Genomic DNA, 104,572 nt, shown 5'->3' on the forward strand with positions numbered 1-104,572 from the left:
GTCGCTTGCTCATTAGAACTGGGGGAAAACATACGCATGTTCGCGTTTCCACATTCGAGGAGAGACGCCAGCACTGTTGGCAGTTGCCATGTTTTCCTTTCATAATTTCAGGATGCTGTGAATGGAGTTCAGGAGTTGATCTCTTACTGCGATGTGTTTATCTCTACGCTCCTCTCTGCTCTCGTTTTATTTCTCTTTCTCTTCTTTCAGATTAAGATTCAAGATTCAGTATAGTGGGATCTAGTGATCTAGTCACGTAGGCATCTAGTTAGCTAATTAATGGATAGTCAACGTCCCTCTCCCCTCATGATCCCGTGTGATGTACAGTGATCCAAAGTGATCTACATTGACATTTTATCAATTTACTAGATGCTTTTCGTCAACGTGATGTAGAAAAAAGTGCACGTCGAATAAAGAGTGTTCCAGGGTGATCCAGGGTGATTCAGAGTGAGCCACACTGTGTGATGAAGAGTCACACAGAGTTATCCATAGTGATCTACAGGGATCCAGAATGATCCAGGGTACCCTTCATTTGACAATTTGATATTTGATTCAGTTAGAGGATGCTATTATCCAGCTTTTACTAACAGTGCATATGGACAGTGCTAGATTCAAGGGGATTTATGAGTAATCTAGATTGATCTAGGCTGATTAATCTCAGCTGAAAGGACACCAAAACATCAATATGGAGAACAGCTGAAAATAGTCAAGAATTGCACAAGAACGTAGATAATGATTTCCTGACTGATAAGTCCCCAAATCACAATTCGAGGCTCCACCATGGACTGTTATGTGTCAGTAGTAGTTGAGCATAGCCAGGCAGGAGCTCTGAGGCAGGAACGGAGAGAGGGAGATGAAAAGTGAGAGAGAGAGAGAGAGAGAGAGAGAGGGAGAGATGGAGATAGAAAGAGAGAGAGACAGACACAGAGACAGAGCAGAGGGATGGAGGGAGACAGTGAGGGGGGGAGACAGTGAGGGGGGGAGACAGTGAGGGAGACAGGGAGGGAGGGAGACAGTGAGGGAGACAGGGAGGGAGGGAGACAGGGAGGGAGACAGGGAGGGAGACAGGGAGGGAGGGAGACAGGTAGGGAGGGAGGGAGACAGGTAGGGAGGGAGGGAGGGAGGGAGGGAGGGAGGGAGGGAGGGAGGGAGGGAGGGAGGGAGGGAGGGAGGGAGGGAGGGAGGGAGGGAGGGAGGGAGGGAGAGCTGAGGTCTGTTAACATGGCACTAACAGAAAGCTGGAAGAAGGGGATATAAAAATGATATCTCTCTTGTCTCTCTCTCTTTCCCTTTCTTTTTCTTATATTCTCTCCTCTTTTGGGAACTGGGGAAAACTACGCGGAAATGCCAATTCCATTTTGTGAAACAATTGCATAGTCATGTAAGTTGTCTTGTTTTATGAGAGAGTTAGAGAGATAAATAGATTGTAAGAGAAGGAGATAGAGAATGAGCGAGAGAGAGAGACAGAGAGAGAGAGAATAATGCAAAGAAGACAGCGAGAGGGAGAATGAGAAAGGGAGAGGGAGTGAGAGAGAGAGAATGAGAGCGATGAAAGAGAGAGGGGTCGAATGCCACTCCAGGAAGATAAAGGGAGATAGAATTGAGACAGAAGAAGGAAGGAAGGTAAGTGACTCGGAACTACTGTAGGCACTCATTGGGAAGGTCGTTGCCTCTAATATACTTTTTGAATGTCTGCACTGAATAGGTTCACACAGAAGTGCACAGACAAACACTCCCCCACACACACACACACACACAAAGACACAATCCTTGGGCCAGCACCCCAAACCAGAGTTAAAGAAGTCGAGAAGTCCAGGCCTGAACACTGCAGTGCCTCTTGGAATACAGATAACCTGATTATGCTCTGACTGCTCACGGCTCTTTTCTGGCAATCTGTAACTAATTAAGTGGGTCTGGCACTAGCCAGCTTTAAACACGCAGGCAATACCCTGGGAGACGTCTCCGTGGGGGAGAAGACACGCTTGCAAACCGAGCCTCCATCAGGAGCCAGGATCCAGATCAGAAGTGCTCAGCTTAAGACCAGGACAGGGGCAAGACTCAGTTTGGCCTGCGGGATTCATATCGGTGTGGTTCTGATTCAGAGGATTCAGATCTGTATGGGTTATGAATCTTACCGACCGTATATCACATTTGAGTTCAGATTCTTGTGGTTTTAAGTCAGAGGATTCAGATCTGTAATTGGTGTAGAATCAAACAAACAGTATATCAGACTCAGATGATCAAATTAATTTGGTTCAGAATCAAATGGTTCTGAATCAAAGTGATAACATTCAGAATTGCATTCAAAGGATTCCGATCCAAATGTGTGTGGTGAGAACTTGTTCCCATGTCCAAGCCTCGGAGGGCTGAGCCATGCGATGCCTGCTCAGCCTAGGGCTGGCTGGTTCTCACCCAGCAGAACAGCAGGGCTTGATTCGTCTGCCGGAACGGAGAGCTGGTGTGTGCTCTCAGAGGTGGTGTGGGTGGCTCTCACAATTTCACGATGTGCCTCCTCCCCTCCTCCTCTCCTTTTCTTCTCTCCTCCTCTCCTCCCCTCTTCTTCTCCTCCTCCCCTCCTCCCCTCCTGTTCTCCTCCTCTCCTCCTCCCCTCCTCCCCTCCTCTTTTCCACTCCTCCAGTTCTTACATCACTGGGACAACATTCCTAATTAAAGGACGAGAAAAAAGTCCAGTGTTACATCGTCATTGTGGAACTCTCTCTCTCCCTCCCTCCCTCCCTCCCTCTCCCTCTCCCTCTTTTTCTCCCTCCCCATCTCTCTCTTTCCCTCTGTTTATCTCTGTCTCCCCCCCTTCTCTCTCTCTCTCTCTCTCTCTCTCTCTCTCTCTCTCTCTCTCTCTCTCTCTCTCTCTCTCTCTCTCTCTCTCTGTCCCTCTCTTTTCCTCTGTCTCTCCCCTTCTCTCTCCCTCTCTCCCTCCCTCGCTTTATAAGGGAACGGAGGTCCTCAGGCCTGGACTGCCAGTGAGGTATTTCCTGCCGTGGATCATTTGTGGTGGCGGTCGTTGTTCTTCTTGGCAAAAGGTTTGGCGGTCTGTCTCCGTAGCGACCCACCCGTGAGTGACCGCCACCGTTATTGACGATGTCACTGAGCCGTTTGTCACCCGCCAACACGCCTCTGGGGAGCCAATATCCTGGTTCCTGACTGGACACAGCTGGAGACGTGGGAGAGGGGGGGGGGGAGGAAAGGAGGGGGGGGGGGGCTAGAGGGAAGGATAAAGAGAGGGGGGGATGGAGTAAAAGAGAGGGAAATGAGAGGGGGACGGGGGACAGCGGACGCGGGGAGTGAGGGAGACAGATAAAAATGCAAAGTGAGAGACGAACGGATGGACAGAGAATGACAAAGCGAGAGGGAAAGATAGAAGATAGAAGTATCAGAGAGCGAGAGAGAGACAAAGAGAGAGAGAGAGAGACAGAGAATAAAGTGAGTGACAGAAAAAGGAAAGGAAGGAAGAGCGAAAGGGAGCGAGAAAGAGAGGGCCTGCCTCTCAGTCTTATCTCATCTTGATCTAATGACATGACTTACTCTCCTCTTCAACTCTCATTTCCTGTCTGTCAACACTGCTGTCAAAAGGACCACAACTTTATTAACACCAGCTGGACCACCGTAGTGTTGTCCTGGTACTCCTAGACTGGTGGGAGATGGTCAAACCCAACAACTGAAGCAATACCAAACATTGATTTCATTTGTTGTACAAATGTCAGTGTATGTGCTGCTGTTTTGTGTGTGTGTGTGTGTGTGTGGGGGTGGGTGCTGTGTTTGTTTGTGTGGGTGTGTGTGTGTGGGTGTGTTGCTGTGTTTATGTGTGTTTGTGTGGTAGGACCCCTCACCCTACCGGCACCCCCCACCCAATTCCCCCCCTCCCCCTACCAGACCTGTAGCCCTGGTCCAGGTTGCAGGGGGGGGGGGGGGGGGGGGGGGGGTCAGGTGGGGCTGAGAGAGGGTTTTGGTGCTGACGTCATATGAAGCCAGTTATCTGCAGGCAGCCCTCTCCACTGCAGAACCAGAGGACCTATTAACTTCCATTAGAGGCCTCGTAGTGCCTAGTCTTCTGGTAGGAGGAGGGGGGGAGGTGGGAGAGGGTAGAGGAGGTGGCAGGGGGAGGGGGGCCAGTGAGAGGGAGGGAGAGAGGGGGTGACCGAGGGACGAGGTGAGAGGCAGAGAGAGAGAGCGGGGGAGAGAGTGAGCAGGGGAGAGAGAGCGCGTAAGGAGGGGGAGAGAGTGAGAGGCAGCATCGAGGATTCGCTCCGGCGAGCGAAGGAGGGGCGGAGGGGAGGATGGAGGGAGAAAAGGGAGCTGGAACGCTGGTCGGCCATTGTCAGGTTATTCCTTCTAATTGCTTCTCGCACCTTTTCTAGCCAAGCCAAGGACAGTATTAGTGATCTGTCAAAGAAAGCAAGAGAAAGATGTACCTGTGTGTGTGTCTGTGTGTGTGTGTGAGAGCTCTTGCATCTATTTATGTGTGTGCACGAATGTCGATACTCGTGGATCTCTCTGTGGCTGTGCGTGTGTGGGTGCATGTCTACGCCCGTACATCTGTGTGTATGGGTGTGTGCATGTGTCTGACGCCTTATCACCCACAGCTAGAAGGCCCACTCACACAGGCTGTGTGTTCAAACCTGCTGACCTCGTAGAAAGGAAATATTCTAAGAATCTCTCTGATGTCTTTCCAGAAAAGATGGATTTGTGTCGGTTTGAAATTCAGTAGAGTGGCATTCCACACAGAGTGTCCCAAAAATGCCTACCCCGTAGGCTCTGGCCTTACGACACCGTAGTTCGAGTCCAGCCCGGGCCACTCCTCTGCCTTTCCTGTCTCTCAAACGGTCATTGACATGAATACATACAGAAAATATGTCTTAAAAAAATGCATTGAATAGGTCATGAGAAACACCAGCACCTCCACCCAGTGATTTTTTTATGACCCCCCCCCCCCCCCCCCCCCCCCCCCCCCGAAAAAAAAAGTTTACTGTATACAGTTTTACTTTTTATTACCAAACATTTAACTCAATGCCAATAACACAACAGCAGCATCACAATGTAACACCTATTCAGAGGTGGTGGTTCTCTACTGTGTATCTGTCCCTAAACAGCTGGTTGAGGGTGGTTGATCAGGGCTTGGCAGGGACGGACTGGGAGTAAAAATAGGCCCTGGACTTTGATCCAGACTGGCCCACCAGAACCGGCCCCTGTCTACGCCACCACAACTGCCCTGCCAATGCATCCACATTCTGTGTATGATGTGATGCTAGTTACGGAGTTCCCGACTTAATGCGAGCACGCAAGTTGCACAAGCAACATATTTTGGCCTTTATTTGAGCGCAAAATAGTTTTTTGAGCTTCATGTAAAATAAACATAGCCGTTTTTCAATTGCTAAAACCTTGTCTAGTGAAGGTGATGTCTTTTTTTATCTTAATTTTTCAGCCCCATCCTTATGTTTCATAGCTTGGTTTTCCAAATTATAAACATTTAAAGGTCCCATGACTAGACATTTTAATAGGTGTAAACCAAGCCCTGGGTATTCTTCTCCGCCTTTTAGAAAAAGGGGAGCTCAATGCCCGGTTTTGAAAATCCCCTATTGTGACGTCACAATAGGGAAAGTTACCTCCCCTTTCTCCGCTTTGCCCGAACAGAGAATTTGGCCCACCAATGAAAAAACGAGCTACGACCGTACGAGTGCAACATTGGTTTTTCCTCGATACGTCATGGCTTGCAAAAGACCGAAGCATGGCAGTTAGCCCTGCCTCTTGCTTTCTCACAGCATTTAAAGCTACAGACACAGAAACAGCGCGTCCTGAGGAAAGCTCATTGTGGGACTGCTCGTAGTGCCTGTAATTCTGCACCAAGGCTGAATTTCGGGAAAGAGACTTCAGATACAGGATTAGGGGACCACTAAGGCCCATATAAAAGCATCCAAAAACAGCATGTCATGGGATCTTTAAAACTGAAAGCATGCAGCCAAGGGGCTATCTACCTTTATTACACATTTAAAAACGATTTGATAAATCGAATATAAAAGCATCATAGAATGTAAAGTAAAGTACAGCTAGCTGGCGTTACTTGTAAAATGCATAGATAATGTTTAAGAGAAATCTCAATTTAGCTTGCACTTAACATATTTGAGTTTGCTAACATTAGCAATAACGTCTGCTAATTTGAGGTGTATGCATAGGCTAGCCATTAAATTAGCAGCACATTTCCCTATTTAACAATGATTAAACATGGACTTACCTGAAAGTGATGCACGGGCATCATCTCGTTGTTTCTTTCTCTTTCTTTTTTCTGCCCCTGACCCCTGTTGTCTTTTTGAGGCCATTTTCAAAAAGGTTGACCCAGCCTACTGTCAAAGTTCGTCAGGCCACTGAGATAGGAAAGGGCACCCACGGAGAGCTTGGGAAGTTTTTTGGAGCAATTAAATATATCTCTTGTTCTGCCTGTTTTGTGATATACATGCCTAAAAGGTGCCTAATATTTCTATACTGAAATAATATCTATTATAACTATGATGAATTTTCACTTGGCTATTTTTTGTTGCCCCCTCAGGACTTGGTGCCCTACACACAGTGCGTAGTGCGAGTTATGGGAGAGGCGGCACTGCCTCCACCCTTAGCAACACCTCCTCCCTCAACACCACCTCTACCCTCACTAACCCCTTCACCCTCAACAACACCTCCACCCTTAGCAACACCTCCACTCTTAGCAACACCTCTACCCTTAGCAACCATGGTGCCAGGAAAGGAGAACGAACAGAGTGAACCGTTAGAGCACAAACACTACAGAGGCACACAGGGAGAGGATCCGGCCGTGTGTAGGTGTGTGTGCGTGCGGCCGTGTGTATGTGTGTGTGCGTGCGGCCGTGTGTATGTGTGTGTGCGTGCGGCCGTGTGTATGTGTGTGTGCGTGCGGCCGTGTGTATGTGTGTGTTTCTGTCACAGCTCCTGCTTCTGAGAATCATGTAGTCGGACGAGGAGAAGACAAGGGCCGGCAGTGGGCCGACAAGGGCCGACAATGGCAGGCCTTCATCTACTCCTCATCCACTCCAGTCCGTCACAACACCATTCGGCAGGCAGACAGGCCGACAGACAGACAGACAGACAGACAGACAGACAGACAGACAGACAGACAGACAGACAGATAGACTGTCCTCTTTCGGGAAACAGTCCTCCTAAACATTGAGCATACAGCCATTACTTGCCTATCCAAGTAGAATGAATGTGGCACACACACATTTAGACCAGGACACACACACCACTTTACATACACACTTACCTTTGAGACGGTGCACCTGGAGGCATAGTCACACATACACACATATACACACACGTACACTCACACTCACACACACTCATACACACACGCTACACACACAGAATTACACACAGTGGGAGTTCATACCTATTTTCCATCCTTAAGTATGGTGAAATGAGACTTGTTTCTCTGCTTCAGTAATAGATGTGAGTGTGCGTGTGTATGTGTGTGTGTGTGTGTGTGTGTGTGTGTGTGTGAGAGAGAGAGAGAGAGAGAGAGAGAGAGAGAGAGAGAGAGAGAGAGAGAGAGAGAGAGAGAGAGAGAGAGTGGTTGTGGTTTTGGTTGTGGTCTTGATTGTGGTTTTAGTTGTGTTTATGTTTGTGGCTATGTTTATGGTTGTGGTCATGTTTATGTTTATTGTGGCTATGGTTGTTGTTGTTGTTATGATTTGGTCATGATTCTTGAGGTCGTCATTCGTCATGGTTTCATTAACCAAAGGGTCTTCCTCTGTAATGAAGTGTTGTAGTTGTTCCAGGAAATAACGGCACCAATCTGGCAACCGTGCTTCTCCCTCTCATCCCCTATTAATCCTGCCCACTCAGACAGCTTCTAATCAGGGGAGATGACACTGAGGACGGGGTGGGGTGGGGGGTGGTAAAAAGGACTGGGACAGGAGAGAGGAAGGAGTAGCAAGGGAGGGGGAGGTGTAGAGAGGGGTTGGGAGGAGGTAGGGAGGAGATGGGGTAGAGGGAGGGGGGCACGGGTAGAGAGGGAGGGAGGGGACAGGAGAGAGGTTGAGCAGGGTAAAGAGAGAGAGACGTCAGGTGTGGAGAGAAGAGAGAGGGAGAAGGAAGGAAGGAAGGAAGGATAAGTGGATTATTAAGGTGACATGAAATGTAGTTATCATTAGATAAAAGGAGATGTTGTACGGTGTGTGAGAGTGTGTGAGGGGGGGGGGTGACAGGGAGTGTATAGACAAGAGTGGGAGAGAGTGGATAGACAATATGTCAATGCAAAATTCGTAGTGTGTGTGTGTGTGTGTGTGCGTGTGTGTGTGTGTGTGTGTAGAAGAGAGAGTTTGTGTGGGAAAAGTATCATTTTGATAAAAGAGGGAATGTGTGTGAGTGTGTGAGCTTACGTGTGTGTGTGTGTGTGTGTGTGTGTGTGAGGGCCTGTGTGTGTGTGTGCTTGCGTATGCGTGTGTGTATTACTTCCAGTAATGTCCCATCTCTTTGCGTGATTTACCTTGTCTGTTTTGCAACCAAGGTTCCACCATCAATCTCTGCCCAGCTATGTGTGTGTGTGTGTGTGTGTGTGTGTGTGTGTGTGTGTGTGTGTGTGTGTGTGTGTGTGTGTGTGTGTGTGTGTGTGTGTGTGAAAATGTGCACGTGTGCACGTCTGTGTGTGAGTGTATGTGTGTGCATGTGATGGGAGAGGGGGAGAGGCGGGAAAGAGAGGGGAGGGGGGAGAGAGGGGGAGAGGGACAAGGACAGAAATGATTTCACTATTCGAATAGTATCTAAAATGATTTACGAATATCCAGATAATCTATTTTTTTTAATTCTGCTGCAGTTCTGCTAAGTAATTGGCGCCGAAGACGGGTGCCTCGGTTGCTACCTTCCAGCCAAAGTAAATTCCTTGTCTGTGCAAACTTTCATGGCGAATAAAAACCCATTCTGATTCTGATTAGCCTGACATGACACAAAGCATACAGTAAACCCATGAACCACCACAAATTCTGCCAATAATTGTGACTGTTAAGATATTAGATTAAATAAGGGTTAAATAAAGAAAACAAATGAAAGATCAATTTATTAACATTACGAAAAGACAAACTTGAAAAGGCGCTGCATCTTCAGACGTAGGCTCTTAAACTCTTGGTGGAATAACACTTAGCCTATTATTATGTGAAATAAAAAGTAAACAATGCATAGGACTAAATTAAACACATTGGGTAGTCAATCCTTGATTAAAACGAAAGACACACATGGAGAAATATTGCATATTAACTTGGATAATTGTAAACTACACTCATAAGTATTCGAAAAAAGTATTAGAATACTAACTTACTTTCGGATATCAGAATATTCGATTAACCACGCCTATCCCAACACAGAAAGAGGGGGGGGGGGAAGGAGAAAGATAGAGAGGGAGGGAGAGAAGTATAGAAAGAGAGGGAGTGCTGTGCGCATGTCTATTGTGTGTGTTCCATATCCCACCTGCTGTATGGAAGTGTCGTGGTTAATGCAATAGAGAACTGAAGGATGTATGTGTGAGAGAAGGTGAGAGGGAAATAATGCACAACAGGAGAGACAGAAACTGAAAAAAAACAAGACTACGAGAGAGTAGAAGAAAGGAAGAGAAAGAAGAAGGAGAGAGAGAAAGAACAGGGAGACAGAGAGAGAGAGAGAGAGAGAGAGGGGGAGAGAGAGAGAGAGAAATAAAAATCCAGTGCGAGAGATCTGTCTTTTAGCACTGGGTGATATTCCCATCTAAACATGTGTGACGTGTAATGTGTGTGTGATATAATTTGCGTGTGAGGTGTGCGTGTGTGTGTGTAGGTGTGTATGACGTGTGTGTGGACAGTGTGAAATCGACTAATGGAAAGCAGAATCTCTCCCAGCTGCTGTCTGTTCGCTAGCATAATGCTGACGTAATTACACTGCTAGCATAATGCTATCTATAGTTTATTTGCATAGCACAGTTTAACATAATCCATGACCAAAGCACTTTACACAGTAAAAGCAAAGAGTGCATTTACAAAAAACACAAACAGTGCCAAAATCACAGCTAGCTAACATAATGCTATCCTTCTTACACAGCTAGCATAATGCAATTCTTATTACACAATTAGCATTATCCTAACGTTAGTACACTGCTAGCGTAAAGCCATCCTTGTTGCACTGCTAGTTACATAGTGACTGCCACCATGCACGGTCACCACAGCTAACGCTAACCATCCACATACAAAATAAGGTCTTCTGTTCTAGTGATGACGGTGAGGATGATGGTGGTGATGGTGGTGAGGATGATGGTAATCAGGGTGGTGATGATGATGATGGTGATGATGATAATGATGATGAGGATGATGGTGATGATGATGATGATGATGAGGATGATGATGATGGTGAGGATGATGATGATGGTGAGGATGATGCTGATGATGATGGTGGTGATGATGATGATGATGATGGTAGTGATGAAGATTCAGTGTAACTCATTAGTAGCCACTCTGCTTCATATTATTGTGAAGCTTCATGAGCCATAACAGTAATGAACAATGCATCCCATAATTGGCCTGCATCACATAATGTTTACGTGGCAGTGTGAGTAGCAGACATGGTGTTGAGCACACATCAAAGCACACGTATCCCATGGCAACTTATTCCAGGAAGATGTTTTAATAGGAATTACAGAAAAATTAAGAGTATATGTAAATGTATTCATTTAGCAGAAAATCACGGATCAGAAGTGCACGGTTGTGTTTATGTAAGTTAGTGTTGTTTTGGACAGAGTCAAGAAAGGTTTTCTACTTACTAACAACCACATCTCAGCTACCAGACAAGTTGCAACAGTTAAATCACAATATTACATAGCACAGTGTAGCTAAAATGCAACATCCAATCATTTGGTGGGTGCTGTCTGTACTGAGACAGTCCCAGGTGGAGCTGTGCTCAGAGTGAGGGGAAGAGAGAGAGAGCATCTCATCTTCTCATCCACACAGTACCATGTTCTCTCTCTCACTCTCTCTCTCCCTCTCTCCTATTCAACCTCAGGACCAGCCAGCCCTAATTACCATGACGATTACCATCACTCCCTTCATCTCACAGTGATCTAATTCGCAAGAGGAGCGAGCACGCCGATAATCACCATGACGATAGGCCCTGATTGTGAGGTCATTGGCGAGGCACGGTTGGCCTTTCGGGGTGTGGGGGGGGTTGACCTCTCGTTGCCATGGTTACATAAATGGATAGGCGGAGGCTTACAAGGGTGTGGGACATCATGGTGGCATCTAGCCCACTTTAAAATATGGAAAACAAAGTCACCCTTTCCACCCCTCCATTATGTTCCAACCTCTTCTACTGTATATCTAAACACGTACCTATATAGTCACAATTATTTCCCTCACCCAAACCACATTACCATTCACTAAACTAGGGTGGCATCCTGAATTGAATACTTATACGTTGTACTTTTGCCAGGTACTGCACCTGCCCTTACTAAGTACTTTTAAATGCAGTATACATTCGAACAGGACAGACTACTTTGTCCTGTAACTGTAACACATGTAACTGTAACACATGTTACTGTAACACATGTAACTGTAACACATGTAACTGTGCATTGAACTGGTGCAGACAGGTGCTTATCTGTTGTACCGTGGTCTCCATGGTTGACGCCTCTTCCTCTGCACAAAGGGTTGTGGGTTAGAACAGCCAGAAAAGCACGCTGGCCCGCATACTGCAAAATCCTTCCTGATGTAGTAGGACATCCTGGCATTTTTTGGCGTACTGTATTAGACAGACTGTGTATTGGAACATACTAAGTAGAATGGTGGTATAGATGCCCATAGGAGCGAGTCATGTGACTGATGCACTTTCTCCCCCTCTGTGTCTTCTTCAGTGGTGTACCTGTGCTGCTCCAAGGACACATTCCGCAGGCTGATGGTGCAGTTTTGGAGGGAAGGTCTTCCAGCGGAGGACTACGTGTTCTTCTTCATGGACCTGTTCGGGCGCAGCCTGGACGAGCAGCCGGCCAGACCCTGGTACCGTGGCGACGATGACGACCAGGCAGCCAGGGAGGCCTTCAGGGTGAGGGGGGAGACGGGGGACGGGGGGGAGTGCGAGAGAAGGAGATGGGAGAGAAGGGGGAAGGAGAGAAGGAGGTTGGATGGGAGAGGGAAGGCGATAGGAGGGGAGAGGAGAGGGAAGGATAGAGGGAAGGTGATAAAAAGGGAGAGGGAAGGAGAGAGAGAAGAAGATTAGAGGGGAAGGGGAGGGGTGAGAATTGGACAGGGAAAGATATGGGAGACAGTGGTGGAGTTACATGAGTAAGTGATGAGAGTGAGGGAAGACATGAAAAGAAAGAAGAGGGGGAGAGGAGGAGGTAAGGTGTCATTACTGAAGGGGTACACTGTTCAAGGTAGAATGAGGAAGTGAGCATTGCATTGTTAACCCGTTGAAGCACACAAAGAAGAAAGGTGTTTCTGGAGAATGAGCAGATAGTGTGTGTGTCTAGGAGTGTGTGGTTGAACTGTGCTGTAGATGCTGTGATGTGATGTATAAGCAAGTGTGGGTAGGGAGCTGACAGACAAGTGTGTGTGCGTGTGTGTGTGTGCGTGTGTGTGTGTGTGCGTGTGTGTGTGTAGAGGCAGGTGCGAGGAAGGGGCAAACTAATTGGAGGTTAAATGGCTTCCAGCTTCCTTGGTATCAGGGGAACAAACAGAGGTGTGTGTGGGTGATGTGTGTGCGTGTGTGTGTGTGTGTGTGTCTAGAAGTGTGTGTGGGTGAGAAGTGAATCTTAGGAGTTTGATGAAGTCAGTGTGATCCTCGGGTGATCAGGCCAGAGCAACAGCACCTGTCCAGTCTGCCTGCTAATAAGCCATTATCTTCTGCTCTCCGTCACACACAATTACAAGCACACGTAGACGCACGCACACACTCACACACACCCGCATGCACACATAAACACACTCACACACTCATACAAACTCAACACAATCTTTTTCCAATGTGGCTCTGGGATATTCCTTACACTAGCCTGGTCACTGACCCCACTCCCACACTCCCCCCACACACACACACACACACACAGTCACAGGCCCACCACCCATGTTCTTGTACATGAGCTGTATCAGCACATTCCCGAAACACAGGCTGTTTTCACGGAGCCCCTCTCTCTGTCTGGAGATCCATGCTGCACTATGTAACCCTCTCCTCACACACTGACCATACACCCATGCCACAGTATGTAACCCTTAACCCACTTCTCACACATACACCATACATCCATGCTGCGTGATGTAACCCTTGAGCCACTTCTCACGCACAATGGATTCGAGATGGAAGATTCTAGAACAGAGGGTGATAGATGGAAGGTTCTGGAATAGAGGGTCGACAGGGAGTGTTCTAGAACAGAGTGGGATAGATGGAAGGTTCTAGAACAGAGGGGAAGAGATAGAACAGATGGGGGGGTAGGTATGGCAGGTAATGGTAAGTCAACTGCTGGTCCGATAGGTTCTAGAACTCTCTGTCATCTGTTCTGCCTCCCTGGTCCCTGTCCTCATTCACACATTCACACATTGACACACTAACACACACACTCACTCACACACAGAAGTCCCATCGGCAGGACCACCAATCAGAGCCTTAGCCGTGCAGCAGCAGCAGCCTGTATGATTGGCTGAGATTGGATTTCTGTCTCTAACCACCAGGCTGATTTACGTAAATGTTTTTGTGGCCTGCATGTGTCTGTGTGCATGTGTGTGTGTGTGTGTTCGTGTGTGTGCATGCCTGTGTCCTGGGCCACACTGGTTGACCAGGGAATCTAAGCAACAGACTTGAAAATTTAAAACATGATTGTTTTTGTAAGTTTCTATGTAGAGTTTCTTTTATACATTCAACACTTATTGAGCAGTAACTTCTGAAGACTAGGGAGCAGCGTGTGTGCGTGTGTGTGTGTTTTACTTCTAATGAGTGACTGGTGTTTGCTTGTCTGTAAGTGTGTGCTTTTATCCTTCCATGTGTGTTGTCCATCTGTGTTTGTGAGAGTGTGTGTGTATTTGTGTGGTTGTGTTTGTGTCCTAGTGTGTGTGTGTGTGTGTGTGTGTGTGTGTGTGTGTGTGTGTGTGTGTGTGTGTGTGTGTGTGTGTGTGTGTGTAAAGCTGCATTTCCACCTCAGGAACTTTACCCTGGAACTAGGATAGTTCCCTGGAACTCGTTCCATTTCAATCAGGAGAGACCTGGATCAATAAACTGATATTTATTTTACAAAGATGCTGGATTTAACAACAGGTGTTTGGCGCTTAGACCCCAATGGGGAATTCAATGATCGATGTCCTTCAGCCCTAGCCTGGCTGCCAACCCAACTTAGGCCGAATCCCAATACTCCCCCTTACCCCTTCCCCTTACCCCTTCCCCTTAGTTTTGCGCGTTCCCGTGAGAGCTAGTGGTGTCCCAATACTCTTTTGGAGCTAGGGGAAGGGCTAAGACTAAGGGGTATACACCCCTTAAAACCAAGTAAGATCGGGAGCTTACTTGAAACCTAGGGCTATGTGAAAACTGCGCGACCGGCAACAATGGCGACCAAAATCATCCAGAGAGTCCGATAAATGTTATATTATCGGCTTAATTAATTGATAAAAAAATTATGACAGTCTTGTTTTGTGTTATATACAGTCATGAACATTTATATTTGCAACCATTTTCCTAATTGAAACGTTTCTAAAAATCGCTAGTTTGGTACATTAATGTTACAGTTCTGAATTGCACAACAGTCCCGCATTTCTTTGACTAGCATGTCTACAGTTCTAAGTAAACTCCATTAGCAGCGAATTTCGTTTAATATCAGTGCATAACGCTACTTGCTTTGGAGATATCGATACGTGCTAGATGACGTACCTGTAACCAAGTGGCGTCCCATTTCCTAGGGCTATGTAGCCCTTACCCCTTACTTTCGAGGGCCAAGGGGAAGGGGTAAATTAAGGGGAAGGGGTAAGTTAAGGGGAAGGGGTAAGGGGCAGGGGTAAGGGGGAGTATTGGGATTCGGCCTTAGCCCCGCCCACAAAAAAAAATTGGGTCGGGAAGTTGGGTCTGGGGTACCTTGTTTGGGGAAAAACTATGGTCTGAACAGGAGCTGTTCGGACCAATCAAATTGTCAGGGCGGGCTTTATACGATGATGGACAGATGATCAACAGTAACGTCATCAACTACGTCACCAAAGAGCGCTTGGGTAGAATTTGTTTTCAGCAAACAACATACTACGTTGCTCTGATTGGTTGTAGGTCTATCCAATTGAGCGAAGAGGCATTTGTTTAACGAGTTTGGTTGAAACACGCCCCATACTCACAGCCCAACGGAGAGTTCTCAGACATTTTCATCTCAGATATTCAGAATAGAATTATGAGTATAACAACGTCAGGCTACTTCAGCCCTGCAACCGAAGAACAATCCCCCATGGAGTCCAGGCACTAGTGACAGTGGCGGCAGCCGAAAACCCAGCCAGACAGAGCGGCCAGGTGGCGACGGGGAGGTGGAGGGTCACTCACAGGGGTAGCATGGACAAACCAAACAGGGAGAGAAACACATTTAAAGGCACGGCATCAGTATAGGCTAGCGAAGGAGGCATGGCACTGTACTAATTGATGGAGGGCGCGGCTAATTAAGCATGGAACCCCGATGACAGCCCCGGTATAGAGGAAGAGGGAAAGGAGAGTGCGTGTGTAGCGGGGGGAGTGTGTAGTGAGACATAACGTGTGCAGAGTTCAGTTTTGCCTGATGGAACTTGCACTAAGCTTCATTTCCACCACAGGAACCAGGTTCTAAATTGAATTCCGGGGACCTAAAATCAGGAACCATAAAGACCCTGCTCTGGGGATGGTTCTTGGTATAATACTGGAACTTTGTGGTGGGGCTTGCAGTGCTGAACATTTCTTTGCAGTATTCAAGTATTTCAACCGATTTTCTATTTAAAAATGGTGTGGACACGAGAACATACAATAGCTGGACTGACAACAAAGTCCAGGGTATGTCCCAAAACCCATACTAGTATACTACCATACTATCTAGTGTTTCAGAACAGGATTTTGTATGGCCCAATACATAGCATGTCAAATGCAGTATGCCAAAATACCAGGATGTCCTATTGTATCTGGTTGCATTTTGCAGGATGCAAGCCAGCGTGCTTCTCTGGCTATTCTGACCCACAATCCTCTGTACAATGGAAGGTGCCCTATGACAGTATTTGTGTTACTGTAAACTGACATACTTCTTTGGTCAGCTCTGCGTTTTTATTTGAATCTCCAAGGAAAAAGAATGTAGCACCAATAATTCTTTTTTACAACTTTTAAATGTTGTGACCAGAGCTGGGACGGATGTGTGACCAAGAGGGTCAAGTTGAAGCCGCAATGTTGTGACAAAGTAGTTTGTCCCAGTTGTATGCAAACTGGATGCAGCAGTACTTGGTAAGAGCTGCTGCAGTGTCTGCTCAAAGTAAAAAGAAAAATGAAGTGATTTGGGACGCAGGGCCTTATTTATGCTGAGCACGAAATCCAGCAGCAATTAGAATTGGCGGCCGCCGTGATAAAGTGTATTCTAAAATCTCTGGCATGTTAGAGTTTGGAAACATTTTCATGCCGCAAAATATATATATTTCCGTAAGATATATATATATGCAGAATATATCTGCATTCTGCATCTGCTAATTTGCAGACTTTTCTGGGGAAAGTTGTTGTGGTGGAAACGCTGCTAACAACGGGCTGAAGAACCTTCTAGATCCTTGAAAAGGAGTACTGGGGAGAACAAGTTAGGGGCTTGTGGTGGAAACGAGGCTTATGTGTGTGTCAGAGAGTGTGTACGTGTGTAAGTGGGCATGCATGTCTGCGTGTGTACGTGTTTGTGTGTGTGTGTCTACGTGTTTGTGTGTGTACGTGTTTGTGTGTGTGTGTGTTTGTGTGTGTGTGTGTGTATGTGTGTCTACGTGTTTGTGTGTGTGTGTGTTTGTATGTGTGTGTACATGTTTGTGTGTGTGTGTGTATGTGTGTGTGTGTGCATGTCTGTGTACGTGCGTGTCTCTGACAGTGTGCACATGCTTGCATGCGTGTGTGCAGGCATGTGTCTGTTTGTGTGTCGCGTGTTTGTGTGTCTGTGTGTGTGTGGAGGATTAGTCTTGTCTCCCAGACCTCCTACTGGCTGATTATCCTGTGGAAGACAGGACGACGGCGCCTCAGTGAAAGATGAAAGAAGACAGCATCCGATTCTGTTGTTCTTTCTTCTTTTTTTTTGCCGTTCATCCTTCCTTTATTAATGAAGCAACAGAGACTTATTTGGGTCCAATTAGGTTTATTGGGGATTAAACTGTACAGTCGTTGATCCAGAACCATGCACCCAGCCTGCATAACTAGCAAGGCTGAGTCTGTGTGTGTGGGAAATAATTAGTATCAGAAAGATCACGGGCAAAAAATACTGCTGTGGACACAGGATTTTAGCATACCTTTCTACTATGTACTATTTCATGTCTCTCATAAAACTGATTATAGGCCACGTTACGTTTAACCTCTTTATATTGAAAAATATAAAAATGTGTCTAATGTGTTTAATCACAGCTAAACTCAGAGTGCCTCTAGCTAGACACGATGTCCCTACCCAGCATGTCCCTAATGAGGCACACTATCAACAGCTCAGAAATATGAATTTATCTGGCAAAGCAGATAGACTTTCATACATTTGATTTAGCATTATTTATATTCGATACAACATGGTTTGTATGTGTTTTTTCATGCCTGGCAGCAACCAAATTTCCCCCTAGTGGGATGAAATTTGACGAAACATAACCTGCACATGTTCGCTTTGTTAAGCCTTCAGAGCAGGTAGACTGAGGGAGGGTCTCATACCTCAAACATGAAAGAAAATATAAATCTCTGGCACCGAATACACAGTCTGTAGCATACGCACTTAACCAAATACAAAACAATCATGCATGGAGATTCCTATGAGTGACTCCTTACGTGGGTGGAATCTCCCACAATTTCACTCTGTCACGAGTGTGTGTGTTTGTGTGTTTATATGTGTTAGTGTCCAGTGACTGTGCATGGGGACTGTGCCTGAAAGCTAACCATCGGACTGGCTCACTAAGTAGTTAACTAGCTGACTGGCTAACTACTTAACTAGTGAACTGTCTGACAAAAGCTGAGTGGCTAACTAGCTGAGTGGCCAACTAGCTGACTGGCTAACTAGGCGACTGGCTAACTAGCAGAGTGGTTGGCTAGTTGAGTGGGTAACTATAGGAATGGCTGGCTAGCCGACTAGCTGGCTGACTAAGTAGCTAACTAGTTAAGTATCCTAACTTGCAGACTAGCTCGCTGACTAGCTAACTGTCTAGCAAACAAGTTGACTAGCGTTGGTGTTGTTGCGTTGTCAACAGGACAGACCAGGCTGTGCTTTAGCATGACTCACTCATTAATGCCTGGAACACTGCTGGGTGTAGCCTACTCTGTCATTGCCAGCGGCCATTAGAAAGGTGTCAAGCAGGCAGATAGGTAGGTAGACTCATGTGCACATCAGTGAGACATTGACAAACACAATGTTTACATCCTCAAGCACCTTTTAATGTACTACACTGTATGGTATAATAACCTTTGCTGTGATCTCTCTCGTGTGTGTGTGTGTGTGTGCAGAGTGTGAAAATCTTGACCTACAGGGAACCACAGAACCCAGAGTATAAGGAGTTTGTCTCTCAGTTGAAGATAGACGCCGGGGACAAGTTCAACTTCACCATCGACGACTCACTGGTGAGACTCGGGGATGAGGGGAGGGATGGGGGAAGGGAGAGTGGATAGAGAGGCAGAGAAAGAGAGGCATCGGGAGGGGAAGTGATGGAGAGGGATGAGGATGGGGATGGGGAGGCAGAGATATTTATCATTGGATGTGTTCAGATTTCTTAGCTGAACATTTGATCCGAAGTGACATTCGGGTGGGATGCGAACCGGAGACCTCTTGATCTGCGCTTCCATGCTCAACCACTGAGAACCACCTACCAGAAAGAGAGGGACTGAGTTGAGGGATGGATGGAGTCGTGGAAGGATAGAGGGGATGGAAAGATGGAGGGATTGGAAACGTTGTGATTGGAGGAAAGGTCTTCCTACAATAGCAGTCTCTGGCATTAAAGGTTACTGCTATCAATCCCTCTGCTGATCCAGACGACCTTGCCTAGTGTTGACACACAAACACGCACACACAAACACACACACGTGCACACATATGCAGGGACAGGGACCTTCTGTATGTCTGTCGGGAGGTTAGTGAAGGGTCCGGTGGTCTCAGGGGAGTCTGTATTGTTTTTCATATTGTTTTTTTAACTCGCGCACACACACACACACACACATGGCTAGACTGCTCTGGGACTCGAAACCCAAACAAATATTGCCCTGAGTTATGATCATGCGTGTCTAACAAGCCAACCCCCCCCACCTCCCTCTCCCAGCCCCTAGAACAACGCTGGAAACATTCAAACGGATATTTACTGAATCATTTAACTCCCCCCCTCTCTCTCTCCCTCCCTCCACCCCCCACCCCCCACCCCCCACCCCCCAGCTTAACCTGATCACGGCCTTCTCCTATGACGGTGTTGTTAACTCCTCCTCCCCTCCCCCGTCCCTCCCCTCTCCCCCCCAGATCAACGGGATTGCGGGCTCCTTCTATGACGGAGTGATGCTCTACTCTCATGTCTTGAATGAGACTCTGGAGCAGACCGGGGGGCTCCGCCCACACGGTGATGTCATCACCAAGAGGATGTGGAACAGGACCTACCATGGTCAGTCACGCACACGCACGAACACACAGACACACACAGATAAAGACAAACACAGACAGTCACACACACTTAGAGTTATAGATACAGTCAGTTATACACACACAGTTATATTATCGGATTGTATACATGAGTGTTTGGCCAAACATACAATTTAGTAGCTGCACTCAGCTATTGAAGCAGCTGGTTGCCATGGGGACAAAAGCATCTGTTCCGGCAAGTTCTAAAGGAGACAGGCTTCTGCTCTGCTTAATCTCTGTGCCTAAAAATGATGTCATAACCTCTCATCAGACACACAGTATCTGGTTCCTCTGCCTCATACTGGTGATCCACTCTCAGTTACACATGTGTTTGTTTGTGTGTGCGTGTGTGCGTGATTGCCTAAGTGTGTATGTGACTGTGTGTATGTGTGTTTGCTTTAATGTTGTGGATCGGATGCCCAAAGAGACAGGAACTCTGTTTACTAAAGGAAAAGAGAGAGGGGGGGGAGAGGAGAGAGGGGGGAGGGATCGATAGAGTAGGGAAAGATAGAGGGAGGGATGGAGGCAAAAAAAGACACCGAACAGAGATGGAGACAGATGGAAAGATAAGACATCATCAGGATGGAGAAAGAGACAGAGGAGGAGAGACGAGAGGAGTGATCGAGTTGAACAAGCAGCAAGAGAGAGAGAGAGAGAGATAGAAAGCGGGGGATGGAGAGAAAGAGATTAGAGGGGGTGATAGAGTGTAAGAGACACTGTGAGAGATACATCGTGTTTCACAACAGATTGAGTCTATCAGTCTGGCCTCTCTGAGCTGGGACTGCTCCTGAGGCCTGGGGAACACACACACACCGACAGTCCAACTCAGACACACACACACTAACTCAGTCACACTCAGATGTATGCTCGCATACATACACACACAGTCACTCATTCAGAAACCCATGCACACACTAGGATACACGCACACTCACACACACACGCACGCTTATTGACCAGCGTCGACCCGAACCAGGGACCTCTCCCTCTGGGACTTCTGATAGCACAGAGCCAAGTTACACAGGACAGCATGACATGTGTGTGTCTGAGTGGATTTCTTCTCCTCTCCTGTCCTCTCCCTGTGTGTGTGTGTGTGTGTGTGTGTGTGTGTGTGTGTGTGTGTGTGTGTGTGTGTGTGTGTGTGTGTGTGTGTGTGTGTGTGTGTGTGTGTGTGTGTGTAAGTGTATGTGTGTAGAGTACGTGTGTGCGTGTGTTAAGTGTGTTTTTATAATCCAGGCTGGTGTGGCTGAAAGGAGAAAACACTCTGTGACATGCGATAATACATAGAGGGTCACCATACCAGATGAGGAATGTGTCTGTGCTTCTGTGTGTTTGTTTGTGTGTGTGAGTGTGTGTGTATGTGTTTGTGTGAAAGAGTGTGTGAAGCGCCAGGCTTAAATTTAGCAAAATTAGACATGGTGATTCAGTTGTGATTCCATCCTTCCTTCTCTCCTCTCCCTTCCTCTGTCCCTCTGTGTTTGCACTGTGTGAATGTGTGTGTGGGTGTGGGTGTGTGTGTGAGAGAGAGAGATAAATAGCGATTAGACACAGAGAGCAGTTTCAAGTGAATCAGCTATTCATTTGGTGAATGGAATTGAAGGGAGCGTGGTCTAGAACCTCGCCACGGTTCTGATGAGGGTGGAATGGAGAGAACCGTCTCAAACATGAACATGGGACGATAATCCCATCCAGAGTGGAGAAGGGGTGAGGGGAGAGATGGAGGAGGGGTCGGGGAGAGAGAAATGGAGAAGGAGTGTGGGGAGAGATAGAGGGAGAGAGAGACGGAGGGGAAAACCGAGAGCACATGGGTGATGCGAGGGAGTGAGAGAGAAACATCAACTGCAAATCCGTTAGCAAACAGCATGTGGCAAAGAGAGAGTTCTTGACAGACTTCAGGCTTGTCAAAGGGTTCCTGAGGTTGGCTCACCAGGAACCTTCTGGATGCAGGTGTGATGGCTGCACGGACCACCCTCCGGCTCCACCCACCACCCTCCGCTACCAAGAACAGACTGACAGAGCTGACAGAGAGGGAGGCCCGTCACAGAGTGTGTGTGTTGATGTGAGTCTGTGTGTGATGTGTGTGTGTGTGCGTGTGTGTGTGAGGACACAGCAGGAGCAGGATAATAGGGGCTGAATCTAATAAAGAGAAAACAGAGAGTGCTGTTTATCTCCAACATCTGTGACCACCTCACACTGCCTTCGTCATAGCCTCTTTCTCTCTCTCTCTGTCTCTCTCTCTCTCCCTCTCTCTCTCTGTCTCTCTCTCTTTCTCTCTCTCTCTCTCTTTCTCTCTCTCTCTCTATCTCTCTTTCTCTCTCTCTCTCTCTCTCTCTCTCTCTCTCTCTCTCTCTCTCACACACACAATCCCTCACTCACTCTGACAGTCTCACACACACACACACATTCTATTTTTTCTTGTTTAAAGACCCCCTCTGTCCTCTGCTCCTCCTCTTTTCCCCTCCCTCCCTTTCTTCCTCCTTCCATCCCTTTGACCCACACACACACAACACACATGTACACTTGACATACACACACACAGCCTACAAACTCTCTCTCTCACACACACACACACACACACAACACACACGCTCCTCGCCACCAAAGCGTTCACCTTTGACTGGTACAGTCTTTGTCCATGTGTAATCGATGGGGAGTTAGCTGATAAGACGGGGGCAGGGTTATCTGACTAGTCTGGGTCAAACGAGGGTCAAAGAGAATCTTAGGTTGACAGCAGATGAAAAATGGATAACATTCATCTATGTGTGTGATGTGTGTGTGGTGTGTGTTTCTGTGTGTGTGTGTGTGTGTGTGGTGTGTGTTTCTGTGTGTATGTGATGTCTTTGTGTGTGAGGTGTGTGTGTGTGTTTGTATGTGTGATGTGTGTGTGGTATGTGTGTATGTTCTGCACCATACAGGGATTCTCTGGTTTCTCTCTGCATCCTTCTCTCTGTCTTAAATTTTAATGTTTTTACTAGCATAGCAAATTACACATACAAATAAAGTGAAACGTTTGAAATAGATCAGCGTTAATTGTATTATGCCACTAAAATTATTTATAATCTGTGATTATCAGATAGGAGACTACCCTCATGTGAACTCTCTCCTACTTTCTCACTATCTCGCCTTCCATCTCGAAAGGCATCATTAGTGACAAGCAGACAGAATTAGTGAACAGCCAGCGTAAACAAATGGACCATATTCCTGTTACACTGTTCTGTCGGCTCTTTTCCTTTTCTCTCTTGGCTCCCTAGCGCTCGATCATTCTCCCCTGTTCTCTCCTGCTCTCTCCTGTTCTCCTCCCTCTTCCTCTCTTCTTCTCCTCTCTCCTTCACTCTTCTCTCTCCTCTCTTGTCCTCTCCCCTCCTCCTGTTCTTCCATGAAATGAAAAAACAGTAACAGCCCACTCCCACCAACTAGCCTTGAAAATCCCATAAAACACCCCAGCTCACACACACTTACTCACACGCACACACACTCACACACACACTCACACTTTATTGACTCCCTCTCCCAGGAGAAGGACCCTCTCATGTATTTCAGTATCCTGACACCCTCCCAGGGGTGATAATTGGACTCCATCTAGATCCTGTCACACACACTCACGCACACATTTTCACAGACACACACACAAACACACACTCTCAAACATACACACACACACACACACACACACACAGAGTCTCACAGACACAAACACACACAGACACACTCACTCACACACACACACACACACAGACAGACACATACACACAATGACACACACTCACATAGACACACTCACACATCTCTGATTAGATCAGTCATCCACTGCAGCTGGTGCCAGCACGTGTCACTTCTCCTGTCCGGGATACACACTTCCTGTCAGGGACACACACTTCCTGTCGCAGTCCACCCTGACTCTGAGGAGCAGCCATCTTGTTGGTCGCTACCAGTGTTTTTCCACTGTACCAGCCAGGTTCTGGTTCTGGCTGTGAGTGAAAGAGTGTGTGTTTGTACGTCTGTGTGTTTGAGTGTGTGAAAGAGAGTGTGTGTTTGTTTGTACATGTATGTGTGTTCTGTGTACCTATGATAATAATAGTTTTATTACAGCAGCAGAAGGCTGGCCACATTGTTCAACAAACCAGTCCTTCTAAGGTTGCCGGGGAATATTCTGTACTTTTCCACTCCCCTTTTCTCTCTCTCCCCCTCTCTCTCCCCCTCTCTCTCCCCCTCTCTCTCCTTCTCTTTCTTTTTTCTCTCTTTCCTTCTCATTCTCTCTCTCTCCCCCTCTGTCTCTTTCTCTTTCTTTGTCCCCCTCTCTCACTCCGTCTCACTCCGTCTCTCTCTCTCCCTCACTCCGTCTCTCTCTCTCGGGAATGCTGTGCCTTAATGCTGCTTCACAGTTCTGTGTAAAAGGTACGAACACAGAATGAGGAGTCATTGTTTGACCAGCATGAAGCCGGCATGGGAGGCAGTCAAAGAGCTGAATCATTTCTGTGTAAAATGAACAACCACTACACACTCTAATAACCACACTGACATTGCGTCTCGGTTTCCAGAACATCAGCACGCTAGCTAAAATTTCACACTGGGCGACATTATGCTGCTTGGTTTGGTTTACAGTAAATAAGTAAAGCTGGCATAATGGCAGGTCTTCTTTTTGGCAATATCTTTGTGCGGGATCTCTGTGATCTCTTGTGGGACTTCTCTCTCTGTCTCTCTCTCCATATCTTTCCCACCGCCACTGTGTCTGTCTGTCTCTCTTTCCACCCCCCTCTCTTTCACACTGCCCCCCCCCCACACATCGTCCGTCTCTACCTCTACCTCTTCCTCTCTCGCTCTCCCTCCCCTCTCTCTCTTTCCCTGTCTCTCTCTCTCTCTCTCTCTGTGTGTGACAGTGCAGATTTTCAAGAAGGAGATAATCAGATGTATTTACAAGAAAACACTCCCTGTAGCAGACACACTACTGACGGACATGCACACACATGCACACACACACTTCAGCTCAACAGCTGGCATTATGAATAGAGAGAGAATAAGCATCTGTGATAGATTGAGTGGCCTAGAAGAAGACATCTGTTTGATTACCTGAGAGCATATGGATTGAGACAAAAGAACAGTGGTGATACCAAAGAGGGCCATGCTGGATTATAGGTGTTTAAACAGTAAATCTGGATGCATTCATTATGCTGATAAAATATATTTAATCTCTACAGTACAGACCAGTACAGACCAGTTTAGACCAGTACAGACCAGTTTAGACCAGTACAGACCTGAACTTTATTAGACATTATTTCCCTGCTCCTGTACTCTGGTCATTGTTTTATTGAAGTAATTTTAGAAACTAAATGTTTCACATCAATTTTAATCTCTGGTCTATTTCTGTTTTGATTTTATTATTGGCTTTGTTCATTTTCTCGTGGCCGAGATTTTTTTTTTTTATAACAAAACCTATAATTATCTCTTGTGAACGAATATCATTCACGTCTTACTAAACCTAGTCACGCGAAAGTGAATGAAATAAACAAATACTTTCTGTTTCCTATTCTGAGCCTATGCAGGTCACGTGAATAATGATCCAAAGACTCATACCTGGCAGATGAACGAATCATTGATCCGAAGACTCAGTTGGCAGAAGAACAAAAAATTGATCCGAAGACTCGGTTGCCAGAAGAACTAAACATTGATCCGAAGATTCGGTTGGGAGGTGAACGATTCGTTCATCTGCTGGGTACGAGTCTTTGGATAGTTTTTCACGTGACCGACATAGGCTCAGTACTGCTATCTAAAGGAAACAGAAATGATTCGTTCATTTTGCCTCGGCCTTTGGGTACGGGTATTTGAATACATTTTCACGTGACCTCTATAGGCTCAGAAGAGGAAACAGAAAGGATTTGTTTACCTTGTTCACTTTCGTGTGACTAGGTTTAGTAAGACGTGAATGATATTTGTTCACAAGTAATAATTACAGGTTTTGTTATTTTGACTTTTTTGTACTTTACTCACAGTTAAGTGCAGTGTAATTGTTTGCCGCGATAATTAAATGCTAGTGTGAAATGACCATTTTGAATCATACAAACTGTCATGATGCATTATTTTAATCCAGGAATTTCTTTTAAAATAGTATTTTCTGGTTTACATGCAGGCCTACATGAAAATATGATAAATGTTTGCAGTGGACGTATTTAGGCCAGGGAATTGCCAAAAAATGATTGAGCAACACCTCAACATGTAGTTATTAACACATATCAGAGATCCTAATCATCATAAGTCATACACACCCATACACATATTACTATGTACATAACGTATAACATTTGTTTGTGAGAATACTTTAAACAATTGCACATGGTTGATTTACTGTCCCTCAACTTGTGACACTGGAATATATTTCGGTATATTTCTACAGAAATCAGCATGGTGGGGGGGGGGGGGGGGAGGAGGAATCTGTGACACGGGACCCATGTCACACTTCCATAAAAAGCAATCAGCTTGATTAAACTGTCAAGTGTTGTGCTGCAAATTGTAATTTGGATGGTTATTTTATAGAATTTCTGTTTACAGTAATTGCATAGCTCTACAAGCTTTTTCTTCGAGTCCATTAATTTATGGCCAAGCAGACGATACTGGAGGCTGTCCTTTCTAGAGGCTGTCATTTGTGTTCAACAGTAGTGCTTCCTAGTGTGAATGTGACTCTCCCTGATATTGACGCTTGTTTTATCTCAACCATTATTTTTGTTAGATGTCGTTAGACTTCCATGGCTCAACTTTGGCAGGTTGCTGTAGCCTTCCCTTTGAAGGTGACTGGAGGACTAGATCATTTGTGTAGAATGAGGATCTACCTTCTGTGTCATGGAGAGGGAGGCCTCTGCTAGTTGATTCATTCAAATGTTTACAAGAGCAGAACTTATATTACACCCCTGGTAGACTTTTACTTAATTATCTCACGTTTTTTCTCCAATGCCACATGGAGGTAGTCTTTAATAGAGGTCCTCCTGACAAATGGAATCAAAAGCTTTTCTGAAGTCCACAAAACGGGTATAAACGTTTCAATTTTTTTGTTTGATGTAAAAAAATCGAATACAATTATTTGGTTGTTTAGGATACTAAAGCACCACAGGCTGTTTTTTGTGCTTTGAGGGACTGGATCTTTGTTGCCAATTCTTCGGTGATTGGAAATCAAGGGGGGGAGGGTGGTTGTTCTTGTTGGGGCTACATTCAGAAGGTTTCAAGGATGCACAAACACTCTTTTGAATCAAATATAACTGTTTTATTTTGTGATGAGCTCTCCTCATGCAAGCTTTCCATGCTTAGATCCTATGGGGCTCTAGTTCCTTAGTTGCAGGGTTAGGGTTAGGTATCATTCTGACTTCCTTCAGAGAGCCTTTCAGAGAGCAAAGTTCAGAAAATGTTTACCAGGTTATTCTAAAGGGAGGTGGGTCTCAGGTCATCTCCTAGTCTCTTTCTTACCATGCTGTGCTACGACTGGATTGTTATTTAAGGAAATCCTTTCTTATGTGTCAAATTAATGTACTTGGGTTTTACTTTTACTTTGTCCACAACAATCGTAATGGTTGTTTCTATGTTGTTTGATTGTTTGATTTAGATTCAGGTTTGTATTTTCTGGTGAGGTGTCTTCATATAGATTTACAAAATGTTTTTTCCAGATTTCCTTATTTTGGATGGTACTCCTGTTCTCAATGTGCTCATGTTATTTTATACATATCAAATTATTGGTTTTGGTCAATTGAGTGTTCAAATATCTGTTTTTATCATAGTTTGTTTAGTTCCTTTTGAACGTTTCTGCACTTTTAGTCAAATCATTTTACATTTAGCAGACGCACTTATCCAGAGCAACTTACGGTAAGTACAGGGACATTCCCCCGAGGCAAGTAGGGTGAAGTGCCTTGCTCAAGGACACAACGTCATTTTTGCACGAGCCGGCAAACTTCTGATTAATAGCCCGATTCCCTAACCGCTCAGCCGTCTGACCCCTGAATTTTATTTCATTCATAATTTTGCATATTGTGAAAGATCCAGAAATTGTGAAAGATTTTTGCTGACAGCCAGCATACCGGGGTCATGTGGATTATAATCACATAAATATTCAATTTTGTTCATCACTTTGGAAGCTGGGAATTTTTTGTCAACCACTTTTACATTTTAGAAGGCTCATACAGAGTGATTCTATCGGGGTCCATGTCAGTGACTACACTGCATCAAAATGCTGAGGAATTTGTCAATTTCCCTAAAGATATTCTCTCTCTCCTTCCCTCCCCCCTCTCGCCCCACATTTCAAGTCCCTATTTGGTGTGTAAAGAGTATTTAAAATATTCGCAAAGCAAGCATACTGTACATGCAGCACTCTCTCTCTTTCTCTTTCTCCCTCCTTTCTACTTATCTCTGTCTTTCATTCTCTCTCTCTTTCTTTCACCCTCTCTCAATTGAATTTCAATTTCAAATGGCTTCTTGGCATGTTAGGAGATGGTTCAATTATTGACAGAGCAAACAAACTGTGCAGTATTATGGCTGAGGTTGTAGTGATGCACCAGCCAGGTTTATTCCAGGACACAGCTGTTGTACCTGTTTCAGAACAGTAGCTCTACTCTACTGTACGTCAAACACCATACGTCACAAAACACCTAGTTTGTGCATCGGTTGAGTCCGGGTTGCGTGTTGAATATTAATTTCCTTTCTTTTGAGGCTTTTCAAAAACTGTAAGTCATCCCATAAAATGATGATGTAACTTTTTTCAACATACATGCAACAGACTCTCTCTCTCTCTCTCTCTCTCTCTCTCTCTCTCTCTCTCTCTCTCTCTCTCTCTCTCTCTCTCTCTCTCTGGCTCTCTCTCTATCTCTCTGTCTCTCTCTCTCTCTCTGGCTCTCTCTCTCTCTCTCTCTCTCTCTCTCTCTCTGGCTCCCTCTCTCTCTCTCTCTCTCTCTCTCTCTCTCTCTCTCTCTCCTCTCTCTCTCTCTCTCTCTCTCTCTCTCTCTCTCTCTCTGGCTCCCTCTCTCTCTAAATGAATTCAATTCAATTCTAGTGACAGAAAAGAACAAATGTCCGTGTTGCTAAAGCAACAGTGGAACTACAGAAAGATTTCTTATCGATAAATCATCACAACCTTAACCATACTGTACACACACCTATCTGTGTGTTTGTGTTCCAATGTCTTCTTCCAGAGCTCTATCTCCACCTCTCTGCTCTCAGGGGAGGTGAGTCTGTCCTCTCCTGGCTCCTGCTGCTCACTGGCTGACATCGAATGTCTTCCTTCGTTTTTGATCAAACAGTCGAGTTTTTGATGTTTAGGTAGTCTGCCATTGTGTACTGTCTGTTTAGATCCAAACAGCATTTGTGTTTCCTCCATTTTTGTGAAATTCCTTTCAAACAAATAATGGCCGGGTTCCCAGATTCGTTAAGAAGCTCTTAACGCTAAGATCTTCTTAAGAACGTTCTAAGAGTTCATAAGTTCTTTTATGATGGTAAAACTTTACCGCTCTTTTGAATGTTAATTAGAAGTGGGAATTGGCCTGAATTACCTCGGAGTAAATATTCATAGTTTTCCTCTGTGCTCTGAGGATACTCTTGCAAAGCTTTGTGTGAAGAGTTTTGATGGGGTGTTTACCCCATTTGTCAAAGTATTGGCCCAGTTTCCCAGACATGGATTAAACCAAGTCGTATGGGAAGTGAAAAATTAAATGGAGATCTCCATTGAAATTGTTTTAGTCCAAGACTAGGCTTAATCCATGTCTGGGGAAACTGGGCCTTTGTGTAAAGGAACCCACACTACACTACCATATAGTACAATCAGTTAGTTCATAATTTTTGACCATGTACTAATTGGAATATTTACATTTATAGATAGTTTTACAGCATAGAATTAGCCTGGCTGCCAGCCCAACTTCTCCCCGCCCACAAAAAAATTTGTTCGGGAAGTTGGGTCTGGAGGGTCTCGTATTGGGGACAACTACAGAAAATCAGAATCGGAACGGACCAATGATATTGTCAGGGCGGGCTTTATACGATGATGGACAGATGATCAACAGTAACGTAATCAACAACTTCACGAAAGAGCGCTTGGGTTGAATTTGTTTTCAACAAACAACATATTACGTTGCTCTGATTGGTTTGTAGGTCTATCCAATTGAGCGGAGGCATTTGTTTTACGAGTTCGGTTGAAACACGCCCCGTAGTCACAGCCCAACGGAGAGTTCTCAGACTCATATTCTGACTAGAATTATGAGTATGACAACGTCAGGCTAGCATAGAATGCTCCTCTGCCTCAATCCTTACAGCCACGTTAAAATGACCTGTGGACGTTTTTGTTTTGACCCAAATATGTGTAGGCATGTTTGTGTTTGATGACTGTGGAGCCCAATGAGAACGTACAGTGCCCTCCAAAAGTATTGGAACAGTGAGGCCAATTCCTTTATTTTTGCTGTAGACTGAAAACATTTGGGCTTGACATCAAACGATGAATGTGAAACCAGAGATCAACGTTTCAGCTTTTATTTCCAGGTATTTACATCAGGATCTGATGCACAAATTAGAAAATATCACCTTTTTGTTCGAACCCACCCATTTGTCACGTGAGCAAAAGTATTGGAACATGTGACTGACAGGTGTGTTTTGTTGCCCAGGTGTGTCCTATTACATACATTATTCAATCAATAAATACCACTGAATGTCTACACTCAGGTTCAGATTGGGTAAGATAGGTTTTGTCTATGCAGACTGTATTCAGAGGTGTATAAACGTTTCAATAAACGTTATACAAACGTTTCAATAAACGGGTATAAACGTTTCAATTTTTTTGTTTGATGTAAAAAAATCGAATACAATTATTTGGTTGTTTAGGATACTAAAGCACCACAGGCTGTTTTTTGTGCTTTGAGGGACTGGATCTTTGTTGCCAATTCTTCGGTGATTGGAAATCAAGGGGGGGAGGGTGGTTGTTCTTGTTGGGGCTACATTCAGAAGGTTTCAAGGATGCACAAACACTCTTTTGAATCAAATATAACTGTTTTATTTTGTGATGAGCTCTCCTCATGCAAGCTTTCCATGCTTAGATCCTATGGGGCTCTAGTTCCTTAGTTGCAGGGTTAGGGTTAGGTATCATTCTGACTTCTTTCAGAGAGCAAAGTTCAGAAAATGTTTACCAGGTTATTCTAAAGGGAGGTGGGTCTCAGGTCATCTCCTAGTCTCTTTCTTACCATGCTGTGCTACGACTGGATTGTTATTTAAGGAAATCCTTTCTTATGTGTCAAATTAATGTACTTGGGTTTTACTTTTACTTTGTCCACAACAATCGTAATGGTTGTTTCTATGTTGTTTGATTGTTTGATTTAGATTCAGGTTTGTATTTTCTGGTGAGGTGTCTTCATATAGATTTACAAAATGTTTTTTCCAGATTTCCTTATTTTGGATGGTACTCCTGTTCTCAATGTGCTCATGTTATTTTATACATATCAAATTATTGGTTTTGGTCAATTGAGTGTTCAAATATCTGTTTTTATCATAGTTTGTTTAGTTCCTTTTGAACGTTTCTGCACTTTTAGTCAAATCATTTTACATTTAGCAGACGCACTTATCCAGAGCAACTTACGGTAAGTACAGGGACATTCCCCCGAGGCAAGTAGGGTGAAGTGCCTTGCTCAAGGACACAACGTCATTTTTGCACGAGCCGGCAAACTTCTGATTAATAGCCCGATTCCCTAACCGCTCAGCCGTCTGACCCCTGAATTTTATTTCATTCATAATTTTGCATATTGTGAAAGATCCAGAAATTGTGAAAGATTTTTGCTGACAGCCAGCATACCGGGGTCATGTGGATTATAATCACATAAATATTCAATTTTGTTCATCACTTTGGAAGCTGGGAATTTTTTGTCAACCACTTTTACATTTTAGAAGGCTCATACAGAGTGATTCTATCGGGGTCCATGTCAGTGACTACACTGCATCAAAATGCTGAGGAATTTGTCAATTTCCCTAAAGATATTCTCTCTCTCCTTCCCTCCCCCCTCTCGCCCCACATTTCAAGTCCCTATTTGGTGTGTAAAGAGTATTTAAAATATTCGCAAAGCAAGCATACTGTACATGCAGCACTCTCTCTCTTTCTCTTTCTCCCTCCTTTCTACTTATCTCTGTCTTTCATTCTCTCTCTCTTTCTTTCACCCTCTCTCAATTGAATTTCAATTTCAAATGGCTTCTTGGCATGTTAGGAGATGGTTCAATTATTGACAGAGCAAACAAACTGTGCAGTATTATGGCTGAGGTTGTAGTGATGCACCAGCCAGGTTTATTCCAGGACACAGCTGTTGTACCTGTTTCAGAACAGTAGCTCTACTCTACTGTACGTCAAACACCATACGTCACAAAACACCTAGTTTGTGCATCGGTTGAGTCCGGGTTGCGTGTTGAATATTAATTTCCTTTCTTTTGAGGCTTTTCAAAAACTGTAAGTCATCCCATAAAATGATGATGTAACTTTTTTCAACATACATGCAACAGACTCTCTCTCTCTCTCTCTCTCTCTCTCTCTCTCTCTCTCTCTCTCTCTCTCTCTCTCTCTCTCTCTCTCTCTGGCTCTCTCTCTATCTCTCTGTCTCTCTCTCTCTCTCTGGCTCTCTCTCTCTCTCTCTCTCTCTCTCTCTCTCTGGCTCCCTCTCTCTCTCTCTCTCTCTCTCTCTCTCTCTCTCTCTCTCTCTCTCTCTCTCTCTCTCTCTCTCTCTCTGGCTCCCTCTCTCTCTAAATGAATTCAATTCAATTCTAGTGACAGAAAAGAACAAATGTCCGTGTTGCTAAAGCAACAGTGGAACTACAGAAAGATTTCTTATCGATAAATCATCACAACCTTAACCATACTGTACACACACCTATCTGTGTGTTTGTGTTCCAATGTCTTCTTCCAGAGCTCTATCTCCACCTCTCTGCTCTCAGGGGAGGTGAGTCTGTCCTCTCCTGGCTCCTGCTGCTCACTGGCTGACATCGAATGTCTTCCTTCGTTTTTGATCAAACAGTCGAGTTTTTGATGTTTAGGTAGTCTGCCATTGTGTACTGTCTGTTTAGATCCAAACAGCATTTGTGTTTCCTCCATTTTTGTGAAATTCCTTTCAAACAAATAATGGCCGGGTTTCCCAGATTCGTTAAGAAGCTCTTAACGCTAAGATCTTCTTAAGAACGTTCTAAGAGTTCATAAGTTCTTTTATGATGGTAAAACTTTACCGCTCTTTTGAATGTTAATTAGAAGTGGGAATTGGCCTGAATTACCTCGGAGTAAATATTCATAGTTTTCCTCTGTGCTCTGAGGATACTCTTGCAAAGCTTTGTGTGAAGAGTTTTGATGGGGTGTTTACCCCATTTGTCAAAGTATTGGGCCCAGTTTCCCAGACATGGATTAAACCAAGTCGTATGGGAAGTGAAAAATTAAATGGAGATCTCCATTGAAATTGTTTTAGTCCAAGACTAGGCTTAATCCATGTCTGGGGAAACTGGGCCTTTGTGTAAAGGAACCCACACTACACTACCATATAGTACAATCAGTTAGTTCATAATTTTTGACCATGTACTAATTGGAATATTTACATTTATAGATAGTTTTACAGCATAGAATTAGCCTGGCTGCCAGCCCAACTTCTCCCCGCCCACAAAAAAATTTGTTCGGGAAGTTGGGTCTGGAGGGTCTCGTATTGGGGACAACTACAGAAAATCAGAATCGGAACGGACCAATGAAATTGTCAGGTCGGGCTTTATACGATGATGGACAGATGATCAACAGTAACGTAATCAACAACTTCACGAAAGAGCGCTTGGGTTGAATTTGTTTTCAACAAACAACATATTACGTTGCTCTGATTGGTTGTAGGTCTATCCAATTGAGCGGAGGCATTTGTTTTACGAGTTCGGTTGAAACACGCCCCGTAGTCACAGCCCAACGGAGAGTTCTCAGACTCATATTCTGACTAGAATTATGAGTATGACAACGTCAGGCTAGCATAGAATGCTCCTCTGCCTCAATCCTTACAGCCACGTTAAAATGACCTGTGGACGTTTTTGTTTTGACCCAAATATGTGTAGGCATGTTTGTGTTTGATGACTGTGGAGCCCAATGAGAACGTACAGTGCCCTCCAAAAGTATTGGAACAGTGAGGCCAATTCCTTTATTTTTGCTGTAGACTGAAAACATTTGGGCTTGACATCAAACGATGAATGTGAAACCAGAGATCAACGTTTCAGCTTTTATTTCCAGGTATTTACATCAGGATCTGATGCACAAATTAGAAAATATCACCTTTTTGTTCGAACCCACCCATTTGTCACGTGAGCAAAAGTATTGGAACATGTGACTGACAGGTGTGTTTTGTTGCCCAGGTGTGTCCTATTACATACATTATTCAATCAATAAATACCACTGAATGTCTACACTCAGGTTCAGATTGGGTAAGATAGGTTTTGTCTATGCAGACTGTATTCAGAGGTGAAAACAACATGAAAACCAGAGCGCTGTCTTTGGGTGAAAAACAAGCAATTGTGAGTCTTAGAGAAGATGGAAAATCAATCAGAGCCATTGCAGAAACATTGGCCATAGCCAGTACAACCATTTGGAATGTCCTGAAGAAGAAGAAAACTACTGGTGTACTAAGTAACAGACGTCGAACAGGTAGACCAAGGAAAACATCAGCAGTTGATGACAGAAACATTGTGAGAGCTGTAAAGAAAGACCCTAAAACAACTGTTAGTGAGATCAGCAACAACCTCCAGATGGCAGGAGTGAAGGTATCACTATCTACTGTTCGCAGAAGACTTCATGAACAAAAGTACAAGGGCTACACCAGAAGATGCAAACCACTCATTAGCAAGAAGAATAGGAAGGCCAGGCTGGAATTTGCCAAAAAGTACAGAGATGAACCTCAAAAATTCTGGGACAAAGTTTTATGGACTGATGAGACAAAGATTAACTTTTACCAAAGTGATGGAAAGGCTAAAGTTTGGAGAAAGAAAGGAACTGCTCATGATCCCAAACACACAAGCTCATCTGTGAAACACGGTGGAGGTAATGTCATGGCTTGGGCTTGCATGGCTTCTTCTGGGACGGGCTCATTAATCTTCATTGAGGATGTAACACATGATGGCAGCAGCAAAATGAACTCGGAAGTCTACAGAAACATTTTGTCTGCCAATTTAAGGAAAGATGCAACCAAACTGATTGGCAGAGCCTTCATCATGCAGCAAGATAACGACCCAAAACACACTGCCAAAACAACAAAGGAGTTCATCAGGGGCAAGAAATGGAAGGTATTAGACTGGCCAAGTCAATCTCCAGACTTAAACCCTATAGAGCATGCATTTTACCTGCTTAAGAGGAGACTGAAGGGAGGAACCCCACAAAACAAACAACAACTGAAAGAGGCTGCAGTGAAAGCCTGGGAAAGCATCAAAAAGGAAGAATGCAAAAGTTTGGTGACGTCAATGGGTCACAGACTTGCTGCAGTTATTGAAAGCAAAGGATTTGCAACTAAATATTAAGTCTTATTCACTTAAATATGTTTTAAGTATATCTGTTCCAATACTTTTGATCACATGACAAATGGGTGGATTCAAACAAAATGTGATATTTTCTTAGTTGTGCATCAGATCCTGATGTAAATACCTGGAAATAAAAGCTGAAACGTAGATCTCTGGTCTCACGTTCATTATTTGATGTCAAGCCCAAATGTTTTCAGTCTACAGCAAAAATAAAGGAATTCGCCTCACTGTTCCAATACTTTTGGAGGGCACTGTATATTTATTTCCTTGACATCTGAATTGTTTTTCTTTCTTCAAATTGATGGTGAGGGCCCGTGTCTGACAGAAGAACTGTAGGAGATCTAGGAGAAGCACCAGGTCGCCAGCACAAATTAGGACTTTGATTTCTGAATGGTTTATAATGAGACCCGGTGATTTTGATTGATCTCATTTATTAGTCGGTTCAGTGACATGAATATTAAATAGACTGGGACTCATAATTGCAATCTTGCTGTACTCCTCGTCTTTGGGCTATTTTTTTCAAATAGTTACTGCCTATTTGTTGTTTTTGTATATTGTTTTTTTCTGTAATGGGTTTTTCATCCCACTCCACTTTCAATTAGTTTGGATACAATTTTCTTTTTGCTAAATTGACTCAAATGCTTTTTCAAAATCAATACAGAAGGAAAACATTTAGTTTTTCATCATGTTTGTCAAGTATAATATGTCCATGGGATTGTTGACAATTAGGTACAAATCCTATTTGGTTGTTACTCACGACATCATGTCAAGTCTGTTATTTATTATAGCACAGAATACCTTCCCCAGGTTGCTACTGACACAGATGCCCTGATAGTGTGATTATGTGTATCAAATGTATCTACCTTTTTGAATATAGGTGTTATCAGTCCTTGGTTCTAGATATAACAGAAATATTCCACACTCAAAACTATGTCAAATAGTTTGGTATGGTAGCCTTGAAATTGTTTGCTGTGTATGCAATAATTTCATTCAGAAGTTCATCATAACCGTAGATCATTCTGTAACAGGGCGTGTAATTTAACCTAACACTCTTTCTTAGTTTTTTGGGGTAGTCCAATGAGTTTGATGGTTTTTAATTGTTTGTTCTACTTTATGAAGTTTGTCTTTTTGTTTCGAATTCATTGTGACTTGTAGACTACATACTTGTGACTGTAGAATTGTTAAAAGTGATTCTGTCATATGTCTCCGTTTTGGATAGCCAATTCTTCTTGCTGTTTTTTGGTGAGATTTCCAATGGTCCCAAAAGTTATTAGAATTACTTGGTTCAATAATAATAATAAGTTGGTGTGTGACATGTTGATCTTTTTCTGTTCAGAGGGTTTTTTTGTATTCTCACACTCGCATTTTTCTTTTTTTTTATGTTTTAAGAAGATTATTAGATTCAGATATACGTTGTACACCCCATACTCCCAGATTTACACCCTCTCTACTGCTGGGATACCTTTTAGCCAGGTAGGTTTCTAGAATGGACAGATTGTTTTGTTTGCCAAACGCTTTTTGATAAACGTCCTTGCTAATAGTAGTGCCCTTATAGGGCTCTTTCGTACAGTATAATCTATTAGGAATAGTTCCTATATGATTTGTTTTTGCCCTTTTGAGGTAAAAGAAAATCTTTCTCAGTCTTGTTGTTCCTGAGCTGGGAGTGGGAGCCCCGGTCCCTTCCTGTTCCCACGTCCCATCATGCACCTCTTCACACGACTCCTCCATTACCCACAACCCCCTGGGCACCAGCAGGGAGCCTCCACATTCACAACATATGACTCTGTTATGGTCCTCTGTACGTGTGTGTGTGTCTATGTGTGTGTTTGTCTGTGTGTGTGTGTGTGTCTGTATGTGTGTGTGAGTCTGTATGTGTGTGTGACAGGGTCCTCTGTGTGATGATACAGAGATCGCCTGGTGTCAATCAGAGAGATGGATGGAGAGAAGAGGGAGGGAGGAGAGAGAGGAGGAAGAGAGGAAAGAGGAAGAAAGGGGGAGAGGATAGAGAGATGAATAGGGGGAGAAGTGGATGTGGGAGAGGGAAACAAGAGAGGAGGGAAAGAGGGAGAGAGGCAGAGGGGAGGCAAGGTGGGAAAAAAGGAGAATACAAAACAGAAAGGGGGGCGAGCAGGAAGTAGATTTTACAGGCCTCCTCTGTGACATCCTGTTTGACTGTGACAGTTATATGAGACCCCAAGTGTGTGTGTGTATGTGTGTGTGTGTGTGTGTGTGTGAGAGAAAGAGAGAGAGAGAGAGAGAGAGAGAGTGTCTGTTGCATGTACAGTGCCCTCCAAAAGTATTGGAACAGTGAGGCCAATTCCTTTATTTTTGCTGTAGACTGAAAACATTTGGGCTTGACATCAAACGATGAATGTGAAACCAGAGATCAACGTTTCAGCTTTTATTTCCAGGTATTTACATCAGGATCTGATGCACAAATTAGAAAATATCACCTTTTTGTTCGAACCCACCCATTTGTCACGTGAGCAAAAGTATTGGAACATGTGACTGACAGGTGTGTTTTGTTGCCCAGGTGTGTCCTATTACATACATTATTCAATCAATAAATACCACTGAATGTCTACACTCAGGTTCAGATTGGGTAAGATAGGTTTTGTCTATGCAGACTGTATTCAGAGGTGAAAACAACATGAAAACCGGAGCGCTGTCTTTGGGTGAAAAACAAGCAATTGTGAGTCTTAGAGAAGATGGAAAATCAATCAGAGCCATTGCAGAAACATTGGCCATAGCCAGTACAACCATTTGGAATGTCCTGAAGAAGAAGAAAACTACTGGTGTACTAAGTAACAGACGTCGAACAGGTAGACCAAGGAAAACATCAGCAGTTGATGACAGAAACATTGTGAGAGCTGTAAAGAAAGACCCTAAAACAACTGTTAGTGAGATCAGCAACAACCTCCAGATGGCAGGAGTGAAGGTATCACTATCTACTGTTCGCAGAAGACTTCATGAACAAAAGTACAAGGGCTACACCAGAAGATGCAAACCACTCATTAGCAAGAAGAATAGGAAGGCCAGGCTGGAATTTGCCAAAAAGTACAGAGATGAACCTCAAAAATTCTGGGACAAAGTTTTATGGACTGATGAGACAAAGATTAACTTTTACCAAAGTGATGGAAAGGCTAAAGTTTGGAGAAAGAAAGGAACTGCTCATGATCCCAAACACACAAGCTCATCTGTGAAACACGGTGGAGGTAATGTCATGGCTTGGGCTTGCATGGCTTCTTCTGGGACGGGCTCATTAATCTTCATTGAGGATGTAACACATGATGGCAGCAGCAAAATGAACTCGGAAGTCTACAGAAACATTTTGTCTGCCAATTTAAGGAAAGATGCAACCAAACTGATTGGCAGAGCCTTCATCATGCAGCAAGATAACGACCCAAAACACACTGCCAAAACAACAAAGGAGTTCATCAGGGGCAAGAAATGAAAGGTATTAGACTGGCCAAGTCAATCTCCAGACTTAAACCCTATAGAGCATGCATTTTACCTGCTTAAGAGGAGACTGAAGGGAAGAACCCCACAAAACAAACAACAACTGAAAGCGGCTGCAGTGAAAGCCTGGGAAAGCATCAAAAAGGAAGAATGCAAAAGTTTGGTGACGTCAATGGGTCACAGACTTGCTGCAGTTATTGAAAGCAAAGGATTTGCAACTAAATATTAAGTCTTATTCACTTAAATATGTTTTAAGTATATCTGTTCCAATACTTTTGCTCACATGACAAATGGGTGGATTCAAACAAAATGTGATATTTTCTTAGTTGTGCATCAGATCCTGATGTAAATACCTGGAAATAAAAGCTGAAACGTTGATCTCTGGTCTCACGTTCATTATTTGATGTCAAGCCCAAATGTTTTCAGTCTACAGCAAAAATAAAGGAATTCGCCTCACTGTTCCAATACTTTTGGAGGGCACTGTATGTAGAAAAAAGTTACAATATCATTTTGAGAGAGAGTGAGAGAGTGCATGTGTGTGTGTGGGGGTGTATGTTTGTGCATCCTATGTTTTTTGTGTGACTTTTCTTAACAATCTAGTGTGTCCACTCTTTGTCACACACACACACACATCCCAGATACCAGGAGACTGACGCAGGGAGTTGAGTTTCAGTGAGACTCTGGTTACACTGACTAATGGTTCGAGGGGGTCTGTGTGTGTGCATCTCTTCCTCTTCTCTCCTCTCCCTTGCTTAGTCTGTGTTCATCATCAGGACCCCTGCCTGGCACACACACACACACACACAGCTGCGTGGTAGGGGAGTGCTGTGAATGATTACTCACTGCTGCACTGTTTGGACCTGTGTTCATCAGACCAATACTTGGAGAAGAGAGTGTGTCTGTGTGCCTGTGAGTGTATGTGTGTACCTGGGAGTGTGTGTCCTGGTGTGTGTGTGTGTGTGTACTGTCAGGATGGGCCCTCCAGATCAGCTCGTACACAGATACCACATCACACAGCTTTCAGCTGCACATTTTTAAGATTTACCACTCACCCTGACTCTACCTCCCTCCCTCCTGTCTTCCCCTGCCTCCCTCCCTCTCTTTCTCACTCCCTCCTTCTCTCTCTCTCTCTCTCTCTCTTACTCCCTCTCCTCCCCCTCCTCTGCCTCTCCAACCTCCTCTATGTCTCCCTCTCCTCCCTCGCTTCTCTCTCCTTGTCCTTCTTCTCTCCCTCCCCCCGCCCTCCTCTCTGTCTCCCCCCCCCCTCCCTCCCCACCCCCCAGGAGTAACAGGGCTGGTGGATATAGATGAGAATGGAGATCGGGAGATTGACTTTGCTCTCTGGGATATGACTGACACAGACACTGGAGTCTTCCAGGTACGCCACTTCCTGTTTCCTTACATCTACTTCCTGCTCACCTCTTCTCTCTCTTCTCTCTCTCTCCCTCTCTACTCTTTCTATCCTTTCTCCTCTCTCTCCTCCCTCCCTCTCTCTCCTCCCTCTGTCTCTCTCTTTCTCTCTCTCTCTCTCTCTCTCTCCTCTCTCTCTCCTCTCATACTCTGTTTCTCTAGTGTCGCTCCCTCTCTCCTCCCCTTTCTCTGTCCTCTCTAATGCTCTCTCCTGTCTCTCTATTTTGCTCCTCCCTTTATTCTACCAATCCGTCTCTCTCTCTTTCTCACTCTCTCTCTTTCTCTCTCTCTCTCTCTCTCTCTCTCTCTCTCTCTCTCTCTCTCTCTTTCTCTCTTTCTCTCTCCTCCCTCTCTCTCTCTCTCTCTCTCTCTCTCTCTGTCCTTCTCTTACCTACTCCCTCCCTCTCCTCTCTATCCTGCCCTTACCATACATTTCAGATTCAGATTCTGTGTGTGTATAATATATGTGTCTGTGTGTATAACAGCTGTGTGTGTGTATAACCCCCCTCCAGATTGTGTGTGTGTATAACACTGGGAGGAAGAAGTTGCTTCTGCAACCAGGAATGGTGATCCAGTGGCCAGGAGGCTCCGCCCCCCAGGACATCCCTGACTGTGGCTTCAAGAACGACAACGTGGCCTGCCTCGCCCGTACGTACCTCTCTGACTCTAAACTTCCTCTATACTGCCTCGTCTGTACGGACCCCTCTGACTCTAATCTGTGAGCTGACTCTGAACTGCTTCTACACTGCCTCACCCATATGGACCGTACCGCAATGCCTTTCTATAACACACGCACAAACACACAGACCCACTCTGCCTCAGTCCACCTACACACACACACTTATTGAAAAGGTGTTTCTGACCCGTGTGCTCCAGAAGTCTCTCCCAGTCTCTCAGGACAGTATCCCAAGTCCTATGAAACATCAAAGCAGATTCACCATGGAAACGGTTTCTTTGTTTCTCTGTGTGTGTGTGTGTGTCTCCTCCTCAGGCACAGTGACCATGCACCAAATGGTGGCTGTTGTGGTGTGCTTCATCCTCGTCATCATCGTCACCGTCACCATCTTCATCTACAGGTCAGTACAGGCACACACACACGCACACACACACAGAGAGACACACACGTTCTCACTCACTCATACGCGCTTGTACTCACACGTAAACACAAACACGCGCACACGCGTACCTACGCCGACATAGGTACCTGCACATTCTTCCACCCACACACATTTCTGACAACGTGTTCTGGAACTCTCCTCCCTCTCTCTCCTCCCAACCCCTCACCTCTGCCTCTCCGTTCTCCTCCCTCTCTCGGTTCCCTCTTCTCTCCTTCCGTCTCTCCTCTTTCTATTTCTCGACTCATGCTCGCCCCCTCTCACTCCTCCCTCTCCCTTTGTTTCTGCTGTGTTCTCTCACTAACTTCTCTCTCTCTTTACATCCTCACTCTTTCCCACTTTCATCTCCACCCCTCCCCCCCGCCTGCTCCACTCCTCCCCTCTCACTTTCTTTGTTCTTTATTGATTTATCTGTCCATCCCTTCCCCTTCTCTGTCGCCGTCTCTCTCTCGCCGCTTGCGTCATTTTTCTCTCCCCTCCTCCAGGTCCACCTCCCTCCCTCCCCCTCTCTCTCTCTCTCTCTCTCTCTCTCTCTCTCTCTCTCCCCCTCTCTCTCTCTCTCTCTCTCCCGCCCGCCCCGCCCTCCCTTTCTCCTCTCCTGTTTGCTGTATCATGGGGAGGTGACAGGGAAAGAGTGTCTTAGTGATGAATCACCTCAGTCTGCTTTTGCACCTCTCCATTCATCTCCATTCATCCCTTCTTTCCTACTATCTTTCTCTCTCTCTCTCTCTCCCTCTCCCTCTCTCTCTCCCTCTCTCTCTCTCTCTCTCTCCGTCTTCCTTCCTTCGTCTCTCTGTATCCCTGCCCCCTCTCTCATCTCTCTCACCACCTCCTCCCTCTTTCTCCTGCTCCATTATTGGGAGCTGTTAGAGCACTTCCTGTATATATTGTCCACTTTGTTCTGCCTCCCGCCGAGTGCTGCTCAAGGTTGCAAACAGCTGGTTGCTGGTGTGTGTGTGTGTGTGTGTGAGTCCACGTGTTTGTGTGTGTGTTTAGAGGCACAGACAGGACACAACCCTAACTAACGTATCCAATGTAATACTGTCAATCCCTGGCAGAATGATTCCATCTTTCCTCTCTCCCCTTTCTCCTCTCTACCTCTCCTCTATCTTCCCTCTTAACTCTTCCACCTCTGTAGAGAGCACCTCTCCTCCTGTTTCTTAACCTTCCTGATCATAAAACACTTGATGATATTGCTAGATTGTGACAGTGTTATATACTGTGCACCTTGTTACTTATTTCCTAGTAGACACACACGTTCTGCTTACATTTCCCAGCATTGCTTCACCTCTATGAAACTAAAACACCTGCAATTGACATGTCTGTGAGGAACTGCTGTGTTCTGTTGTTTTCGTCTGTCTACTGTATCTATGTAAATGTAAATCAATGTATCTATATATATATATATATATATATATATATATATATATATATGTATCTATCTTTGTAATTATCTATGTATGTATCTGTCTATCTATCTATATATATATACAGCACCAGTCAAACGTTTGGACACATTGGTAAAATGTGTCAAAACTTTTGACTGGTACTGTATATATCCATCATCTATCTAGTAATGCCCTACTTCTTACTCTGCCTTCCTTTAACCTCTCTCTCCCTCCTCCCTTCCCCCTCCCTCCCTCCCTCCCTCCTCCCCCCCCCCCTCCCCTCCCTGAACAGGAAGCTGAAGCTGGAGAGTGAGCTGGCTGCTCAGCTGTGGAGGATCCACTGGGAGGACATCCAGATGAACAACATGGAGAAGGTTCTACGCAGGGCCTGCAGCAGGCTCACCATCTCCATGGTACACACACACACACACGTACACGCATACAGACACGTACACACACATCGACACAGACACATACACGCACTATAAACACACACATCTTATACACGCGTACCATACATCAGTGGTTCTCAATCCTGGTCCTTGTCCTAACTGCCCTGCGTGTTCTAAAGATTTCCGTGCTCCAACACACCTGCTTCAAATGAATGGGTCGTTATCTAGCTCAGCAGAAGCCTGGTAATGACCCATTCATTTGAATAAGGTGTTTTGAAGCAGGAAATCGTCTAGAACAAGCAGGGGGGGAGGCACGAGGACCAGGACTGAGACCCACTGCCATACACACACTCACACAAACACACACGCACATCCCATACACACACGGACACCACACACACACTTATTACAGTTTATCTCGATTGTTTAAGCACGATTTTGATCGTTTTGTTTAGTTTTTCAAAACACCTCACACAATTAGCACAACCACACACCCAATGAGTAAAACACCTCAGATCTTTTGCAAAATTAAACACTCTTGTAAAAACTATACACTAATTTAACAAAAACATGTTTTGTTACCATATGAAACACAGATGTTGCATATGACTTAATTCTGTTTGTACCAGTTACACACTGCTGTTGCAAACCTAAAACACTTTTATCCATTCTACTTATCAGTGATTAGAGTAGTGTAAGTGAAGTACACAGAGAAAGTGCAATAATACGATAAATTCACCAGAACACAAGACCAATGAACAATGGATTTTGGTGTCCGAACAATGGATTTTGGTGTTTCAAAACCCATTGACACTGTATGACTATGTTTAGCTTGTGTTCTGCTCCTCTCTCTACCAACCGTCTCTGGAGGAGGGGATCCCTCTCTGAATTGCTCCTCCCAAGGTTTCTTCAATTTTTTCTCCCGGTGGGAGTTTTTCTGGGAGTTTTTCCTTGTCTTCCTTGAGGGTTTAGGTTGGTTGAGGGGTAGTTCTATGGGCGCATGTGAAGCCCTCTGTGACATGCTTGCGTGTAAAAAGGGCTATACAAATACATTTGATTTGATTTGATTTGATTTGACCAATGGTGCAGACTGATGAAAATGTAATGAATTTTTCTCCAAATACCTAAATTTGTCAACATGGAAAATCACACAAAAAACAAAGAAACATGTCTCAGTTTTCATAACTCCGTACTGTGTAAGTTATCGGACAAATATAATTGTATCCAGTACCCCCAAAAATCTGGAAGAAAAAAAATCTGAAAAAAAGAGTACAGAAAATGCCATACATCATCTCCCCGCCTTGCTGGATCTGGCCAGAGAATTTCATCTACATCACAGGCAATATCCTCATTGGCAAAGCAATGTGGGAAGAAACCGTCTGGAATGTTGAATCCACCCTTGTACTGCCGCAGCGTCAATTTGGTCATAGGCCTTCTCCATGTCCTGAATGAGGGGTACCTGAGCCTAGAGATCGTATACCTTCCACCGCCATGCCCAGAAAAACTCTTCGATTGGGTTAAGAAACGGAGAGTATGGTGGAAGGTAAAGGATTATGAACTGTGGACGGTGTTGAAACCAGTTCTGGACCAGAGCAGAGCGGTGGAATGACACATTGTCCCAGACAACAGTGAATTGCATCTGGTGCATGTGGTTAACTGCAGTGATGATGTTTTGCAATCTGTCCAAAAAGGATGTGAACTGTGTTACTGTATAAGGGCCCATATTGGCGTGACGAAGGAGGACCCAATTCTGGGTGATGGCAGCACAAAGGGTGATGTTACCCCCACGTTGCCCCGGGACATTGACGATAGCTCTGTGGCCAATGATATTTCTGTCTCTCCTTCTAACTTTAGTGAGGTTAAACCCTGCCTCATCTATATTTATATAAATTCCTGAGGGATTGCCTCAGCATCCATCTGTAAAACTTTGTAAAATACAGTGAAAGACAAGATTGTGTAGTTAAGCATAGATTTAGTATACGGTACATTTACATGTAAAAAGGTATGCAACATTAGAGTGCTAAAGTGAACTATACACACCTCCACATACTCATGCCGCAGCTGTTTGACCCTCTCTGCGTTACGCTCAAAAGGCAATCGATAAATCTGTTTCATCACAACCTGCTTTTTAGTCAGGATGCGTGCCAGTGTGTAGAAAGAGAGACCTGATTGACATCATGGAAAATGGCATGGTCGCCAATAATGTTGGCTTGGATTTCTCTGAGCTTTATTGCATTATTGGCCAGAACCATGTTACAGTAACAATCTGTCTTTCTTGCTGTTGGTTGAATATGGCGCCCGTTCTCCTCGTTGTGCTAGACCCTCAATCCTATGTAGAACCAAATACATGTAACCTACTGTAAAATGTCTCCCTCTGATTTCTTCCATCTTTGTTGAAGATAGGTGAACTCACCTGCTGCATTTTTATAATGCTTAAACCTGATTGGTGTGTTTACAATTAAGCAATCATGTGTCTGCGCACCTGATGGCTGTGTTTAACCAATTGCCACATAGGTGTGGTAATTTGACTGTCAGTGCTTTGGAATGGCAAGGAAGTGACATCTTGATATACTTCTGTGTCTAATGCATACAAGTGTGTTTAGTGTTTTGCAAATCACTTGAGTGTATTGTTTCGCAAAAAGTGTGAAGTTGACATGTGCTCATAGTGGTGCATATCTGAGCCGTTGTTTTGCTCCTTGAGTGAAGGTTTTGATAATTGTGTAATACTTTCGATTTGAGTGTTTATCCGTGTTAATCGTAAAAAACTGTAAGGTCTACAAATGCCTTGTCTCTGTCATGCAGAGAGGCTCCAACTATGGCTCCCTGTTGACCATGGAGGGAAACTTCCAGATCTATGCCAAGACAGGCTACTACAAGGTAGAGAACACATGATCACACACACCTGCATGGTCGGTTGTGATTCAGCTCTAGAGAACTTGTGTGTGTGGCATCTTCTTGTTCCCCAGGGCAACATCACGGCCATTAAATACGTCAACAACAAGAAACGCATTGAACTGACCCGGAAGGTGCTCTTTGAGCTCAAACATGTGAGTTCTGAAAGGAGTGTGTGTGTGTGTGTGCGCAGGAGTGTGTGTGTATGAATGTGTAGGAGCGTGTCTGGATATGTAGGAGCGTGTGTGGATGTGTAGGAGTGTGTGTGTGGATGTGTAGGAGCATGTGTGGATGTGTAGGAGCGTGTGTGTGTGTGTGTGTGTGTGTGTGTGTAGTTGTGCAGGTATGTCTGTGTTGATGTTTCAAGGTCTTTTATTGGAGATGTATTGATGTCCTCCTCTCCTAACCTACACTTGACAGGTCTGGTCTAGTATGGTAACTGGTCTGGTAACTGGTCTGGTAACTGGTCTGTCTGGTCTGGTCTGTTCTGCAGATGCGTGATGTTCAGAATGAACACCTGACCCGCTTCATAGGAGCCTGCATCGACCCTCCCAACATCTGCATCATCACCGAGTACTGTCCTAGAGGCAGCCTGCAGGTACCACTGCTCTGCTCTCCTCCTCTTCCCTCCTCTCCTCCTCTACACTCACATCCTCTCCCCGCCCCTCCTCTGTCCTCTTCTCCTCTCCCTTCCCCTCTCCTCCTCTCCCCTCCTCCCCTCCCCTGTGGAGAATGCAGTGGTACACTGCAATCTGATGATTAATACCATGAGAAATACATCTTCTGCTTGCGCAACGCCCTGTCATGTGGCGTTTCGGATGTGTGTGTCTGTACACATTCATGTTACAGTTATTCCAAAAGGACACAAACAGCCATACGCAACAATCAAAATGTTTTATAAAGCTCACGTTGATTTAAACAAACATCCCCCCAAAATTATATAATTCCCTTCCTTTTTAAAATGTATATCATTCAGGTGTGGTCTGTCATCCCACCTCCATGGTACCAGGGGTGCGTTAGATTTGACTTGAGTGCACACCAGCTTGGCTGTAACAAACACGCAACATAAATAGCTGTAACATACTCGGTGTATGTTAGCTTTTTAGCGCTGTAACTAACAAACTGTGAGCCCGTTCCACCAGTTCATCAAAGGTCCAGTTCTAATGGGTCGAGTCATTGAACAGGTCGCCTACAGTTTGTGTGGATGTGTGTGAATGTGTGTGCTATCAGTATATGACCTCCACTGTGTGTTTGTACTGTATGTCTGTCTGTGTGTGTCTGTGCGTGTGGTGTATAGACTGTTATGGATATTATGGCGCGCTCTGTAGATAAGGGTTGACCATGCACCTTTGCATGACCTTTATGTGCCAAGTACATGTCACTGAATATATAACTATTATTAATATATAATTGTTCTATTAAGATGTAACAGAGCTCATGGTGTGTGTGTGTGTGCGTGTGTCTGTAAATGTGTGTGCTTGTGTGTGTGTCTATGTGTGTGCATGTGTCTGTGTGTGTGTATGTGTGTGTGTGTGTCTGTCTATGTGTGTGTGTGTATGTGTGTGTGCCTGTAAATGCATGTGTGTGTGTGTGTGCGTGTGTGTGTTCGACAGGATCTCATGGAGAGTGATAGCATCACCTTGGACTGGATGTTTCGATACTCACTCATCAACGACATTGTGAAGGTAAACACACACACACACACTCTCCCTTAGTCCACACACACCTACACACCCACCTTCACACCTTCCCCCAGTGTTAATACTCACACCCTCCCCCAGCCTACCTACATCTCATCATGAGTACATTGAGAGATCACGTCTGCAGATGACATTATTTGACTATGTGAGAGTAGTAAAGAAATAGAAAAGAAAACTGAAGGCCTTCCAACAGCTGGTACACAAAAACCAAGAATGCACTGGGAGGCATGGAGAGATGGAGAGATGGAGAAGAGAAGAGATGAAGAAGAGAAGAGATGAAGGAGAGAACAGATGGAGGAGAGGAGAGGAGAGAAGAAGGGGAGAGGAGAGAAGGAGAAAAGAGACGAAGAAGAGAAGAGATGAAGGAGAGAAGAGATGGAGGAGAGAAGGAGAGGAGAGATGAAGGAGAGAAGGAGAGGAGAGATGGAGAGAAGGAGAGAAGGAGAGAAGAGATGAAGGAGAGAAGGACAGATGGAGAGGAGAGATGAAGGAGAGAAGGAGAGGAGAGATGGAGAGAAGGAGAGGAGAGATGAAGGAGAGAAGGAGAGGAGAGATGGAGAGAAGGAGAGGAGAGATGAAGGAGAGAAGGAGAGGAGAGATGCAAAGGAGGAGGTTCTGTCAGAGAAGCGGACAGGCCATACAACAGATGTTGTACAAAGCCTGCAATCACCATCACCACCTTCCATCACAAACTTGTCCGAGGCGGACGGAGCTGCTGCCATTCATATGCTAAAAGCCTTGTCGTGGCAATCTTTGATTTGTTGTGTTTCTTACTGGTTTCTGATTGGCTCCAGGGAATGGCCTTTCTCCACAACAGCGTGATTGTATCCCACGGCAACCTCAAATCATCCAACTGCGTGGTGGACAGTCGCTTTGTACTGAAGATCACTGATTATGGTCTGGCCAGCTTCCACAGAGATTCCAACATGGACGACACGCACGCCTACTATGCCCGTGGGTTGAACACACACACACACTCGTATATCCAGACACACATACTGCACACACACATACACATAGGCTCACACACATGCACACACATATACTGTATACATACAAACACACACATGCACACACACCACACACGTATACATACACACCCCTACATACATTTCACACACTCATACAGACACACACACCCATGCATTTGCATACACACACACACATAGAAAGCTAGTACAAACATGGTATATTCCCCCCACCCCCCCAGGGAAGCTGTGGACCGCCCCAGAGCTGCTGTGTGCAGAGAGCCCCCCTCCCTGTGGGAGCCAGAAGGGAGACATCTACAGCTTCAGCATCGTGCTGCAGGAGCTGGCTCTGCTGCGGGGCGTCTTCTACCTGGAGGGAGACCCGCTCAGCCCCAAAGGTCAGGGTCAAGGGTCAAGGGTCAGGGTCACGCTCAGCCCCAAGGGTCAGGGTCAAGGGTCAAGGGTCAGGGTCACGCTCAGCCCCAAGGGTCAGGGTCAAGGGTCAGGGTCACGCTCAGCCCCAAGGGTCAGGGTCAAGGGTCAGGGTCACGCTCAGCCCCAAGGGTCAGGGTCACGCCCAAGGGTCAGGGTCAGGGTCACGCTCAGCCTCAAGGCTCAGGGTCAGCCTGTCTACAATACATTCTAGACCTAGCGGTCGGAGTTCAACGAGGAATAGGCGTCCACTCACCTCCACAAACCTTAACCACCTGTAACCATACCTGTGATATCAACCAATCCCAGCACGGTGTTCGTTTATATGCAAATGAGCTTGCGGTAAGTAAGCTTTACTTCCTTCCAGCCGGAGAGGGACGACACAGCCCAATTACTACAGGAGAAGGATGGAGGAATGAAGCAATTAGAGGATAGAGGGATGGGAGAGATAGGGGAGGGGGAGAGGGATGAACCAGTTCAGATCACAGACACGAGCAGGGCATGCGCGCACAGAGAGAGAGAGAGGGAGTGAGAGGGAGAGAGAGAGAGAGAGAGAGAGAGAGAGAGAGAGAGAGAGAGAGAGAGAGAGAGAGAGACAGAGAGACAGAGAGACAGAGAGAGAGAGAGGAAAAACCAAGAAAGGAGGAAGAGGAGAGGTTAGATAGCTGGTGGAAGAAGATAGCTTTTCATTGTTCTCTGGAATGTCAGGGTAATGTGTGTGTGTCCATGTCCATCCATGTCTGTGTGTGTATATTTGACCCCCTTCACAGCTCTGAAAGGTTCATGTGGACACACAAACCCGCACATACCCCCCACCCCCGCCACACACACACACATTCACCTGATGCAGTGCAGGTGTGATCAGTTGTTACTGAGGGGGAGATTATGAGATTCAGACCGAGAACAGGTGGAGAAATGGAGAGGAGAACAAACAGAGGAGAGAGAGAAGAGAGGGATGGAGAGAAAGAAGAGAGAGGGGTGGAGATAGAAAAGGGAGTATAATTGAACCATTGAAGCCCTCAGTTTCCCAGAAATAAATCTGTATCACAGGAGATTTAATTAGAACAGGAGTCCTGCTCCTGAAGAGAGAGAGACACAGATAGGGAGAGAGAGAGAGAGAGAGAGAGAGAGAGAGAGAGAGAGAGAGAGAGAGAGAGAGAGAGAGAGAGAGAGAGAGAGAGACGGAGACAGAGTGACAGATGGAGACAGAAAGAGATACAGAGTGAGAGAGGGAGAGACAGAGAGAAACAGAACGAGACAGTGGAGAGGGAGAGAGTGGAGAGGATAAAGAGGGGGGGGAGAGAGACAAGAGGACAGGAAAGAATGAGTTCCGGAAGGTTCGTGTGGAACACTATTGAGTGTGGAAAGACTGTCGGTGAACAGTTGAGAGGAGAGAGAGGAGGAGAAAGAGGAGAGACATCAAAATAGTATGAAGACGATGGAGGTGAAGTGGAAAGAGAGAAGAAAGAAGTTGGAGAAGTGGAAGGGGAGAGAGAGAGAGTACAGGGATTGAAGGACAGAACATTCCTTCTTGAGGCAGCTTCCTAGAGATAGTGAATTCCAACATCAGAGAAAGAGAGTGTGTGCCTTATGATGATAAAGCTATTATAATTGGAGGGAGGGAGGGAGGGGCGGAAGACAATGTTGTGAGGGGTGAGGGAGCTCAAATGGACAGAGAAAAAGATGAGAGTATAGCAATACGTATGAGGTACCCGCAGATAGATTAGGCCCACAACTAATTGTTCCTCTCTCCCCCCCTCTCCCTCCCTCCAGAGATAGTAGAGAGAGTGGGTCGAGGCGAGTGTCCGTACCTGCGGCCCTCTCTCTGCTCTCAGAGTCACAGCGAGGATCTGGCTCAGCTCATGCAGCGCTGCTGGAGCCAGGACCCCTCTGACAGACCAGAGTTCAACCACATCAAACTGCTGCTTCGAAAACACAACAGGTACACACACACTCGCACACACACACACACTCTCTGACCCTCTGACAGACCAGAGTTCAACCACATCAAACTGCTGCTCACTAACCCTCTGACAAGTAAGTCAGGTTTATGTCAGTAAATCAGACACATTTCCAGTTGATTTGGTTCCATAAAACTTTTTAAAAGTTAAAAGTAGTTCAAGCTCAGTTACTATGGCAACTAATGCTGATAAACGAACCCGGTCCGGGGCATGTTAACTGTCAGGCTTAGCGCGTGTTGTTGCTTGACCAGACATTCCTTTAACACTGACCTGACGGGAAAATGATGATTTCCCACAGACCTTTTGGCATGATGACATGTTTTATTTCATCAACCACTATCAGTTCCAAAGTTTATGTTTAGAGAAGATCGAGCTTTACAAAAGTTTTACAAAAGAGCATAGGTCACTGATCATAACAACGAGGTAGTCCCAAACATTGCAAGCAGCCAAAACATGAAGCATACATTGTGAAGCATACATTGTGAAGCATACAATGTGATGCATACAATGATAAATTATAGGCACATCTACTAAATACATGTAGGCTGATGCTACATAAAATTGTCATAAACTGGACAATTGCAAAGAAAAGTAATTGACTAGAATTGTTTTACCTAAATCCAAATGCCTCTATCCTCTGTTCTCAATACAAAACCATGTTTCAAATGTATAGGTTAATATCGATTAATCGTCGACATTAAACAGTGTCAAAAAAGTCAACATTAGATGTATTTAGTGGGTGTATGTTTTTTTTAAGCAATGAAGTAAATGAGGGAGAAAAATGACTGCAAAAAAAAAATGACTGCTAAAGTAAAGGCCTATAATAATAATAATAATATGGACCTCAACCTACGTATGATTCGTGTCAGTCATGGCGTGTTCTTTAAAGGATGAGGTGGTTGATGGAGCGGTCATAGCGCGCTGCTTAAAGAGAACATGCTCGCTGGGAGAGGTCACACGGCCGGGAACATTGCTTTTTGCAATGGTGGATCAATTTGATCCATGTTCGCCCTCTCGGCCTTAAGAACAGCGTGCACCCACAATGATCATGACTACTTGAGTCTGACTCGAATTATACTGATTTTGTGAACTAGAATTTGCCTTTATGGAGCTTGCTTTAGCCTTGACTGGTTTACTGTCAGGTTTGGGTCTTTAATCCCAGTTTTTTTTGGAGGTTCATGAAACAGACCCCAGAGTTTAACCATATCAATCTGCGGCTACGGAAACACAACAGATACACACACAAAAACACACATACACAAATGCATACTTATCCCTCTGACAGACCAGACTTCAACCAAATCAAACTGCATTTAGGTAAACCCAATATGTATACTTCCACACACACGGCTCTAAGGCTGTGACAAAATATGGAGAACATTCCGATAAACAAATGAATGTATTAAATAACTAAAGAAAGTCACAGCCCCACTGTGATGATGTGTGTCAGTCAGTAGCGTGGTGCTGTAAGTGGGTGGATGAGTGGGTAATCAGAGAGTCATGTTGAAGGGCGGAGAAACCAAACAGTCAAAATAATGCCCCAGCGAAACAAAACATGTCTGGTGAGAGGTCTCTCCAGTGTAGCAACTGTGCTCTTTTAAAGCGTGCACACACACACACACGTGTACACTTATACACAAACATACACTTACACACACCCTAACCCTCTGACTAGAGTCAGACTAGAGTTCAACCACATACGTATACACGCACTGCATATACTGTAGACTGTACACACACACACACACACTAACATAGATAAATACAGTATATACACACACTCACAGACAGTACACACACACATTCTCACACACTCTCTGCCCCCTGTAGAGGCTATGGCTCCAACATCCTGGACAACCTGCTGTCTCGCATGGAGCAGTACGCCAACAACCTGGAGGAGCAGGTGGAGGAGAGGACCCAGGCCTACCACGAGGAGAAGCGCAAGGCCGAGGCCCTGCTCTACCAGATACTACCCCAGTAGGTCCACACACACACACGCACAGTATAGGGTCTGCTCTGCTGTGGTTCATCAGTGAGCACTAGAGGCACATTGTCATTTCGGTCCAAACGTTGGCAAACCTGCCACCTGGAAGACGTTGACGGCTCCACCCTCCTCGGAGGTTGAAGTTGTCGCCTTCGTTGGGGGGGTCTTTGTGCACTCGTGTGTTGATTTGCGTCAGTTGCCCACCAGGCTTTTGTGTGTCTTTGTCCCATTAAATACCTACTGTGCCGGGGTCCTACCCAGTGTCCAGACTCACACTGTGGCAAAGAGAGAGGGAGAGGAGTGACAGACTGCAGGGGAGAAAACAGGGTCAATGGTGGTGAGCTCCCCACTGGCTTTGTGGGATCCAGGACAGTCGTTCAGTCGTAGGACTGTCCAGAAAGGAAGGTTTCCAAGGTTAGCCTTCAACACTGAGACAGTGTCAGCCTCCCTGATAGAGAGATCTGCCCCCTGCCTATCTCTTACTGATTTGGCCGAACCAGCAATGATCCAGCCCGTTGAGATCAGAGTGTCCTTGCAAAGTGTTAAAGACAGCTCTGACTTGGATTGGAAGATAGTCGAGAGAGGTAAGAATAGGTGTCATGGGGTCAATCTTTTTGGTTTTTCTCTATAATCTGGTGTCAGCCTTTTGCACCAATTGCTGCATTTGAGAGGCCTGAAAAGAATATGTTCCAGCATCGAGAATGTTTCTTCTTTTTTCTATGTTAAATAGATGGACAAAAGTAATTTATGGGGAATGCTTTCATATGGCATTCAAGTTAGAAGTCAGGATCCGTTGGGAGTCAGAGATCTTGTCGATAAGTTGGCTTGGGTGGACTTTGATACCGTCAACTGAGGTCAGATCTTCTTTTGGGTCTAGAAGTAGCATCTCAGATTTATTTGAGAATAAAGAGGCTGTCACCCATGTCCTTATTGCCGAGACTCGTTTCTCGAACATGTGGTAGTGATCTAGGCATCAGGGAAATTTGAAGATCAGCAGTGTTCAAATGTGCATTCGGGTGTTGCCAGCTGCAAGTCATTGCCTACTTTGGCGAGTGCTATTGCAGTACAGTGGTGAGAATGAAATCCAGATTGGAGGGATTCTAACAATCGATTTCAGTGTCCAGTGGGCCACAGCTTTTCCAAGGATTTTTGAAAGAAACAGATTTGAGATTGTCTTATAGTTCCTGAGAGCTTCAGGCTCTTTTGCAGGAACTCAACGACTGCTTGTTGAAAGGCAGCAGGGTCTTGGCCAGATACAGTCAATCCTTGATAACACTTAACACAGGGGGGGCAATTCAGTCCAAGTTTGGCAGGAAACGGGTTGAGAAGGCGTGGTTTAGATGATTGGATGAGGAATGATTCTAGAGATGCTTCCAGGGAGATAGGGTGAGTAAGAGCCTAAGCTAGCAGTGCTATGGGCTTAGGCTCAGTCCTTGTGTCCAGGCCCGGTCTGTACAGGGTCCCTTATTGCGTTGATATCATGGTTGAAGAATTCAAGAAGATCATTGGGGAAAAGATTTGTACTAAGTGTATGTTTCCTTTTTTTGTAACGGTATCAACTAAGAACTTTGAGTTGTGTTGGTTATCTCTGAGCAGGTCAGACAGGGTCGACTAATCTGACCGGGCGACGTCATGTAATTACTCCAGCAAGCTAGCAGGTTACCTGTTAGCAGAGATAGAGTGGTAGAGTATCATGAGGCCACACACACAAACACACACACACCTCTGTCTGTGCTCCTGTCCCCAGCTCAGTGGCGGAGCAGCTGAAGAGAGGGGAGACAGTGCAGGCCGAGGCGTTTGACTCAGTCACCATCTACTTCAGTGACATTGTGGGATTCACAGCCATCTCTGCGGAGAGCTCCCCCATGCAGGTAGCACACACACACACACTCATACACACACACACACACTCATACACACACACACTCATACACACTCACACACACTCATACACACACACACTCATACACACTCACACACACACACACATACGCATACACATTCCCCCATGCAGGTAGCACACACACACTCATACACACACACTCATACACACACTCATACACACACGCATACACACACACCCATGCACCACACATACCCACATGCAGGTAGCACACACACACACACATACATACACACAAATGGGTTGACCCACACATATGCATAGATACACACACACATAGGTACAGACACACATATATTCTGTAAGTGACTCAGTGTCAGTGTGTGTCCTAATGAGGAGTGTGTGTGTGTGTGTGACCAGGTGGTGACCCTTTTAAATGACCTCTACACCTGCTTTGATGCCATCATTGACAACTTTGATGTTTACAAGGTAAGTCCTGGACCTCATCTGTCTCTCATCTATCCATCCGTCCATCCATCCTTCCTTCCATACCAACAAGTTGCAGAGCAAGGTCTGACTCTATTCTTACTTTCTCTTCTCTCTCTCCTTATCTCCCATATCCCTCTTTTTCTCCCTTTTGTCTTCCTTCCATTGATTCTCTCTTTTTTCTTTCTCCCCCTCCCTTCTCTCTCCCCCTCTCTATCTTTCTCCCTTCCCTCCCTCTCCATCTCTCTCCCTCTGTCTCTATCCCCATCCCTACCCTTCCCTCTCTGTCTCCTCTGCCCCCCACCCCACCTCCCCCCCCCCCTCCCTCCCAGGTGGAGACGATAGGTGATGCGTACATGGTGGTGTCGGGGCTCCCGGTGCGGAACGGAAAGCAGCACGGTCGGGAGATCGCCCGCATGTCTCTGTCCCTGCTGGAGGCTGTCAAAACCTTCCGGATCAGACACAGACCCAACCAGCAGCTACGCCTGCGAATAGGCATCCACAGTGGTGAGAGGGAGGGGGGTCTAGAGGGGTGAGAGGGAGGGGGGTCTAGAGGGGTGAGAGGGAGGGAGGGGAGTCTACAGGGGTGAGAGGGAGGGGGGGGGGACAGGGGTGAGAGGGAGGGGGGTCTACAGGGGTGAGAGGGAGGGAGGGGGGTCTAGAGGGGTGAGAGGGAGGGAGGGGGGTCTAGAGGGGTGAGAGGGAGGGGGGGGGGACAGGGGTGAGAGGGAGGGAGGGGGGTCTACAGGGGTGAGAGGGAGGGGGGGGGGTCTACAGGGGTGAGAGGGAGGGAGGGGGGTCTACAGGGGTGAGAGGGAGGGGGGTCTACAGGGGTGAGAGGGAGGGGGGGAGGACAGGGGTGAGAGGGAGGGGGGTCTACAGGGGTGAGAGGGAGGGTGGGGACAGGGGTGAGAGAGAGGGGGGGGCTCAGGGGTGAGAGGGAGGGGGGTCCACAGGGGTGAGAGGGAGGGGGGTCTACAGGGGTGAAAGGGAGGGGGAGGCACAGTGGCGAGGGGGGGGGGGATTGTAGACTTTATATGTGTGTGTGGGGGGGGTGACATTCACTTTGTGGTAACCATGGCCTAATTAAGTTTGAGATCTTCTAAGATCTGTGATCTGTGTGTGTCCTCAGGTCCAGTGTGTGCTGGGGTGGTGGGTCTGAAGATGCCAAGGTACTGTCTGTTTGGAGACACAGTGAACACAGCGTCTCGGATGGAGTCCAACGGAGAAGGTGAGGGCGTCTTCCTCCTCTTCCTCGTCACCTCACTTCATCCGCATCGTCTTCCTCTTCATGATGTCACTTCACGTCGTCGTCGTCCTCACCTGCCGTCACATCTTCATCCTCCTCACCTGCCTTCACATCTTCATCCTCCTCACCTGCCTTCGCATCTTCATCATCCTCACCTGCCTTCACATCTTCATCATCCTCACTTGCCTTCACATCTTCATCATCCTCACCTGCCTTCACATCTTCATCATCCTCACCTGCCTTCACATCTTCATCATCCTCACTTGCCTTCACATCTTCCTCATTCTCACCTGCCCTCACATCTTCATCTTCATCATCCTCACCTGCCTTCACATCTTCATCATCCTCACCTGCCTTCACATCTTCATCATCCTCACTTGCCTTCACATCTTCATCATCCTCACCTGCCTTCACATCTTCATCATCCTCACTTGCCTTCACATCTTCATCATCCTCACCTGCCTTCACATCTTCCTCATTCTCACCTGCCTTCACATCTTCATCCTCCTCACCTGCCTTCACATCTTCATCTTCCTCACCTGCACTCATATCTTCATCTTCATCATCCTCACCGGCCTTCATATCTCCATCTCACTTCACACGATCATCCTCCTCTACCTTCAGCAGTCACGGGCCCAGGTCTGATCTCTGTGTCTCTCCTCTGTAAACTCGACACATGATCAATGTCCAGCGCCGGAACTACATATGAGGCCCCCGAGCTTCACATCTCAGTTTACAGTAAAAGTACACAATAATATGTTTATATATTGCCCATTCAAAAGATGAAATTGTCCCAGAATTCAAATCAGTCTGTGGTTGGAACTCACTAGAACTGCTACAGTTCTAGCTGATGTGTTCTTTTCTGGTTACATCCTGCCATTTCTCTGGAATCCTAACTTCAATGGCTTTGTCTCACCCTAGGTACACTGTATTTACATGGATAATAGGTCTGACCCAGGTGTGGTGTATGCCACATCTCTTCTTCTGTGGTGTATGAATGAGGTCTCTTCTTCTGTGCTGTATGACACATCTCTTCGTCTGTGGTGTATGAATGAGGTCTCTTCTTCTGTGCTGTATGACACATCTCTTTGTCTGTGGTGTATTAATGAGGTCACTTCTTCTGTGCTGTATGACACATCTCTTTGTCTGTGGTGTATTAATGAGGTCACTTCTTCAGTGGTGTATGACTGAGGTGTCTTTGGACGTTTATCAATCCATGTTTTTTTTCCATTCTCCTGAACTCGTTTGACGTCATCTTTCATGGCCAAGCGCTGTTCCGAAAGAATTTGCATTTTCCGTCCTTGAGATCTGGCAAGATCGTTCCTGTCACCGACGTCCTTCTCGGTAACAAAAGTCTTGTGGGCATGACTGAGGTATCTTCATCTGTGGTGCCCCTGTGTGCAGCTCTGAAGATCAACGTGTCGGAGGCGACCCGGGCCGTGTTGGAGGACTTCCACTGCTTCCAGCTGGAGCTGCGAGGAGACGTGGAGATGAAGGGCAAAGGTCGCATGAGGACCTACTGGCTGCTAGGAGAGAGCAGCCCACACACACCCTGAGGGGGGAGGGAGGATGGGGGTGAGGGAGGGAGGGGTGGGAAGGAGGGAGGGAGGGATTAAAAGGGGAAGGGGACGGGGGGGGTGGAGGGCGGACGGGGTTTGCAGCACCAATGTAGCCTGGAGGGCGAGATAATGGGGGGGAGGGAGGGAGGGAGGGAGGGAGGGAGGGAGGGAGGGAGGGAGGGAGGGAGGGAGGGAGGGAGAGAGGGAGAGAGAGAGAGAGAGAGAGAGAGAGAGAGAGAGAGAGAGAGAGAGAGAGAGAGAGAGAGAGAGAGAGAGAGAGGACACAGCGGTGTGGGGCAGAAGAAAGAGTTGGAGGGATGAGGAAGACTGACAGGAGGAATCTATATGTGTGTGTATAAGAAAGTATACTGTATCACAGAGGTTGTAGCATAAAGCTGTGGTTCTGTGGACTCAACTCTTTTAGGTCCTTTAGTCCTACGAACTTGGCCCAAACCCAATATAGAACCATACCATGATGCATTTGTCCACTTACTTAAACATACTGGTGACTGACAGTGCCTCCAACCAATGGAACCATTGGAACGACGGCACAGCCGGACTCACCTCTGATCTCATAGGGCTGAATGTGACACCTTGACTGTGATTGGAGGAAACAGGATATTGGAGCTGTACAGTTTTCAAGGGGGGGAGGAGGAGGGGGAGAAGGTGTTTTCTATAGGACGAGTGATTGGATCCATACTGGCTCTGTCTTCTGGACTTGCTCTTCGGACAAGCAGTGGAACATTGCCACCCGGTGGAGTGGAGATGTAACTGCGGTATAGAGCCACATGGACATCTTGGTTCAAGACACTTGGTAGCCCTCACAGACAGACAGAAACTGACATTAATGTGTTAATTTATCAGATCTTTTAATCCAAAGCAACGTACAGGGGGGATTTGAACCTGCCACCTCCTGATTGCATTCAGATGCTCCACCACGGAGCTCTACCTGGAGAGGACCGCTGATTCCAGTGTCTATCTGGATGAAGGTCAAGGTTGGATTCGTAGGAGGGACCATTTCCTGTCCTGTATTAAACTAGTTAAGGCTGTTCCTCGCAAGGATTCCTTTTAGTGTCGACACATTCATAGACCTTGACCTCCTTGTTGCCCCTAACCTTCTGACATCCATCCACGTGTGTGTGTGTGCGTCAGTGTGCACGTGTGTACATGTGTGCATGCGTGTCTGTGTGTGGTGTGTTTTTGTGGTTTGTGTATGTTTGCGTTCGTGTTTGTGGTGTGTGTGCATGTGCGGGTGTGTCTATTTGCAGTGTGTGTGGCCGTGCTGTGTGTGTTTATGTTTGCGTGTTTGTCGCATGTGTTTGTGGTTTGTGTGCTTGTTTGTGGTGTGAACACGTCAAAGTATGAAGATGTTCTCGTCACCTCTTCTGAACTCCTCTTCCTGTGACTCTCTGGTGCCCAGGATGGTCTGATATATGGCTCTCTAGCGCCACCTAGCTCCTCTGTGGTGCGACGACACCACGGTCGCTGTCGTTATAATCAAGCTCCTCTCCTGATTGGCTAGATCCCAGCTCCCTGCTCACCCAATCAGCAACGGCCTAGTGTTCTGGGTCACGTGAATGTGTTTCTGTACAGTATTGAACAGGTGGGTTCTCTTCTGAAATGACTCTCAACTGCAAATGTATTCGACTCTGCAAACAGTTTTATCCTCATGTCTGGTCTGTAGTCGCGTACATTGCAGCTCCCAACATCTGTTCATATGTTTGAATCCTAATGACTGCGGTGAACAGACTCAGGGGTTCTGAACCCAGGTCAGGACAGGATGTGGGCCGTGATCTCAACTTTCTTGTTTCTCACCATTGAATGTAGCACCACAAGCCCAGAGAGAGAAAAAAATCTGTTGTTTTTATCAAGCTGTTGAATGATTCCTTTAGTCGTGGGTTCTTTTTGTCGTTATTGTTTTCACATGATGATCTGATAGATGGTGTTCAGTCTGTTTTCATCTGGTGACGTTCTGATTGTGTTTCCAGAGTGTCAGACAAGTCAGGGTTTGTACTGCTGTCTGGCCTGCAGTGTAGAATAGAGACCATGGCCAATGACCCACACACAGATACAGTCACACAGTCACACACACAGATACAGTCACACACATAGATACAGTCACACACACAGATACAGTCACACAGTCACACACAGATACAGTCAGACACAGATACAGTCACACACATACAGTCACACAGATACAGTCACACACAGATACAGTAACACGCAGATACAGTAACACAGATACAGTCAGACACAGATACAGTAACACAGATACAGTCACACTCAGATACAGTAACACAGATACAGTCACACACAGATACAGTAACACAGATACAGTCACACACACACCAACATACACAAATACAGATGCAGTCACATAAACAGTCAGGTTGCATTGTATGCTGTTCCGACTGCTCACAGATCTACTTCTAGCACTCCTTTGATGTAAAAGAAGAAAAATTATAAACTGTACCGTGCTCTTTTTGTTGCTTCTCCTGTATTTTAAGGATAATGATTTATTTTAGAGAATATGTTTACTACTATGTTACTTATTAATATGTGTGGTTGTGTTATAAATGTTGATTCGCATTTGGTTGAATGTCTTGATGGAGCCAGTGGAGAATGTATGGCAGCTGTGTGATGGATTTGTGTGATGTGATGGATTTGGAATCTATAAACGCCTGGACTCTGCAGTTCACTTGTTACCTCAGTCAGTTTCTGAGATGTTTGTCCATAAATGTAAAGGTTAGATAAAGATTATGACTTCATATGGCGAAAGGGAAACTGACACATTGTTTTCATATGCAATACATCTCCCACTTCATCTTTTATCTTGCAGCACTGCAAAAAGGAACAACAATATTCAAATTATATTATTATATTTTCTTCATTTAGCTCATGTTTTAATCTAAAGCAACATGCAAATAGTGCATATAGAAAGGGGAAGAACAGGTGTCAGTGGTGGATAGTTCTGACAGTAGATGATGATGATGATTTACTTTATTGATCCCCAATGGGGAAACTGGTTTGCCACCATAGTCTGTACAACATACAAAACAGGAATACAGTAACAACATAAAACAAGCATAGTCACTTGTTAGTCAGGGGAGTGTGGTCCACTACCACAGTAAAAATAGAAGGTTAAAACAGGGAATACATAACAATATAACAATACTATGATGTGCAAATGAGCAATGTGCAGTAATACAATCAAATCAAATCAAATCAGCAGTCATGATTAAAAAGCCTAGCTGCTGCAGGAACAAAAGACCTCCTGAATCTCTCTGTAGAGCACTTTGGTAACAGGAGACGTTTGCTCCTTCCACTTCTAACAAAAGTGCAGTGCAGGGGGTGGTCGTCATGTGACAGGACAGTCCTAAGCTTCCTCCTGGTTCTCTGCTCCGTGATGACCTCCAGAGAATCAGGGCTCATACCAATAATGGATCCTGCCTTTTTTATCAGTTTGTTGACCCTGTTCCTGTCCTCTACTGTCAAGCTGCCACCCCAACAAACAACAGCATAAAAAAGGACACTTGCAACAATACCGTGATAAAAAACATTAAGAAGTGATCTGCTGATTTCAAATGACCTGAGTTTCCTTAAAAAAAACAATCTGGACTGGGCCTTTTTAAAAATGACACTGGTGTTCAATTTCCAGTCAAGTGTACTGTCCAGATGTACACCAAGATATTTGTACGAGGGGACAGTACCAGAGACAGTGGTCAGAGTCAAGGAACAGTCTGTACTTACCAGGCAAAAAACCCCATCTCAGCTCCCTTGGTGCAAAAATAATAACTCAACTACCGTAGGCCTACTGCACCAACATCTCAGCTGCAATGTAACCTGTTACAGTGCAGCCAAATCAATGTAATATCTTAAGTGCAATATACATTTTGTTGGCACAATCTCATTTGAAGAAGTATGTGTGTGTACTGTGTATATAAACACACACAGATACAGTCACATCAAATACAGTAAACATAGATAAAAAATATATAGTCATGGGCATAGACAGACATTTACTGAGTACGGAGAGAGAGAAAGAGAGAGATACTTTTACAGTGTAGTATAGTGCTTGTTTGTACATGTTTAGCTTTTGTTACAACGTTTTCTATATTTCACGTTTTCCAGCATGATGGGAGAAGGATAAGATGTTATTGCATCTAAAATCAATACACTACAATATCGGAATCTACATTTCCTTGCATAATAGTGATGTGTCGTTCGTGAACGATTCGTTCATTTTGAACGAATCCTTATAAGGACTCGGGAGTAACGAGTCCTCTCAACGACTGATTCGTTCATTTCCCGACTAGGTCTTTCTACGAGTCTTTGGATCATTTTTCACGTGACCTGCATAGGCTCTGTAGCTAGAGGAAACGAACGATTCGTTCCTTTCCCGACTCGGTCTTTCTACGAGTCTTTGGATCATTTTTCACGTGACCTGCATAGGCTCTGTAGCTAGAGGAAACGAATGATTAGTTCCTTCCCCGACTCCGTCTTTCTACGAGTCTTTGGATCCTTTTTTCACATGACCCGCATTGTATTTTTTAGTAGAGGAAACAGTTTCCTTATTCCCTTTCGCGTGGCCGCTGTTTTAGTAAGACGTGAATGAATGATATTCGCTCAAGTCATCATACTGACTGGTTTTGTTATTTTCACTTTACATTTACACTTACAGTTTAGTGCAGTGTAATTGTTTGACGTGATAATTAAATGCTAGTGTGATAATACATGAACAAACAATACAAACTCATGATACATTATTTTAATGCAGGAATTTATTTTGAAATAGTATTTGCTGGTGCACATGTCATGCACTAACCTACAGTGCAGTGGACGTATAGCCCCCAACCCCCCCCCCCCCCCCCCCCCCCCCCCCCCCTCGAAATGAACAAATGACTCGAAAAAAGATTCGTTCATTTTACTGAACGAGATTCAAAGAACCGAATCAGTAAAAAGAACCGAACTTCCCATCACTATTGCATAACCTACGCGGCAGATTCCTGAAAGGGTCTCGCTCTTCTTCGCAAGCTCTCATTGGCTGATCTTCTTTTATGTACCATTAGTGGAAAAAATACTCCATGCGCGTCACTCAAACTTATCGGGTAAATAATTGGTCAAAAAGCCTTCGGTGAACCCGCCCTTCTCCTTTCTTTCGGAGCGAATACTTCCGCCAGGCCACCATGCCCTCCGGAAGTTAGTTTGTTTTATTCGGACACTGGCGAAAGCACCAGAGAGAGTGAACGGTGGTCGAACCAAGTAAAAAATAATACACAGTGCCTGACGAAGAGCCTGCAGGGAGAGTGTGAAGCACTGAGAGGTGTATGAGGCACGCTATTAATACGAAAAAATCTTTTTGAATATACCCCGAACCCCCGAGTCTAAGCCCTCAAGTCCTCTGGGGCGAGACGAAGCGAGGCGGGAGGTGATGGAGACTTCACCGGCGAAGGGGAAACCGCAGGGTCGGCTGCTGGTGTCCACGACTCTTGATGCGAAAGATGAACTGGAGGAGGTAGGGCAAGACGACAGTCAAGAGTGTAGCTAGCTTGCTGGCTTAATCACCCTTTCTCAGTTTCCTGAATACGAAATCAAATCAACGAATACAAAGACACGGAACCATTTTATAGAAGGAAGGTTGCATGTTGAAAGCTAGTTAGCTAACGTGCATTGGCCAAGTTTCTGGTCAGAGATATGTAATGCATTTATTAGCCTGGTTCTTGTACGTTTATACGGCATGTTAGCTTTTAATTACGTTGTTGAACACTAACGGTATTTCACCAGAACTTCACGTAGCATAGCATGCTATCTGGGTTGCAAGTAAACATATGGACGAGGCACTAACCAACGCACATGCGCAATGATCCTCGTTCCCATGTCAATACAGATAATTATCTTTCTATCTTGTGACACAGACTCGTTCATAGAGCTGTTTCTTCACAATCTTCCACTCGCTCTTCGTGAAGAGTTGTGGCTCTGCACTGTTTTGTTCCACCCTGTCTTTTCTCTTGATAGTTCTTGTCTGTCACATGTCACTTGTCTATGTCTCAGATTTGCATATTCATATCTACTGCGTGCATACATGGCTATGATTGATTGGTCTGTGTCTCTTCAGTGATGCTGAGTGTGTAATTTGTCTGTGTGTATGTTTGTGTGCGTGTGTTTGAATGACACATGCTTACATTCTCTTCTTTGTCAGCGATTGGAGAGGTGTGTGGGGATCGTCACCGCGTTAACCGTTGGCCTTTCAGAACGAGAGGCCAATGACGCCATCACCGCCAACGTGAGTCCCCGTGATGATGTCACCTGCGGTGGCATTAGCTGTCACGCAGACAGGAAGTAGAGTTGGTTGTCCCCGTAGTTGATGTTGGTATGGATGGAGGCTGACTGACTTTACCCACTGCCTACATCTGGAAAGTTGTAAAACAACGGTCTTGTTCTGTTCCATCTTCGACCTCTTTTCCTCACTTGTTTTCCTTCCTCCTAATCCTTCCCCTCTCCTCCCACTTCTTCCTCCCTCCTCTCCTTCTCCCTTCTCTACTCTTACCTCTCACCTGCTGCTCCTCCCCTTTTCCTTTACTCCCTATCCTCTCCATCCTTCCATCCTCCTTTCCTTCCGTCTCTTTCCCTGTCTCCTCCTACCTCTCTCCTCCTCCTTCCTGTCGTCCTCCTCCTGTCCTCCCTGTCTCCTGCAGGTGTGTAAGGGTCCCCAGCAGCATGAGGAGGTGTGTCTGGGCCTCTTCGCTCTGCTACTCACAGAGCCGTCCCAGGCCCAGAGGGTAGGAGCCCGTCCTCACTACCACCCACAGCATTATCATCACTCTCACTACCACCCACAGCATTATCATCACTCTCACTACCATCATTCTCAATACCATCTACAGCATTATCTTCACTCTCTCTACCATCTACAGCATTATCGTCACCCTCACTAACATCTACAGCATTATTGTCACTCTCGCTATCATCACTCAATACCATGTACAGCATTATCATCACTCTCACTACCATTTACAGCATTATCATCAGTCATTATCATAACTCACTACCATCTACAACATTATCATCACTCTCACTACCATCTACAGCATTATCATCACTCTCACTATAATCTAGTCAATATTATTACTCTCATTATCATCAACTCAGTATCATTAACCTCATCATCACTCTCATTATGATCTTTTTCATTATCATAACTGTCATTGAAATCACTTATCGTCACTCTCATTATCATCCCTCATTACGATCACTCTCATGATCGAGTTTGCCTTGTCTGTCTGTCCAGTGTTTCTGAGGCCTTTCCGTCTGTCCAGTGTTACTGAGGCCTGTCTGTCCGTCCAGTGTTACTGAGGCCTGTCTGTCTGTCAAGTGTTGCTGAGGCCTGTCTGTTCGTCCAGTGTTACTGAGGCCTGTCTGTCTGTCCAGTGTTACTGAGGCCTGTCTGTCTGTCCAGTGTTACTGAGGCCTGTCTGTCTGTCCAGTGTTACTGAGCCTGTCTGTCCGTCCAGTGTTACTGAGGCCTGTCTGTCCGTCCAGTGTTACTGAGGCCTGTCTGTCTGTCCAGTGTTACTGAGGCCTGTCTGTCCGTCCAGTGTTACTGAGGCCTGTCTGTCTGTCCAGTGTTACTGAGGCCTGTCTGTCCGTCCAGTGTTACTGAGGCCTGTCTGTCTGTCCGTCCAGTGTTACAGAACCTGTCTGTCTGTCCGTCCAGTGTTACAGAGACCTGACGCTGGTCAACAGAGACGGAATGAGCGTGATCCTGGTGAAAATCAACCAGATTCTCATGGAGAAGTTCCTCAAGCTGCAGGACGTCTGCCGCACTCAGGTAATACACCTAGCCCATCGTTAGCATAGACGCTAATGTTCGCTAAATACTCTGGACCAAGTTGTCTTAGATGCTCATGTTGCAACACGTAGTTAATACACCTAGCCCAACATCAGCTTGGATGCTAATGTTGTGTAATAGACTTGTTCTCTCTCTCCCTCCCTTCCCTCCTCTAGTTGGTGTGGCTGGTGCGGGAGCTGGTGAAGACAGGTGTGATCGGAGCAGACGGGGTGCTCATGACGCTTATGAAGCAAATAGCAGGTCAGCCAGTCAACCAATCAGTGAACCAGACTGTCAGTTACTCAGCCTGCCAGTGAACCAGTCGGTCAGTCATCCAGCCAACAACAGTCATCCAGTAAGCTAGTGACCCAGTCAACTAGCCAGTCAGTTAGTGAGTGAGTCAGTCAACCTGACTGTTAGCTAGACATCCAGTCTCCAAGCTAGACAACTGGTCAGCCAATAGGCTAGTGAGCCAGTCATGAAGTCTTTCAGTTAATCAACCAGTCTGCCAATCAGAACTAGGCTTCTGCTGTATCTAAAAAAATAATCTCCAATAATGTGATCAATCAATCACCTGTTTTATCCTTACGTGTGTGTGTAGGTGGAGACATCACTCCCAAGAACATTTGGCTAGCTGAAAATGTTCTGGAAATCCTGGTGGATCAAAAGTGAGTACTTTTCTATTACCTGTATCTGGTGGAGGGTGAGCATAGTTAATATGTGCTTTTGAATGTTACTCTCTTCTTCTTAACTCTCTGCCACTTTTCCTTCCATCTGCACTGCCTCCCTCCCTCCTCTCTTATCACCCACCCACCCCTCTCTCCGTCTCCCCTTCCCTCCTTCCTGTCCAACTTCCCATCCCGCCCCTCAGGGAGTGGGTGTTGAAGAGCGGGATGCTAATAGCCATGTCCGTCTACACGTACCTGCGCCTCATCGTCGACCACGGAACCCCCGGCCTGCTCACCCTGAGACAGAAGGAAGTGGACTACTGCATCAGCATGCTGAGAGACAAGGTGGGGAGAGGGGGAGGGAGGATGTGGACTACTGTATCAGCATGCTGAGAGACAATGTGGGGAGAGGAGGGAGGAGGGAGGGAGGATGTGGACTACTGCATCAGCATGCTGAGAGACAAGGTGGGGAGAGGAGGGAGGAGGGAGGGAGGATGTGGACTACTGCATCAGCATGCTGCGCGAAGAGGGAGGGGGGCTGGAGGGGAAGAGGGGAGGAGGGGATGTGGACTACACTCTGTTACTGAATTAATTATATGTTATTAAAATGAAGCATCCTCCTCCTCCCCTGCTCTCCCCCTCAACCCCCCCCCCCTTCTTCCTCCATCTTCTCACCTCCCCCCCCCCCCCCCTCTCCCTCTAGTTCATGGAATGTGTAATCATCGGCAGAGACTTGGTGAGGCTGTTGCAGATCGTTGCTAGGATACCAGAGATGGACCTGCTGTGGAGAGATCTGCTCCACACCCCCCAGAACCTCAGCCCCCAGTACACTGGTACCGTGTGTGTGTGTGTGCGTGCGTGCGGGCGGGCGTAAAGAATTAAAAAAATGACAGCGAGATAGACAGACCCTAGTGTGACTCTCCTCTCTCTCCTCCAGGTCTTCTTCAGTTGCTAACAGCCAGGACTTCTAGAAAGTTCCTTGCGTGTCGTCTGACTCCAGACATGGAGACCAAGCTGCTCTTCATGACCTCCAGGGTACACGCACACACAGACCCACGCTCACATAGACACACACACACACACACACTCACATTAATTTACTCACTTCCTCACACTTACACACAGTCATACTTTCCCTCATTTCTTTTTTTTACTTTATTCACATCCCCCCCAGGTGAGGTTTGGCCAGCAGAAACGCTATCAGGATTGGTTCCAGCGACAGTACCTGTCCACGGCCGAGAGCCAATCACTGCGTTGTGATCTCATTCGCTACATCTGCGGCGTGGTCCATCCGTCCAATGAGGTGTTGAGCTCTGACATCCTGCCACGCTGGGCTATCATTGGCTGGTTGCTCACGACCTGCACGGTAAGGGGCGGGGCTTGTGACCTACGTTGTTGTTGTCGTCAACCTCGTGCATACACCCATACTACCATACTATTTAGTATGCCAGAACAATATATTGAATGTCCCAAGACATAGTGTCATCATCATTGTGTGGCTGGTTACCACAATGCCAAAAAAAACGGTATGTTCTACAACAGACACGACAACAGACACGATAACAGATATAACACACACAGCAGCAAAGCTTTGGTTGCCCTCCAACAGTATGCCCGTCGCTGGTCAGCTTTGTGCTACAAACTGTGACAGGGGCAATCCAATTCAAGGCACAATGTCATGATGAAGTAGTGTGTCCCAATTGCTTGGATGCTGCCTGCAACAGTAGGTACTTTGTAAGGGCAGCTGCAAAACGTGCTGAAAGAATAAGGATGCGATTTCAGAAGAACAGGCCTAACCACATTCTCTCCCTCCCTTCCTCTTTCCTCTCCTACTCTCTCCTCCTCTCCAGTCTAATGTTGCTGCCTCTAATGCTAAGCTGGCTCTGTTCTATGACTGGCTCTTCTTCAGCCCAGAGAAGGACAGCATCATGAACATAGGTGAGACTACAGTGTCGCGAGCATAACACCAACATCACGACAATATCACTGGGGCATCACTACCACAGCTACAACACCACTACAATATGACAATAACAACTCAATGTCATCACAAAAAAATCCCTAGAGTACCACAATGATATAAATACACAATATTACTGGAAATAACTATTATATTATAACTAGTATGCAACATATATAATACATTATTAGTGCAAGTGCATAGTAAACCCCTCCCTCCCTCTCTGCAGAGCCTGCTATCTTGGTAATGCACCACTCTATGAAGCCTCATCCAGCCATCACTGCTACTCTGCTGGACTTTATGTGTCGGGTAAGACACACACACACACACACACACATACACACTCAATGAATTTGCCTTCAAAGATTTTCTCTCCTCTCTCTCTCTGCCCCCTTCCTCCTCCCTGTCTTTCTGTCTACCTCCTCCCTCTCTTTCTCTCTATCTCCCGCTCTCCCCTACTCTGTCTCACTCTCTCTCTGTACTCCCTCCTTCTCTGTCCTGCCTCATCTCTCCATTTCTCTCTCTCCCCAGATCATCCTTCACTTCTTCCCTCCTCTGGAGGTGCAGGTGCGACAGGGAGTCTTCAACTCGCTCAACTTCATCATGGAGAAGAGAGTGTTGGCGTAAGTCACACACACCCTGGCACGTCCTCAGGGAAATACATTGAGGCTTTTATTGTTGTTGCAGTTGTTCTATAATAATTTACTACCTGTCCTCTCCTCTACCGTCTCTCAACTCTCTCCTCTCCTCCTTTACTCTCTCCTTCTCCTCTCTCTTCCTCCTCTCCTCTCCTCCAGTCATCTAGCTCCTCTGTTTGATAATCCTAAACTGGACCGGGAGCTTCGCTCCATGCTGAGAGAACGCTTCCCTGAGTTCTGCAGCTCACCCTCGCCCCCGACAGAAGGTACACACACATATACACACACACATATATACACACGCATACACACACACAACCACATATACACACAGACCCAGCAGAGACACATTCGCACACAGTCCCAATGAACAGTTCAAAAACTTGCACACACACATCTGCAGATTGAGACTGTAGCAGGCCACATAATGAGCGGAATGTCCCTTTTATCCTCGGCAGTTAAAATGGAGGAGTCCGTCTCCCTGGAGATGGACAACCACGTCCTCGACAAGGAGGACGGTTGTTATGACACCACGGAGGCGGCCTTTAGTGACGATGAGGAAGAAATCAGCAACAAAGGTACTACATTACCCCTAATCCCCCTTTTCAGTTCAAGCTGCAATAGGTGAATAATGAAAAAAGGCACGACCAATTCTTGTCTGAACTTCCGTGCTTTCCTTCTGCTCAAGTTTGATTGACAGCGGTTTCACAAAATAAATCAAGGAAGGAACACCTGCCGGCGATTAGCTGGAACAGAATTGCTGGAACATTATTGGCTGGAAAGTAGCGGGCCACTCCAAAAATTTGAAATTGACATTCCACTGGCACTGAGCTGTCTGTGCTGTCCCCTCAACTATAACAACTGTCAGAGGGCCTCATTAGCTTACACAGCATGTTTATAGGAGGAAAAACGCTTTTTTGCCAGAAATAATTTGGCCTACTTTTCTTTTAATAAGGCACCTCAGGAACTAAATGGTCATAAAGGTTCTACAATAGTTTGATAGAATGTTGTGAATAGACCTATTCTTTAACCGAGTAGACATAACGAATAGTGTGTTGACTGGCTGAACAATTTCTCTGATCTTTGACCCTGCAGGTAAAAAGCGAGAGTTCAGGTTCCATCCTATCAAAGAGGCCATAATAGAGGAGCCTGTCGACATCACGCCCTATTTGGACCAATTGGACGACACGATGAAGGAGAAGGTGTTGCAGCTGCAGAAAGGAAGGTCTGTGGACATATTTATTTATACACACACACAGACACAGAGACACACACAGACGCACACACACACACACACACACACAGAGACACTCACACAGTCCAGATGAATGATGGTGATCCTCTCCCCCCAGTGACACTGAGACTCAGTGTGAGGTGATGCAGGAGATTGTGGACCTGATCCTAGAGGTGAGAGATGATGCTACTCCCTATGTTCACACTCACAGCCATCACTCACATTCAGTCATCAAGTCTTAAATAGTACAGATGATCGGAATATACTAGTAAAGACGATTATTCATATTCATGTAACATGTAATCATCTAATTACATATGAATATGTACTAATATGAACAGGATGATTCTGATGGTTTAAGATGCTAGCCTGGTCCTAACCAGACTCTCGTGCATTGCATTTGTACAGAGAGTCTGGGCTCGCTCCATTGACAAGCGTTAACTTCCTTGAAGGCGGGTACTATTGGGTCTGCCCAGAGCCACTCTGGATCTGGCATAACCAATCGCTAGCGTTCGCCTTAGCCAACTCCTTCACCACTAACGGAGCTAGCTGGAAAATCAAACGAACCCCGTGGGGATCAAAGATTGTTCTTGCTCCGGCTTTAACGTCTGGATGTTCGGCAGCGTTGTCACAACGGACCGAAAGACTTCGCTCGCATCTTTCTCCGCCACCATTACGGAACTACAACTCAAACTAGCGCACATGAACGTCATCGTTGTCAGCCACTCCCTCTGCTCGCTGATTGGACTGGTAAAAGGTTTACTGGAGACATCTGACTTACAGTGCCCTCCAAAAGTATTGGAACAGTGAGGCGAATTCCTTTATTTTTGCTGTAGACTGAAAACATTTGGGCTTGACATCAAATAATGAACGTGAGACCAGAGATCAACGTTTCAGCTTTTATTTCCAGGTATTTACATCAGGATCTGATGCACAACTAAGAAAATATCACATTTTGTTTGAATCCACCCATTTGTCATGTGATCAAAAGTATTGGAACAGATATACTTAAAACATATTTAAGTGAATAAGACTTAATATTTAGTTGCAAATCCTTTGCTTTCAATAACTGCAGCAAGTCTGTGACCCATTGACGTCACCAAACTTTTGCATTCTTCCTTTTTGATGCTTTCCCAGGCTTTCACTGCAGCCGCTTTCAGTTGTTGTTTGTTTTGTGGGGTTCTTCCCTTCAGTCTCCTCTTAAGCAGGTAAAATGCATGCTCTATAGGGTTTAAGTCTGGAGATTGACTTGGCCAGTCTAATACCTTTCATTTCTTGCCCCTGATGAACTCCTTTGTTGTTTTGGCAGTGTGTTTTGGGTCGTTATCTTGCTGCATGATGAAGGCTCTGCCAATCAGTTTGGTTGCATCTTTCCTTAAATTGGCAGACAAAATGTTTCTGTAGACTTCCGAGTTCATTTTGCTGCTGCCATCATGTGTTACATCCTCAATGAAGATTAATGAGCCCGTCCCAGAAGAAGCCATGCAAGCCCAAGCCATGACATTACCTCCACCGTGTTTCACAGATGAGCTTGTGTGTTTGGGATCATGAGCAGTTCCTTTCTTTCTCCAAACTTTAGCCTTTCCATCACTTTGGTAAAAGTTAATCTTTGTCTCATCAGTCCATAAAACTTTGTCCCAGAATTTTTGAGGTTCATCTCTGTACTTTTTGGCAAATTCCAGCCTGGCCTTCCTATTCTTCTTGCTAATGAGTGGTTTGCATCTTCTGGTGTAGCCCTTGTACTTTTGTTCATGAAGTCTTCTGCGAACAGTAGATAGTGATACCTTCACTCCTGCCATCTGGAGGTTGTTGCTGATCTCACTAACAGTTGTTTTAGGGTCTTTCTTTACAGCTCTCACAATGTTTCTGTCATCAACTGCTGATGTTTTCCTTGGTCTACCTGTTCGACGTCTGTTACTTAGTACACCAGTAGTTTTCTTCTTCTTCAGGACATTCCAAATGGTTGTACTGGCTATGGCCAATGTTTCTGCAATGGCTCTGATTGATTTTCCATCTTCTCTAAGACTCACAATTGCTTGTTTTTCACCCAAAGACAGCGCTCTGGTTTTCATGTTGTTTTCACCTCTGAATACAGTCTGCATAGACAAAACCTATCTTACCCAATCTGAACCTGAGTGTAGACATTCAGTGGTATTTATTGATTGAATAATGTATGTAATAGGACACACCTGGGCAACAAAACACACCTGTCAGTCACATGTTCCAATACTTTTGCTCACGTGACAAATGGGTGGGTTCGAACAAAAAGGTGATATTTTCTAATTTGTGCATCAGATCCTGATGTAAATACCTGGAAATAAAAGCTGAAACGTTGATCTCTGGTTTCACATTCATCGTTTGATGTCAAGCCCAAATGTTTTCAGTCTACAGCAAAAATAAAGGAATTGGCCTCACTGTTCCAATACTTTTGGAGGGCACTGTATATACCTAAAGCCCAGACGCAGTATAGAAGCAAAATGAAAATTGAGCGGTAGTACGTAGGAGGGTAGAGCCAGGCTTGTAAGTTGCTTCTTCATCCTGTATTTCTGTGTCTTTCCATCTCTCCCACCTCTCTCTCTTCACCCTTCCCCTTCTATCCCCTCTCTCTCTCCCATCCCTCTCGCCCTGCTCTCTCTCACCCGTCTGTCCGTCCCTCTCCACCCCCCCCCCCCCCCCTCTCCACCCCCCCCCCCCCCCCCCCCCCCCCCCCCCCCCCCCCCTCCAGGAGGACTTTGACTCAGAGCAGATGTCCACACTGGCCTCCTGTCTGGCTGACCTCTTCAAGAGTCACTTCAGGGGAGACGTGCTGCCTGACGAGATCACTGAGGAGTACGTGTGGAGGGTGGGGGTGTGTGTGTGTGTGATGAATATGGAGAAGGGGTCAACATCCTCAAAGTAACTGACTAAACTTTGTCTCTGTGTGTGTGTGTGTGTGTGTGTGTGTGTGCAGGTCCCTGGATGAGTCTGTGTGTAAGCCCGTGTGTCTGGTGTTCAGGAACCTGTGTCAGATGCAGGAGGAGAACACGCGCTTCTCCGTGCTGCTGGACATGCTGTCGGAGTTGTACCAGAAACAGCCCAAGATAGGCTACCACCTGCTGTACTACCTCAAGGCCAGGTACACACACACACATTACTGGAGCAATAATACTCCACCGTTACTGTAATACTGCAACAGTACATCTACAATACTCCAGCTCTGACCCCCCCCCCCCTCTCCCCCCCACCTCAGTAAAGCGGCTCTGGGGAAGATGAGTCTGTACGAGTCGTTTGCCCAGGCCACAGCTCTGGGAGACCTGCACACCTGCCTGATGATGGACATGAAGGCCTGTCAGGAGGACGACATCAGGCTGCTCTGCTACCTCACCCCCTCCATCTACTCTGAGGTACTCACACACACACACACACACACACACACACACACACAAACACACCCTCCATCTACTCTGAGGTAGTCACACACACACAAACACACCCTCCATCTACTCTGAGGTACACACACACACACACACACACCCTCCATCTACTCTGAGGTACACACACACACACACACACTCCCCCTCCATCTACTCTGAGGTACACACACACACGCCCTCCATCTACTCTGAGGTACTAACACACACACACCCTCCATCTACTCTGAGGAACACACACACTCCCTCCATGTGATGTTGCTCTCGTTGTGTTTCCAGTTCCCAGATGAGACACTGCGCAGTGGAGAGTTGCTGAACATGATCGTAGCCGTCATCGACTCCACACAGGTACCACGAGCACACATACACACACTGCGACTGTCATGTTGTGGTGGTTGTTGTTGTTGACAGTGTGTTGTTGTTGTCCCAGCTGCAGGAGCTGATGTGTCACGTGATGATGGGGAACCTGGTCATGTTTCGCAAGGACTCTGTCCTCAACATCCTGAGTTAGTAACACTTACACACCCAATACGCACACTCACACGCGTACACTCATAGACACATACACATACTTACTCATCCGCACACACATACTTTCTCATATGTACACACACACATGTGCACACATTCTCACACACACATGAACACGCTCACAATATCTCCCACAGGTAGGCTGTATGATAAGGATGTATGGTTGTGTGTAACGCTGTGTGTGTGTCTGTCTGTCTACAGTTCAGTCTCTGGACTGGGAGACGTTTGAACAGTACAGCACCTGGCAGCTGTTCCTGGCTCACAGCATCCCTCTAGAGACCATCATCCCCATCCTGCAGCACCTCAAATACAAAGGTACGCACACACACACACATAGGAAATGATCCACCATATGATCTGTTGGAAGGACCTGTGTGAGAAATGGAAGGATTTACCGCGTGTCTGTTTGTGTGTAGAACCAGGAGTTCCAGAATCCTCAGTCGTCCTAGATGGAGCCTGACTCGTAATGATTTCTGTCTTGCCGTGAAGTGAATTCATCCTTCCTCTCCTCTCCCTTTCTCCCCCCCCCCTCTTTCCAGAACACCCTGAGGCTCTGTCCTGTCTGCTGCTACAGCTGAGGAGGGAGAAGTAGGTGGACGACATCATCACACGGCGACACCCTGACCGGATGGCCATTCTCCCAGCCAGGCCATTCTGCACCATCTGTTTGCACTCTCTGATCTTCCCCTGTTCTCCCCAACTCCATCTGTTCACACCGTCTCCTCCCCTCCTCTCTCTCCTTCACTCCCGCCTTCTCCTCTCCTCCCCTACTCTCCTTTTTGCCTCTCTCTCCTCTCCTTCTTACCTCCCCCTCCCCCCAGACCCAGTGAGGAGATGGTGAAGATGGTCCTGAGCAGGCCGTGCCACCCGGAGGACCAGTTCACCACCAGCATCCTGCGCCACTGGGCGGCCAAGCACGACGACGTGCTGGGGGAGCACATCAAGGCCCTGCTCATCAAGAACAACAACCTGCCCCGCAAACGCCAGAGGTAGGAACACAGTCTGCCCCGCTGACGCCACACCCTGCCCCTGTAACACCACACCCTGCCCTGCTAACAACACACCCTGCCCCTGTAACACCACACCCTGCCCCTGTAACACCACACCCTGCCCCTGTAACACCACACCCTGCCCTGCTGACGCCACACCCTGCCCTGGTAACAACACACCCTGCCCTGCTAACACCACACCCTGCCCTGCTGACGCCACACCCTGCCCTGGTAACAACACACCCTGCCCTGCTAACACCACACCCTGCCCTGCTGACGCCACACCCTGCCCTGCTAACAACACACCCTGCCCTGCTAACGCCACACCCTGCCCTGCTAACGCCACACCCAATTAATTTATTTGTTATTTTATTCTTCCTCTCCTCCCCCCTTTTCTCTCCCCCCCCCCTTGTCTTCCCCTCTCCCTTCCTCCTCCCCTCCTCCCTCCAGTCTGCGCAGCTCCAGTAGCAAGCTGGCCCAGCTCACCCTGGAGCAGATCCTGGAACACATGGACAACCTGAGACTCAACCTGAGCAACACCAAGAACAGCTGTGAGACACAAACACACACACACATTCTCTGTCTCTCTCTCTCTCTCTCACTAACACATGCTCTCTCACTAACACATGCTCTCTCACACACACACGCTCACTAACACATGCTCGCTCTCACACACACAGACACACACACCCTCTCTCTCACTAACACATGCTCTCTCTCACACACACACACACACTCTGACCAACACAATCTCTCCAACACACAGTCAAACCCACACTATAACAAACACACTCACTCACACTCTCATTCTCACAAGACACAAAACAAGTACACATGCAGACAGCACTCGTTCACTAGCACACACATTCACACACACACACATCAAAAGACTGTATGCCTGAGGTTCATGTTGTTTAATTGTAACTTGTCTAACTACATGCTCTTAAGTTTCTTCCCATTGGCACTTATTTGCATTTCACAATGTATGCTTCATGTTTTGGCTACCCACAATGTTTTTGGGTCTCGTTGTTTATGATCATTGACCTATGCACTTTTGTAAAGCTCTCTCTTAGAAGTCGCTTTGGATAAAAGCGTCTGCTAAAATCAATGTAAATGCAATATTGTTAACTTTGTGTGTATGTGTGTGTGTTTCCAGTTTTCACCCAGACCCCCATCCTCCAAGCTCTGCAGCATGTACAGGCCAGCTGTGACGAGACACACAAGATGAGGTGAGACACACACGCACGCAGACACACACACACACACCATCCATTATTGAGCACACACACATCACACCCTGACACACTTGCTACATGCACACACATACAGCCTATCACGTACATCGTTGCGATTGCTGTATCCCTTCCATCTCCCCGCCTACCAGGTTCAGCGACCTGTTCTCATTGGCTGAGGAGTACGAGGAGGCGTCATCCAAACCTCAGAAATCGCGTCGCAAGGCGCCTGCCACGTCGCCACGGTCACGCAAGGGGGCGGCCCCGCCTGCCAGCAACGAGGAGGAGAGCGCCTCCAGCACTGCCTCCGTACGTCACTTCCTGTCTACATCAAACTATTTTCCTGTTCCTTTCCTGATTGATGCATTGATCTTGACCAATGTATGGATCCGTTCATGGATTTATTGATCAATATAAATATTGTTTGAGGTATTAACAGACAGCTGCATGGATTCATGTAATTGATTGATGTGTTGATTTATCTATTATTGATTGTTGAATTGTGTTTGTTCTTCAGGAAGAGGAAGACTCCAAGCCCAAACCTCCAAAGAGGAAGAGGAAAGGCTCGTCAGCCGTGGGCTCCGACAGCGACTGAGTGACATCCCAACCCACCAACCACCACCCAGCTGCCATAGTGACCACTTTGAGAGACGGGACCATCAGCCAATCAGCTTCTCCAAACCACTGAGGAACTCCCGCACCGCCAGAGTCGCCCTGGCTTATGGAGGGAAGGCCGGTAGTCCTCCGCATGGACTCTCATCGCCATTGGCTGGAGCCATGGAGACACTCCTCCCTCCCGCCCTGTTCTCACTGCTTATTGGCTGCTTTGCCTGGTGGTGTGACTTTATTGGTCGGGAGAGATGTCAGTGGTGTCACTGACAAACTGAACTGTTATCCTTGAGGAAGACCGGACTCCTCTAGACGTAGAATACGGGGCAAGATGTTGTCGCCCTCTCACGCCCCCTAGTGGCCTGCTCATCACACTGCACTTAGAGGAGATGGCGAGAAGTTTCACCATTCATGACCCAACAACCAACCAGCATCAAGACCTTGTCCCCCCACCACCCAGCCTAGTAGATTTTAACAGAAGAACAAACAACACTATTCCTGTTTATTTTCAAAGGTGTAAAAGATGTTTCTGGAGTTACTAAGGAGATGAAGAGGATTCCTCCAATGCCCCGTGCCCAGCCCGCCCCCACCCACCCAACTCCACAACTACCAATGATTGGTTGATAAGCTTAACTTGTTCCCGCCCCATCTTCCCGTTCTCTGATTGGCCAGACGTGAGACTGTAGACTCTCATTGGATTAATTTTAACCTCCCCCCCTTCATATGGTTGGCATGTACAGAGGTGCAGGAATAAAGACTGTTGGACTCGAGGATTAGTTGCTGAACTTTTTAATGGAAATTTCTTTCTACTGACCTATTTTCATAAAAAAGATCATAACTCTGTGAAATTATTATGATATTAATAAAAAAGGGCTTAAAAAAGACCTTTGTTGAGATGTTTTTGGAGAATTAGACGCAGACGGGAGTGGCGATTCTATGTCCAATGTCCAGGTTTGTTCAAGTGGCGCTCCTTTCCTGAGATATATTGTTTGTGTTTGAGCACGAGGTGTCAATGTCCTGGCTGTGTGGCAGGTTCACAATGGAGGGTTGTTAGCCAGATGAGCTATACCTGGTGTGCCCTGCGCCTCCTGCCTTCCACAGTCTGGGGCTCTGGGGGAGATCCTGACCAGCAGCGGTTTGGTTCTTTGGTGTGTCTTAAATTAATTTTACAACACCGGCAAAAATCGTTTGTATTCATTTTTCAAGCATACTTCAAGTCTGCTTGTAGTTTAGTTCTGTTGACAACAACTATGCGGTGCTTAACATACGTCACATACTCTGTTGCTCTGGTTGTAGATCTATCCAATTGAGCGAAGAGGCATTTGTTTTCCAGGCTCGTTTGAAACACGCCCTGTAGTCAAAGCCCAACGGAGAGTTCTCAGACTCATATTCTGACTAGAATTATGAGTATGACAACGTCAGGCTAAGGATATCCTACAATAGGGAGGACAATAGAACACGTCATTTTTGGCCAAGGCTAACCAATTGTCAAATACTGTGGAACGCCGGTAGAAGACGCATTGAATCGAATGCTAAGTTAGCCTGAATGTAGCTAAGAACGCCACTGAGAAATCTGGCACCGGAATTTTAAAGTCCACGTCCTTTTCTTGGCTCTGTAACTAGCGACTACTATCGAGATATTAAAAACAAACATGCCAGTTAACATGTAGACACGTACCCCTTAATGCTATCAAATGTTGGTTGCAATACACATTGAGAAAGTGTATGAAAATTATGTTTATAGTTTTTGCTGCTTTGGCTACCTTTCATAGAAGGTCGGTACCACCGGGAGACATATCTTAAATGAAAGAGTAGGTTGTTTTCTTCAAAATAAGGTATGTTTAGTCAATTTTAAAACATATACATTTTGAGAAAAATAAGCTGAAGACATGTTGATGAAAATCCCATAGGAATGCATTGAAATCTGAACGTTCTATTGAGAAAAAGGTTGGTTTTTCCCTTGTAATTTTTTCCCGCATGTCAGCACCACCCTGACACTTCCTAAAAAGCAAGGTTACGTATAAAGACGTCATCAGTCAAATTTTAACGAAAATCGAAAGACATAGGCTGTTTATCAATCCACGTTTTTTTCCGTTCTTGTGTTCTTGCGAACTCGTTTGACGTCATCTTTTATTGCCCAAGTACGGTTCCAATCCAAAGAACTCAAGTCACCAAGAACGCCAAAAATACCCGGAAATGTCCCTGATCCGCCCATTTTATCGAGGATGCATCGACCACAAGGCCCCACCCCTCGCCCCTCGGCTTGAAGCAACGGCCCCGGTGGATGTAGGTGGTATTACATGTACGGTTAGGTTTCCGACTCTTCCGGTCGTTTTTATTTTATCAACTCCATTCAACATTTACAAAACTATCTCCCCCAATAATTTTTGTTTGATTCTCTAACCTGGCTCATGCTACTAGCTTTTTCATAGAATAATTTTTCCCGATTTTTGCTAAGTTTGAAACCAATCCGAAATGGGTAAACTAGCAACCCATTTATTTGCTTTAAATAAATTAAATAATTTTTTACTTTTCATATTTCAGCTAAACGGTACGTGTAAATCAGCATCTGAATTCAAATGTGACGAGAAATAGTCAGTTCAGTCGCGGAAAATGTTCTTATTTTATTGATGAAACGGCTAATTTGTAAATTTGCTCCGACTTGTCGATAACCTAGCTAGCATCTCAGTGCAGTGCAGACACTAGTTAACATTAGGTACTGTAAGTCAGCAAGGGCTACAGAAAACGTAAAATTACAGGTATACGGACCATTTTTAGCTTTGTTATCTAGTTTTTGTAGTCAGTGTTATAATGCTGCGAGTCCAGGAAAACCCTAACCATCTCAATTCATTCTCCGTCCCTGCGTCCTTGCAAGACCATTCTCGCAAGGATTCTTGCCAGAACGTTCTTCAAAAGAATGTACTTGCGTTCTCAGCGTTCTTCGGATTGATAAACAGCCTATATAGGCTACATTTTATGTTTTGGCTCCTTAAATGTGACCATGTTCAACCTGTGACGTCAGACATTGTGTGCCTCAGCAACTCCCGCGCTGAGTACATGTCAGGCTCATAGATTTAATAGGTGCGTTCGACATGGACTGCGGCTGCATGAAACGACCGGCGAGAGTAGCCGCTTGCAGTCGGGGAGGAGTTGAAAACGGCTCTGTGAAGTCGGACATTCTAGCTTCTCGTGGTTTGCTGCGTTGAGTCATGGCCGATCAAGCGCTGTTTGCTTTCTTTACTTTATTTATAATTTAACTTAGTCTTTCCGGTAGTGAAGAGGCTGACTAAAACCCTTTCTTCAACACATTTTTTATTCAATTAAACTTTTTGGAGCGTTGGCAAAACTGAAGGTGTCCGAATATTCCAAAACACGAGTCAAAGTTGTCATGTGTGAGTCTGGCCAATCATGAAATTGCTGTGTCGTCACTTGAACCCGTGCAGTTGCTCCTGAGAAAATGTGCTCGGCTACACAGCCGGCAGTTCTCGAATCGATCTCACGGTACTTTGATGGCGACGTCACAGTGACGTGTCCTCGGCGCCGTCTCAAGTCGGACAAAAAGTCTAACCAGAATGCACTTTTTCAAGTCAGCCGCCTGCAGCCGGCTGCGGCGCCGCATGAAGTCGGGTACCCGCACCTAATGTCTAATAAAGGGAGAACTCCCACTCTCGGGAAACTTCCGGGTTCTGAACTGGTTGCAGTTCTACTCAAGTTCCATATGAGGGCGCTAACGGTCGAGTGCAGAATGAATGAAAGTCTATGGAGCTATACCCCTCAAAATCCACTTTTCTCAGGATATAATTTTTTGTCTAGTAATTTTAATTCTGAAATCGAAAGGGGAGGCAAAAAAATACACACCACTGGGTGTTAGAATTTTTTTTTAAGTCGCCTTTCTGTTCTAAAAAGCCTTTGAAAATGGCATTGACGTCATACACATCGTACGACCACTGCTTGACGGCAAGCTCTGGTTAATTCCACTTTACTCTCGAGGCATCCACAACATAGCTTATAGGTTAGGATCTCCCTGTCAATACACATGCTAGAAAGAGTTTTGGCTCACTAATGTTGTTGCTAATGTTGCTAATGCTCTGACATTCTGGTTCTGCTTCGGATGCCATCAAGCGGGATCTCTGGTCGTAGTCAGTCCTTCACTAACAAATCAATATTCGTTAGCAGAATGCTAGCGTGTTATGGGCAACAACTAAATAAATAAATGTGTTAACTGGGTCATGACGTCATTTTGTCGTGGGACAAACTGCGTGGGACAAGCTGCATATTGGACCGAACTGTCCCTTTCTCTCTCAGCACCGGCAGTTCTGCAACTGAGTACAAACATACCAACGAAGCAACAGTTAGACCCATAGTTTAATATAGAATGTAACATGTATTTCCGCAATGTGTCCGTAAATTGCCTACCTTTATCATCTTTCCCAGTAGTAGGTATGACAGTATGATTTGACCTTATCCGCCCTCCCTCCGGCTTTGGTAGAACAGGCGGTGACGGACTTGCTTTGAATGTAGTCATTCTGAACACTAACAAGTTGGCTAGTAAACTGTGATAGCTAGCTAGCAGTACTACAAGTAGCTAGTGAGCTACCGCGCAATAGCTAGTAGCCTAAGCTATGGAGGATTATAGGGGCCAAAACTAAATAAATAAATACTTGGATAAATAAATAATTATATAACACAAAGCTTAAATAAATGACACAAAATATATAAATGTTACATGTATTTGTGTGTATATATATATATGTTTACGTTTTCATGTGTTTACATTTATTAATTTATACTTAATTTTATTTATTTATACTTACATTTATTTATTTATACTTACATTTATTTATTTATACTTACATTTATGTATTTATACTTACATTTATCCAAGGTGAAACTTCCTGCAGCAAAATAAATCTGTCGTCCCCCCGTCACAAAGTCAGGGGGCGGGTCAAAGCCTCTGATTAGTGAATGAACAGTATTACACACCAGTCAGGCTCAACCAGTCGATCAAGCTCTCTTCAAGCTAGAGGGATCCTCTATCGCCTCACTCTACAGCTGCTAAGGGTGTGCGACACTGCACGATGTGGTATAGATCCGATACCAAGGAGTGAATACAGGGCCAGTATTGCCAATACCGATACTTTGGGCTTAGAAAAGCAGTGGAGGGGCAAAGTTTGACCCGCCCCCTGACTTTGTGACGGGGGGACGACAGATTTATTTTGCTGCAGGAAGTTTCACCTTGGATAAATGTAAGTATAAATACATAAATGTAAGTATAAATAAACAAATGTAAGTATAAATGAATAAATGTAAGTATAAATGAATAAATGTAAACACATGAAAACGTAAACACACAAATACATGTAACATTTATATATTTTGTGTCATTTATTTAAGCTTTGTGTTATATAATTATTTATTTATCCAAGTATTTATTTATTTAGTTTTGGCCCCTATAATCCTCCATACTAAGCTACCTAAGTAGGCTGAAGTTTACCTTTCGGCTGACAAAAAAAAATGCATTATGCCTTTCCAAGCAACTTTGTGCTGGATAGCGTTGATGCAAAAGTGAGGCTTCGGAAAAGAACGACAAACTTACTCAATATGTGAACAGGAGGCCTATGTCAAAACATTATCCTATCGAATTTGTGGTTTTCTCCTGTCATCTCAAATTCCTTGGTCACCCCCCGATGAGTTGTTGCTAAGGACGCTGGACTACGGTCTTGCGCTGCAAAAATGGGCGTACTTGTTGGCTCTTTATTTAATGTTTTATTATTATTAATTTTTTACATAGACTGCAGCCTGCTTAGACGTGTAACCTACATAAAGTTATATTCTCTGACGGCTTACTTGATTCATATTTTTGTTTATGGTCTTTCTTATATCCCACCGCCAGCAAAATAATTATAAGACCGAAACAGATGATGTTCACGTTAAATTGTATGTGAGCGTGTTGGTGGGTGCGTGTGTGTGACTTGAGTTGTGAATGTTTATCTGAACTTTTAGAACTAACAAGGAATAAGAAGTAAACAAGGAATAGCAAATTATCCACAAGAATTGAAGAATTGAGAAAGTCACTATTTTAATTGAGCGATGGGGGTAGCATGCCGGTGACATTAATTGTAGCCTAAGTAAAGTTACAATAAAACACAATTAAAACAAATTAATTCAAATAACATATTCATTAATACATCTAGTATTTGTTATTGGGTTCATGTTGTGAGCTCTTGTCCATCGACATTAACAAAATGTATTGTTGCGTCACAATGCATACTGCTTCTATACATAGATGGTCATCTGAGAAATGAGATCATTTGCGGTTTGACATCTTGAAACAAGGTAAGGAAAACGTCCACTACACCCTTTGCTCCTTGGGTTAATTGAACAATAATAACTGTTTGGATATTATAATTTTTTTTGAAAACTTATTCTGTGTGACCTAGTATTACAACTAAAATAGATGTAAAATGTACTCGACTTACTTTAGTATTCTTTGTTGCAATTATGTTAGACTTCGTGTGTATGTACAGTATTTGTAGATGTATAACTTGCAGTAGTAGGCTTATATGTTGTCTTTTTTATTGAAGATACCTGTGATTGTATATTTGGTTTGTATGATTTAGTAGAACAAATTGTATTTCTTCAACAGTAATTTTTAGTACATGTCATTTCACCTAGAAGAAACTATAGTTGGAGGTGAGGACAAACCTTTTTTTTTTTTTTACAATAAACCGGATTAAACTGGAATATACAGATATAAAGAACACAAACCAAATGATGTATTATGATGTATTTATCAGATCTCAGCTTCAGTGCCTGAGTCATGAATAGAAGACTCCCCAGCCTGAATGGAGCTGGGCCGAAGTCCAAGGGTGGTCCACTGCCTCTTAGACCGAAGGAGAGCGTAGGAGTCATCGATACCCTAGACTCCTCCTCTCGGCCCTCCCCTCCCTGACTGCTGTCCCCCGGCCTCCCCCACCTTCTGATGCCCGCCCCAAGAAGGGCACCAAGGAAGCCCGTCGAAACAGGCGTGTCCGGCAGCCTCTGGCCCCCCTCCAGACTGGTCTTCCTGCTCCATCTGGATCTGACGGCATCAAGACCAGCAGCCCTCTGGTTCTGGAGAAGAACGCGCCCAAGCTGGTCCCCGCCCCTCCGCCGGCACGCCCCTGCCTGCTGCCTGCCCCTCGGCCAGGGAAGCGTGAAGCGCTTGGTCAGGGGCTGTCTGCGAACGTCGGTTCATGCTGCCTTAGGTGTAGCAGGGACCGTGCTCCCTCAGCTCGCTGCATCGAGCTGCAAGGAGGAGGTGCCCGACCTTAAGAAAAAGGAGAAGAATTTTCAACCTGATTCTCGTCCCAACAACCCTGGGAATATATTTCCGCCTGTGGTGAAGCCAAGCAGCCCTGTGATGATGTTCTCTCCTCCTGGAGATCGACACCGAAACACAGCGCGTCCTCCTTCTCGACGTATGTAATGCCATCCGGTTGGCACCGCTAAGCAAGACGTGCGACCGAGCAGTAGCACCTTGTGCTCCTCTCAGCCTGGGCTGAGTCAGTCCAGCAGCCCTCTTCTGGTTCTGGGTGAGCTGGGGCTGGACCTGCCGAACTCCTGCTTCAACAACATCATGCTGCTCTCCATGCCAAAGTCTGGCCAAGCTGCTGCGGCGGCACCTGCCAAAGAGGTGAGCCCCAGCCCCAAGCCTGTGGTTCCCACAGGACCCCTGCTGACCAAGAGGGCTGAGAAGAACGCGCCTAAGCTGGTCCCCGCCCCTCCACCAGCTCGCTCCTGCCTGCTGCCTGCCCTCGGAGGCCAGGGAAGCGTGAAGCGGAGGAAGGTGAAGAAGGTCCAGTTTTCCAACCAGGGCCTGTCAGGAGCGGCCTGCGAACGTCGGTTCATGCTGCCTTAGATGCAGCAGGGACCGTTCCCCAATTACTTGGTAAGAGAGTTAAACATTTGTATGTAGAGCGTAGGTTAGATAAGTGGTTTAATGGGTCAGTTATAGATTGTAAAAGAACTGATAGGAAATGTTTGGTCTGTCCTCCCTAATAGTAGGCTACAACAGAAAGGCCTGGCTAGCTGGATGCAGTCATGTCAGTGCCTTATTTTGCTTCCTGTGCTTGCTTTTTAAAACATTCGGAACAGATACAGCATGGATTGTTACAGGAGTTAAGGACATGAAACGTTTGAGAAGATAAAAAACACGAGTGTACAAAAGGCACACATCACGCTAGCCATGCTAGGCAGAGACAGTCGCTACGCAACTGGACGAAGGTCACCGGATTGGGGTGAGGAAACGCAACGAAGAAGTGGATAAGAACAGGCACGTTCTAAGATAATTGATTGTGTTAAATTCATCTATAAATCCTTAATATTTAGTCTTACAGTAATAGTTGTGTCGTATTTCCTATTATTACCAGGGAGAGTGGCTCAAGTGCAGGGGCGGATCTACCGGGGTGGCATGGGGTGGCAACTGCCACCCTATAAATAGCCTTGCCACCCCAGTTGCCACCCCAGTTGGGGTAATATCCCACTGCAAGTGAATGCAGCACTAGACGACTCCAACCACCCTCCCCACTGCGCCGATGAGACCAAGGTGAAATCAGTTTTATATTTGGGATTCAACAGCCACCCCAGCTGCCACCCCAGTTGGCAGCTTTGAAAACAAAGAAAAGTTGTGGCTCATCTGACATTTGCGAGAGCGAATTTCTAATATCCGACTGCAAGCGAATGCAGCATGAGACGACTCCACCCCCCCTCCCCACTCCGCCGAGTTGGACATTTGCCACAGCGAATTTCTAATATCCCACTGCAAGTAAATGCACTACACGACTCAACTCCCCTACCCACTCGTACATTTGCGAGAGCGAATTTCTGTACAAGCCCCAAAAAATCTTTACATTTTCTGCGGTTATTCAGACTAGAAAACAAGATGTTCCACAACAGTTTGACGCGGAATAGGCTATGGTCGATTGAATGTTGACAGACTTTGTAGAGAAGTATTGATCCATCCTCATAAAGATCGCCTGAACACTCACTATCCCTGTCTATTCCTGTAATTTTGGTTGATAAGTGTTTCCGTGTCAATTCTTCGTGTCAAATGCTCAGATTCATTCTTCAATGAATCTGAGCATTTTTGACTAACGTTTTAATATTGGCTATAGTCTAACGTAAACGTTACTGTATCAGCTTCAGGGTTGACAGACTTCCTTTGATTGCTATCACAGACCTAGGCTACTACCTACACTGGTGGAAATTGTCTCTGTTTACAGGTTAAACATTTCGAAAAGAATACAGACATAATGAGTTGACAAGCTTATTTTAATTTTGCCTCAGACCAATGCATTCTATTTGAAATTCCGGGAAATTCTAATATCCCACTGCAAGTGAATGCAGCACTAGACGACTCCAACCACCCTCCCCACTGCGCCGACTGAGACCGAGGTGAAATCAGTTTTATATTCGAGATTCAACAGACATTCATATTTGTACCTCTGTTCAGGCTCCGTGTCATATTTAGGGACCGGGGTAAAAGAGTAGACATCCTGAATGCCGAAAAAATCTAGCAGCCATTTGAATACACAACATTTTCAGTGTTTCTCAAAAAAATAATCAAAATGGACCATACAAACTTCAAACTTGTGGCACATTTTTCTACTACTAGCCGGCCAAGTTGTCCAAACTTTGGTTTGATGTTACAGATACATTTATTATGGAATAGCCAATAAATCAATCCAAACTTTGGTTTGATGATACATATTTATTATGGAATAGCCCAATAAATCAATGAAAACACTTTTGAAATTTGTGTTCAGTGTTTCCTCAATATCTTTGATTTAAGGCTTTAATAATGTGCCATAATAATGTAGCCATATGTTTTGAGTTAAAATGTCTTAATTTGGGGCCATTCCAAATAAACATTGATTCCAAATCAGCATATATATTTCTGCCAAGGGGGTGCCCCCCCAAAAAATCTCCTGCCACCCTCTTGCCACCCCATGAATATGTTTCTACATCCACCCCTGGCTATGGGCTAACTTGCCAGTCCCACCTGTAAAATCCCCCCAAGATCATTCCTAATTAAATATTTTTCCTGATGTTGTAAACACATTTCCTATTAGATGTCCCACGTTTTGATGGTACTAGTAGAGCCCATATTAGACATGCTCTGGTACTAGCCAAGTGTTTATTCCTAATAGATTTCAATGGTCTCAAAGTGGGCTTTGGTCTGTCGTCTCCCCAACGTGACGTCATGCAATGCATTGTCGGGGAATGAAGAATCATTGCAAAAAGTAGCTACTTTTTCGTATTATATTTCGTTTTGTGACACCGAACAACATCAAATACAATGGATAACAGTTTAAATGTTTAATACCAACAGGCAAATAGCGCAAATTCTGAAAAATAAACCTGCCATATGGCCTTTAAATTAACCTGTAATTATCACTTGTGAACGAATATCATTCACGTTTTACTAAACCTAGTCACGCGAAAGTGAATGAGTTAAACAAAAAGCGTACTTTCTCTTTCCTCTTCTGAGCCTATGCAGGTCACGTGAAAAATCATCCAAAGACTCGTACCCGGCAGATGAACAAATCATTGATCTGAAAACTCGATTGGCAGAAGAACGAAACATTGATCCGAAGACTCGGTTGGCAGAAGAACGAAACAATGATCCGAAGACACGGTTGGGAGGTGAACGATTTGTTCTTCTGCCGGATCGAGTCTTTGGATAATTTCGATCACTTACCCGGCGTCATGGAGCCGATCGTTATTTAGCACTAGCGTTGGTACCTGCATATACCTGCAACTGTGCTCTGTTTCTCTCCTAGATTCAGACCTAGCCCCTGTAATTTGTAGAGCTAGCTAACTCCTAGACTTCTGCTGTGTGGGAATTGCAGGAGCTAACCAGTCGAAGGGCGTACAAAAATACAGGGTGTTGATATTCACAGCCTGGAAACATACCCATCTGCAACCGACGCAAGCACACCCCTCAATTTCCACAGAAATTGTACCCTCTCCATATGTGAGTTTACAATAGCAACCCTCTACGGACACAATGAAGCTTGAGTCGCCATTGGCTAGTACATTTTTTACTTTACTCGCCGGACTTTTTACATGAAATGTATGAACAATGCAACTGAAAAAAAGTACATTAACTTTCTGAATTATTCTTTATGTTGCATATGGATTTGATCATCATTTTTTAGGGCTGTCCCCGACTAAGATTTTCTTTGGTCACCAAGACTCGACTAAAACATCTGAAAATCGACTAATCGAACTTTGAAACGTTTTTTTTCACACAAAAAAAAGTACAAACATTTTTGCGATCTAACTCAATGGCTGCTGGACATTGCAGATTCAGCCACTAATAGCCTACTAATAATAAGACTTGTATCACCAGTCCTGTTGTAACCGAAGGCCGATGGTATTTGGTATCTCTTACAATGTACTACAAATGAAAGATATTGTTTGTTTAACATGCAAATCATCAGAGCGCGCTTATCACTGCCTGAAAATCACCTGTGCGTACACAGTGTGATCAGGGAGTGTATAAAAGAAGCTTGTTCCTTGAAGACCTCAGTGACCTAATGGGTGCGTGCAATTTTAAAAGGTCCGAGATATATGAAGGGGCCTGTCCATTAAGAGCTTTAAAAACAAACAATAACATTTTAAAACGTATTCTAAACTGGACAGGAAGCCAGTGCAAAGAGGCCAAGACTGGGGTAATGTGGTCAAAGGTTTTGTTGTCTTGGCCGGAGAAGATAATGTCATTCGATTTGGATGTGATTCTTGTAATAGGCATATTTATTTTTCAATCCAGCGCGTTAGCATGAGCGTAGTAGGGCTAGGCCAACTTACATTTTTCAGGTGGTAGGCTACATCATATTCGACGTTGAACTATGAAAAATAAACCGTTGTTGGCAGAGTTTGCATTCAACGTTTTTCGAGTCACCCGGTACTTTGTCAATGTACTTTAATGAAATGCGGCCATACCACAGATTTCTTTGCCATTTTGACTAATAACACCGACAAAGTAGGCTATGGCAGAGTTTGTAATTCTGCAGCAAATTATGCTCGTTCCGTGTGCAAAATACCAAAGCACAGATTAACGAAAGGGAAAACAGTAACACCTTTTCTTTCAAATTTTATGTTTTTAGATTTGCTTTATTTGTCTTAAATAATATAATCTACAATTTCTGTAGAACATTTCGTTAATTCAGCAATGATGACACAAGCGGGAATCAGTCTCACACTACCATACGGCAGCTCGACTAAAAAAAAATTGTATCGACCAAGAGCGTATCGACCAGAAAATCGACTAGTCGACTGAGTGGCGCGACAGCCCTACATTTTTTAACATGGCTTTCTCTTGCCACTTGACTTCAGCCACCTCTCCACAGCTGATTGCTCATACTGCTGAAGCTCTGGGCCTTCTGTTGAAATGAAGATCAGATCTGAAAGGCGTGAGGATGTGAGACTGCTGCGGACATCTGATTTTATTCTATTTTGGGCACTGAAGGCTCTTTCGCAGTTGGCACGGCAAGAATAATCTGAACAAGGAACAGTAATCTTAAATTCTATTGATGACAAAAACAAAACATTTAATAATTAAAAGTTTTCTGAGATTTTAGCTTTTTTGCATCCATCTCTTTGAGCGTGACGAGTGCCGTAAAAAGCAAGTCAATCTTTTTGTGAGAGAAAGCAACAGAGGCAGTGTAGCGTGTTACCTTCCCTAGCGACAATAAATCTTATCTAGCCACGAGCGACAAATCTAGCGACTTTCCATTACTTTGGCAATCTCCGTTTTCGTTGTTGAGCAGCAGTAAATTAACTAATTCATAGTTTTCAGTCACGTGACATGCTCAGTGACCTGGAAGGCAGAAAGCTGCTGGCGATAGTGACTCACACCTTTGAGACGCAGTAAAAGCCTACACATTTACCTTCTCATGTTTCTTTAGATCACCTTTCAGCTAAAGAAAAGAAAAGATATGGACACAAACTGCAAATGTTGGCGTTTAACACAACAACCCAACTATTTAGCTAACTAGCTAACTTTGTCTCACTATGACCACTAGAGATGGTCGCCTCAATACACAAAAACTGTCAAACTGATTACATAAATGTGTTTTATGGCAAAAAATACGTTAACTGATATACTTGTTTAACTTTACTGGTGCTTATACTGGCACATATTTCGCTTTCATTGAAGATACTGGAAAAAACATTGAGGTGAAATGAAAACTGTGCCCCAACAAAATATTATCTACTGAAGTGCCAAAAACAGCACTTCAAACTTCTTGATAGTGTCCAGAGAGAAACAAAGCTGAAAGCTAGCGAAAAATCCACTTTAAACCATAAGAGAGATGGCGACCCATTTCCACAACTCGCTACTAAAAAACAACTCGCTACTAAAAATAATAGTAAAAGTAAAATAATAAGTAATGATATTACTTTGTACAGAAAGTAATAATGTAATAACTTAATCACACTATTCTTACTGAACACTAAGTAATTAAAAATAACTAATATATAGTAATAACTAATACTATATTACTTTTTTGAGTAACTTTCCCCAACACTGGTCACAGGCGTGTGAAATCGAACTATTTACTATCTATTAGCTAATTAAAGATAATTTGTCACCTAGCGTTAAATGTTGTCAAATGTGCGAGTGATTTACTCGCATTATAAAGGGTTGAATAGCTTGTGCTGCCAAAGGCAAGCAACCCTAACTATTCTGAAATAACTCAAGTAGGATTCTCAAAATACATAGTTTGCATAGTTACATAGTTTCATGTGTGTGTAAAAGCTGTAGAAAAGCTAGTGTTTAAAGCAAGGGGGTCAAACATAAGGCCCGCCAGGACGTCCAGCTCAGCCCGTCGGATGTCTTTGCTAAGTTTGAAAATTACAGAAAGACATAAATCGCATTTCTATAAAAGTAACCGCTATTCCGAATCCGAATGTCTATTAAGAATATGCAGGTTTATGAGTACAGGCAGCTGTGCCCGCTGCCTGCTTTGTGATGCATTTGGCGTCAAACGCGTCACAAAACAAGGGAATCAGCAGAGGAGAGCCCAGGCAGATAAACAGGGGGCTGATGTCTGAGTTTTTTGTCTTTATGTTTCTAGTTTACTTTTGAGACCTTAAAATTGGGTTTATCATCAAAAACGTTCACCAATGATTGAAACATCAAGAAATATTGTCGTTATATATGCGTTACTATGCTATGACTTTACTGGTTTGGCCCACTTGAGATCAAAGTGGGCAGTATGGGCCGTTACCTAAAATTAGTTTAACACCCCTGGTTTAAGGTAACTTTTACACTGATGTTAAGTGGCTGTTTACTTTAACACATGTTAATCAGCCTCTCTATGTAGTAGTGATGTGTCGTTCGTGAACGATTCGTTCATTTTGAACGAATCCTTATAAGGACTCGGGAGTAACGAGTCCTCTCAACGAGTGATTCGTTCATTTCCCGACTCGGTCTTTCTACGAGTCTTTGGATCATTTTTCACGTGACCTGCATAGGCTCTGTAGCTAGAGGAAACGAACGATTCGTTCCTTTCCCGACTCGGTCTTTCTACGAGTCTTTGGATCATTTTTCACGTGACCTGTATAGGCTGTAGCAAGAGGAAACGAACGATTCGTTCCTTTCCCGACTCGGTCTTTCTACGAGTCTTTGGATCATTTTTCACGTGACCTGCATAGGCTCTGTAGCTAGAGGAAACGAATGATTAGTTCCTTCCCCGACTCGGTCTTTCTACGAGTCTTTGGATCCTTTTTTCACGTGACCCGCATTGTATTTTTTAGTAGAGGAAACAGTTTCCTTATTCCCTTTCGCGTGGCCGCTGTTTTAGTAAGACGTGAATGAATGATATTCGCTCAAGTCATCATACTGACTGGTTTTGTTATTTTCACTTTACATTTACACTTACAGTTTAGTGCAGTGTAATTGTTTGACGTGATAATTAAGTGCTAGTGTGATAATACACGACCAAATCATACAAACTCATGATACATTATTTTAATGCAGGAATTTATTTTGAAATAGTATTTGCTGGTGCACATGTCATGCACTAACCTACAGTGGACGTATAGGGGCTATACGTCCTTTGCAGTGGACGTATAGCCCCCAACCCCCCCCCCCCCCCCCCCCCCCCCTGAAATGAACAAATGACTCGAAAAAAGATTCGTTCATTTTACTGAACGAGATTCAAAGAACCGAATCAGTAAAAAGAACCGAACTTCCCATCACTACTATGTAGCGGCAGTCCTGACATGTTGCTGTCACAACCTTGTACACAAACAGCTTAACAATTACAAAGGAGAAATCAACTACATGCCAGTAGTTTTTATTGGTATTCTGAACTACAAAATAGAGCATATCCCTTTTTTTTTTTACACAGTTCTGAAGGAAAGGGTTGTTCGAAGCTACGGTTGTTGCCATAGTGACAGGTTCCCCAGAGTGCGAATTATACAATGACAATCGGGGATCAACTTCTGCTCCAGGGCGTGTATTGCCCCCCTGTTGTTTTTACCTCTTTTGGGGGGGCGTCCAAGTCTTAATTAGGGGGGTCAGACCCCCCCCCCGTAATTTGCATCTTGAGGTTCTCCCTCTGTCGTTGAAGCCATTTGAGTGAGCAGGTGGCGCCCTCTCCTAGTGAATGTCCTACACGCAGCCGGAGCAGAAAGCCCTGGAGAGTGCTGCAGAGATCCTCCGTAAGAAGGCTTTGATGGACTTTTTCTTTTCCTTTCCTGCAATGGAGGACTCGCCAAGATCTGGGCCTGGACAGGAAACACCATCACAAAACAGGATATGACATCACACAGAACTTCACCACTGTGACCTCTCACTTTATAATGATGTGCGTGCGTGTCTGCATGTCTGTGTGCGTGCGTGTCCGTGTGTGTGAACTGGTGGGAGAGCCAACTAGAGTGGGAAAGCCTAAATGAGCAGATATGCAGTCAGGAACTCATGTTCAGAGCTGAGGGGAGACACTTTGTTGGTCTTGAATATTCTGTGTGTCTTTTTCCCCTTGGCAGCCACATTCTGTCCATCCTTGAGGAAAGTCTTCTGTTTCTTTTGGGTTTAGAAGTGAGAGCAAAGACACAGAATCATTGAGATGGCTACATGGTGCCCCTTGTTATCGCAGACTCAGCTCAGGTCAGTTCTACCTAGTGCCAGTTTGTGGTGTGGTTTTCAGCTTTTTTTTTCAGTGTGAACCATCTCTGGAGGATAGGGAGGTCAGCATTTCTGAAGGGCCCCAGATGGTGCCCTTTGGGCTGGGGGCCCGAGCCATGGAGCCCCTGGAGGTGGAGGAGCTGGAGGAGGAGTGGGAGGATGAAGATGAGGAGTTGGTCTCATCGACCTTTTCCAAGCCAGCAGACTCCATCTCAGGTCCTTCATGGTCATCGTAACCATCCCGTGTTCCTGCATCACGGTGACGATGACCAGCAGGATCATCAGAGTCCTGCTCATCCTCGTCCAGGTCTGGGTGTCCGTATTGACCCTGGTCCTCGTCCTGGTCCTCGTCTTCTGTCCAGTCCTCCTTATCATCCAGCCTGAGCAACCTGAGATCGGTAAACATGACCCCCTGGTAGTGATGCACCTGCCCCAGCAGCTTGGGCATCAGCGCAGTCTAGCAGGAGTAAAAGGCTGCTGGGAAACTGAACATTTCTTCCAGGAAGTTGAAGAAGATTCTTTGAGAGAAGAGAAGTGCACACATGATGAGGGGCCAAACAAACAATGTGGAAATCTTGAACAAAAAAAGAAAGAGAGAAAGAAGGAGAGAGAGCGAGAGATATTGAGATAGAGAAAGAGCCCACCTTCAGTTTCTTCTGGTATTTTGTCCCTGGGGCTCCCTCTGTGTCCTGGGGGGGGAAGGCTTCTACCAGGACACATAGCTGGGCATTGAAGCCCTCTGGAACCTGTGGAGGGGGAGGGGGGTGGTGGAAGGAGAGCGAGAGAAGGAGGGGGGCTGGGTCAAACACCAAAACTGTGACTGACTGGTCAACCACTTGTACATTTTCGAGTATATGGAAATGACTTCTGTGGCTATCTAGACATGTTGAGGTCACTGCACCCCTGTGATGCAGGACTGGCTAAGCGGGGCACTTCCAGCGTGCGACAGTCAAACTTCATCATGTGCATCAGAATCAGCTCAAACACCACATCTATGATGTTGAAGTGATGAATCTGAAAATAGTTCCCACACGTTATTAGCTAGCTCTTACACTCTAACATCTCTGATTGTAATGAAGTTAGATGAGATGTGAGGTGTCCAGGTCATTAAACTGTGCATATGGCCTGGGCTTTGAGGCCAATTTGTGCTTGAAAAAACAATGTCAGTCTGACAGGTTTGCTGCCACAGACAAAGTGTCTCGCACCTTCAAGAATGTGTAATGTCACAGACCCCATGCTAAAGTTGCACATTAAGACCGCCTTGCTCAAGAAAGATGTGAGCATGAACTGACCATAGGTCTGAGGTCAGAAGGGGAAAAAATATTTCCTCCCTTCTTCCTTTCCCTCCTTTCCCTCACAATCCATCCTCTCCTTTACCTCCTCTCCCTTGCCTCCCCTTCCCCCATTTCCTCACCGACTCCATGTGCCAGCTCCTGCATGATGGAGTCTAGATGGGCGTGGTCTGACGCATACTCCAGCAGCCTGTTGCATTACTGAAACAGCTGCTCTTCATCCTGGAGAACACAGTCACAAACAGACCCGGTGTTTTCTAAGGTGTGTTTGTTTTACTCCAAGTTAGCATGTGTGTAGAGTAGACTGTTCAAGTGGTGACATCCTACTATGGTGACACATATCAAGGTCACCCAAAGTCTAGTAACTGTTGGTGGAGTGGAAAATATGTCAGACACCTTTTGTGCTTAAGTTGCCATCCTTCCTAGAAGCAGGCGAGCTGCCGTCAACATGACCTTACTGTCAGTGCACAGCGTCTGGGGACAAACATGGAGGATCAGGATAACTAGCTAATACAATAAATACTAACAGCACACAGGAGTTAACTTCCTAGGATTTTATCTAGGATTTTATCTAGATAGTAGACAGTTACAGTGAAGGCCTGCCTGAGAGCTGCCACCCTGTAGGACAGGTCAACGAACCCTCTGCCTGTCAAGTGGTCGCTGTGGACATACATCAGTCAAGTTAACCTGGACAAGCTACTATAGAGCATCATTTTCGGTCCAGCCCTCATCCTCTTCAGAGGAGGAGTCCTGGTCCTGGGAGAACTCGTCCCAGTGGATCGAGGTGTTTTTGGACCCCCAGGAAGTTCTGGCTGTGGTGCGCGGAATCCCATCTGGACCCACCACCATGCTGGCTTCCGTGATGGATACATCAGTTTGCTGGGTGGACAGGAGACACACACACACACACACACACACACCTTTTACATTTAAGAGTCCTAAAGGGATGAATCAGCTTGCTGGGATCAAGTGTGGGAGGTACTATCTATCCTATCGTAGTGTTGCAGTTCTCACCCTTTTGTAAGCCAGAAACGAGACGTTGACGTCTGTCTTGGAACACTCCTGAGACAGATACTGTCTCACCTGGCCGCCAATGAGCTGTAGAGGAGAGGAAATACAAGGAAGGGATGAGTAACAGAGTGCTGCGTTACTGATCTAGTACAGGTTCCAACACAGGTCAGCAGGGATAAGAAACGAAATAATCCTTTCTTCTTTTTTCCCTTCTGTTTTTGGGCTCTCTTATCCGTAGAGACCACTGGGGTGATGTTGGGCCTGACCCATGTTTAGGTATTACTAAATTGCAAGACTTTAGCCAGGTAGGTGGGGGGGGGGGGGGGGGGGGGGGGGGGGGCTGCAGCCTGCAGCTCAACTGAAAGTAAAGGGGATGAATAACGCAAACATCCCAACCTGCAAAAACTCATGTCAGGGAGGTGGCTTCACTGGCTACCGACAAAGTGAAGACAAAATTAACGTACAAAATCTTGGAGGCTTATGACTTTTGAACAGTACAGTAAATACTGTATTTGTGTTGGCCCCTTCCAGTAACGTAAGGGAGTGTCATATTCTGAACTTTGTCTGCTTATGAAAGGCTGAAACAACAGCATCACTGCAGAGGTACACATCACAGCTTGACTCCAGTCAGTGTTTATAGATCCATGTTTCATTCGTTGTGGTTAAACTGACATCAGAAACGTTAGTATTTCTGCCAGGTTGACTTGAGGAGCCAGCTCAGTGCGTGTTTTCCTGGCTGTGGTGGAGAGAGCTCGCAGTACCAACAAACCAGTCACACAAAATATCCAGTCAAAGCCTGAACATAAACCCAAATGGAGATGAGAGAACCACAGAGCCTTCCAGACAGTGGTTGGACTTCCGTACTCAAGGAAAACCCATTTCAGAAGTGGCGCTTTGGCTCTGGGTTTGTAGTGTGAGCAAATCGGAGATGGTTTGACATGACTACCTTACGAGAAACACGTATTAGCCTACTAAGCGTGATTTTAACACCCCCTGCAGTATATGAACTTTTATATTAGACCTTTTGTTTTCCCCAGAAGGGGAAGTGCACCGTTCCTGGAGGTACTGCAATACCAGGTCGATGCGTGGAGTGGACGGAGCAAGCCCCTATTCCATCTCCCTGTTCCAAAAATCAATTTAATATATGGTCCCCGGGTAGGGGACGTATCAGATATTAAACTGATAAGAACAGATTTTTTTTTTTTTTTTATAAAAGACAATCAAACAAGACAGTCACAATAACCAATTCCCCAAAAGGGTACAGGACAAAAGCCCCACAAGGGGGCGCACATTTCAATTACCCCCTAAGGGGTTACAAGTGGAAGTCCAAGTTTGACGGGGTCAATCCAGGCTTTCGCCCCGATGGCTCCGTCTCCCTCTCCTCCCGGTCGTCCTCGCCAGTGGTTGTCGAGCGACTGGCCCTCGGCTCTCGGTCGCGACGGCCCCTGGGAAGGCTCCATCCCTTTGCCACTGCTCCCAGGCTGCTAGTCGGACGACTGGCCCTCGGCTCTCGGTCGTGACGGCCCCTGGGAAGGCTCCATCCCTTTGCCACTGCTCCCAGGCTGCCCTTCGGCGAGGATTTTCTGATCCTCAGTTTTCAGGACATCAGTCCGTCCAACTGTCCATCCCCTTGGTGGCCTGGCCCACCTCTGGGTTACCAGCAACGCTGGGCGCCAAGACGCCCAACGCTCAGAAGGGTGGGGACAAGTCCCCGCCTGGCGTCGGGGCCGAAGCCCCCAGGCAGGCGACCGCTCCGACCCGCCCCCGTCACCGGATCCCAAGACCGGCGATCCGGTATCGACGGGGGAGGGCCAATGTCTGTCCAATTAAGGACAGACACTCACAAGATCTTAGCCAAAAGGCCGAGAAGCGATACCGCACCGCCCCTCGAGGGACCGGAGTCATTCTCAGGAACGTCATATTGATATAGGACTTCACGATTGTACTAATGAGCTAGGCTACATAATCCGTACAGAAACTAAACGGAGAAAAAAACATCAACAGCAAAGGAAAATCGCTCTAATCAACGTGTAGTCTTTGAAAACTAACGCGAAAACGTGGTGTAGCTGTCACGTGATACACGGCCCTCCAATTGGAAATGAAAGATAAAACAATCGAAAACAATCGCAGTTAGGCTAATCTTCCGAGAAGCAACCAGCCATTAACATGTACATTATGTGTTGGTGAAATATTTCGTATTTTCGTGGTAGCCTATTTGAAGACTGTTATGCTCACGGAAGAACAAACAACAGCTATGTGAACAGCGGACTCTGGCTACGACAAAACCCTGCCATCTGCTGGACATCAGCAGCAGCCACAGCAGGCTTCCCAACAGAAGACCGGTGCGTCACGCTGTTCAGCACAGTGGATATGCATTTTGGGCATCAGTTGGGAAAGAAGATCAATCTTGTCTGAATCATTCATGCAAGGGAAAAGATCTGCAGTGTAAAGTCACATTAGCCCAATAGCCCTACTTTAGTTACGCCTACCTATACAAGTTAACATGTTGCCTTTGAATTTCACACACACGTTCAGGAGGATAACTCGTGAACTAGTATGCAAAGGCATGTTTAGAAGCTGCGCAACAACATGAACATCCATTACAACTGCTAACAAGGTCGATGGTAATAACAGAGCCTATATTAGACATTCTCTGGTAATAAACAAATGCGTGGTATTGAGTTAATAGCGGGCGAGGTCCAGTTGCGCCCTAAATATTAACATTTGAGAGAGTTGGCTTTACCGACGACAGTTCATTTCTATACGACCCTTATTTGCGTAAACATGTTGGCTAGCTTGCAGTTCGACGTCAGCGAGCTGGGTCAGCAACTCGCATCTCAAGACGTGGTGGTAGGGCCTATTTGAAAGGCCTCGTGACAAAACAGACAGGTAGCAAGAAAATAAATCAACGTAGGCCTTCCTAACTCTACATGCCAACTAACTAGGCTACTACCTTTCAACGTTTCTTCTTTAAGCCAATGCCAGGCGAGATACATTTGCCGTAACACATTGCGCATCGAGTCGTTCGGTGACGGGGCCTGCTACCAGGCCTGGAACACACACAGGCAGGCGACGACGTTAACAGTCCAATTCGTGTCCTACAACTTCAGCAAAACTCAAACAACAAAAACGAATGTCCTGACTATTGGCTGACATGACTGTAAACATTAACACGCGTTAACCACATCCATTGTCACGCATTTGGTAATAAAATAAACAACAAGCGCTCTTTCCGAATGACTTATTGGATCAATGCCCTGTAGTGAGAGCCATTCCCTTTCTCACCATGGAAGCACTTCCACTAGCCTACAACTCCTAAAAATAACTCCGAAATGTCCTACTTGCATATTCCACAGAAGGCAGTGTATTCTAGCGAAGAGGAAAGATACAATGAAAGCAGCCTATGTATGTTATTTTACAAGTCACAGGCAATTCACAGCACATCGGTCTGACTTCAAACTTGATTTTTGACGTGACTTGCCACAAGGAAAGCTAAATAACCAAAACTTCGAGGCTAATCAACTTTGCAGACTTGGAAAAAAATGTCTAGCCTCGGTCCATACGACATGCAACAGGAGTTGGCTTACCCTTAAACATACTCACAGTTTGAGGGGTTGCATGCGGAAAAAACGACAACGTCGTTCCTCACCGGCGCAATGATCCCAGAGCTCAAACAAAGCATCCTGCAAGCTGTCAAATGTACAAACCCCATTTAAACTGCTTTTCCACATATCTTGTATGTAGCCTATATTTAGGCCTATTTGGTCCGTTCGTGAGGGAAGATTTCAGACAAGGCCGACGAAATATCCTCCCGAAGACTGTGCATGCACTTGCAAAAGACAGGGGCACTTGCAAAAGGACTACTCCAATACAACGAGTTGACCTTCGCATACCTGAGAAATGTTAATGAGATGCAAAACTTCCTGGGGGGTTGGGAGGTGAGAAGGTTTGTGGATCTCTTTGCTATGCTGTGTAGGCCCCATATAAGCCTGTATTTCATTCCTTGTATTGTCCTTGCCTTGCCTCGTCGGACGTCATTGGATTGAACTTAAGACACATGTTGTCACATTAAAGATAAAGATATCTATCTTAAAAGATAGATAATTTAAAGATAAAGATAATTTTTAATATAAAGATAATTAAAGATAAAAGATAATTTTAAAGATAATTTTAAAGAGAATTTTTTGTCACCTAGCGTGAAATTTATTTGCATTGTAGAGGGTTGAATAGCTTGTGCTGCCAAAGGCAAGCACTCCTAACTATTCTGAAATAACTCAAGTAGGATTCTCAAAATACATAGTTTGGTCATGTGTGTGTAAAAGCTGTAGAAAGGCTAGTGTTTAAGGCAGGGGGGTCAAACATGGACGTCCAGCTCGGCCCGTCTGATGTTTTTGCTAAGTTTGAAAATTACAGGAAGACATCAATTGCATTTCTATAAAAGTAACCGCTATTCCGAATCCAAATGTCTGTTAAGAATATGCAGGTTTATGAGTACAGGCAGCAGTGCCCGCTGCTCGCTTTGTGACGCATTTGACGTCAAACGCGTCACAAAACAAGGGAATCAGCAGAGAAGAGCTGATGTCTAAGTTTTTTGTCTTATGTTTCTAGTTTATTTTTGAAAGACCTTAAACTAGGGTTTATCATCAAAAACCTTCACCAATGATTGAATCAAATCAAATTTATTTGTATAGCCCTTTTTACACGCAAGCATGTCACAGAGGGCTTCACATGCGCCCATAGAACTGCCCCTCAACCAACCTAAACCCTCAAGGAAGACAAGGAAAAACTCCCAGAAAAACTCCCACCGGGTGAAAAAATGGAAGAAACCTTGGGAGGAGCAATTCAGAGAGGGATCCCCTCCTCCAGAGACGGTTGGTAAGAGAGAGGAGCAGAACACAAGCTAAACATAGTCATACAGTGTCAATGGGTTTTGAAACACCAAAATCCATTGTTCGGCTTTATAGACGTTGGATGGGACCGGGAAACTCGCTGTTGGCCGTCATGGAGACTGGATTCCGGGTGACGACCTGGTTCAGCGTAGGCAGACCGACGACCAAGCAGGTCCTGACAGCTCAAACCCCCCACACCACAGGGAATGTGTGTGTGGGGGGGGGGGGGGGGGGGACAGAGAGGAGAGCAGGGATTAGAGAATGCCAGGAGCAGCTAACAGTTACAGTCATAATAGAATGAGATCCCCACCGGTCAAGTGTGGACTAGTGCAGCAATTTAACAGAGCAAAAAGGGTATTTGATGCAGCCCCACACACCAAAACAACGACAGCCCCCCTCAGTTGGAACATGAAATCTGTTCCAGGGGAAAGAACTCTAAAGTAGGTTATACTTATACGAATAAGGATGAAAACAACCAGTCCCCCGTTGTCTCCAACTAGTAATAAAAACTATAACAGTAACAATATACAGCAACGGAACTATAATAATAATAATACTTACAATATACAGTAACAGGTTTACTTTATTTGTAACATCTAGCTGGGCAATGTGAACATAAGCTATAATTAAAATGTAAAAGTTACATGTGATACACACATAGGCAAGCACACACCCCAGGTTTACATAGAAAGCACAACACATACTTCCCTTTAACAATCATAGAATTGACTAAACAAGAACGTTTTTAATCTAGTTTTAAATGTGGAGACAGTATCAGCTTCCTTAATTGAGATGGGTAATTTGTTATTGAACATAACTTAATCACACTATTCTTACTGAACAATAATAAGTAATTAATAATAACTAATATATAGTAATAACTAATACTATATGACTTTTTTGAGTAACTTTCCCCAACACTGGTCACAGGCGTGTGAAATCGAACTATTTACTATCTATTAGCTAATTAAAGATAATTTGTCACCTAGCGTGAAATGTTGTCAAATATGCGAGTGAGCCCAGGGAGATAAACAGTGGGCTGATGTCTGAGTTTTTTTGTCTTTATGTTTCTCGTTTACTTTTGAAAGACCTTAAAATTGGGTTTATCATCAAAAACCTTCACTAATGATTGAAACATTAAGAAATATTGTCGTTATATATGCATTATTATGCTATGATTTTACTGGTCTGGCCCACTTGAGATCCAAAGTGGGCAGTATGTGGGCCCTTACCTAAAATTAGTTTTGCACCCCTGGTTTAAGGTCACTTTTACACTGATGTAAAGTTGCTGTTTACAATTACTTTAACACATGTTAATCAGCCTCTCTATGTAGCAGCAGTTCTGACATGTAATTACGTAATTTGCATCCTGAGGTTCTCCCTCTGTCGCTGCAGCCAGTTGAGTGAGCAGGTGGCACTGTCAGGTCAAATAGTGTCCTAGGGCCAAATAGTGTCCTACCTGACGTCACAATGCCGTTCCGAAGCAAGGACGCGTCCGTTGCTATGCCGACCTTAAATTCCTGAGATATTTACGCGTGCTAGCAGGAAACTGTCATGGTTGCTATACTGGTTACTAGGTAGGAAGTTTTGTATTTAGGCTTATGTAAACCAGTTTATTCTACTCTACTATTTAAAGTTTTCACTCGTTTGATAGCTAGTGCTAGCTGGCTAATTGTTTTCGTCAAAAGAATTCACTTATTTAGCATCAATTTTAACAGACCGGGAAGGCAACACGTATAGTATTCTACCTGCGCGCGTTGCTGTCTCAGGAATGTCGAACGAGTGAAAACTTTAAATAGTAGAGTAGAATAAACTGGTTTAAATAAGCCTAAATACAAAACTTCCTGCCTAGTAACCAGTATAGCAACCATGACAGTTTCCTGCTAGCACGCGTAAATATCTCAGGAATTTAAGGTTGGCATAGCGACGGACGCGTCCTTGCTTCGGAACGGCATTGTGACGTCAGGTAGGACACTATTTGGCCCTAGGACACTATTTGACCTGACAGCACCCTTTGTCCTTCACGCAGCCGAAGCAGAAAGCCCTGGAGAGTGCTGCAGAGATCCTCCGTAAGAAGGCTTTGATGGACTTTTTCCTTTCCTGCAATGGAGGACTCGCCAAGATCTGGGCCTGGACAGGAAACACCGTCACACAACAGGATATGACATCACACAGAACTTCACCACTGTGACCTCTCACTTAAAAATTGTGTGCGTGCGTGTCTGCATGTCTGTGTGTGTGCGTGTCCGTGTGTGTGAACTGGTGGGAGAGCCAACAAGAGTGGGAAAGCTTAAATGAGCAGATATGCAGTCAGGAACTCATGTTCAAAGATGAGGGGAGACACTTTGTTGGTCTTGAATATTCTGTGTGTCTTTTTCCCCTTGGCAGCCACATTTTGTCCATCCTTGAGGAAAGTCTTCTGTTTCTTTTGGGTTTAGAAGTGAGAGCAAAGACACAGAATCATTGAGATGGCTACATGGTGCCCCTTCTTATCGCTGACTCAGGTCAGTTCTACCTAGTGCCAGTTTGTGGTGTGGTTTTCAACTTGCCAGTGTGAACCATCTCTGGAGGATGGGGGGGTCGGCCTTTCTGAGCGGCCCCCGATGGTCGCCCCATGGGCTGGGGGCCCGAGCCTGGAGGTGGAGGAGCTGGAGGAGGAGTGGGAGGATGAAGATGAGGAGTTTGTCTCACCGGCCTTTTCCAAGCCAGCAGACTCCATCTCAGGTCCTTCATGGTCATCGTAACCATCCCGTGTTCCAGCGTCACGGTGACGATAACCAGCAGGATCATCAGAGTCCTGCTGATCCTCGTCCAGGTCTGGGTGTCCGTGTTGACCCTCGTCCTGGTCCTCGTCTTCTGTCCAGTCGGTAAACATGACCCCCTGGTAGTGATGCACCTGCCCCAGCAGCTTGGGCATCAGCGCAGTCTAGCAGGAGTAGAAGGCTGCGGGGAAACTGAACATTTCTTCCAGGAAGTTGAAGAAGATTCTTTGAGAGAAGAGGAGTGCACACATGATGAGGGGCCAAACAAACAATGTGGAAATCTTGAACAAAAAAAAAAAGAGAGAAAGAAGGAGAGAGAGCGAGAGATATTGAGATAGAGAAAGAGCCCACCTTCAGTTTCTTCTGATATTTTGTCCCTGGGGCTCCCTCTGTGTCCTGGGGGGGGAAGGCTTCTACCAGGACACATAGCTGGGCATTGAAGCCCTCTGGAACCTGTGGAGGGGGAGGGGGGGTGGTGGAAGGAGAGCAAGAGAAGGAGGGGGGCTGGGTCAAACACCAAAACTGTGACTGACTGGTCAACCACTTGTACATTTTCGAGTATATGGAAATGACTTCTGTGGCTATCTAGACATGTTGAGGTCACTGCACCCCTGTGATGCAGGACTGGCTAAGCGGGGCACTTCCAGCGTGCGACAGTCAAACTTCACCATGTGCATCAGAATCAGCTCAAACACCACATCTATGATGTTGAAGTGATGAATCTGAAAATAGTTCCCACACGTTATTAGCTAGCTCTTACACTCTAACATCTCTGATTGTAATGAAGTTAGATGAGATGTGAGGTGTCCAGGTCATTAAACTGTGCATATGGCCTGGGCTTTGAGGCCAATTTGTGCTTGAAAAACAATGTCAGTCTGACAGGTTTGCTGCCACAGACAAAGTGTCTCGCACCTTCAAGAATGTGTAATGTCACAGACCCCATGCTAAAGTTGCACATTAAGACCGCCTTGCTCAAGAAAGATGTGAGCATGAACTGACCATAGGTCTGAGGTCAGAAGGGGAAAAAATATTTCCTCCCTTCTTCCTTTCCCTCCTTTCCCTCACAATCCATCCTCTCCTTTACCTCCTCTCCCTTGCCTCCCCTTCCCCATTTCCTCACCGACTCCAGTGCCAGCTCCTGCATGATGGAGTCTAGATGGGCGTGGTCTGACGCATACTCCAGCAGC

At 45.4% G+C, this 104,572-nt stretch overlaps 3 protein-coding genes and 1 pseudogene across 11 annotated transcripts; 2 read left to right on the forward strand and 2 right to left on the reverse strand.

The window, feature by feature from the left end:
- The first annotated feature begins 11,865 nt into the window (after positions 1-11,865).
- On the forward strand, positions 11,866-58,149 carry LOC124464203 (atrial natriuretic peptide receptor 1-like). Its single transcript, XM_047016159.1, has 20 exons — positions 11,866-12,072; positions 18,655-18,768; positions 19,652-19,790; positions 40,057-40,151; positions 40,696-40,831; positions 41,175-41,259; positions 42,979-43,099; positions 45,881-45,955; positions 46,045-46,125; positions 46,464-46,568; positions 47,584-47,655; positions 48,465-48,624; positions 48,881-49,036; positions 50,844-51,012; positions 52,862-53,008; positions 54,763-54,886; positions 55,279-55,347; positions 55,677-55,851; positions 56,477-56,575; positions 57,998-58,149. The coding sequence occupies exons 1-20, from the start codon at positions 11,926-11,928 to the stop codon at positions 58,147-58,149; spliced, it is 2,421 nt and encodes an 806-aa protein (XP_046872115.1). The 5' UTR covers positions 11,866-11,925.
- Positions 58,150-63,315: 5,166 nt separating this feature from the next.
- On the forward strand, positions 63,316-78,149 carry ints3 (integrator complex subunit 3). Its single transcript, XM_047016158.1, has 29 exons — positions 63,316-63,670; positions 64,355-64,438; positions 64,851-64,934; positions 65,870-65,983; positions 66,160-66,244; positions 66,585-66,651; positions 66,855-66,996; positions 67,355-67,484; positions 67,589-67,686; positions 67,826-68,017; positions 68,502-68,589; positions 68,841-68,920; positions 69,143-69,234; positions 69,409-69,515; positions 69,708-69,827; positions 70,345-70,474; positions 70,602-70,656; positions 73,209-73,312; positions 73,434-73,598; positions 73,713-73,866; positions 74,173-74,241; positions 74,324-74,399; positions 74,626-74,739; positions 74,964-75,012; positions 75,246-75,413; positions 75,864-75,964; positions 76,570-76,642; positions 76,798-76,954; positions 77,163-78,149. Exons 1-29 carry the CDS (start codon positions 63,587-63,589, stop codon positions 77,238-77,240), a joined length of 3,060 nt encoding a protein of 1,019 aa, XP_046872114.1. The 5' UTR covers positions 63,316-63,586; the 3' UTR covers positions 77,241-78,149.
- A 14,288-nt stretch (positions 78,150-92,437) lies between these two features.
- On the reverse strand, positions 92,438-99,773 carry LOC124464201 (zinc finger Ran-binding domain-containing protein 2-like). Of its 9 annotated transcripts, none has more exons than XR_006955706.1 (7): positions 99,628-99,773; positions 95,738-95,821; positions 95,396-95,602; positions 95,120-95,197; positions 94,846-94,945; positions 94,076-94,177; positions 93,818-93,949 (listed from the first exon to the last, which is right to left on the reverse strand). XR_006955706.1 is itself a non-coding variant. In XM_047016157.1 (3 exons), the coding sequence occupies exon 3, from the start codon at positions 93,877-93,879 to the stop codon at positions 93,463-93,465; it is 417 nt and encodes a 138-aa protein (XP_046872113.1). In that variant the 5' UTR covers positions 93,880-93,949; positions 94,076-94,177; positions 94,809-94,834; the 3' UTR covers positions 92,438-93,462. The 9 variants fall into 9 exon arrangements, 1 of the variants encoding a protein (XP_046872113.1); XR_006955702.1 differs by lacking the exon at positions 99,628-99,773 and adding an exon at positions 99,338-99,621 and having other exon boundaries at positions 93,822-93,949; positions 95,314-95,602; XR_006955704.1 differs by having other exon boundaries at positions 93,826-93,949; positions 95,411-95,602; positions 99,338-99,770.
- Positions 96,775-96,955, reverse strand: LOC124464204 (annotated as a pseudogene).
- Positions 99,774-104,572: the final 4,799 nt, after the last annotated feature.

Source organism: Hypomesus transpacificus, unplaced genomic scaffold (assembly GCF_021917145.1).
Source record: "Hypomesus transpacificus isolate Combined female unplaced genomic scaffold, fHypTra1 scaffold_319, whole genome shotgun sequence".
In the NCBI taxonomy this organism is placed as follows: Eukaryota; Metazoa; Chordata; class Actinopteri; order Osmeriformes; family Osmeridae; genus Hypomesus; species Hypomesus transpacificus.

What these genes read in the sequence shown, in the direction of transcription:
- ints3 (XM_047016158.1), top strand. Translation starts at nt 63,587, where the DNA reads ATGGAGACTTCACCGGCGAAGGGGAAACCGCAGGGTCGGCTGCTGGTG. An exon ending in GGAAGAAATCAGCAACAAAG is followed by an intron (nt 69,828 to 70,344) that starts GTACTACATTAC and finishes TTGACCCTGCAG; the next exon opens with GTAAAAAGCGAGAGTTCAGG. An exon ending in CTACAGCTGAGGAGGGAGAA is followed by an intron (nt 75,013 to 75,245) that starts GTAGGTGGACGA and finishes CCCTCCCCCCAG; the next exon opens with ACCCAGTGAGGAGATGGTGA.
- LOC124464201 (XM_047016157.1), bottom strand. Translation starts at nt 93,879, where the DNA reads ATGCCCAAGCTGCTGGGGCAGGTGCATCACTACCAGGGGGTCATGTTT.
- LOC124464203 (XM_047016159.1), top strand. Translation starts at nt 11,926, where the DNA reads ATGGTGCAGTTTTGGAGGGAAGGTCTTCCAGCGGAGGACTACGTGTTC. An exon ending in GCAGGCTCACCATCTCCATG is followed by an intron (nt 43,100 to 45,880) that starts GTACACACACAC and finishes TCTGTCATGCAG; the next exon opens with AGAGGCTCCAACTATGGCTC. An exon ending in ACAACTTTGATGTTTACAAG is followed by an intron (nt 55,348 to 55,676) that starts GTAAGTCCTGGA and finishes CCTCCCTCCCAG; the next exon opens with GTGGAGACGATAGGTGATGC.